The sequence below is a fragment of the Sarcophilus harrisii genome, chromosome 1, assembly GCF_902635505.1.
Source record: "Sarcophilus harrisii chromosome 1, mSarHar1.11, whole genome shotgun sequence".
Classification (NCBI taxonomy): Eukaryota; Metazoa; Chordata; class Mammalia; order Dasyuromorphia; family Dasyuridae; genus Sarcophilus; species Sarcophilus harrisii.
The window spans coordinates 168,971,640-169,115,818 of NC_045426.1; the positions used below are offsets into that span (position 1 = coordinate 168,971,640).

Below are 144,179 nucleotides of genomic sequence, written 5' to 3' on the forward strand. Positions count from 1 at the left end.
AAATTGGGTATTTTATGTTATGATACTATGATAGGAGAAAGGGATGACAATAGGGAAAAAGATTGTGGTAAAACAATTTCTGGCTTAACTTTACTATTGACTTAAGACGAGTATCTGATGTACCTGGTTTTCAAAATAGAGCTCATCAATTACAGGTCCTCTGTCAAACAATTAGTATTCTGATTTGCCTGACATACATAGATCTTACCCATCTGCCTATTCTTTAGTCAGCAAAGCATTATCTTCCCTCATTTGCTCTTTGAAATTTCAATACATTCATCCTGCTTATGTAACCAAAACTGCAGCTTAAAACTAATGCTGGGTCTATTTTATACATTATCAGTGAAGCCCGAGCTCCGAGTATAATTAGCTTCTGTTTAGTAGCAATTCATAAACAGTGGTCCCAATTAGCTTCCGATTAGCAGCAATTCATAAACAATGGATCTTAAGCACAGAGAAGCTACCAAATGTATTCTCTACAGCATTGCAGTATTCTATTCTTGTATTCTCTACAGCAATGCCATCATTCCCTCTTGTGTCAAAGGCACCAGCCTTAATTTACTGTTTCTTTCCTTTAACCACTGTGAATTCTCCATTGTGATGAGTGTTCTCCAAGAGCTGATTTTAAGGGAGCAGATGAAAAAGTAGAGACCCTTAAAAATATGAGATTTAGCTCTATCATTATTTTGGGGGATTGAACTCAATTAGGCAGAATTTTTAATCACTTTGAACTCCATTATCTCATCCCTGTGCATTAATACTTACTTGAACTAAATATTTGTAAACGCAATTCCCCAAATTGATTTTGGGTATTCATGCTTAAACTTCAGAAATATCCTGGTCATTTTGTAACAGTAAGAAAGCCTTGAGTTCAAAACCCAGCTTTATTTTTTTAGCTGTAATCTCAGGAAAATCCCTACCTAGGAGGGGGTAAGGGTTTAATTTAAAGATTCCTTCTTTCATTTTTTCAACTTACTTTGAGTCTTTATTTCATTGAGTAGAATGATCACCTATTTAGAACTTTATTAGAATAGATAGTTCCTTTCCAATTTCCCAATTCTAAGATAATGGGATCCTTTTTAATATTTATGGAACGCTTGGAATCAAAAGCTAACCTAACTGTAATTTCAAAACTTGAATTTTGATTTTATAATTATTCACATTCTACTAAAAAAAAAAGATTTAATATTGGGGAACAGGGGATGCCGCAGGGGTCCTCAAACTTTCTAAATAGGGAGCCAGTTCACTCCTCAGACTGTCGGAGGGCTGGGCTATAGTAAAAACAAAAACTTTGTTTTGTGGGCCTTTAAATAAAACTTCACAGCCCTGGGTGAGGGGGATAATCGTCCTCAGCTGCCGCATCTGGCCCGTAGGCCGTAGTTTGAGGATCCCTGGAATAGATGCCTGAATGTTGCAAACCCGAGCTAGAAATGTCAGGCTTTTTTTTGAGTGAAGACTATGGAAAAAAGTTTTATGATTATTTAAACTTGAATCCTAAAGAAAAATAAACCCATTAGAGTTGCTTAGGAAATCGTAGGTGGGCAGCAGATACAATGAATTGGAGGTTTATGTAACATAAGTTACTCATCATTTTCTAACAGAGTTATAGAATCAGCATGTGATCTCATTAGTAGTTTGGGTGCTCTGACCCTCCCCCAAAGAGAGTAATGTTATTTACATTGTTTTTTTTTTTTTTTTTTTTTCCCTGCTTGAATCCAGACTTTTAAAAATTATAGCTTTGTAGTTACAAGATATATGTGTGGGTAATTTTTCAGCAGTGACAATTGCAAAACCTTTTGTTCCAACTTTTCCCCTCCTTCCTCCAGACGGCAGGTTGACCAATACATTACATTCAATTTTGATACTTTTAGTACTACGGTATAACACAAAATAAGAACTATAAATGTATGTAGTATACTACCAATTTAGTAAGCACAACTTAATGATAACTGAAAAGTACACTAGAATAATCCTATAAACAGGTACACTCCACATTTCTAACTGCTCCTCTACCCACATACAAAGTGTCTTTTAGTCAGATAACCAAACTAAGTACACAAACATCCATTTAAACTAAGCCTCTCAAGTAAAATGAAACTCTTAACATTGATTCATTACAAAATTAAATCGACACATGCATTGTAGTTCATTTGATTAAAAACAATTAAAATAGCCAATTCTGTCAATATTTAAAAGCTTGAGTAGACAATTTTAAAATAGCTAATTGAGTGAAAAACGTATTGTGTAATTTAAAATTGATAACTTCAAAAAGAAATTCTAAAAAACATACAGTAATTCATAATAGAAATTTCAAGTTTATATTTGCAGTGCCTACAATAAGATTACTTTGTATATAAAGGGAAATCAATGATCAACTTTTTTTAAAAAAATCAACTTTAAATTATTACTAGACAACTCAAATCTAAAAACTACTGTCAAATGAACTTTTCATGTCTAGTTATTTTACAAATGTACCATACAAGCATAAATATAGATCTAACATCAACATGAATCTAACATTGTAACATTAGTTTGCAATGGTAAACTAAACATTTTCTTTAAAAAAGCTATTTCAAGGATTAATTTTTATCCTAAAGCCAGATTTTATAATTTGATAACCAAATTTCAATAATTTCTTACAGTATTTATGTATAAATCATAATGGGGAATATGCCTTTAATAAAACCACCTTCTTGAAAATAAGTGGTTTACAGTGACATGGAACCATAATTCTGTTAACTCGATGCCCATTTTTCATAATGCAGATGACTTGTGCTTCAGTTCACTGAACGCTTTCCTTTGTGCAAGATAGGCAGCCTTCAAAATTAGTGCTATGTGAAAGGTTTATTTTTATCATAATTTTAAATGGCTAAAATAATAGTAATGACTCAATTTAAAAAACACATATGCACTCATTTCTTCATCCTTAGATAATAGTTTTGTCTACATGAAGATTAAAAAAGCTACTTTGCTGGTTTCCCTTACCTCAAAACTAAACAGGGAAAAAAAGCCTGGATACAATGTTCAATCAGTTAACATCTTGGTAACAACAAATTAAAATATTAGGAAGAAGTTTCTTTTGGTCAAATGTCCAGATAATGTAGAAAGAAAATAGCAACTTTCAAAGTGGATTTGACTGAACAAGTGCCCCACTGCAGTATAGCCATAATATAATTTATAAACATAAAATGTAAAGGGGGACTCTCACAACTTCCATTAAAAATCAGAGTGCAACATCTATATTTAAACAACTTTATTAACAGTCAAGCAGTGATTAACATTCACATCTATTATGTCACATCATACAAATGTAAATACAAAATTACTACAGTACAATATATATTCTCTGCATGATCCAAAATATTTGGTGGCCCCAAAAAACTTTCTTTAAAATTCAGCAGCTTATCAAAAATTAAAACCATATTCTATTTAAAATGAAGTTCTGTTAGCACAGAGTCAGACTTCAAGATATATCAATTTAGTACAGCTTGAGAAGTTGCAGGAGGATGTTTGAAGGTAACATTCTAACATTGTGTGGCAGATACAAGAAACATTAGATTTAAAGCTTTTAAGCATAACTCATACAACCTAAGTTGTCAGCAGAAAGATCCAGTTGTTTTCACTAATGCTAAACTACTAAATTATTGCACCCAATGTTAACAAAGTATTAAATTGAAGAACTTTTAATATTAATTTACAATATTTAAACTTACTTATCCTTGCAAGTGACGATCTATTTAAATTTAAGTAGTGCCAAGTAAACCTAATTACACAGTACTTTCTTATGCTGCTTTCATAAAATTATCTACACCCTTAGTTTGGTTATATTTTCACTAGTAAAGAAAACAAAAAGTATGGTGAAAGTACAGTGATACCCCTTTATAATGCTGGTATGAGGGGGGCCAATACTGACACCTAACTTTAAAAGCTGTGTAATCACTTTTGCTGTATCGCATTCTTTCTTGGAATATGATCTGAATTAATACCTGAAACTATAGAATACCTACATATGGCATAATGGAATTTTACTGTAAGTCAACTTGGAAAAAAAAAAAAAGGTAAACTGTTTTGCCTGACTCATACAGTGCTTGGCAAACAGATTTGGCTAGATTTTTTAAAAAAGAAAAAGCATGTTGGAAAGTTTTCTAAATTCCTTCACATGCATATATTTTGCTAATCACCTCATTTTTAAAAAATTCACAATAACTGTGGGGGATGCAAACCACAATGAATATAACAATCTGATTACTGTAAAAATCAATTATTCTAACAATTATACCTAGAGATTAAGAATTAGCACATATAAATATCAATTGGGGAAAAGCCTATATAATACAAAGAAAACAAAAAGCAACCCCCCCCCCCCCACCATATTAGAAAGCATACAGGTGAATAAAACTACCCTTCTATAATGGTTAACTTTTTTTTAAGTGGCATCAGATGTCTCAATGTTTAATACAATATGTAATGAATATCTGTATGCAAACTAAATTGGTGTCCAACCAAACAATACTAGGTGGCATTCTTAGTAGTTATCTGTAACTCTGGAGATTTTAACTACCCCAAGTCCTTAGTAGATACTCTGCAAACCTTGTAAGGTTCTTAAAAATTTCACTGCCTACATTTCAATAAAGGTACTAAACGAGCAGTTGATAATGTTCATTTTAGTTGTTCCTAGTATTTTATTAGCAATAAACTTAATATGCAGTGCTGTATCTAAAGCATTTTATTTAAAGGACTTAAATTGAAATTATGCATGATACATTCTTCTTTTGAGAAGAATGCTTTTGCACCGTTATGTTAATACATTCAATATGAATAAGATTACCTATATGAAACCAATTTTTCCCCCATACTTAGTTTAGTTTAGATTTGATCAGCCCAATTATCCCATTTCAGCTATGATGTTTTCTGAACAACGTTAAGGGAGAAAATCTTCCATTTACCTATTCTTGAATGTGTAGCTGGGAGAGGAAGGGGTGATAGAAGTGGGGGAGCCAAATCCTCCCACTTCAAGGTAAACCTGCAGATAGTTTCCCTAAAAAGGTTTTACACAACCCCAGGTGCTAATAACTGGGAAGGAAAATTGGGCTAAATAGAAGTTCCTCTATGAAATACATAAAAAACATGTATAATGAGTTTAACAAGCATGTGTCCCCCCCCCCAACCAAAAAAAGGGTACAAGAATTTATTCACCTGAGATAAAACTGGTATCTGAATATTTCGTTACTGAGTATGCAAAGAGTTTCAATTAAGGAAAGCCAGTTGAAATTTTAAAATATACATTTGATTCTATTTTACAGTATATGCAATTTACTTCAGAACAATGCAAAAAGTAAGTTTTTAACAAAAAAATATCACAGTGTCTATCAATGTTAATTACAAAATGAATGCTACTTGATTTTTTCTTTTAAAGATGCAATGGCTTAACTAAGCTTTTTAGTTTCCACTCTTAAATGATGTATCTTAACATGTCCATCAAAATCAAGTAGCAATAATCTAAAGCATCAGAACTGGCTCTTAAAAGTATTATTATTTACACATTGATTATTTTGAAAATAACCAACTAGAAAATGTACAAAATGATTTTTACACAGTATGAAGTCATTAGAGATTAGACAATATGAAAAGCAGACTATTTTCCTGAATACATAAATGAAAACCTGTGGCATTAAGTTCATGTACTATTTTAATTTTTACTTGGAACTGCCAAAAGATGCATTTAAATTATATTAAATACACTTTCTGTTACCAACTTAGGTTGATCAGCAGCTTTTGTTCACTGTTAGAATCCTTCAAAGAGGGAAGCTCAAACAGGAAAAAGAAGGCATATATAAAAACAGTAAACACTGACCTCCTGAGGTTCCTACAACATAAAAATATTCAAGTAGAAAATCTACATCACTTAGCAGCGGCTATTTCTGTAGTTGAGCACACTAACAGCACTTTATTCAGTGTGTAAGGAGCAGATGAAGTAAGCCGTGCTTTTAGCATGCCAAGAGGCAGAAACACTGGAATGTAACAAAGACAAACTCACAATTCCATGAACATTCAGTCAACATTCAAAAACTGTCAAGACTACACCACAAGAAGATGCTATATATCCCATGATGCAATAATTTGAATCACAACTATTAATGCTGAATCAGAAAGGATCTTACTTCAAACTAAAACTTAAATGGCTTCTGCAAATCTCTGTTATACTACGTATTAGAAATATGGTTTAATTATATATAGTAGTAAAAGGACCTCAAGAGAATGTCTCAAATGATGGCTAGTCCTATTTTAGCTTTTTTAAAAAATATTCTTTTCTTACTTCTGAGGCCAAATTGATAGCCCTTAATGGGCACAATTCTAAATATCCCTATAAATATGGTAAACACTTGTACAAGTGAATCTATGGTCTAATCTAACAAGCGACAGTGTTGGTTTTAATCAACACAATTGTCACAATGAAATACAGGTTCAAATAACACTGAATTACATACATATCTATCTCTACAGATATATACATGTGTATATCTATAGAGATATATAAAAGACCAGTTTTAGCTTCTATGTTTGGAGTGAATTTGTCATTTCTATCTGAAATGCTTAACCAATACCTATCTTATAAAAATAATTAAGTCTGTATCTAAGGTGTTTCCCTTACCAAACTTTTAAAAGTAATTTGTAGCACTTAGGTTATCATTTAATAAAATAGTGACCCAATTTAGAAGGTTGAGAGATTAACTATGAAGCAAAATTTAAGAGCTTTGAATGAAGCGATGGAATTTGAAAGCAAAAAAAAAAAAAAAGTGATGTGCCTTTTTGATTTTATAATTAAAAGAAATAAGGTGCTCTATGTGGCATTACTGAATTTACTTCATTGAATTTATGCACCACAGACTCCAAAAGCACATCATTTACTGAAATTTGCAAAGCCAAGGTGGAAGTGGGTAGAGGAAGGGGAAAGGAATGTGTAAAAAATTTGCTGCATGCTATCATGCACTTGAAACTATTTTGAAACAGCATTTATAAATTCACACACACAGCTCAAAACTTCAGTGCAATGGCTGTATCATTCAATACCCTTAAAGAATAGAACCATGCAAAGAGGAGCGATTTCTTATAAAAACTGTTATCCAGTATTCATTCTGCAATGCAAAAGTGAGAAACTAAAAATACAAAAAGGCTGTTATGGCTTAACGTTTTTGTTGCAGATTAATTATGCAGCATTTGAAAAATGGAAAGGTGTGGCTTCATCTCTGACCAGCAGAGTTAAAAGAAATCTCTCCATTTTCCTTCATCATCATGGGATACACTGTTCAGGCAATCTAAATTAATAAAGACTTGCACTTTCATGTGGACACAAGATCAAGTGTACCAGTTAGATTTTTCACATTCACAGTATATAAGAAAATACACATGGAAGGAAAAGTAAAGGGTTAACTTAACAAGGATTTATTCACAGGAATACATGTAAGTAGAGAAAACAACAGAAAAGCTAAACAAATGAAATGAAGAGGATCCAAACCATCTTTCACTCTGTCGCTTTTAACTCGCCCCTTGTGCATGTACTTAGGGCACAGAGGGCCACCAACATGCGCCATACAGTGCAGGGACCCTGCATTACATCCATAACTTAAACATCTCTTTAAGATCATGCTTTGAACAAAAAAGAAAGCTTAGAAGGTATATGTTGAGTGGGAATAAACACTGAAATATAGCAATCATGTCATCAACTTCTACAATTGTCTTGACGTGCCAACTAACATTTATGCAGCCTTTACAGATCTTTTACCATGAAACTTAGTTTTAGAAGTTTTGATAAAATCACTAGTAGTATATAACCATGCAGAAAGCACATCACACTGACAGCACAGAGGCAAGGGTTTTGCACAGTTATATCAGCTTTCCACATTGTGCAGGTTACACACAATACAATATCAATCTTATTCCTAACAGATCCTAAAAAGATATTTCAAGGCCTAACTGTAAACTACAGTACTTTATATCTATAGTCTTAATAAAAATAAAATCCACAGAATCTTAAAGGAATTTTCAATGCAGGGCTATATTGAATTGGTAAACTGCAACACAAACTGGCGCAACATAGGTAAATGAATACCAATCTCACTCTAAGTGATGCAAGCATGCTACTTTCCCACTAATTTAAATTATTTTCAATCACTATGAGCCAGAATGCATGCCTGAACCTTAAACTGCACATTAATAATAATGCCTTGGTCTAAAAATTAAATCTAATGAAGTACAACCGTCAAATTATATTCACTACATTAATGTTTTAAAATGTAAAATTAAGATGTCAATCTTTAGTTTGATATGCCCCTCCCCCATTTCTCCCACCCCCATCCCCCAAAAGGTGAAAGGAGCGACTCATTTGGCATTTCACAGGGCGCTTCATTTTGTTTTGTCTTTTTTTTTATTTCCAACTTCTTTTGGGGTACCTAAATTTTAACTCAAAGGAACCTGCTTCTACTATGGGTAGCAAGCTCCATTTAACTGTACTAACTTCATTTGTGTAGTTCTTCATTAACATGCAAATAACTAGAAATCCCACCAACTGGGAAAATTATGTAGAAAACCCTTATATTAAATTAAAAAAATAAAAAAAAGCCTCTTTACTGTTTGTAACCCCCATTCTTAGGTTTCCTTTATTGTGCGCTAAAGAATTTTTCCTCTCTTTCTTATCTCTATGGTTCAATTATATGGTTCTTGTTTTGGTACAATTCCCCATAATATTTCAAAATGTGTTGTTTTGTGAATAGATTTCTCTTTTTTTGCTTCTTCACATCCAGTGCGGAGTTGTAATAGGAGACAGATTTCCACCCACAAAGGCTCCAGATGTTAAAACGTTTCCCAACATCGACTTAATACAGTGACGGCAACACCTCCCTCCCGCCCCTCCCAGTAGGGTTGGGATTGTACTGTATTCCCTACTGGTTTACCCTTCCCCCCTGTAAAGGGTAACATTTTCCCTGGGTGCAGAGGCTCCCTCATAGTCTCCCAAGACTGAAGGACCTGTAAAAAAAAAAAGAGAAATTTTCTTTTACTAAATAGATATGTACACTGGTATAAAAATCACAACTTCTATTACCCTTTTAAAGTCCCTTATGTTTAGCTCCATTACAAGTAAACAAGATTCTTTAAAAGAATTCTCTCTGTCTGTCACACACACACACACACACACACACACACACACACACACACACAGTGAATTTCATTCAAATACTTAAAAAGTTAATCAAGTAGACCTCATTTGCAAATTAAAAAATGAGCATGACCCCTCTCCCTCCGTATTTAAACAAATTAATAATGTTGCTTTCCTTTGCCTTTCTATTTATTTTTGAATCAGATGTAATGATCAATTGGGAGAGAACTGATCAAAGGAGGCACATTATATGTATTTTATGATAAAGTTGATGAATGAACTATTTTATATACAGTAACTCTCAAATACAGTAGTCATCCATTATTGGTAAAAACTAAGCTAAAACATCACTTCTTCTAGGGAAGAGTTAAAAATAAACCATTTGTAAAAGTTATAATCCATTTGGCAGTTCAATAAAACCTATGGAGCCCTTTCTCACAATGTTTTATTACAAAAGAAGCCAATTATAATGAAATAAAATTATCCATCCCTGTTCTAGATAAATACTGTCCTGAGGTGAATCAAACATCACTGTCTCCACCACTTCTCTTTTTCCCCTACCAGATTTGGTTATCTTATTTCTTAGCTTTGATGGAAATGTATGTTCTCATCTAGCACTTGGTAATGATACTAAACAAGGCAAACCTTAAGCTTATCTTTATATTAACTTTTCTCAATATCCTTAATATTCTATTCCCAACCTTCTGTATGTACACCTTAGATAATATTTGTTTTTTAATACATCATATTAAGCACTGTAGGATTGAATAAGAAAAAAACTATGGAAAATATTTTTACATATTCTAAGAAATAAAAAGGGCAGGATCTCACAATTAGAATCTATATTATAAAAATTTAAAATAGTCTTGAGGAAAAAATTTTGATTCCAGTCCTGACTACCTTAGAGAATGTAATGAAATTCCAATGAGATCATAGATAGGAAAATACACTGACAACTATAAATTAACTGGTAAAGTAATAATTTTTAACAATATCACTCAAATGCACATAATATAGTGATCTCTTAAGAATTGACATAACCAGTTTCATTTAAACTTACTATATAAATTTAAAAATATAAACAAATATAATACATGCATGCACATATATATTTCATACATATAACATACACATACTGCACAAATTTATGTATACAAACACACACACACATCTCACTACTGGATAAGTGAGGGGAAAAAACTTTTCAACCCTTCAAAAAACAAAGAACAGTGGCACAGCTAATCTCAGTACATTATTTTAACAACTTTGTATTCATTCTGAACTTACATATTTATTTCCTCCAAAAGAATTTAATCTTCTTGAGGACAGGGATTGTCTTAATCTTTCTATTTGTATCCCCAGCACTTAGCATGATACTTAACAGCAAACATAGGCAAGCTCTTAATAAATGTTTGCTGACTGAAGTCTGAACACAGTATCATTATGCTTAATTTAGAATTGCTGGCAGAATTGAACAGATGATACTTAGGCCTTCTCTGCTATATTAATAGGTGCTGAAATGTAGAAATAGCCCAGATGTCCATATTCTACTTGAGTGTTGGGAAGTCAATAAATTACCCCTATTAACTGATATCCCATGCCATTAGTTAAAGAAAACCCAACATACTCTCACATCTGTGCTCTCCTGCCTACATATTTCAACACTTTCTCCAATGCTTTATTCTAAGATCTCAAGGAATTGAGATCTAGAGACAGTAATTAGGCTTTTCTCATCCCCTTTTTGATAATTAATGCTCGAGAGCAGCAGTGATAGCAATATCTCACCTAAATATCTAGATGCAGACATAACAAGCCAATTCAAAACTGAGGACAATTCAATCATATAGTAAAATTTTCCCATGAGGTTGGCTCTGAAGCTTCCTAGAGTGTGGCCAAGTATTTAAACTGTTGACCTCAATTTCCTCAACTATAAAATGGAGATCATAATAGCATTAATATTATCACCAGGTTGTTATGATGATGAAATGTGAGTGTGTGTGTAAGAGAGAGAGAAAAAATAAACTTTGCACAGAACATATGTTTATGCTTACATCCCTCCCCTTCCCACGTCCATGACCTCTCAGCTAATTCTAGACCTATAGATATTAAATTATAAGTTACATGTTCCTAATTGCCCTGTGAAAAAATGTAAATTTATTTTTTATAAAAGCATCACGCATGTATTTTAGCTAAACAGATGCTAGATTGGGACTATTAATTATGGTGGATTCATTCTTATTCAGAACTGGAAAAGTAATTTTACACACACATCCAATTCTTGGCACCAAATTAGAAGCCTCGGGAATCTACTCCCTTCTAGCTTCTGGTCAAAGAAGCTATAACATGGGAAGTTGTGTGAAATTCAAGCAAAGAGCCTTAGGAGTAGCCAATAAACAAATAGAACTTTAAGTATCACTCATTTTAATGTAATTATTTATCCACTAGAGATTTAAAATAAAAAAAATAATTAAGTCTAGTGGATCACAGAACCAAAAAATGACTTATGAAGGAAACAAGTATTTATTAGGTACCTACTATAACATCCCAGGTAGAGTATTAAGCATTTTACAAATATCTCACTAATTCTCACAACCATCATGGGAGGTAGATCCTGATGCAGAGGTTAAGCAAAATGCCAAGGTAGTACTGCCAGTAAGTCTGAGGCCATATTTGAACTCAATCTTCCTGAAGTCAGATCTGGTGCTTTGCCCTCCAGCTGCCCTTTAGCATATTCTCTTGTCTAAAGCCCTTTTTTTACAGATGAAGGACCCGAGACCCAGAAAGATGATCAGGTGGTAAGTCCTCTGCCTTCAGTCACTGGCCTTTCACTAGGCCAGACTGCTTCCCTACCTTTTGCAAAGGGCATGTGACCAGAACTGGCTAATCAAAGGAAAAAGGAAGAGGTCCAAATTTATTCTTTTAAGCTTGTGAGGAGGACACTATGCTTCAACTGCACCCATGCCATTTAAGTAACTGCTGGAGATTTTCCTACACTTATGCTAATTTGGTAAAATATTTATTCTCCTGAAAACTAAGTATAATCTGTCTTTTATAAATTAAAAACTTGTGAAATACTACACTCAAATTTGTGCAACTAGCATTCCTTATTCGTATTTCATAAAACAATCTATCATCTTTTAGGAACTTACCCCTAATCATGGGACTGCAGCCTAAGTGCATGAGATTAAACTCCGTAGTAAGCTGCAAGACGCTCTTTTAATGGAAGAGGAAACTGGTCAGAGAAACGTCTCCAATTTTCATCCCCAACTTGATTTTTAAATCCATGAAGGATCTGTGGGGCAAGAGAAAGAACATTTTAATTTGTTAGTTTCTAAAGGCCAACACTATTGAATCTCCCCCAACCCCCAATTAAAGAATACATTTTCTAACTTTTTTTGAACTTGTGGCACTGCTTGATTTCATTACCATTTCTTCTTATCTGGGAGTGAATTTTAACAATTTGTTTAAGGAATTTTGGTATATTCCTTTATCATAAATATATGTATTTTGGGATTCTTATTAATAAAACCAATTTTGGAAATTACATTAAAAAGATGCCCTTTATTGGCATGCTAGATAGCACCTCACCTGGAGTGGGGATTATGACTCCTACCCTTAAAGCTGCTCCAACATCTGTTTAAGTGGTACAGGTGAATTTACTTGGACAAAGCTTCCAATAAGATACTTTTCTAAGAAGAATACAGCTTTTTCACATTAAGAAAAAACATAATTGACCACAACTAAATTTCAATAATTTTACTATATTTAGTGGTTGTATTGGCCAAAAGCATTTTACTTCTTAATTATTCAAAACCAAGGAAATCTTTTGGCTAGAAAAAAGAATTCATAACCACCAACCATATGAGTCTAAAAAAAATTTGTTTAAATATTGTATGCAATTTCTGCATAAACTTGCTATCTTACAAAATATGTTCTGGATTGAACAGAATGGATGAAAGAATCTTAGTGTTACTATTAAAGATTCAACTTAAATGTGTCACCTGCTGATAGAGCAATACATACATAAAATATAACGCCACAACTTAAATTTATTTTGTACTAAACAAATATTTTCTACAATAAAAGAAAACAGAAATAGGAATATCATAATACTCTTAATAGGAAAACAAATTTCAAAGCAAAAGGCATAAATAACCTGAAACCAAATGCTAGGATCTTAAGGATAAAGCTTTTTTTTTTTTTTTTTTTGCTGAGCCAATTGGGATTAAGTGACTTGTCCAGGGTCACGTAGCTAGGAAGTATTACAGAAATAAAACTTTTAAAACAAAGCTATAGTTACCTTACAGAACATGTCTCTGAGATCATCTTTTGGACTAATCCACGACGCAACAGCATCACAAAAAAATATAAAATCCTAGAATGTGAAATGATGAAATATTATCAGGACCACTTAGTATCAACATGACATTTAAAACATCTAATTTAAATCAACTTTACAATAAAAAGTAAATAAACAGGCCAAAAGTATTAAAATCTAACTTTATGTCCTATACTTCTACCACTTTTCACATTGTTATAATTGACTGTGCCCTACTACTCTCCCTAAATACTACCACTCACCTTGCCCTGGTATTATTCCATCTGGCTATTTTAAAAATTACTGTGGTACACTGTACAGGACTAACATTAATTTAGATATTTCCTAGATTTCTAGTTTTTGGTTACATAATTTTTATGTAAAGATTCTCCTTACAAGATGTCTAATAAATGTCTAATACATACAATATACTAGAAATACAAACGAAAAAAAAAGACAAAGAAATTTGCTGCCTTCAATTAAGGCCTACTAATAAAAAATGTTTCCTTTTTATCATTCAAATTTATTCAGGAAAATGAGCTGGACTCTGAAACTCTAGAGAGAAAACATGATAGTGATAAACTCAAAATCAGAAAGACTGGAATCTGCATCCTTCCTCTGATGCTAGCTTTGTAGTTATGGACAAATCCTTTAACCTAAAGCCTCCATTTCCTCACTTATAAAATTAATAAACTACATTTATAGTCCTTAACTCACAAGGTTGGTAGGATTAGATGAGATTAAGTGGTAATGCACCTTGCAAACCTAAAAGCACTTTATGTCATTTACTATTTTCATTACTAAATGGTGGTCCATTAAAACGTACAGCAAAATTTCAACATTAAAAACTGGACAACTATTTGTGATTTTCATTCATTACATGGGGCTATAAATTTTATATATAAAAGAAAATGTGTTCCTGGGAGGTAAGAACATTTATTTGTAATACCAACTCCTAGTACAATACACAGGACATAGCAGGCATATGAATAATTTATTGATCAATATAAATTCAAAAAATAACTCCCAATATGATTTCAAATATTAACGAGAGACTGCAGTGTGTTATGAAATCATTACAAAGTTCTCCTTTTGTAAAACTTTTAATTAGTATAAAAAGTTTTTTAAAACCAGCTTAATATGCTGATGGGTTTGACATTAACACATGAAATGAGGTCAACTTTCTAAATAAATAAATATGTATATATGAGTGACAGTTATTTAGAGACAAGAGGTCATGAATCTAAAATCTGTAGCTCTTTTAACCAAAAGATAATTGGGGGAGGGGGAGAGAGTGAGGAAGAGAGAAAAAAACCCATGAAAATATTTCACAAAAAGGAAAAATTTTTTACCCACATATTACACTATGTGCCAATGTACTGATCAGATCACAACACAAAAAAGGTATTATAAAATTCAAGCTAAATATTAAGTTTGTATATAATATCCCTATATTGCTATTCCTTTCTTAAACTCACTTCTATTATTAATGAACACTAAAATTCAATCTATTAATTTAATGATTTTTAATGGATAATTATCTTACTATTTTAGTTAGGACTTCAGATATGAAAACCCACAAAAAAAAGGCATTAAACTATAATTTAGGCAAGTTTCAGAAATTTTTTATTTTCTAATTCTTATTAATACCTCTATCACCTGTGTTAAATCAATAAGTGATATTACAATTATAAAAGCAACGATTTTTAAATTATGAAGCAAGCAAATTAAAAAAAAAAACTAACTACAAATACATAGAACTTATCACAACTTTTGCATTTGATTTCTTAGTGTTATTGCCATGGGTATTCTTCAGGAGCTATTGTGGTTATAAAAACTCATTAAATTTAATATCAACAGTAATAAATGTCTCTGAAAATTAGTCAATGAATGAATAAAATAAAACTACTTATTACACAATAGATGAATAATTCACTTGAATAAAAGCTTCATTAAAGGCCTAATGTTGTTAGCCCCATGGCATAATGAACCACCCAGAATATAACTTGAGTCTGATGCACTTTTAATTTTTTTTTTTAAAGGAAGGACCTCTCCCCCCCATCTCCACCATCTTATTCCATGGTTAAAAATATCCAATTTTTATTTAGTATTCCCAAACAGCTCCTTATTAAAATAAAACACTATTAATATGTCATTGTTATAAATAAATGAGTCTAAACTGCTAGGACATTATTTTGTTTATAGGAAGAGCATCTTATAGCCAAGCACTATAAATTCCTTGCAAACATAAAACTACTGAAGTATTTGTGCTAACACCTCTTTGACTGATATTCTGAGGACACAATTTTGATCTTGCAGCTTTCAAATCAAAAGGCTTATTAAAATGCATGTCAGGAGTCTAATTTGGAAATTTTACAATATGGCCAATTTGAAAATGTCCTACTTTATAACTTGTTTGCAAAGAGAACCTAATTTCAAACCTCGTTTTGTGCAATCTTAGTTGTTTTCATATTAGAAGTGCTTTTAAAAAATTATCACTGATGTCCATCAGTTGGAGAATGGCTGAATAAATTGTGGTATATGAATATTATGGAATATTACTGTTCTGTAAGAAATGACCAACAGGATAATTTCAGAAAGGCCTGGAGAGACTTACACGAACTGATGCTGAGTGAAATGAGCAGGACCAGGAGATCATTATATACTTCAACAACAATACTATATGATGACCAGTTCTGATGGACCAGGCCATCCTCAGCAACGAGATCAACCAAATCATTTCTAATGGAGCAGTAATGAACTGAACTAGCTATGCCCAGAAAAAGAACTCTGGGAGATGACTAAAAACCATTACATTGAATTCCCAATCCCTATATTTATGCACACCTGCATTTTTGATTTCCTTCACAAGCTAATTGTACAATATTTCAGAGTCTGATTCTTTTTTGTACAGCAAAATAACGTTTTGGTCATGTATACTTATTGTGTATCTAATTTATATTTTAATATATTTAACATCTACTGGTCATCCTGCCATCTAGGGGAGGGGATGGGGGAGGTAAGAGATGAAAAATTGGAACAAGAGGTTTGGCAATTGTTAATGCTGTAAAGTTACCCATGTATATATCCTGTAAATAAAAGACTATTAAATAATTAAAAAAAAAAAAATCACTGAAAAAAAGTTGTACATAATTATTCAATAATTAGACATTTAATATGGTTAATATGAACCTTTGGATGGAACATTAGTACAAATAAAATTAATCTGGTTAAATAATCTTAATAAGACACCTAATATGATAATAATAGAATGAGATTTTGAAAACCACTATTTATAGGCATCACAACTTTTTGAGGGAAGCTAATTTGAAGTATTTATAGATATTATTTAACTTTCATAATGTTGGCCTGATGTGTTTAATTTTGCCAGTCTCTCTTTCCCTTTATTGAGAAATGATGTAAAAATCCCCCAAAAACGTCAATGGATTTTTTTTTAAATTCTGAAGGAACTTACAAAATTCAAATGGCTAGTTTAAATTTGCTTAAGTAACGACTAAACTATCAAATTACTCAATTATAAATCTGATTTCAAACTATGTACAAAATGATTCTTTCCATTATCATGGCAACATGTAGAAAAAGCCAAATAAATTAAATTCAACTCTTATCTTTTCTTACAAACTTTTGTAGGGTTGAAATAATTTAATAAATATATACTGAACTAACCCTGCTCACCTTAAAGGAAAAGGACTTAGGATTCCATTTTCTGGATCAAAAAAGTTTCAAATTGTCAACAGTTATTTATGGAATGTAAAAATGTTTAGTCAGATATTTCCCAAGTTGAGGCACATTATGGTTGTTTAGCAAAATATCTTTAAAAAGTCATTTCTGAAGTAATCTAAATAGTGATTACCTTCAAAAGTTTTATCACACTTTAAACATGCATACAAAAATTATATTAAATGTCCTATACATTATTAAGACACATCAAGCCATGATCACAAATGTTCCATTTCCCAACTTGAAACCTTACACTTCTTAGTTCTTTTCTAGGAATCACTCCAATCTCTATCTCTCTCTACTAACTCCTTGGTGAATCAACTTAAACTACAATATTTTCTGTCTACCCCTGAATTTTTGTATCCTTTTTCCGGTGATTATATCCTTTATAATTACACACACACACACACACACACACACACACACAATTTAGGGTCACTTTAACCATCTGTGTCCTTTCCCTTTATTTATAAACAGAACTGGAGGAAATTATGAAAACTGATGACAAGATCCATTACAAATTTATCATATCTAATCTCCATTGGGCAAGCACTGTCTAATCTCTAATCAATTAACTATTGTTTCATTGTGCACAGAATATTTGAAATATTTTCTCTTGTCAAACCTCCTCCAGTAACTCCCCTCCCCAATTCACACGTTCAGCTGATCACTTACTTTAATGAACAAAGTTATAGAATTTACAAAACCTGTTCATTCTATATAGCCTGAATCAATTGGACATCTTTTGTCTCAAATGAAGAGGTAAGTGTTATTGCCAAAGCCAACCTCTGTATGCACAAACCTTCATTTCCACTCTTGATTTCACCAGGAAATTGCTACCATTATCACTGATACTCTTAACTTCAAATTCAAATGAGGAAGTGACTGGCTATTTTCGTCACATTACAGATAAAAAACCTGAGGTGCAGAAAAGCTTGTAAGCTCATAAATTTTAAAATTTTGGAAGCCACCTACCCTCTTAAGGTTTGGAATAGAGAAGCGTCCTTCCCTGCTGTCTAGAAACACATCCAGGTCTCTAATACAGTTTTGACACTTTTAAGTGCCCCCATAGCTATCATTCTGTTTCTCTTCTGCCTCAGGACTCCACTCCTTTATAAAATATTCTATAAATCAGTGATTCTACTTCCTTCCATTTTTCTAAATCCTTCAAAAGTTGGCTTCCAACCTCATCATTCAAATGGAACTGCTCTCTCAAGTCACCAGTGATGTCAACAGCTTTGTTTCAATCCTTGTTATTCCTGACCTTTCTTTAATTTATCATTATTCTTGATCTTTTTGAAGTATATAATAGATCTTTTCTTACTGGGTATTTTTTCTTCTCTTTTACATTTCTACAATCTTACCTTGCAGATTCTTCTCTTTACTTAGATGCCACGGTTATATCTTAGATCCTCTCTTTCACTCTGCTCTGCCCCACTTGGTGCTCTCATCAGCTCCCATGGTTCAAATATCATCTATCTAGATCACCCCCAAATCTCACCCTATCCCCTTCTCACCTGTGTGACTGCTCAAACTGCATGTCCCCATGAAATCTTAACTCAACATGTTCAAAACAGCTTTCTTTTCCAAACCCTCCAAATTTTCCCAAATTTCCTATTAGCATCAAAAACACAACCATCTGCCCAGCCAGCTAGGCTCTCAACCTCCCCCACATATTCAAATTTTTGCCAAACCTTGTTTCTTTTTTTCAGAAGACCTATGATAGGTACAGATTATTGTTTTAGCCTTTCGATCTGACTCAGCCTCATAAGTCTCCAATCCACCTCCTTTCACTTGGTTGCAAAAGGGATTTTTTTTTAAAAGGCATAGAGAGGCCTGACTGTCAAATCTACAAATCCTAGCACCTCCCTATTACCTTTACTACCTGGCATTTAAAGCTCTCAATAACCTGGACACTTCTTACCCTACTTATACTTGGGTTCCCGTCATAATCTCTATTTGGGAAATAATTGCTCATTTATGGTTTCCTAAGTCAATATACTTCCTACAGATATCCATTCCTATTTGTTTGACAACAGATTTAAATACTATTTCCTTCTGAGGTAAATAGCAGCACCAGAATTGAACCCAGATTCTGCTGACCCCCAATAGAATACTCTACATTTCACTGCCTATAAAATTCAGAACACAACAGTTTTAATCAAGTCTTATATTTCAAAATATGTGATATTAAAGAGTTCTATTTTCTTGGCACAATCATCAAACCCAGTATGTCATTATGCCGAGGGAACTCTTGATTTATCATTGCATTTTTGAGGCAGCCAGTAAGATTCTATAATTTATGTGGATTAAGATTATCATTAATGCAAATGCATTCTAGTTCTCAGAAGAAAAAACAAAAATCAAGCAAACTTTAGAGTTTGAAACTGCAACACTATTATTGATTTTGCCATGTAATTACTGATCATATAGTTTTGTTCTTCATTTTTGTTTACCTTTGCTAAATATCTTTTAATTATTAAAAAAAAAAAAAAGTTTCCTCTTATTAGAATGGAAATTCCTTAAAGATAGGGCCTGTTTTTACATTTCTTTGTATTTGAAACATAATAAATTTGACTTTGCAAATGAAGGAAGGGAAATCTTTTATTGTCTGACAGATATTTAGGCACAGGTAAAATGGTAAAAAAAGTGGCACAGCCCTATAGCTAAAAATAAATACATAATTAACCAATATGTTTCTGCTGGTCAAAGATTTCTTTTATTTCTTGATATAAAAATAAATGTAAGCCAAGTGACAAGAAGGGTTCTATAGAAAATCCTTTTATGTTCAAAATAGTACACTATTTACTGAATTTGAAAGACATTCTGGATTCTAGTAAGCAGTCCTGTGCAAAAGTTGCTTTAGTAAGATACAGTCCTTTGTACTCAGATAAGCATTCTTCCAGTGCTGTTCATTTACCAGGCATAAGAAAACATTATAAACAAAAATGAAATCCCAAGTTTCACATGAAAACTCCTGAATACACGTACAGCAGGTTTTAAAGTTCTAGTTTGCATTTGCCATAACTACTGGCTTAATTTGCTGTAAATTTCCATCTATTTATTTCAGTTCAAAGCCAAAAGTTGAAAAATTCATCTTACTTGGATTACTCCACTGGGGTTGACACTGATCATAGTACAAATCCCACGAAATGCTGAATCCTTTTCCTCATTGTCCCTTATATTCCTCAGAGAGGTACACCTATTAAATGTACAAGTGAGCTTTTAGTAATAAAGTAAAAAGCTGCTTCTGGATTTATTACTTAAAGTATTTAATGGAATTCTATACAAAGAGTTCTTGGAAAGCTAAAAGATTCTCAATAATTCTTTGGCTATATCTACTTAATATCAAGTAGTTAAAAAATGAAATTCTTATTCCTTAGTAACAAATTAGTTATGTGAAAAATGGGTAACTGAATTTAGATTTTGTACTAGACGTGCATCAACTGCTGAATTTCAGCCATGTGAAGGTTATTAACTATTCCAAAGAGTTAATACAAAAGTATTCCATTAAACACCACTAAACGTTTTTTTTTTTTAAGTTTATGAAAGCTATAATTTTAGAAGCAGAACATAGAATATACTGCCACACTGTAAACTACGTATCAATACAACTTATGGTAAAAAAAGTATTTAAATTTTACAGCAGCAAGCAAACAATACTTTTAAACATAACAAATCTAAACATCTATTTCTTAATGCAATCCAAGTTTTCAAATTAATTTAAGGTAATGTAATGCACAGTCTATAATTTTTTTTACATCTGCATGCATCAATATTGTTCAGGAGGATTTTTAAATGCTCTAGGTATAAATCAAGCTTTTTAACACAGCAAGCATGTGACAATCTTATCCCATGCATCAATTAGTCGTTAGCCACAACATAAAATAAATATACATGACGATGCTACTGAAAAACTCACAAACCTGATAGGACAAGATTAGTCACATGGTTGGCAATGATTAAGGATTGTGATTTTGTAACCAACTGAAAATATATCTAAAAGTGAGATAGAGAGAGAGAAAGAGAAAGAAAGAAAGAGTGAAGAAAAATGAATTAAAAAAAAAAGATTGAATAATACACACCAGGGTCTTATAAACTGCTGTAGCATGGGGGCCACCTCTTGAGGACAAACGTAACCAAGACGACCAATTGTTATTGCTAAGGTAACGCAATCACGGTTATACACCACCAAACGCCAACCAAGACATGAGCAAATGAGGGGGAAGGAGAAAAAATAAAGAAAAAACAACAAATAACTCAGAAACAGAAACCAACAGAATCTGTGTATGATAATAAACATAAGATTTCACCAGTGCTGTTTATTACCACCCCCTAAAATAAGGGGCAGCAACATATATGGCATTTTTTTGGGTAAAAAGAAAGCAAAAGGAATTAAAAAAATTTAAAAAATTGAGAGAACACCAAAAACACAAGTGATTTTGCTTTTCCCACCCAATTTATAGAGCCCACACATGACTATACAATAATAATAATAATAATAAGATTGACTTGGAGGTTACTTGGTATAAAAGCTAGTGAATATTTTAATAATTTGAGATCAAAGTGAAGAAAATTTAAGTTATACAATTTAAGTAAATTTATATAACTTATATTTCATAATCATTCCTATTAAATGGACCATGGATCATAATTTAATAATATTAAGCATGTTTTTAAAATTTGATTTTTTTCATCTCACCAAGTTGCTTTATGTAAATGATTCCATATTTCAATTTTAGACTGCCCAAATCAGTAGTTAAATCTCAAGTGTTTAGCGTTCATTGACTGCATAGAGCAGGAAACAATACGATGGGTAAAATCTCATGTCTCCACATAACAAAAAACTTTATTTATTTATCATTTTCAAGCAATATTCAAATTTGAATACAAAAAATGTTTGAACAGGAGTTCACTGTAACCGAATTTGTTCCACCTATTTTTAAAGAGCATTTTTACTCTATGATCTAACCAATTTTCTGTTTTTATTATAAAAGACATAGTGGAAAAAATAGAAAACATAAAAGGTTAAATGCTAATTTTTGATTAAATTTTTTATTTTCCTTAGGGAAAGTAATTATTTAATTCAGAATCACTGAAAATAAATGTTCTTTATATGAGATGAAACAGCTGCAACTCAGAAGTGCATTATATAATTCAAAAATACATATATACACTTATACATTAAAAAAAACAAAACAAAACAAAAAACAACCAAAAAAAAAACAAAACCCAACAACAACACAGAAAACAAACCATAAGGTGCTTTAATGGTGTTCTCTCAAAAACTTACAGAAGATTAATATTTTAGAAAAAAAGATTGGGGGGAAAGATAATGTTTAAGGATTACTTGAAGCAAACTACACAGATAATAATAAAAAATTCAGCAGATTCATATGAAGCAGAGAAAGAAAACCTATGTTCAAGAGACACAAACTATGCAACATTCTCATTAAACAGGCATAATGAAACATGCAATAAAGCAGATGATGTTTTATTGAAAAGTTCAGTGCAGGATATACTAATTTTTTAAAGTAATGTTGTTAAGCAGGCATTGTATAATATATCTTGGACCACTGAACTCGACCAGAAGAAAATCTGGTTTTCAAAATTCAATTCTAGCACTTAATAGCTATGTTTCTTCTTAATGTTCATTAGGCTCAGGATACTACTTGAGCTACCAACTCTGAGAGTTGTAGTGAAACATCAATCTAAACTATCACTACTTCCCTCTCAAATTTATAAAATTCATGCTAGATAAAATTGAAAACATTCTAATTGCAGAAAAGGTCTAGACTTCTAAAAGTATAAAGATTGCCTTTTATTTGTATTCATCTCATCCAATACAGTGTCTCCCTTAGAAGAGATACTTAATGCTTGCTTACTGATTTGATGAGCCATTAATTTTAAAGTTTCATTTTACCTCCAATGTAAAATTTATTCTAATAAAATTTTGGTGTTAATACGTATGTCTAGAAGCAATCTTAATTAAAGTTGTATTTTCAATGACAAATATGAATTTGGGTTTAATTTTAATTTAACTTTTAACTTAAAATAGCATAGGTTAATGTTCAAGGATGTACTTATGCAGATTTAATAGCTGATATCCCACAAAAAACTTTCAGGTACATCACATTCAACATGTATTTGCAGTTATACATTCACATTTTAAAACAAAGGTTTCATTTCTTTTTTTTTTTTAAATTTTAAATTAATATGAAATCTTCCATAATTTTAAAATAGTAAAATGCTTTGAATCTAGATGAATGACACATAGGTACTGTATTCTAAAAAGAAAAAAAATTATTTCTACCCCATTATTTAGCAATATTTTCCTTGTGAAAAAATTCAGTACCTATACAGCCAAACAACTAGATGATCTTAAAATTGCAAGAGATTTCCTTCCATACTAACTCCCAAAATTTTATAATATTTTAAAAACAGATTTAAAATAACACTTTTGCATTACAGTAGATTTTATTTTAATCTTTCTTTGGAACGTGTAGAAAAACAATCACAGATCATAATTAAAATCAATAACCATCATTGCACACAGAGGAACGTGATGAATGGAAAAGAATTCAAAAATTTATTACCAAGAATTATCGAGAATACCAGTGGGTAAAAACAAACAAACAAACAAACAAAAAAAAAAAAAAAACAAAAAACCAACCCCCCCCAAAAAAACTCAATAGTATGGAAGGTGCTCTTTAAACCATATACACATGCTCTTTGAAAATGCAAAAGAGAAATAAGCCCCCATAAACCAAATCCCACAAAGCTCTGCTTTTTTTTTTTGTTTTACTCTGTTCACATTTAGAAGTTAGTTACTAGAGAGAATATGCATGCTATTACAAAAATTTATTTTCAACAGCAGTGCCATATCCAGTGTCTCAATCTCTCTCAAAATTATAAACTTTGACATAAGGAAGTAAAGTAGGCTAGATTTTTTTTTTTTAAATTTCAAACCCCTCCCCAATTCATATGAACCAGCTCATATGGTTCAAAAAAAAAGTCAATGTGTATAAACTCACATATATATATACAAAATATTTTCTGAACCAGTATAAATATAAAACCCATGTAATTCCAGTATCATTTAACTATTAGCCATATTATAAGCTATAAATTGATTTATAAGTATCAATATGTAAAAGAGAAATCAAATGGATTTCTAATTGTCTCTTTTGTCCTCTGGAGTTTTACAATACTGGTTCAGGAATATAGCTTTATTAATATACAGTTTGCTTTTTATAGATGGCCTAAAAATATTTATTTTTAAAAATTGGCAAATGTTAGTATGATTTTTCTGAGCAATACAATTTAAAAGAATTTTAAAGGCAATTAGTTTTCCCTTCACCACAACAGTTCAGTTATATGGTACCTGTATTCTCTAACAACGTCTTTGGTGTGTTGGGCCTGTTAATGATTTCTACAAGTTGGTGCAACACCATTGGAATATAAGGCTGCATCTCTATACCTAAACAATAAAAAAAAAAAAAAAAAAAAAAAAAAAAAAAAAAAAAAAAAAAAAAAAAAAAAAAAAAAGGAAAAATTGTATAAAAAGAGCATGTTTAGAGGTATATTTACTGCAATACAATTTGTTGTTTGCTAATCTGATATTTATGATAATTGTAAGAATGCTAATGTTAGTCTGATAGCAAACAAAGAATAAAGGCTCTTCAATGCTTAGAAAAAGTCTTACCCATTTGAATGGAGATTTCTCCAATTGCCCATGTAGCATTGTTGCAGACTGAAATAAATTCTGGATTTAGGTTGGTTCCCAATATTGGCATGAAATCAGCTAGAAAGAATAAGATTTTTTAAAGATACTATGCATTGACTGAAACGCGCTACTTTAAGTACACTCTGCTTCAAAGTTTAAAAAAAAAAAAAGAAAAACAAAAACCAAAACCACAACAATCCAAACTACATGTAAAATGATCTAGAAGGGAAAAAAGCATACTGGATGCTACACGAGAAAGTTGCCATCTAACTGAGATTATTAAAAGAATAAGCATTATCATGTAAAATATATTCTTTCAGAGCAAAAAGATAATTTAGAAATACTTAATATGTTTCTCTGAATTAAAATAGCTAGCTCTACTGCATGGGCTTCTCACAGGAATTTTAATTTTTAAATTTTTCTCTTTATGTCATTTTAAACAAGATTTACTAGATTTTATTTAAAGAATGATTTTTAATAATGCTAGGAATCATATAGGGAGGAAGGTGTAAGAGAATTACAATGTAAAACCTAATATTTTATAATTTATATACTTCAAATAAAAACCCAGTACTTGAACTGGTCAGATTCCTATTAAAAATTCCTTTAAAACTATAATTCACTTTGTAAAAATGTATGTATTTTAAAATACACACCATCGTTAAGTGCTTAACAAATGTTTTTTTTCTCCCTTCTTTCACTCATTCATTTACAAAAGGCATATTTGATTATTTAATCATTTAAGGACCCAAGATTAGTGAAGTTTTTAAATGCCTTATCTTTTAAGATATGCTGGAGTACATGGGTGATGTGGAAAGGGAAGCAGAAAATGGACTGCATTTCTCTTCTAAAATTGTGTGTTTCAGGGCAGCTAGGTGGCGCAGTGGATAGAGCACCAGCCCTGAAGTCAGGAGGACCCGAATTCAAATGGGATCTCAGACACTTAACACTTCTAGCTGTGTGACCCTGGGCAAGTCACTTAACCTCAATTGCAAATTACAAAAAAAATATAACTGTTTTTGGAAAGGTCAGTTAAGTATAATTCTTTATAATTATATAATTTATAATTATATATAATTATATATTATAATTATATATATAATATATATAATTATATAATTTATAATTATATATATAATATATATAATTATATAATAAATATATAATATATAATATTATATAAATTTATAATTTATAATGCTTTAGGTCTTATACTCTGTTCCCCCACCTCATTGGTGTATTCTCACATAGAAGCATGGCAAAAGTGACTCATTTATGTAGATACTTTTTTGTCTTACATCCTCAAAATTGTAAAAAAAAAAAAAAAAAAAAAAAAAAGGAAATAATCAAATGATATACATAAAAAATGAGAAAGACTTGTCACCACCTAGTATCCATTAAAGAAAAGCTAGGTTAATCATCTTGTTGATACTGTCATTTATAAAGTTCAGAGGTAGACATGGTCATACCTATGCAAGGTTTAACATGTTGAAAGCATGCCTTCGTCAGGTCACCTAACAAAGCAAAGGAACTCTGTCGAACTTCTGGCATTTTATCCTGCAAAAATTAAGAAAAACTATCATTCCAATTCAGAAACTCTATGTTAACTGAAGACATCAAAATAACCAGTAACACACGCAGTCCACAAAACCACACAGGAGTGGAACTGATTTTAGTTTGTTAACTACTTCATTGTAAAATGTCATTCAGGGCAATGGGATTAACAAATCTTACCTGCATGCACTGGTACATCAGTGTTAGAATGTTACTTCGAGCTACTAGTTGTTCAATGTTGCCTCCAAGTCCCTCCGCTAGGCCACTGAGTAAATCAAGAGCCACAATCATGAAATCTTTATCAGGAGCCTCATATTGATCGGGTTGAGCATTGTGTAACTACAATTTTAAAAAATGATTTTAAAATGAGTATCTTAAAACATTCAAGAAAAAGGCTAAAATATAAAATGAATTATGTCTACCACCAATAACTGGCTAAGAAAATGGGAAATCATAATAAAAATACCATGGCTTGTGCAAGAGTCTTCTGGACAAGGTTCACACAACGCTGATACACAGGTTCACAGTATGGAAGGAAGCCAGACTGCAGGGCCGTGGCAACCGATGACAGGCACTGGGAAAAAGTTAAGAATATGACTGCTTTTTTCATCAATCAAGAGGGTCAGAGACCTCTGAAAGCACAATTCAAGGCAAAATATCATCTTGTATTGTTAAGTGCTAATTGGTTAGATTCCAGAATTAGTAACACCAGTTCCTACAAACCTTACTTCCTTTTTCTTATGTATCTTCTCCCTATTGCTTCAAGCTCTAGCCTTGGGGTTCTGTTCTATTGCCTTGCTCTCCAGCCATCTTTGACAAACCTTTCCACAAATATCCTTCCTGCTCATTTTCTACCTCCAAGCTCTAAAGGAACAGTAATCAAATCAATACTGGAAAGGAATTAATTTCAATTCATAAATTGTCCTATGGTTCCATATTCATCTATCTACTCCCAACCAAATCTTCCTACCCTAGTTAAATCTTCAACTCATCTTTTTCTCTTTTAAAATGTAAGCTCATTAGCTATGCCCAGAAAAATAACTCTGGGAGATGACTAAAAACCATTACATTAAATCCCCAATCCCTATATTTATGCACACATGCATTTTTGATTTCCTTCACAAGCTAATTGTACAATAATTCAGAGTCTGATTCTTTTTGTACAGCAAAATAATGTTTTGGTCATGTATACTTATTGTGTATCTAAGTTATATTTTAATATATTTAACATCTACTGGTCATCCTGCCATCTAGGGGAGGGGTTGGGGGTAAGAGGTGAAAATTGGAACAAGAGGTTTGGCAATTTTAATGCTGTAAAGTTACCCATGTATAAATCCTGTAAATAAAAGGCTATTAAATTAAAAAAAAAAAAAAAAAAAAAAAAAAGATTAAAAAAAAATAAATAAAAAATAAAATGTAAGCTCATTAAAAGCAGGAATTAGGGGCAGCTAGGTGGCGCAGTGGATAGAGTACCAGCCCTGAAGTCAGGAGGACCCGAGTTCAAATGTGACCTCAGACACTTAACACGTCTTAGTTGGAACCCCAATTGCCTCAGCAAAAATAAAAAAATTAACACAATTTCTATTTTGTATCCCCAGCTCTTAACACTTAATATATAATGCCTTTAATGCCCCCCATTTGCATTCATTTAATGTTATGTAACATTTTTCCATCATGTACTAGGAGTCAATATTTTCACCATTATTTCCTCTATATTCTCCTAATCCCAAAAGCAAAGTTGAGAACTTGGTACCTTATATCTGAAAGTCATCAACTTTTAACTTCTATTTTAGGAAGAGTCCCTTGCATATATTAGTGGGATTCATTATACAAATCATCTGTTTGTGCTAAGAGGCATTTTTAATAGCCCCTCCCCTCTATCCACAATCAAATCCAGCATCCATGTACTGAGCTGAGGAACTGACAAGAATATCCAATACTCAGTCTGCTCTGAGTTAGAACTCACTAATGATATACTCGAGTATATCTGCTTCTTCCATAGTTCTTGCAGCAAATTTCTTTTTTTTTTTTTTATTTAATAGCCTTTAATTTACAGGATATATACATGGGTAACTTTACAGCATTAACAACTGCCAAACCTCTTGTTCCAATTTTTCACCTCTTACCCCCCCCCCTAAATGGCAGGATGACCAGTAGATGTTAAATATATTAAAATATAACTTAGATACACAATAAGTATACATGACCAAAACATTATTTTGCTGTACAAAAAGAATCAGACTCTGAATTATTGTACAATTAGCTTGTGAAGGAAATCAAAGATGCAGGTGTGCATAAATATAGGGACTGGGAATTCAATGCAATGGTTTTTAGTCATCTCCCAGAGTTCTTTTTCTGGGTATAGCTAGTTCAGTTCATTACTGCTCCATTAGAAATGATTTGGTTGATCTCGTTGCTGAGGATGGCCTGATCTATCAGGACTGGTCATCATCTAGTATTGTTGTTGAAGTATATAATGATCTCCTGGTCCTGCTCATTTCACTTAGCATCAGTTCGTGTAAGTCTCTCCAGGCCTTTCCTTGCAGCAAATTTCTATGTATCTTTCATATTTTCCAATTCTATTTCTACCCCTAACTACTATAATCTCAACAATTAAAAAAAATTTCTATGCCCCCCTTTTAAGGTTAACAAATTATTTCTAAACTTAAAAATCTGAAAACCCTCTTCTCTAAGATCAGAGATTTAGAATTGTCCTTAAAAGAAACTAAAACCATTCTTGAGACTAACTGGCTCAGAGGACTAAATACGCAGGCTGTTGACAATACTTCTTGGTCATGGCAGTACAAAATGTCCACAAAGAGCTGCAAATAGTGCCAATAATTAACAGACCATGATGGGAAACCCAGGAAAGGAACTGTGCTTTAGCTACATCAACTCAGCATGTCCTCAAGAGTACATCCCTTTGGGATAGCCTTCTGCTATGCCTGAATTTCTCTTCCCCTGTTAATTGTTGGAACAATCCACATGGTTTCAATTAGTTTTGAGATTGAACATAAATTATCAGGAGATGGACTCAAGTTAATCTTAACACAGAATAGCCATGCTGCCAGCTGCCACTCATTTTTAAATAATAAAGTTTATCATAAGCAAGAATTTGGTCACATTTTTTTGATTCTTTTTTCCAACTTTTTTTTAAAGAAGTTTAAGGAGCTCCTAGCAAAATCTCTTTTTGCATTCCAAATTAAAGCCTAAACAATTTTCTAGTTCTCCAAACATATGTAATAAAGAACTGCTAATTCATAGATATACATGAAGTCATCCTAACAGGCACCATCTTCCACCTAAACACTTTTTCACATTGTGATTGGCATTCTAGAGTACTCTATGTTTTAAAAGATAAGTTGAAATTACTACATTACATGTGATATTACAAATGCAAGTAGATCACATTTTATCTCAGTATTGAAATAGAACAACTTTGACTTTCCAAAAACTATAAAAGAAAGATATAACCTCTAGCAGGTCATACTTGGATAGGAAGGAGTCATGCCATTATTATATAATCTGTTACTCAAACAGATGATGTTGCACACATCAACAGGACATTGGCAACTCAAAAAAAAATTTCTTTGGTCACTGTATTCTTAGGACATTAGGAGTAATTATCAAAAGAAGATTGTATATTTAAAATAGATCAAAGCATAATACAAATACAAACACCATTACAACTCAAGTGATATTAAACATATCAAAACATGTGGCCTGCAACACTTTTTTTGTAACATCAGATGAAAACGCAACTGGAAAATATTTAACAAAATAAATAGAAATACCAGAAATATTAATATGTGGGTTTTAAAAAATATTTTTATTTTATTTTATTTTATTATTTTTCTGAGGCAATTGACGTTAATTGACTTGCCCAGGATCATACAGTTAGGAAGTATTAAGTGTCTGAGGCCGAGTTTGAACTCAAATCCACCCGACTTCAAGGCTGGTACTCTATCCATTGTTCTATCTAGCTGCCCCAATACATGTTTTTATTAGTAAAGATGCAATCCACAGGAATTCATATATATAGTTTAGTGGCTCCCTTTCTATTTGAGTTTAATGTCATTGTTCAAAATAATCTTACCTCAAGTAAAGGGAAGAGATCTTTATCTTCATCTTTTAGCATGTTCCATTTCTGAATTAGTGGAGGCATTAGCATCTGTATATATTCCTATGTGTATAGGAAAAAAACCAACACTTTTTTTAAAAAAAAAAAGGACAGTTCCATGATGAAATTAAATCAATTTTAGTACTGAAAATCAAGATATATTGCTCTTTGTTAAGATATCTGACCCTATTATTTTACTTTTAAAATATTCTTTACAAACTTGGTGCTTTTATCTCTAGAATACAAGTCTCCAAAGAATTTGTTTTTATGTTTTTGACATATATAGTTTACATATGTTTTTGACAAATTACTGATGTGTTGTGACAATATAAATTTGCTTCAGACTCCTTAAGGGAATAAGTAGTACAATTTACATCTCTACTGTTGAAGAGGCAGCATGATGTAATATAAAGGGCATTGGGTTTAAGTTAGAAGAGATGAAGGTTCAAATCGTGGCTGACAACTATTGTGGGACTGAGAGCAAATCCATTTAATCTCTCCAATCCTTAGGATTTTCTGTAAATGGGATGCTACTACTTTGAAATGCTCACCTTAAAAGGTAGTTGTGAAGAAAATTTTTTTGTGAAACAGGATTTGTGTTTTATTTTAAAAAATCATAGAAAATAGGCTCTCAATCCATTAGGACCACAGGATTCAGAGCTAGATTAAACCTTGGATTAATGAGGGAACAGAAACTCTAAAGGTTGACAGTGATAAACCTAGGTTCTATGATTCTAAATCTAAATTAAACTGACATCATATCTTATCTCAATTCTGAATTATATGCTACTAAGCAATATTTTACTTATCTAATACAATAGGCTGGGGGAATGAGGGATTTAACCTATGGTACAGTACAGTTATTATTACATAGTGCTTTAAAACTGACATATAATTTTGAAATTAACATGTAGCTGTAACTAATATTCTAAAATTATGGTGAGATGATCCAAAAATGAAGTTAAAACATAAAGGTTCAAAGTATTACATAAATGAGTTATTAAAGATATTTTTATTCAACTATAGAGAGTAAAAAAGTAGTCATGCAAAATATGCCCAAATTATGCCAAAGAACAATGCTGAATGAGTATGCCACAGTTTTTTTTTTTTTTTTTTTTTTTTGGGGGGGGGGGGGGGGGGGGGGGGGGGGGGGGGAAGGGCAGATATTCCTAACAGTATCAGCTCTCACTTCAATTTGCATTTGATACATTTTTGGTTAGACTAAGCTTCTTCTCTCGGAAGGAAAACAACAGAAATAGCTGGCTTATCCATGAGGAAATTTAATTCTTGTTTGGTTTTATCTAGACTTCTCCTACATAGTGTATGTATGTGAATATGTATGTTACTTTATACATCTGCTAAACATATCAGTTCCCTTTGAGTATAAAAATATACACATGCCCAAATGCCTCTCATTCAAGTCAGTTTACAATCCTATCAGAGCAGATTAACTTTGCCAAGATTTCAAGTGTGTTCTTATATACAATGGATGAGAACCAAAGGACCCTCTGTGGCCATGTCATAGTATGGCACTGAGGTAGAGTACACTTGAGGATATCACCAGATCCTAAATGTGATTGCCTACCAATCTCTCACTAGATTTTTTTTTCTTGGTTCCCACTGTTTTGTCATGCTTTTTATGCAGATGGTTCCCACATTTACATTTAGCACTAATTTCAATTCCTAGTTTGCATATCACCACTTATCTGTCAGAGAAAGTCAATGTCCCAGAGAACATTCCCTCTTACAGATTTTATTTCAATCAAGAATTATCTTTCCAATATAATAGACACACACACAACCCCTTAGCCCACATATCCAATGGGTTCTCTGTTAACATTTCAACCTCTGTCTACAGCATCTCTTCTATCCAATCACTCCTCTAACTCCCACACTACCACCACTCTAGCTTAAACCATCATCATATCCTGTATGGCCTACTGAAATCCTCCTGGTCACCCTTGCCTAAAAAGTCTTTTGTCTCCTCAAATCTATCCTCTGTACAAGTTGTCAAATCATTTTCCTTAAGTATTTGTACTCAACACATTCCCTTTTATATCTAGGATCCAATACAAAATATTCTCTGGCCCATTCACCATTTATATAACCTAGCTTCCAAACTACCTTTCCAGATAATTAGACATTATCTTGGCACATAGACATTGGTCAAACTAGCTTTCCTGACAGTGTCACCCACGACCCTGCCCTATCTGTGCCTCTCAATTGGTGGTTGCCTGTATCTGCCACAACTTCAAGGCTCAATCAACTTAAGCATCATTACCTTCATGAAAACCTTTTCTGGTCCCCACAGCTGGCAGTATCCCCACTACAAAAAGTTTCTTGTAGGCATTTTGTACATATTTTTCCACATGCCTATTTATATACATGTTGTCTTCCCAGATAAAAAGCATAGCCCACTGAAGACAGGCCTCACTTTACTTTTCTCACTTTAACCCCAATGGCCTGGTGCACATTATATACTTGGTAAATGCTTGTTTATTGATTAAATGAGAGATCAGAGGTAGGATTGGAATCCAGGTGTTCCCAATTCTGGCATTAAGTAGTGCAGAGCATACAGGACTAGGCCTGGAATCAGGAAAACTTGAATTCAAATGTGACCAGAGACTGTTAACTTGGGCAATCCACTTTTTCTCAACTGTAAAATGGGGATAACAATAGCATATATCTCACATGGTTGTAAGGACAAAACATTTGTAAAAATGCTTAAAATGTAAAAGGAACTCCCTCCTTCCTCAACCCTCGTCTCCTCTCAATCCAGCACTTGTCACATTGCTTACAAGTGCCAAGACTAAATCTTCTGTTGATCATTAGTCTTATCATTCCCCTCAACCAAGAATATTTATTATGGTCCTCTTGGTTGGAATAACTCCTTTCTCTTTCCTGTTCAAGGACTATACCAAAACCGTTTAGCTCTAGTTTATTTTCATCGTGAAAGCCTTGCCTGACAGTAGCCTAGAATGATTATTCTTTTAAAATTGTACTGTAAGGTTAAGTTGCATTTCATGTTTCACTTATATATGTTTTTCTTTAATTACTTTTTGATTCTCTTCTCAATAGGTAGAAGTGTTGATTAATAAATATTAAAATAATGGGGTTCATTAAAAATTTGTATGGATTAGTAACTTCACTGGAAATTGAAATAATTTCAATACTGTGTCTGTAAATTTAGCAATGAATTCTGATTGAGTTCAATGTTTTTAAAATCTTCTTTCTGTTTGGTTTTTATAATAGAGAATCTGTGTAGTAAGTTAAATGGTTAATTATTGAAAAGGGCTAATATTAGAACATATTTCAAATACATATTCCATTCTATAAATAAATAAAATTAAATACACTCATCATTTACTCCAACTAAATGGTATTTCCTTCTCTTAACAAATTGTTAAAGAGATTTACTTACCGGTTTATTTAAATGATGCCCTACAGAATCTGCTAATGTTCCTATGGCATCATAAAGAATGAGCAGATTCTTATGCTGGTATTTACTAAATGCGAAGACCAGGGTATCAAGTATATAAGCAAGGTAGGGAACAAGTTCTGTACAAGCCTCCTCTTCCAGGGTAGCAAAGGCACTAAGAATTTTTTTTTTTTAAAGAGAAAATTGGTTATTCTATTTTAAAAAATTATAACAGAAATAGGTACATTGTGACATAGTATGCATCATTATTTTCTATAAGCACTCTATAACCCACAACATCCCCAAAATCTGCCTGGTTGGTACAATCTCGTCCATTATTATCACCAGATTTAAAGATACAGACTTTAGGATAACAAAGCACAATGAAATAAAGTTCTCACAATTTAGCCCCCTGCAAACAATTTTAACATAAAGGAAACAAACAAAAGAAGTGGCCTATTGCCTGGGAGTAGCTGAACAAGCATGATTATAAGGAGGAATATCATTGTGCCCTATGAAACTATAAATATGAAAAATTCAGGGCATCATGGGAGGGCTGTATGAAATGATGCAGAGTGAAATAAACAGAAGAACAATTTACACAAAACCTACAATAATATTAAAAAAACAAAAAAACAAAAACAAAAACAACAACAACACTGAAAGACATTCAATAACACTCAATAGTTATAGCCTCAGAGGATTTTGAATCAAATCTGGGTAAAGAGGTGGCAGACTCCGTGGGAAATGAGAAATTTATGTGCCAAATATGGGCAACCTACTGATCAAGTCAAGTCTTCCTCTAAGTCTTATAATGTCTCATAAGTAATTGTGAGGCTTTCTCTAAGGAGATCTAGGAAAAAACATCAAATCAACTTATCACAGACTGGAGAGACAAACTGAGGTCAACTCTCTCATTCTACAAATAAAGGCCAGGGAAGTGATTTGCACAGTTATGCCACAGAGTTTTCTAAACTAAAGTTAAACACAAACTAGCTACTAGTTATGTTAAAACAATGTTGGTTACTGAAAAAAATATAAAAATTTCTGATTGGTGCTGCCTAGAATGCCTATAAGTGTATTGTTTTACCAATTCACTTCATATTAAAATACGCTCTAAAGAAAAATTATAATTGAGTAACCTTTAAAAAATTTTTTCTTTATAAATTTAATTTTTTGTTAATTTCCATTATGATTACCAATCCCAATCAAAACTTTTTAAAAGAGTAAAATGCTTTCTTGCTAGGAACATGTTATGAAAGGATGTTTGGTTGTAGAAATTACAAGAAATGAAGACTCTAAAATATGTATATAAAAATATTAAAAAAATATAAAAAAAAATTTTGTCACAGGATATATGTTCAAGATAGAAACATCCCTAAATCTCAGTCTGTAAAATAATTCTAAAAAGGGAAGGCTCAAATACCTATTTATACAAGACTAGTAATTTAGTGGAAGGTACTATGTAATCACTGAACTGATAGAACAGATAAGCCTGGGATCTCCTTTGGTGAAAAGGATAATCCACCTGGTTGGAATGGAAAAGTGGATTACAAGTATTTCAATAAATATTAAAAACTATATGTAACAATGTCACCTTAGAAACTAGCCTAAATATAAACAAGGTTATTAGTATTAAAAAAAGATCCTAACTTTTCACTTTCATCACTACTGTCATCTTTGGAAAGTTCTATTTGGGGATTCAAGCCCTCTTTACTTTTCCTACAAGTACATAGGTGTGTGTAAATGTAGTGCAGAAAGAGAAACCATGAGAAATGTGAGTTTAAGTTTGGGGCTATTATTTTTGTGGCAAGCCCAAATTCTGAAAACTACTAAAATGCCTACTATAAGCACTGGGCAAAACTTAAAAGATGAAGAAGATCATTAATGTTAAAAAAACAAAACCCCAAAACTCCCATTTCCCTCTCTATTCCTAGGGAGACACTATCAAAATGTTAGCCAATTATTTTCAAGCAAATAAATTTTTACTAAGAAGCTAAATAGTAAAACTAAGCAATGCGAATTTCTTGAAAACAGACCTATACATTAGATAGTTTACTAAAGCTTCATCATCAAGGAAAACGTAAATAGGGCAGTAAGAAAGTAAGTTTTAAATGGAACATTCAAAAAGTGATTTTATAAAATAGAATTTGGTAATCTGTTTAAAATGACTGCTAATTACCCTCACAAGCTATAGGGTTTATAATCTGACAGGAGAGATGCCAAAAAGTTTAACCAATGACTAAAGTACCAAAGAAAAAGGTGAATTATTTGTGATTTAAGATGATAGCCTACCTGCAGGCAGCTTCTTGTACTCTCTTGTTGCTATCTAGAATACGTTTAAGTAATTCTGTCATTAATGGCTTCAAGTACGTATCTGGGGGCTGGCTAACTACCCAGTGTGCATAGCGGCTAAGAGTCCAGCATGTAATGGAACGTACAAGAGCCTTTTTATCAGAGAGGCACTGAATAAGGTGAGGGATGAGTTCAGGCAGATATGGTATCATACCCTGCATACAACCTGAAAAAAACAAAACAAAAAACAAACAAAAAAAAAAAACAAGGAAGAGGAAATTACAAACTTTTAAAATAAATGTGACACAGGCTACTTCCCATTTTGAAAGGATTAGTTGAAAAGCAGAGATGCAAATAATATTAGAACAAAATAATCTGTGTAATAGAAGATACCCAAGCTTAGCCCCATGTCTCCCTTTTCAAATAGTATTCTACCCAACAAAAACTTCAACAACAAAAAGCATACATAATTAATCCCTTAGACCATGACAAATAAAACCCATTACTGACAAAGAACAAGACGTAAATTCCTTAAACTTAAATTCAAAAAAAAGAAAAAGAAAAATACACTAATTCAAATGTAGCGATACAAAATACATACCAATCAACACTAAGTATTCAAATACTGAATAAGATTATTTTTTTAATTAAAAATTTTTACAAAAAAATTGTTTTAACATTTCAGATCAAGTCAACAAGTGTTTATTAAGTGCCCACTTATATGTCAGGTGCTATGCACTGGGGATATAAAAAAAGGCAAAAAACAATGCGTGACCAAAAGAAATCACAATCTAATGGGGGAGACATGTCAATTACTACATATTAATAAGCTACATATAAGATTAGCTGAAGACTGTACAGAGAAAATGCACTAGCAACAAAATAAATCACAAGGTGGGATTTTTAACTGTGACCTCAAGCCAGGAAAGTCATGAAGCAGTGATGAAGAGGGAGAGAATGGGAGAACAGTCAGTAAAATGCCTAGAGATGGAAGAAAGTATTGTTGAGAAACAGGTCATTTTCACTGTATTGCAAAGAACATGGTAAGGTAAGAGTGGAAAGGTAGGAAGGCTACAAAGATTTTAAAAACAAGCAGAGGACTTATATTTTGACAGGAGTGGGGAGAGACTTGAGGTAGAACAGGTGGTTATTTTATAGTATTCCAAATATGAGTTAAAGGCTTCAACTCAAGTGATGGGAAATGTAAAGGTGAATTGAGAGTGAGAGATATAAAACATGTTATTTAAACATGTTATAAAAAAAAAAAAAAAAAAAAAAAAAAAAAGGTTTGGCCACAAATTGAATATGGGAGTTAGGGGTGAGAGTGAGGAGTAGAAGATGATACATACCTACATTGGGAGCCTGAGTGCCTGCCGGATGGTGGTACCCTCAACATTAATACAAAAGTTAGAAAAGGGAACATTTGGGGGAAAAGATGATTTCACTTTTGGACATGTTCAGTCTTAGTCAGCTAGAGATGGAAGATGGAGTTTAGAGATATATAAGTATGTTTGAAGATCACTGGCATAAAGATGGTAATTGAATTCATGTGGTCAATGAGATCACCAAGCAAAATAGTACAGAGGCTGAAGGAAAAAGGGTCAATGACAGAACCTAAACCTCTCAATTTGGTTTCTTATAAAACAGTTAAAGGAAATTGCCTAACAGCATGCTTCCAACTGATAGTACTAATATATTACTTTCCATTTTTGTAGTTTATTTTTTACAAGTTCATACTGAAAACACCATATTATGCTCTGGTGGCATTTTAACACATATAAATTTGGGACCTAGATCTCCAGCAAAATACAAAGTTGACAAAAAAATTTTATTAGGCTTTTTAAAAAAGAATAACAAAGTGCAAAATGACAAACCATAAAAACTCAGTAAATCAAACTATATTTCCTCAATAGAGTAAATTTTAATTCAAATGTGATAAATATCAACTTGCCAACAGATGATGAGGCAGAAGTCATTTATTTAATCTTAGAGCTATACTATAGGAAATAACTGGGACCAAGAAGTTATTTGCTAAATGTCTCTCAGAAGGGGGGTAGAGGGGACTTCATATGTATGCATGCATGCATACACACATTCATTAAATGATGAATGGGTGTCTGTCATTTACTTGAAAATGTCATTACTATACAAGCCATTCTCCAATTGACAAATGGTTAAAGATGAACAATTTTAGATGAAGAAATTAAAACCATTTCTAGTCATATGAAAAAATGCTCTATATTACCACTGATTAAAGAAATGTAAATTAAGACAACTCTGAGACTAAGATAATAGGAAAAGATAATAATGAATGTTGGAGGGGATGTGGGAAAACTGGGACACTGATACACTGTTGGTGGAACTGTGAACTAATACAATCATTCTGGAGAACTGTTTGGTAATATGCTCAAAAGGGTTATCAAAGTGTGCATACCCTTTGACCCAGCAGTGGTTCTACTGGGCCTGTATCCTGAACAGATCTTAAAGAAAGAAAAGGGATCCACATTGCAAAAATGTTTGTATAGTGGCAAAGAATTGGAAATTGAGTGGATGCCCATCAGTTGAGGAATGGCTAAATAAGTTATGGTATATGAATGTTATGAACAGGCTTATTTCAGAGAAGCCTGGAAAGACTTACATGAACTGATGCTAAGGAAAGTGAGTAGTAGAACCAAGAGAACATTATACACAGTAACAATATTATGTGATGATCAGCTGTGATGGACTTGGCTCTTTTCAACAATGAGGTGATTCAGGTCAGTTCCAATATATTTGTGATGGAAAGAGCCATCTGCATTCAGAGAGAATTATGGAGACTAAATGTGGATCAAAGCACAGTATTTTCACCATTTTTGTTGGTTGTTTTTTTTCCTTTTGATCTGTTTTTATTTTGCTCAACATGATGAATATGGAAATATTCTTATTAGAATTGTACATGTTTAACCTATATCAAATTGTTTGCTGTTGTGGAGGAGTGAGGGGAGAGGAGAGGGAGAAAAATTTGGAATACACAGTTTTTCAAAGGTGAATGTTGAAAATTATCTTTGTATGTATTTGGAAAAATAAAATGCCATCAAAAAAAATTGTTTTTAATGACATTACTAACCAAAACACAAAAAGGCACACATTCACATCAATTTACTGGATGCTATTTTATTAATATCTTCAATGACCATGTCCAGTGGCAAACATGTAGAAATATTTAATTCATTATTATGCAATGGAACAAAGTCATATGGTTCAGAATAGAACTCCATTATAATACAATAATTCAGGTGTAAATTTATTATTCTTGTGGTGATATATAGCTATATAAGTGACAGAATATTCTGATCTCCTGAGAATTTAAGTTGAATACCAAGCAAAGGATGATGAAGGGACAGAAATGGTATACTCTAATGCATTATCAATGAGAAATTATAAAGAAAAAGTAAAAGAAAAAATGTCAACAAAAATTTATAATGAGAAAAAATTATGGTCACATGGGGAACATGAGGAACAACCAAAGGATAATCAATGTACTTCTGTAGTGTTCATCTAACATGAACAGAACATGAGGCCACCCAGGTAGAATGGCTGCACTATGGTAAATTTATGAAAAAGATAATGGAATCAAGACTTAGAATTAGAACGACCTTAGAATTAAGTACAACCCCTTCATTTTCTAGGTAAGGAAAACAGAGTTAAATTACTTGTACAGGTAATATAGACAGCAAATTTCTCAGGTAGGATTCAAACTTAGGTTTGTTCAGTTTCAAACATAGCACTATCTACCATCAATGAGAACTGAATAGCTATCTAGCCATGGAAGGGTTTTATCAGGCACAATGAAGGGAATGGCCACGCTAATGATAATATAGAATGACTAGGAGTCTTGTTTGTCAGCTCCAATATGATAAAATAATTCCATTATGTTATTATTTTTTAAATTACAATGTAACATGTTATACTTCTCTCTAAAGAAAGATCTAATGGATGTGTTCACTGGTTTTGCTTAAGATTTTTTCTCTTTCTGCTATGAGATCAAGTGAGATGGGAAATGAAATGGGGGAAAAAACGGTGTAAAAACAAACAAAAAAGACATCCTAACTTGAAAGAAACAAGAATATTCTGTTGTTCTTTGGTATGATAGTATCATTCTTGTTGCAATTTCTTAAAGAAAACTTAAAATCTTACGAAGTAAGTTTATTATTAAGTAATTAAAAGTAAAATCTAGACTTACCTTCAGCAATTGCTCCTAAAACTAAAATGCCTGATTCTTTAACTACCCATTCAGGATGAAAAAGTAGTTCCTTCAAGAGGGGCAAAATATGTGGTAAAAGTTCATCACGAAACACATTTGCCAGGACATCTAGAGCAGCAGCAGAACACTTTCCTAAAAGAATGATTTAAATTCAGATTACTCAATATATCACAGATTTTCCTAATTAAAATTAGTGGCTTTAAAAATAGGGCATTACTGCATACATGACATTGTTCTAGATACAATCATTACCTTGGAACAGAGTCCACAAATTAAGAAAAGAATTCCAAAATTTACTATGTGCTTCCTAGTGGGTGAATCCAGCACAATACATAATTCACAAAAATCAATAGACAAAGTCTTGCTCTTTTGGATAACTAATTAGCTGAACTATAACTTTTTATAAAAAGTTTATAAATTTTTAATCAAATTAAAATTTTCATGCAAAAATACTTGTTATAAATGGCAAATTGTAATGAACATGGGTTGTCCTAATCAAATGTTCAGAATACGAATATCTAAATATACTGGCAAAGCAGAAACAAATTTCTAACCTTCCTAAAACTTACTGCCACTAAGAAACTAGATGGAGCATTGAAACTTTTAAGAAATATAAATCAACAGCAAAAGGATAAAACAAGCTAAACACGCACTAGTTTCAAAGGTAAAGGAATAACAAAACATGCTACAGCAAAATTTGTTAAATGTACAACATTAACCTACAATGTTGATTTTTTTTTTTTTTTGGAGAGGCAAGGAATCTAATTTTATTAAGACCACTAAGATTGTAGACCAAATTCCAAACTTCAATTTCCTGTTTTGTCAAATAAGAATATCTAATCTGCTTGACAAAGCCTTAAAAAATTGAATGACAAATCTACCTTCTTCCGAGAATTCTTATTCATATCCAATAGAATTATGAAAAAGTACGTTTGGAATGGACATCTCAAAAAAGGTTAACATACAACCCTGAAGGTAACATTAAGTCAGACCTAAAGGTAAAGTCTACGTTCCAAGCTTCAATTTCCTGTTTTGTCAAATAAGAATATCTAATCTGCTTGACAAAGCCTTAAAACATTGAATGACAAATCTACCTTCTTCCCAGAATCCTTATTCATATCCAATAGAATTATGAAAAAGTACGTTTGGAATGGACATCTCAAAAAAGGTTAACATACAACCCTGAAGGTAACATTAAGTCAGAGCTAAAGGTAAAGTCTACGTTCATAGTGATATTACTAATTTTAGTTAATATTTTGCAACCCTTTAAGTTCAAGCATCATAACTAGCTTCTCTGAGAAATAAATAGATTCTTACTTCTCTTATTAGTTTTCTTCTTTGTAAAATTGGGACATCTGAAAAACCTCACAGGTTTATTGTGAAGAAAGTACTTTGGTTATAAAGAACTAAACTGTTATTACATGAAAAAAGTCATTTTCTGCCTTACTTAGATTCCAGTCAGATATTGTATCATCATCATCAAGTTCATCATCATCATCTTCCTCTTCTTCAATTCCATCTTCATCATGCTGCTGAGCCACTGTCCGTGATCGATGAAAACGAGGCCTTATATCTTGTTCACTATCAGGAATAGCTTCATCTTCTTCAACATCACCCTATTTTGATAAAGTGATAGTATCTCTTCAAGAACAGTGTTCCTTAGCTAAGATGCCGATCAATACAAGTGAAACCTCCATTTCATTTGTTTGTTCATTTATTTACATATTATCCATCTATTTCCAGAACCACTGAGACTATACTTTGTATCTACTTTGTAGAGACAGAGTTCTCACTTACAAAAAAACGAATTTTCATTGCCCTCTACCCCCCCCCACTTCACCAACATATTTATTTAATGCTACCTTGTAAATACTTGTGTTGCCTTTTGTTATGAACTTATATTTATATTATTCAAACAGCTGACCTGGCAAGATCTATCTGCTCTATTGGGATCTTACAAGTAAAGGCAAAGATTTTAATATGAAAGGAACACAGTGGCAAGAGTTTCAATTAATATGATGCTAAAAGAAACTTAAAGCTTAATTTACTAATCTGAACACAAGGAACAAGTGAAGTGTGTGCATTTAAAGAAGAATCATGATGTTGTGGAAGATGTTAGAGGGGAAAAATAAAGTCTTTGAATTAGTCTATTTGTATATATTTTTTTAATTCCACAGATGAAGAGATGTTAAAGGAGGGATGACCAGGAGGGAAAACAGACAAAATTTGAACATAGCTAGAACAAAAAAGGAAGTAAAGAACACTCAAAGTTTCAGAAAAAAGGAAGAATGGCCTTGGGCCTCTGAGGGCTATCTTTGGAATTCATTTTCTGTCCTATATTACTCACCCCAACTTTTTCTTACTGTCTTAATTCATTTTTTTCTTCTACCTAGAAAAAACTTCTAGGATTATCCTACAAAAATAACTAGCTGCTCCCCCTAATTTTTTCTGTGACCATGCTGAGTCAGTGTGATTTCTGATCCACAATCCACAGGCTTCAACACAGACCTTGCTCCAGGTGGCTGGGGCTATGTCATAAGTGTCTAGTATTTTATAGCACAAACTTCCTCAAATCTATGCAATTTATTCTTTATCCTTGGGACCATTTCTAAATGAATATAAAGTGAAGCCTAAATCCACAAGACTAAATTTAAAATTGGCTTTATCTGCAAATATATTTTACAGATTAAAAATTTGAGATAACAGATAAAAAAAGATTTTAAAAAAGAAAGCAAATATTAAACTTTTATTGTATTATTAGTTCATGAAACAAAAAACTTAATTCTAAAACATTTTTCTATCAATCAATTTAAATATTTTTTTAAACCCATCATTTTAAATGTGTGATTATCGAGATGACTTTGCCCCACACATAGTTTCATTTTTAAAAATTTCTTACCTTAAGCAGAATGATATCTATTTCTGAGTACTTCATGCCATTTACTAACACAGGAATCAACCTATTTTTAAAAAATTGAGATAAACATGAAACAGATTTTTAAAAATTTAATTGCAAAGTTAAAAATACTCTGGTAATAATTTTGTACTATCTTTTTTTTATAGCAAAACCAATATTTACACCCAAGATAACAATTTTAATTCAAAGACTTAACTTAATTTTTAATCAGAAGATAATGCAGTCCTCACTTCTGAATATTGCCCCCATTCTGTTTATTCAGTGCTAATATCATAATCAAGTTTATTTCTTGGAGTTTCTACTCAATGAAGGTCCCAATTGCAACTCATTCAAGAATATGACATGAATTAAGTTATTGTGGGGAAGATATAGTTTCTGAGACTGCCATATAAGCACCCAGGCATACCTCAGAGACTGCTTTTTTGTGATGTCTTTCTCCCTTCAAGATGATATTTGATATTTTCTTTCTTTTCAGGGGTGGATGACAGAAGATGAGGTAGACAACAGAAGAATGAAGAGCAAATTTAAGAAAGAATCTTTAATAAAGAGCCTTTCAAACATTTAGATACTACAAAGAAATCATTCTGTATATTTTAGCTCAGAGAGAAAGAAACAAGAAAAAAAATTATTTAACTTTTCTTGGATTTCTTAAAAGAAATGTATAGGTCATGTGCAAATTTGTTGCAGCAAGGAACTGGAAATTGAGTGGATGCCCATCGGCTGAGGAATGGCTGAATAAGTTATGATATATGAATGTAACAGAGTATTATTGTTTTGTAAGAAATGATGAGCAGGCTGATCTCAGAAAGGCCTGAAAAGACTTATATGAACTGATGGTTAATGAAGTGAACAGAACCAAGAGAACAGCATACACCGTAACAAGATTATGTCATAATCAACTATGATGGACTTGGTCTTTTCAACAATGAGGTTATGATCAAGGCAATTCTAACAATCTTGTAATGCAAAGTACCCTCCATCCAGAATGAATGTGGATGAAAGCATAGAATTTTCACCTTTTTGCTGTTTTTCCCCCCTCATTTTTTTCTTCCTTTTGTTTATATTTTTCTTGGGTAGCATGGCAAATGTGGAAATATATTTAGAAGAACTGTACATATTTAATCTATATTGGATTACTTGCTATCTTGGTGAGCAGGGAGGGGAGAGGAGAAAAATTTGGAACAAGATTTTGCCACAGGAAATGTTGAAAAACCAATCTTTGCATTTATTTGGGAAAATGGAATACTATTAAAATAAAAAATAAAAAGGGGTGTGGGTGGGTGTGCGAGTGCACAGAAATGTTTCTAATCAACCCCCCATCCCCAAAGCTTCAATTCTAGGAAAAACAAAAAATGAATGCATTCACCACAATAAAAAGTATTACTTATAAAATTATTTTAATAAGTAAGCTTGTCTAGATTCATCAAAACATAACTTCTAAGTACTTTTTTTGCACAAGGTATGCTGCAATGCTAAAAAAATTTGGCTCTAGATAGTTATCTACAGCAAAATAATTCAAACTATTACTTCACAACATAATGAAGTAATCTTTTACATCAACAAGTACAAACCTAACTATTTGTAGGATTCTTACCAAAATGTTTTTATTTTACCTATATTGTTCTGATTCTATTTTAGTGCAATAGTCTAAATTTTTATTTTATCATCTAGTTGATAAACCTCTTTAATAAGCAATCACTTATTCAGGTACTTATGTCAATAAGAAAGCTGCTTGTAGTATCAAACTGCTGACTAGAATGAGCTAAAGTGCCATCTACTGACCAAAAAGACTATATACTCCAGTATGGAGAATAGCCAAAGCTCTATTCAAACAGATTATCAATGCAATACTAAGGAAAATGATCTTTTTAAAAAAAGAATCATATAATTAAATATTTTCATTCATAGAATTTGAACAAAGGATATGCCTAAATTTATTTAATAAGACCCTTTTGGAGTCAGGTATCAGTTTTAAAGAATTTTTAACAAACAGAACATCAAAAACCACCCACAAACTCACTCTATTACAAACCCCTATCTACATGTTAAACAAGTGAAGTCTTTACACATTAAATGAAGCTATTTAAAACTTTTAATCAACCATTTTTTAGCTTTTTTCCATCTCTTTTATTCCTGTTCTTAATAGATGCTTATTTAATAGCCAGAACCTATATCATGATTTAAATTCTAAAAAAATGATTGATTGATTAAAAATCATCTCCATAAAACCCAGGGAAGTAAGTTCTATTTTAATGCCTATTTTACAGATATGGTACTTGATGCAAAGTTATAAAGTTTTTAAGTATCAGGATTTGAAATCAATTTCAGCTCTGTCAACTGCACCACCTAATTGAGTATACCACTTTAATCTTAGTCTACTTACACCCATGATGCATCTGTTAGCTTCTGCTGTTTTAAAAGCAAGAAACATTTGTTTGGAATTGTGGAAATAAAGGTTTCCCCCTAAAAAAACCTTTAAGATTATGAAAGACAGCAAGTTCTTAATCTGGGATCCATGAATCCCTGCCCTCACTCTCTTCAGGTTGTCTGTGACTTTAGATGGGAAAGAAATTACTTCTTTCCTTTTTAATCTCTAACTGAAATTTGGCACAATTATTTAAAACCATTATTCTGAAAAGGGATTTATACATCTCACCAGACTGCCCTCGGGATCCATAAGAATATATAATCATTCAAATCACTGTGTGGAATAAAGCAAATGGCCTTCACCTGTCTTGATTCTGACTCTTCGTGGGAAAGTGTACAAATGAGGGATAAAGACATACTCAAGCTGTAGGACCAATACGAGAGAAAAGGTGCCTTGGGGAAACCATGACTTAAATGATTAATAATTCTAGTGAGGAGTAAAAGAACTTAAAATTGATATTCTAGAAATGGAAAAAGTCTAGATTCTACAATTGTTATTTTACCATAACTTATTGGTACAGGGTTAAAAGAATGAACTGTCCAAAAACCATTTCTGTCTGGAGGAAGAAAGAGAACCTTACCTCAAAATCAGAAGGACCTAGGCTCCAAATGCCATCTAGACATTAATTCTGCATCCCTGTTTTAGTTACAACCTCATGAGCCTAAAATAACAGGACCAACCTCACAGGACTGTTATAAGGATCAAATAATGTATAACAAGCTCTGGAAACCTAAAGTCTATGAAAGTCATATGAAATATGATCTTTTGGAAAACAAAAGTGTTTCAGACTTAGTTGCTAGTATTTAGGCTAAAATTAAAATGTAGTCTGAGTGCAGAACTCAAAGTAAAGTTAGCATAAAATTAAAACTCAGGACAAATCAGGAAATTTACAACAAAGCATTTACATATTGTATATTATTACACTTGCATTTAAAGACTATTATTCAACTTAACTTTTTTTTTTGTACTGAGGCAATTGGGGTTAAGTGACTTGCCCAGGGTCATACAGGTAGGAAATTAAGTTAAGTGTCTAAGGCTAGATTTGAACTCGGGTCCTCCTGACTTCAGGGCTGATGCTCTATCCACTACATCAACGTGCTGCACCTCAACTTAACTTTAAAAAAAAAAAAAAAAGTGCTTAAAAAAAATTGCTTTTAATAACTCTCCCTGCTAGTTTTCTAGGAATAATTGTCAATCTCACTAGTCTCCTGTTTGTAGAATCCAAAAATCACCTTATCTTCTCAAACCATCTCTTTGCATTGACAAATACCTTCTTGAAATGCAACTTTTTTCACATCCATCCCATGCTCAAAGACCTAAAATGGTTTCCCATTTTCAAATGGATTCAGTCTAAGCTCTTCATCTTGATTTCAAAATTCTGCATGATCTAGTACTACATTAACCTACTTTTTGCCTATTAACAACCTGTCAGACTGGTATCCTCATTGTCCCCTGAACTAACCATACTTATTTTAACTTTCACTTTTGTTATGCTATTCCCCTACAGAGAATGTCTCCTACTCCAATATACACCTATACTGTTCTGGTTTAGCCAATTGCTTCACTGTTACCTGCCCATGCTACATCTTTTATCTGCTGACTAGAACTACTGTTCCCTTTCCCTCTCTCTTTCCTCAGGGAAAAGACTCAATTCATCATCCAAGATCTATTCCAAGTTATTTTTTTAGTTGGTCTTGCATTATTCTTTGTTTCACATTTGATTAAAGTGTGTTAAGTGTTAAGGACTCCAACATAGGAACAAAACAAAAAGTTCTCTCAAATACTATTCTATGCTATACCCAAAAATGAACATACCAAATAGTTTAATGACATAGGCAAAAGAGATACACAGAAAAAGGACTTATTAAATGAATTTAAGGTATTTAAAAAATATATCCTTAATATAGACAGTCAAGATATGCAAAAACAATTTTGCCCCAAATACTCCTACTTTATGTTTCTTCCATTCCTAAAGAAGAGCACCTCTTGTCTAGAGTAAGAATAATTATCAAAAATACCTTAAATTCATTCAATAACTCCAAAACAAACAAGGTAATAATTTACACTGACTCAAATATTAGTAGTGAGCAGAAATTCTACCTACTTAGAAAGATGTCGACAGAGTACATCTTTGCAGATTGGTTGTTCAGCCAAAGTGAGCCAAAATTCACAAGCTTCCAAAGCCACATTTTCATCTTGATCTTGGGTCCTCTGAAGCATGTACTATAAAAGGAAGTTTATGCACAGTTAAAAGCCAACTAATAACAATATATATAAGTAATACTACCTCTATGAATCGGATTGAATCACATCTCACCCTCACCTCCCTGACTCAGTTTTCTCATCTATAAATTGAATGGGGCTAATCTAGATAATTTCTAAAGTCCTTCTCCAACTCCTATCCAAATATAAGATTCTATATTATATAGTGGAAATAAATTAAGCCACTGTGGAGATGTTCTTTCTGATGTAAATGTACCTAGAAGCACCATGAGGTAGCAGGAAGAGCTCTCCGGATCTAGAATCAGAAGGAAAAGGTATTCCTTAGCTGTTCTCACTTGTGAAGACAGTGGGTAAATCACTTAACTTCTGACTCCCTGACTAGGTAATTTCTAAAGTTCCTTTCAACATCTATCTGTAACCTATCTCATATCATGCAATGTCCCTGAATTATTGTGTATTTGCGCATGTAGATTTCTTTTTTGTTTGTTTTGGAAAATACTTCAAGTGATAATGGCACCTAAAAATTTCATTTCATTAACAAAAAATATTTTATGCATTAACAAAACAAAATGTGCCATTTATGTGAATATGAATGATCAAATTGCATTCAAGATGAAATGCATCAGCATTTCAGTGAGCATAAGAAGCTCACTTTTCCATGCGCACAATTATAATCACAAAACACTTCAAAATTATTCCCTTAATGACATCTAAAAACAAAAAGTTGGGTCTCCCTCCCTAGGTTGGAAATGCAGCATTTGGCATGGGAGGATCCATTTCACTTTGCCTCATTTCAGTCACTCTACTCTACTCCCCACCTCCCAACTTCATCTTACTATCGCTGAATGAAAATTCATATTGTCACTGATAATGAGTAGAAAAAAACATGTACTTCTAAAGAAAATAATCATTTAGGCAGAACCTAGATGACTACTAATTATTCTTTTCTGCTATATAACTTGATCCTAGAAATTACTTGGCAATCCTATTCTAATCAACTCCCTAGCTCATTCCACAAATATTTCTTACAAATTTTCTGAAACTTCTTCCTCAAAAGTACTGACTTCTATTCCAGACCTTAGAAATCCACAAACAAACATTAAGTGCTTACTATATGCATACTGTGGTAATTAAGCTGGCCCTCAACCCTTTAAGCCTTGATGATTACAGTCTGGTTGGTCTCCCAGCCACAACTGTTTCTGCTCTAGTTTACTCTCCACTTGGCTGCCAAAGTGATCTTCCTAGTGCAAATCTGACTATATCAACCATTCTCCCTTCCCTATAAATACAGACACACAGACAAAAACTGTACAGCTATCCCATTACCTCTACTTGATTTTCAAAGATCTTTATAAGTTGCTCCCAAGACCCCCCTTTTCCAGTCTTCTTAGACCTTATACTCCTCATCTCCCAACAGTCAATGAGCTTATTTTGACCCAGAGACACCAGGCTTACTGCTATTCTTCAAACTAAACACTTCATCTCCTGACTCTGTGGATTTTCATGGGCTGTTCCCTATGCTTGAAAAGGTCTTCCTTTTCATCTCTGCTTTGTTCAAATCTTGCCCAAAACCTCACCCTCTGCAACAAGCCTTTTCTAATCCCTCTTAATTCTAGTGCCTTTCCTTTGCTGGTTATTTTCGATTTACCCTGTATACAGTTTGTTTTCATGAAGCCTATTAGATTGCAAGGTGCTTGAGGGCAGGGACTGGCTTTTGCCTGTCTTGGTAACCCCAGTTTTCAGTCTAGCAGTTGGCACATAATGAGAAGTATTTTATGACGGACTTCATGGAGACTAAGTTAATATAAATTTTATCTTATCTCTCTATCTACTTGTCTCCTCATTTATGCTTTGACTATCTCATGTTTTGAAAGCTACCTACCCTCATTTGTGCTTGGGTCCATTACTTTACTTTCCAGTACTGAAGAAGTCTGCTTCTACAAGTTTGCTCTGCAACTATACCCCAGCTAACATACTTCTGTATTATCAAACAGCCTGTTTTAAAAAATGCACATATAACCAGAACCACCAGCAATATAAGATAATCCCTATTATTACTCATTAGAGATAAAGCTGAATAACGCAAGAAGTAGAATTTCCCTATATATATATCGGTAACTTTAAAATAAGCACAATTAACATTGTGCTTATTAATCATTAGTTATTATATTTACTGGTTATATATTATAATATTAATTATATATTATAATTACTAGTTATATATTAACTAGTTGTAGATTAGTTTACATGTACATGGCATGATAGTGAATGCTATACCAAAACCTTTTAAAAATTGAGATAATTTGATACTGATAACTTATGAAGTCATTCATGCTATCAAAGAACTCCTCTATGATCAATCATACATACAGTAAATTACCATTGTTTATACAACCATTACCTTAAATGATGAACACATCTGATAATATTAATTCTAAGCAATTACTCTGAAAAATTATAATCCACCCCAATAAGGACTTCAATTAAAAATAAAAACAAACTATCTTCTTTATGGTCTATTTGAATAAACAAATTAATAAACAAAGCTATTTATTCACAGCATATCCAAAATAAAACATTTCCAGATTTTTTTAAATTAAAAAAGAGAAGTCACATGATTAAATCATAACTGATAATTACCTCAACTATATTATGCATATGAGGAAGCAGGCGATCCATTCGGACTTCAAGTAGCATCACGAGAGCCCGACATACATTTTTACGTACCTCTGGCTCTTCATCACCAGCCAAAGCAAAGAGATTCTATTACATAAGAAATAAAGTTAAAATTCCCAAACAGAAAAATAATGTGTGTAACCAAGTATAAATTAATATCCAAATAAAAACTAAAAATTAAATACTTAAAAACATACTGAAACAATTATTTTCTTCACTATGGCTATATACCCCAGTTAAGCTTACCAAATTTTACACACTTGTCAACAGAGACTAAAAGTTTTCACCTCTTCAAAATGTTTTAATGAATATGGGGGGAAAAAAAAGGTAGCAAACTCAAAACCTACAAATTAAAAGAAAATTCTACTGGATTTAGTGATATCAAACACTGAAGATCTTCCCTCTAGACCCAGACTGCAATTTTGTCTAATGTGCAGTCTTAACTTTGCTTCCTAACATTCAGAAAGGCTCAGTAAGTAACTTGCTTATGTTCACACCATGGCATTTGAATCCAAATCCCTATAACTTTATCCATTGTGCCACATATTCACCTGTTTTTAGTAGTAAGATTAATATGGAAGTAGTATAGCAGAGAGAGTATTAGATGTGGTATCACAAATTTGGGTTCAAATTCCACCTGTTCTATGTGACCTTGGACAAAACACAACTTCTCTGGATCTCAGGACTTTGTGATTTCTAAAATTCTTTCCAGCATTAAAGCACTACCCCATTTCTTATTAGACACCCCCCCTTTCCTAAATAAGCACTACCTAAAACAGAATCCTAGGATAATTTAACAAATGTGACAAACTTCATACACTAATATAATAGACTAATTTTAAATTTTATAATATGTAAAATATTAAGCTTGACTCAAGAAATACAGTATACTCTCAGCTTAAAATAAATAAAAAAAAAATAAAATAAACTCATAAGAAACTTAAGATCTCTTAAGACTAACTAATAATGCTTATGTTTTTAGTCAATGAAGACTATTTGCTGGTATTTGCCACACAAATCATAAACTAACACAGTTTTATTCTTGCAACAAAATTATAACATTGTGTAAGAACTGTTCTTAAATGGACATAATGAAAACAGTTATGAAAATGATGTAAAAACACAATAGCTTCTACATAGGAATTATTTCCAAAACCAAACTTGATACATTGAGGCATTTCTAAAGAATATACCACAATTTTGTTGCATAGTCTCATATTTTCTGAAGTGGCAGCTTATCAACATATTCTCTAAAATGTGGTACCCAGAACTAACACAGATAATAAGTTACTTTGACAGCATACAACAAATGTTAGAGTCAGCATTTGGGTATTTTCGTGGATATGGATGAGAATATTTCCATCAGATAATGATCCAGTAGAAAAGCACTTAATTTCCAGAAAATATGAATTATTCTTTGTTTCCAAAGATCCTACAGGCTACAAAAGCCTAACAGTGAGCAAGTATATAACTGATAGCAATTAAAGACAGGGATAGGGATGAGATTTGTGATTTTTCATCAGTATCATTTTTCCTGAGAAACTATTACCACTATCTAAGGTCTGCATTTTTTCTTCAATTTAGAGTTTTAGAAAGTTATCTAAAGTCCTAAGAATTTAAGTGACCTAACTATAGTCACAATTTAATGTTTCAGCACTATAGCAGAGCTTGAATCTAGCTTTCCCAGATTTAAAGCCAATTCCCTTTCCACTATACCAAGTTGAACTCTGCCAAATTCCTTACCTACCCTGTTTAGTTTTGTTTTGGAAGCAACTTTTTCTGCATACCTTTTACGACATATAATTTTTCTAAATCAGTTAAAGGATACCCACTAAGAAAAACCATTAAAAAAAAAAATAGCAGGTATCTCATTTAATAAAGCCAAATACAAATAGGTTGGTATTTTAATTATGTTGTAAAGTAAAGTAGTTCCTATTTAAACAAAGGTGGTATGAAAATTCATGTATTAATGTTGGGTTATTTTGGAGTGAATGAGGCTGACAAGTGAAGGAAACCTACATGGAAAAGAGGGCATATGACCAAGCCTTGAAAAACAGGCAATTTAGGTATAAGGAATGTGGTTGTCAGCAAAATTTTTGAGAAAATACTAGTGAGTTTTGGGCCCTTGAGGCCCAAATTTCTTAAAAGATGTGGACATTTTTATCCTCCATTATTCCTTATCATCTATCTTCCTTCTGATGGAAGTCATCAAAAGGCACTCTTCTTAAAATCACAGGCTTTCAATCGCCAAACATTAAATGTGATACTTCTGAATCCTTTCTTATAATTTATTCTGCTACCAGTTTTCAGTTGGTTCTAGATGGTTCAAATCTTTTTTGAGTCCTGGATGCACTTGATACCAACCACTTTGACTTAACTGAAATACTTGATGCAAAATACAGTACAATCAATACCCTGGGATTCTAGTTTAAAGTCTATTGGGTTAAAACATATATAATGCTATGAAAATAATTTTTTAAAAGGGAAAGATTAATTAATAATAGGGGAACTGAGAAAGGTTTTCCAAGAAAAATTAGAATGTAAACACTGCCTTGAAGGACAAAGATTCTGAAAGATGGAGCTGAAACAGAAAATACAAAGTCAAAATTAAGAGTTCAACTAGAAAACTAATTTGCTTGGAAATGCAGGGTGCATGAAAAGGGAATTGTAGATGGAAATAATATTAAATAATGTTGAAAATATCAGTTTAAGTCAGTTATAAAAAAGTTTGCGTTTTATCCCTGAGGTAAAAAGGGGCACCCAAAAGACAAAAAGCAGCACATTCACAGTCTACCTGAGCAGTCTACCTTTTAAGTTCTGTGGAAGACACCAAAGAGGACAGAGAAGTTATGAAGACTAATTTTTAAAAAACTATATACAGCATCTAAGCTTGCTTAAAATAGGAATGATTGTATATGTCTAACAGGCTTGTAAAAAATCATTTTTTCCCCCTACACTTTATAATTTTGCTCAAAGTTAATGGGGAAGGAGGCATTGAACCTACACCTATCATGGTAATAAGGGAGAACTAAAGAATTATTTTGTCAAGAAGAGTATATAAAACTACTACAAATTTTAAAAAGTCTTACATTTTACTCCATCCCATTTGAATGAAAAGTTGTGCTAAAAATATAACTCTCCTATGTTCTTAGGTAAAATGTCACCAGTAAATGCAGTCTATTTTAAAAAATGAATGTTGTTCTGTTCTCACAGTAAATATACTAAGTTTTATAATTTTGCCATCTTACTCTTGCTGTCACTGTACCTGGTTTTCCTTAATGGGGCAGCAGGCAGCTAGGGGGTACAGAAGAAAGAACACCAGGCCTGGAGTCAGAAAGACCCAAATTTATATCAGATCTCAGATACTTATTAGCTATATGCCTCTGATTAAGTCTCTTAACCTGTTTGCCCCAGTTTGCTCATCAGTAAGAGTGGGATAATAGCATCTATCTTTCAGGGTTGTTGTGAAGATCAAATGAGATAACTGTTAAGTGCTTACACAGTGCCTGGTACAAAGTAAGTGCTACATAAATGCTGCAATATTAGGGTTCATTTGCAGTAACTAATATTTTTCAATAACTGACATTTTTATAGATTCAATGTATATGCTCTTATATTCATTGACTGTGATATGTTGATTATATTTTGATTTGCCTCTTTTACGAAATCAAGTTGTAAAGTTCAGAGTGGTCTTAAGAGAGAATTAAGACAACAAGGCCAGATACTGGCACTGACAACAATGTCAATATCTTGACATTGTGATTTCAAGATAAAAAAGGAGCTCAGTGGAAATATGGAAACAAAAACAATTTCCTACAAAACCCAGAAGAAAGCTTGTATTCTAAGTCAGTTTACTTAGTTTTACTGCTTAATTTTATGACACTAGTACATTTAGAGTATATTTTTCTGAATTTTTCAAAAAGAAATGTTTTCCAAAGTAGAAGCTAAAACCCCAAGGCCTGCTAAATTATCTCAAATAGATACTATTTATTCCACAGTAGCCACCAAAAATGAGAGTATACAGAAACAAAGGACAGCTAGGTGGCGTCAGTGTGCACAGAGTGTCAGGCCTGGACTCAGGAGTCCCTCTTCCTGAATTCAAATTTGGTCTCATACAATAACTAGCTATGTGGCCGTAGGCAAGTTACCTAAGCCTATTTGCTTCAGTTTCTTCATCACTAAAACAAACTAAAGAAAATGGGAAACCACTTCAGTACATTTGCCAAGAAAACTCCAAATAGGGTCACTGAACAACAGAGAAACTGAATGCTCTAGGTTCCATGTCAACCCAGAAATGGGGTAGGAACTCCAAAGAAATGCTTACTTACCTATGTTCATTTGCCCTGCTTAATATTTTAAAGAAAAAACTGCTTTCTCGCTTTAACATTCTAATATTAAAATAGTCAATTATTAGAACAATACAAGGTGGTTATGTCAGGATACTTCTGTGGATATTAACCAGAGTAAAAAAAAAATTCCTCTCTATTATCTGAGATAAATAAAATAAATGGATTTAGTACCAAGTAAATAATAGGCTTCAATGAAAGGCTAGAAATTTTACAATTAGTTTCTCATGGACCTTCCTTTACACAGGCACCAGTGGGATAGAGCACAGATCTCACACTATATTTTTTTCTTTAAATCCCACTTCTACCTGATGCACAGCTAATTTTAAAATTGACATCAATGGAAAAGTTGGACCAAGTTATCATTCCTTTAATTTTGAGCCTAGAGTTTCTATTAAAAAATAATTTACATGCAAGGAATTGGGGATACAGATGGGTATAAGAAAGAATTATTAAAATTTCTATGAGCAATTTTAAACATATGTGAAGGAGAAATTCTTAATTAGCCATATTATATATTTCTAAAATTATGAGACTTCATTCACAATATTTAATTTACCAAAATATAATAGCTACAAGTTTACTAAGCTATGGAAAAATGGATCATACAACACCAGTTATTAAATTTTTTAAAAGAACTACTTTCTTTGTATTTTTCTGATTTTAGCTGCTGTGAAGAAAGCACAAAAATATTTAGAACTAAATTATCATTACGGTTTGTGTGCAATTATAAAGAAGCAATACTAAATCCATTTAGTGTTATTACCATGCATACTTCAAAAACAGTAACAAAAGAGCTTACCTCAATAAAAGAATCAATGTGTAACATCAGAGCTTGGGTTCTACTGATGATAAATTGATTGACACATGCAACAGCATGAGACCTAAAAATAAAATGTGCAAGTTTAGAATCACATATATAATTTTGATTTTCAAAAGTAACAAATTATAAATATAGCCCCAACCTGCATTTTAAGAAATTCTCCTCATATTTCATTAACTGACAATATTTTAGCATGCAATCTTCTCAAAGACAGATATTTTGGATACATAGTCTACTCTAAAGTCATAAAGAAACTTGTGGTTTTAAAAAAATATTTTTTGATTCATGACTTAAAGGTCTTAAAGGACATTAAGCAAAAATTGTTGCTCATTTCTCAACTTTATTTTTCAAATGGCAGTGAACATAAAGGTTAAGCAGAAATCACTAACAAGTAAAGTTCTCCTGATAATCCTGGATTATAACAAAATTTTTGAACTCTAAAGAACCTCAGAAACTATCTAATCAGTTCAATCCTTTCCTTTTACAGATGAGGAAACAATCCCAGAAAGTTTAACTGATTCCAATGCCTAATCATGTTCTTTCTATGAAGTTCTAGTTTCTTTCTAATAATTTCAAGTAATGTAAGAATTGTCCAAAATGTCCTTCAAAAATGTAAGAATTGTCCAAAATGTCCTTCCGTGTCTGAACTCCAAGCTCTAATTCTACTATTATGTTGTTTTTTGGTATAAGACTCCACTTTTTTAAACTGTCTAGAGATAATAGTGTACTATTCCTTCAAAAAGGCACGATGTGAGAGAAATAGCATGCTAATCATTAGCATTTATTATAGAAAGCTTAACATTTATAAGTGCAATTAAAAACAGGGGTAAAGTGAAATCATAAACAAGTACAATGAATTACTAATTCAAGAACTGCTAATTACTACTGTCAGTAGCCCCATAAACATATCTATATTTACACCTGGAAGTTTTAATAGTGTGCATAATTGTTAAAAAAAAAAAAAAGCCATTAAGAATTGTTATTTATTATATTCAGTGAATGGTTAATTTTTTTTTCCTTTCAAAAATATTTACTTGTATGGCTAAACAACCAAGCCACACTTCTAGCTAAAAAGAATTATATCAAAATTAAAAATTCTATTTCTTCTGTTTGAAAGTTTAATAAATGTTGTTTTTTGTTTTTTTTTTTTTTAAATAATTTACTTGTTGCTTTATGTCATTTCTGACATCCTGGTCTGTCTGATGTCCAGCACTGATGTTCCAAGAGCTAAGATAATAAATTGTAGAGTAGCTATTCCCATCTCTAAGAGCATAGAAGTTTATCATATAATAATGAAACACAATCTATATTTAATTGACCTGTCATGCACTTGCCAGTAAGGCAAAATGAACTTCCAACAGTTCAATGTTTCAGTTTCAATGACATTTCTTTCTCTGCCATAATCTACTGTCTTTGTACTTTGCAGTTCAAAATACTGTCAATTAGTTAGCAATTTAGTTAAAATAAGCATGTGTTTCTATTATTACATATATATTACACTATATTATATAGTATAAAAAATTAGAAGGCACAATCTTGAATGCCTTCTAATTGGAAAGGTAACCTCAATCTTTAGCTAAAAGCTGTGATCCTCAAAATAATTTTTGAAGAACACTCTAAACAATCACAATAATATAGAACACTAATTCATTTAATTCTATAAAGCCTTTATGCTAAGCATAGATTTAATCACTAATTTGCACACTAACAGACTTGGTTATTTTGTTTCCTAAATGTACAACAAATTAAATGCAGCACAGCATTATTTCTCGCAAAAGTAACAGAAATGAGGAAAAAAGGAGACAAAAATCACTATGAATAGCTACAACAAGGCTTTTGGTCTATTTGGTGTATAAGTAAACCAGAACTAAACATTTTAATAGGCTCTCAGGGCATCACTGTATTACAGTGCAGCATAATGACTAATGTTCATAAAGATGACTTTAATCGAGTACGTAATGGTTAAACTATTCACTACACACCAGCTTTATATGTTCTGACACTTTATAATTAGAACTTAGTCTAAGAGAAGACATCCCAGAACACTGGTTTGTAGTTGTGGCGCACGCGAACACACACATACATACACACATATATATGTATCTTTAATACCTTGAAACTATATCTATATCACTATCTATAGACATATTTCCATCTATATATGCACAATATAGTTCAAAAAAATTCACCTTCACTCCTTAGTATACTTTCAAATATTTACAGATAAAACACCTTTTCATGAAAAATCATTTACAAAAAAATTCAAATACAAATAGAAGAGATTTGTTTTATTTTATTTTTTTTTTGCTGAGGCAATTGGGGTTAAGTGACTTGGCCAGGGTCACACAGCTAGGAAGTAGTGTCTAAGGCCAGATTTGAATTCTGGTTCTCCTCACTTCAGGACTACCAACTAGCTGCCCCCTTTTTAATTGGTTTTAAAAAATTTCCCCCACAAATACATGATTAAGAAACATTTCAGTATGATTTGAGTTTCAGCTAAATGTTTACTTATCAATCAGCAATTACATTAGTATACACACACACAGTAGATTCTTCCCAATTTCCAACAGCAGGGAAGGATTAGAGAGAACAGGAAAGAACTGGATGGATTAAACAATACTGGGAGACAGTGCTGAGTACAAAAAATGATGACAGAGGCCAAGATGACAAATGTGTGAAATTTTTATGTTTTTTTCTCCTCCTAATAGGGAGACTCACATAAAAAATTAAAAATCCTGAGTTTTAAAAAAATAAAAGGACAGGAAGATTTTTTTTTTTTTTGGATAACTTTCCATTAATATGGATAAAAATTTCCAAAATTTTGGCACTGAAAGGTTAAATTTCCATTATTTGGAGAATTCAATTATGTGGAACAATTCACTTTTCTGAAAGGTATAAACACTCAAAAAAGCAATAGTGATCAATTCTATATAAGATTAAATGCATTTTCTTAAAATAGCAATAATTTATTTAGATATACCTTATTTTGGGACTACTATGCTTGAAGAACTGTAAAAATTTAGGAATCATGATGTTAAGTGGACGGTCTAAAACATCACTATCTAAAATTTCAGCAGAATCTTCACATATTTTCTGAAGGGCTCCAAATGCTCCCTGAAAAAGACATAAATTCAAATATTAAAAAATTATACTTTAAAATGAAACCCATGTGTAGTTAAAAATTATTATTTTGAAACAATGTTTATCTTCAAGTGTAATCATAATATTTTTCTTTTATTAACCTAAAAGGAAGGAATCTGAAAGAATTTGTGGATTTTTAAGTTTATCAAGGTAAAAATAAAGTTTGCCTTCATGAAAAACAATCTACCTTCTCAATTTGCATTTTTCAATAAGTTAGTAAAATTAAAGAGGAAAAAAAATCTCATTTCATTCAAGTAATATTAAGTATATTAAGGCTTAAAGAAAATTAATTCAACTTTCAGGCTGCTTTAATACATATCAGCAACCATTATAAATGCAACAATCAGGAAATTAAAAAAAAATTTCTACACACTATATAAAATAAATGCAAATCCAGAACTCACATCCTATTTTTAGTTCTGAGTAAGTTATTTAAATCATCTTAAAGATATGGATTTACACTTCCCGAAGATTAATCTCAAACCTCTCTTTTATAAGGAATATCATTTTTCTTTATATCTTTAGGATGCAGGCTTAACTCGCTTCGGAATGTAGGTTTAACTCACTTCCGAATGTACATTAAGCATTCAACAAAAGCACAGGAATTACTCAGAAACTTAAGAAATTATTTCTACTAAATGAGTCTGCTATACAAAAGAAACAACTTGATTTAAAGATCTCTTCCTGGAATAACTTGGAAATTCGAGGTGAATCTGACTTAGGAAATTTTAAAAGACTCTTGAAGAAAATGTCTCTATATTTTTTTCAGATCATAAAATTTTATCAAACTATTAAGGAAGAAATGTAAATATTTTTGTCTGGAATATTTGCCATGTCTGAAATATGGACACTCCATGGGAAAGCCACAGTGTTGAAGAGGACATATATTTGTGTAGGTTTTAAAAGTTACTGTTATGTCAATTCTGATGGAAGTGGCTATCCTCGGCAATGAGAAGATTCAATTAAGTTCCAATTGATCAGTGATGAACAGACCCAGCTACACCCAGTGAAAGAACACAGGGAAATGAGTATGGATTACTTGCATTTACATTTTTCTTCCCAGGTTATTTTTACCTTTGTAAATCTAAATTTTTCTTGTGCAACAAGAGAACTATATGAATATGTACACATATATTGTATTTTAAATACACTTTAACATGTTTAACATGTATGAGACTGCCTGACATCTGGGGGGGAGAGGGGTAAAGGGAAGGAAGGGAAAAGTTGGAACAGAAGTGATTGCAAGGGTCAATGTTGAAAAATTACCCATGGATATATTCTGTCAATAAAAAGCTATTAAAAAAAAATGGAGGTAGAATTAAAAAAATTAAAAAAAAAAAGTTACTTTTAGGGTTCTGCAAAATTTTCTATTTTTCATCCTAACTCAAGAAATTACAAGTTAACATTAAAACTAAAGGGAAATTTTGTTTTATTTTGTGCAATTTTAGACAACAGACTGTAAAAAAGCCTGGATTAAGATTTTAAGTAGAACAAAATGTTTCTCATAAAAGTTTGTCAATAATAAATGAAGTCAAAAAACTAACTTCAGGTTTTAAAGTGGAAGAAATATTTTAAAAACAAATTTCAAAAGATTATAAACAGGTAATAAAGTTAAGTGTAGCATACTGACAGACCTCTAATAACTAAAATGTCTAACATCTAAATGTGATGTAAGCATCCTTACTTCACACGTATTATAATCTTCAGAATCCAACAAGCTACAGAGCTTTGGCAAGAGCTCAGGCCAGTTCTGTAATTCTCCCTTGGAGGCAATGGTTGTAATCAGAATACCTTGGGAAGAAAAAATGAATTTCTCTTTAGAAAAAGAAAATTCTCAGAGACAGGATTAAGTTATAGTTTTTTTTTTTTTAAATAACATATGCAAACATTTTCACATGTACACACACAGAAACTGATCCTACATACAAATGACAAATTAAAAAGTATCATTAATGCTTGAAAGGAGAAAATGAAAGGAAAAAGCGAAGTTTTGCTGATGTGTATGTATACACCTTGAAATATTTTCATTTTGCCAATAACAATCCAAGTTATTATATATAAAGTAAAAAGCCCAAAGCACCATTTGTGACACCTATAGCAACAACAGAACAAGCAATAAATAGTGGGGGACTTCCCTCTTCTAGTGCCCACAGTGCTTGATCAGTGTTTCTACTTTACCTAAGTGGAATTACCAAAGCACTCTTTTCTCTCAAAATATACTCCTTTTTTCAGAGAGAAAAGACTTTTAAAAAAGCTTATGTCCATCTCCCCAAATATTAAGAAATTACAATCAGATAAACATTTAAAAAATATCTCTCAATTGATCCTCATGTTTGCTACAGTGTACTATAACACATTTTATACCCTTTTTCAAAAAAAATTCCAAATCAATAAGAAAGAAATTCAACTAAGTTCAGAAAAATTAAACATCTTGACCCAAACTACAGAACTGAACAAGTGATGGTGTTTTACCCAAGACTAAACCAGATCAGACCCTCTAAATCCAGCTCCCTTCACTGTATTATTGCCCCTGTGACTAGTAGCCAAAGAACTTTCAAAACATGAAATTTGCAAACACCAACTTCTTCAAAGGACACATTTCACTAACAAGCTTATTTTTCGCCACTGCTCTAACTGGTTTAATAATGAGGTGGATCATATTCCCTCAAGCCCTCAACATACTTTAATAGAATTTAGAAATTTCCCCAAAGCAGCTGCTTTGCTCAACTAGAATATGTCATTAACTTAGTAACAATGAAAAGTGGCCTTCTTATCTCCAAAATCTTCAAAAGGTATGGTTGATCAATTAAATAATAAGTTCTAAGTACAGTATTCTGGTATTTGAATCAAGAAGATCTGGGGTCAAAGTCTGTCTTCAATGCTTAAGTAACAAGCACAATGTGCTCCAAACAGTTACTTATCCTGCTTGGGGTGACTGTAGTACAACTTTAATTCTCATGTTAATACACAGCAATACTATATTTAACCATGGATAGTTGGAGAATGTCATTAATCTTTTTCACTTAATACAGTGCATCAACAAATATAAAAATGTAATTTGCCATAAAAACAAATGAATTAATAGGAACATTCAGGAATACATACAAAATAAGCTGGTCTCTTACACACTATTTTCTATATGAAAAACAAGCAAGCAAAACTAACTGATTTCATTTTAATTTTTTTTTTTTGTTGTTTATGCATTTGCAGTGGTATCCAACTCTTTGTGATCCCATTTGAGGTTTTCTTGGCAAAGATATTGGAGCAGCTTGCTATTTCCTTTACCAGCTCATTTGGCAGGTGAGGAAACTGAAGCAAACAGGGTAAAATGACTTCCCCAGAGCTAGAAAGGTCTGAGGCTGGATTTGAATTCAGGAAGAAGTATATAAACTAGACTTTAGAGTCAGCCCTGGTATTTTACTCATTATGATGACCTGGCCAAGTTACAGCCACTGTAAAATCAGGCTAATAGTATGCTGCCTAACAGGCTTATTATTAAATATATAACATAAGCAAAAATGCTTTTTAACATAAAAGTGCTATATAAATACAAGGGCATCAGTGTTACTGTGTTTTAATGTAAATGCACCAAGTACCAAGAATTTAAGATGAAAGGTTGAAACCTTTGTTACATATCCTGAAAATAGTTTTCATTAAATTCTACTGGGTCTTTGATGTTGTTGTTAATGTTATGATTGGTCTTTTCTTCCTAAACAGAATTCTAAAAAGAAATTGATCTGGCTTCTTCTGTAGTTGCCATCAACTAAATTTATATCGCCGAATGCCTATCATGATCCGGTCTTCTGTAGTTAAAGATTAATTTTGGTACTAAGTATTCATTATGTCATAAGAAAATGAAATAGTCAAATGAACAGAATAGCTCAATTATTTCACTATGGGCCTCCAAACACAACAGGATTAGAATATTTAATAAATCTATAAAACCATTACATACATTCTATCATCATTTTTTACTTGATTCCTCATTTTTTAAAAATAAAAACAAAACAAAAAGACCCTTGCACAAAAGGCATCACCCCAACAAGAATGCCAGAACTTAAAAGATGTGAAGACCTGAGTTCAGATCCCAGCTTCTATATGTGCTTCTATATATCTTTCTATAATATGCATGAGATCCCCTCTACCTCTAAATCTATGATGTAATGAATGGCACTTCTCATTGTGAAATCAAGTAGTATATGGTTTCCTATCTCATTAACATTTAGGGGTCCAAGATTTTTCATCTTCCAAACTTGACAATTGAAGTCAAAAAGCTCTTAAAATACATAACATTCTCTCTTTGAATGTCTACTCTCTATACATAAAATTTTTCTAAAATAATATCAAGATAAAAGAATTTAATAAGCTTTCCAATGTTAGTGTAATATTTCAGCAGAGAGCACCAAGCTCTACTGACTATCTTTGATTTGTCTCTTCCTTCCCAAATATGGCAGATGTATAGATGAACCTGTAATACACAACAAAGACTATGTAACAACAGCCAACTAGGACCTTAAACTTCTTAATAAGACTATCTCAAATTTAAACAACATTAACCTATGGAATCACCTCTATCAATTTTTATTTTTTTAAAAAAAATATTCTGTCAGGTCTGATTTTACTGTTTTCTTTGATTTTTTAACTTTAAATGTGAGAAAACTATTCTTTAGTAAATAGTAAGAACCAAGAACACTGGACTTGAAGCAAAAGAACTGACTCAGATCCAAAGTATATTTAATAACTGTGTGACGAGAGACAAGAGGCTAACAATCTCTGAGCTTCAGTTTCTTGATGTATAAAATGAGGATTACACACATTTTATTTACACTGAATAGTCTAACTGAATTGAAATAACATACATAAAATGCTTTGTAACTATATAGCACTATATAAATTAAATAATTACCATTATAGGGGAGAAGAGAGAGGGAGAGAGTAAGGGCTTGCACTATATCTTCATGAGTTTTTTTTCTTACTAGGAAAAATAGAGATAGTAGGAAATAACATAATGATGCATGTATAAGGAAGAGTTGTATTACTATTATGAAAGCATGTGTAAGCCTCACAAATGGAAGAACTGCCTCTGGTTTCCTTGAGAAAGGCCACTCCCTTTATAATATAGGTTGGCACCTTCTCTGTAATTTAATTTCAGATAAGCCTAGAGCACTGAGAAAAGTTATGTGACTTGTACAAGGTCCCAAAGCCAGGACCTCAGAGGCTAGACTTGAAACCAGGTCTTTCTGACCTTCAAGTTTCTCTCTGCATTCTGCCACACCTGCTCCCGAAACGTGACTGCCCAATGGGTCTCATGTGAAGGATTGCCCCTGGAGTAGTGGATATAGATTAAGCACTAGGAGTTCCAAACTGAGAACCTGTTTCACACTCATAACTAACTACATGACATTAAGCACTTTATTCAACCTTTATGAGGCTGTCTTCTCATCTTTAGAAGTAACAATAAGGTCCTACTTCACAGGGTAGTTCTGAATAACAAGGGTTTTTCACCCTTTACAAACCCTAAACAAACCCTAACAAAAATCAATGGAGACTACCACTACCCTTCTTCTAGTGATAATATAATATAGTAGTTGTTGAGTGGTGTTTAATTACTTGAGACCCTGTGGACTACACGGCATGCTGATACTGTCCCTTGGGCTTTCTTGGCAAGGAATTTTGTTCTACAGAAGTAAAGTGTCTTGTCCACGGTCATACAGCTAGTAAGTGTTTGAAGCCAAATTTGAACTCAAGTCCTCTTGAATCTAGGCCGAGTGATGTATCAATTGAGCCAGCTAACTGCCTCCTAATATATATTAAGGAGAATACAAAAATGATCATCTGGAGTATACCTTTCCCCCACCTCCCCTCAAAAAGAAGCTATTTAATTTGGAAAGGCCCTTTTCCATTATCTAAGATCAGAAATTCAGTTATCTACAGTCCAAGAATGGTTTTTACATTTTAAAAAACAATAAAACTTTATTTTTAAAATGTAGAAACCATTTTTAGTTCTCACTCCTCTTCCCCCACTCTAGGTCCTTTTTGACCTATCTCATATGAATAAATGAAGAAAAACTACTCTTCTTGCACGGTGGTTCTTTCCATCTTATTTTTTCTTTAAAAATCACCCTATCACCCTCACTCTCTCATATCTTCCTATCTATGGACTCCTTAGCTACTAAATACAAACCTGTTCAGTACTTCCCCTATCTTAAAAAGCAAAAAAAAAAAAAATTATTAGAAAACTATAATCAATGCCTCCCATTCATTCGCTCATCCTTTGTGACTTCATGGTGTCTCTATAACCCTCTTGAGGGCTTTGGGCTGACTGGTCTTGGAATGACTGTAGTCATTAGCTGCTGGCTGGCATAGTGGGTAGAGTTCAAATCTGAGATCAGACACTTGGCTAGCTGTGTGGGCCTGGGCAAATTATTTAACCTCTATCTTCCCTTAATATTTAATAAATTAACAACATTTATGTAATTTCCACTGTGTATCAAATACTGTGCAAAATGCTTTACAAATATCTCATTTGATTCTCACAATAATCCTGGAAAGCAGTCACTATTATTCCCATTTTTACAGATGAAGAAACTGACTCCAGGTCTAGCATTCTAAAATGACATTCAATTTTTAAAGCACTTTTAAAATACTAGCTGCTATTTTTATGGGTTGCTGCAAATTTTTTCATTCCTGAAGTCTATTACACTGCTTCCTCTTTCCCAACAGAAGACTTCTCACACTTTACTGAGAAAATTGAGGTCCTTCATTATTAAGCACACCAAGTTCCCTCTTTCCCCCTCTTTTATACCTCAAAACCCCCAGCTGCCACCCACAATTTCTTACAATTTTGCCCTAGTCTACTTTTCAATACTACCTAGACATACCCCAATCTCATCTCCTCAGATTATTCCCTCTAAATTTCTCTTTCTCCCAATCTAATAGTATTTTCCCCCAGAAGGCTATGAATAAACTCCCAATCTTAAAAAAAAAAAAAAAAAAAATTCACTTAACCTAACCTCTCCCTCAAGCTAATCTTTCTTCCCTTTAATGGCCAAATTTCTATAAAAAGCTCACTATACACTCAATGCCTGTACTTTCCCCTTCACTCATTCCTAACAATCTGGCTTCTACATTTATCACTCAAATGCAGCTCTCTCCAAGGATACTAATGATTTCTAAATCACTAAATCTGTATGATATTTCTCCATCTTCATCTTTCTTGACTTCTATGCAACATTTGATGCATTCTTTCCTGTGTTTCTGAAACACTGCCTTTTCCTAGTTAAACCATTTGTCTATCCCCAGCCCCACCTTTTTCAGAGTTGCTGGATCATAATTCATACTCTGCACCCTATAGCTTTATCTGGGCCCTTATTTCTTAACTCTCTAAATACTCTTGTGGTGATTTCATCATGAAATCAACTATTATCTCTATGCAAATGACTTCCTGGGTCTATATATACAGTCCTCTCTCCCAAGCACCAGTTCTCTATCAACAACTGCCTTAAGATTTACAAAAGCTATTTGTCATAGACATTTCAAAATCAGTTATATCCAACTTGAACTCTAGCTTCTCCCTTACTCTTCACATTCTATTAACAAATCTTGTTGAGTCTACTTCTAACATATCTCTTTTTTCTTCTAAAGGAATTTCTTGCTTTCAGTCTAAATCTTTCTCATACTTTCTTCCCATCTCCTCAAATTATTCCCTCTAAATTTCTTTCTCTCCCAATCTAATAGGTTTTCTTCCCCAGAAGGTTACAAATAAACTCCCAGGTGCTAAATTTATATGCTTAAAGCACAAGAATGACTCATGTTAATACTCAACTTAAGAAGTTCCAATGATTCCCCCTCCTCTCCCCACCCCCACCCCCCCGAAATAAAACAAAAAACTTGTTGGTCAAGATCTTTTATAATCCAGATTCGATTTATATTTCCATACAGAATTCATTTTATAATTCCATATTGAATTGCACTTTACATTTCAGACAAACTGGCTTATTTGACATAACATCCCTATTTATCAGCTGTCTTCTTCCCCTAGACCTCCATAGGTTCCTTCAAAACTTAATGTCATTTAATACAAGGAGCCCCCATGTTAGTCCTCCCCTCCCAAATGTCTATATATAGCTTTTGTATTTAAGGTAAATGTAGGCTTATCAGTATACAAATCCCCCCCCCAATAGAATATACGCCCCTTTAGGACAGGAATTTTTTTTCCCCTCCCAATGTCTCACAAGGTGTTTGACACTTAGATTGGAACTATCATTTAATTTGGTCTAAGGCCCAGCTTCTTAAACTGTGGTTCTCAATTTCAGAGTCTCTTAATGGGGTGGGGAGTAGGGGGTGGATAGAGGGTATCACAAAAAAATCAGTAAATGTTTAACTTGTATACCTGTTTTATATACCTATATGCCTGGGGTCATGTGAAAATTTCTCAGTTGAAAAGGGGTCATAAATAAAAAAAGTTTAAGAAACCCTGGTCTAGCACATTCTCAGTAAAGAAATTGCCTTTACTAGTGTAGGTCTGCAATGTGGAGAACTGCCTTGGATACTGACAGGTTATTTTACTTGTTCTGAATCACAAAGCCAATATGCCAGAGACATATTGTTCTCTAACTCTTTTTCCATTGTGTACTTATCACTACCTAGGTTAATTACCTGCTTAGCAAGAAATAAATTTTCTAGACACATGAAAATTTGGCAAACTTCTTGAATAAAGTGACAAAAAATTAATAATAAAACCCACTGGCCAGATATTATGCTATTATGGCCATTAACCTCTTTGAGAATATTGTATAAAAGTTCTATTAAAAGATTTAGCAGGAATACATATTTCTAAGTCTAGCCTCAGTGTCTTCAGAAAAGTCAAAGTCAATCTCTACTTTATTGAGTATGTTCTCTCATGACTGATGATGTCCAAGTCTCGTGACTTTCAACTTTATTTTCCAAAACTCTGCAGTAACTTTACAGATACTCAAGAAATATCTCTTGAAGACTTGTAGAAAAGAGTTTTGCTTAAATTTTGTAACACGAGTTTTTTTTGAACTTGAACCTGTTATGCAGCCAGTAGGCTAACATTTATTTAGAAAATCAAAATGATCTTCATATTTTCTTCCCCCAATACTCAACTGTACAAAATAATCCAGGTCAAAAGCAGGAATACTGACCTAATCATGTGAAAACCTCAGCCCGATTCCAAGAGTGTCTTGGAAATAAAGATTCTAAAATTATAATATATTATATATATTATTATATATTCTAAAAATATAATATATTATAATATTAGGATGCCCTCCTCTTTAGTAACAAACTGTGCACAATTCAAACAGGGAAATGAGGATTTCTTTTTAAAAACAAAAATCAAAAAACCCAATCCATCCCACCTCCTTTTATGGCATATGATCTGACTAGATTGTATCCAAAATTGCAACTGGCCATAGTGTTATTTGGCCAATTTATTGCATTTAAATGGTCAATAAGGAATAAAAACTACATATTCTCTTATGATTTAGTTCCAAATTTAACATTTTAAAGTAAAACTTCTGCATAATTATTTTAACCACTATAAAATAATCCATGTCCTTAAAATGCACCACTCACCTTTAACTTATAATGAAAGAAATTCAATAATCATTAATAAGAGAATAGTACCATACCTCCCATCCCCAAAATGTTTAATACTAAAATTTCTTAAAAGGTCTTCTGGAACCAAGGATACCTAAAAATGTTGAAAAGGCACCCAATTCAGAATTTCCCCTCATATTCTTTTCCACCTTTTCAACCCTATCAAAAGCCTTCCCCCATCCCATATCCTGCACTTTCCCCTTAGGGTAAGTGATATCATGAACATAGCTGCATGAACTGAAAACAAATTATTAAGATTACCTAGCTTTCTTGATGGAAAATGGATATAACAGTAACATTTACTAAAGTGGTTAGAAACAATGTAACAAAATATTTTCCTATTATAAATCTTTTAGGGACAGCAAATGACCAATCTCAAAAACTGAACAAGACAGATAAAATATATTTTGTATTATAACTCACCCACAGTGGCTCTGATTAGAGGGGAGGAGTCACCAATATTATTCAGACATTCACTCTTAATAAAATCTGTTACTCCATTTGGAAAGTTGTGAAAGTGTGCTTTCACATTATTCTTCAGAATGAGACCACTCAAAGACCTTGTGGGTTCATCTGCAATAAAAATCAACACTACTTTGAGCTTTTAAGTATTTTTAGGGAGTTTATACATCAAAACATTACAAGAATTTTAATGTTTTTAGAATTGATTTAAGTGGGAGAAAAGGATCACAGCGCATTAATGTAAGGTCTTACATTATGACCAAGACTATGCAAAAACATTGTCAATGAATCTTGAGAGTTAGAAGCAAGGGGCAGCTAGTTGGTATAGTAGATAGAGCACCTGAAGTCAGGAGGACCCAAGTTCAAATCTGGCCTCAGACACTTGACACTTACTAGTTATGTAACCCTGGCAAGTCACTTAACCCCAGTTACCTCAGGAAAAAAGAAAAAAGAAAAAGCTAGCAGCAGTATTTTGGTAGATGAGAAAAGAAACAAATTTTGTTGATAAAAGGAAATTAACATTTGTATGATAAACCATTATATGAACTGTCACCCACCATGATTTTTAATGACAATTGGCTCTTAATCCTTCCCTCCTCCCCCTAAAATGTATTTAAACTCTGATCAATCCTGCTCACTGACCTATGAACTGATGGTGAAATACATTCCTCCTCAGTTTAAAAAACAAAACAAAACCATGAGGGACAATACATATAGAACACTGGATAAACTATCAAAAGTAGCTGCAGCTAAATCCGTTAACTCCAAGAGAGGATCGACATATTGCAGGGAAGTATTTGATGACACAAAAAGAGCTAGCAGCTTTTTTTTTAACTTAAAGCATCAACATTTTAAAAAATGCTTAATTCTACAGAACTCGTCTCATAAAGCTTGTTATATACTTATTAATTCAACTAAATACTAGTGTTTATAGTTGAAAATTAATCAAGATTTTCCTTTACAAAATGCTTATCGATGAGACCAAAAATTTAACAAGCTATAAGCTCACCCTCAGGGGAAAAAAAAATCAAAAAGGTAAAACAAAATACATATTAACTTCAAATTTGCAAAACGTTTTTTTATGTTTATAAAAGTTAAAGCATTAAGACTGAAATGTGAAACAAATTTTCTAAGTAGTTACACTGGGTGGCCAGAACTTTTAATGATGATAACTTTTCTTTGGCTGCATTAAGACTAATGATTCAAAATTCCAAAGCAGCATATACCTACTCTGTTGTTTAGGTCAGCCATGAATATTATTCATACATCAACACTATTAACAGTAATTAAGACTCTTGGAATTAAAACAGCACATAAAAGTAAATGCTACACATATCCTAGTAAGGAAATAGGAAATAAAATTTCAGGTTCATTATAATCCAGTCTTAAATGCTTGGTTCAATTAGGACTCAAGTGATTCTTTAAAAGGAAAGATAAATGCGGAGAGGTAAACAGCAATCAAAATATTTCTGAATTATTCTTCTGGGATATTCATTCCCTTATGGGAAAACAGCATCCATCAATGCAATTCCTTAAGGTAATTATTTAAGGTCTTTTTAACCTCAACCATGACATACAAATTTGATGGATATACAATTTTCTATCTTCTCTGCTTCCTAAGACTTTCTAAAGCAACCATGAAACTAATCTCAAGTTTCTAAGCACAAAATGTTTCACTTCTTTAGGTGACAACTCCTTTTTAGATTTTTAGGTTAGCCTTTTAGCAGTTTCAGCAATCTTACCTTAAATTTATGTTTTTGTGAAGGCTAGGAGATAAAAATTCACAAGGAGATAAAACATACTAAGATAAATATTAATGGGGAAAATAGCTTCAACTACTTAATAAATCAAACTAAACAAGCCTGTACAAGTTTCTGAAGAGTATGATTTTTTTGGCTAGTCCTTGTACAAAATATCAATAGATATGAATGGAATGAAATGAGGATCACTATTTTCAATTTAAGAAGTCAGAATTGATGATCAATGTTCACTAAATTAAAGATGAATTTAAAAGTGGCTGAACATGGCAATAATATTAATGCTATATAATTAATTTTAACATCCATAGCACTTTGCTTTGAGATGTTAACACTTCAATTGTAAAATGGACATGTTGAGAAACCATGTGCAATGGAAATAATACAGAATTTTGGGGTCAAACTGAGTAGAAATCCTCGATTCTGTTATTTAGTATTTGTATGACCTTGGCCAAAAATTATTTCATGCAACTAAAAAATGAAGGAATTAGAAAATACTGCTGTATTGATGTAGATGTTTGAATCTACAGCTGGAAATCTGTATGTCAATATTAACATAGATCTATATTAAACCTATGTCTCAATTTGCTTAGCTATAAATGGGGAATGATAAATTACCACTATCCTACCTTTTTGATAAGACTAGTTGTAAAAATTTAACTGATATGAGGCATATGAAAACACTAAAAATTACAAAGTATTTGAATAGAAGGTAATTATTACAAAACGGACTCATATTGTGGGAAAATGACACATTGCATGCTTTTACCATAGAATCAATAAAGTTAAGCCTATAAACAAATTAAACCAAATGTATCATTTTTCCACAATAGGAATTAATTAATTGTTTAACCAGAAGTCCTCAAATATTGTTACATTCCAAAAAAGACTATAAAACCTCAAAAATTTAGAAGACAGGTGAACTGGCTTTGATTACATCTCATATATACCTGTTAGTTCAGCAAATATCAAAACTGATATCAACTACTGAAGATATTTCCTTTACAAATGGCATGTGGCATTGAAGAAGGGAATAAGTAGTCCAGGCTAAGCCCTATTCAAATCTATTTCATCACAACAAATCCTGTGAGATAGGTGCTTTTATGATCCCAATTTTACAGTTGAGGAAAAAGAGTCAAATCAGAGTCCAAGTGATTTGTCCAGGATCTCCTATTTATTTCTTCCCAAAAGTTAAGTTAAACACTTTAAAGATTATCTTAACATTTGTTGATGTTAAACTCAGGAAAAAGTACCATGTTGTGTGTTAACTATAAAAGTACAAATCAGCATGACTTTTTATTACATTTGAGGATTTTTAAATAATTTTAGCAAGAGACAAGATCCAATATTTCTATTAATTGTAGTAAAGACTATCTTAGATGAAGGCATTGATTTTTTAAAGTACCAAATGACAAATTAGTAAAGAAATTATTTTATATAAAACCTTTGCTGTTTACTACTTCTGACAATATTACCTCAATGCTTACATGTTCTAAAATCCTTAAAATAAATGTAAAACACTTCCCACACACACCCAAAGCCTACTACATTTAGGATTAAGGATTAGGATATTCTAAAAATGGAATGGAATTGACAATACATTTCTCAAATGTAAAAATCTATGAATTATTATCCCAATCACCAAACAAGAAAACCTTTATGAAATATTGAGAGAACTTCCTGGAAAGCTTAAGATAAAAAGAAATTTTTCTGGGGCAGCTAGATGGCACAGTAGCTAGAACATGGACCCAGAAGTCAGGAAGAACTGAGTTCAAATTCGAAATCATTTATTTTTTACTAGCTGGAAGAGAAACAGGGAAGGGGGAACCGACCTCCCACAAGGCTTTTTAAACTTTATCCTTTTCATACTTGTAAAGCAAAAACAAAAAAGAAAAACCCAACAAAACTCTCTGCCCTTCCCCCCCAAAAACCTTCCTAATGACAATCTATATTCTCAAAGAAAAATTATTTCTACCAACCTTCAGATTTTAATTTTGTAAGAACAAAAATCAGGTAGTTGTTAAAATCAGGGTATTGGTTGAGTTGTTCCAGTTTCTAGAACAAAGTGTAGTTAAGGAAATTTTTCAAGATAACCTAAGAGAATAACTGTTATGCAAAAAAAAATTTAAGCATTCAATGTTTTTATCTTTTTGTTTTCATCAGGACTAAGATTTCTAAGATTATTAAACCTGACATTACCGCTTACAGTTGATTCAACTGTTTAGCCCTTAATAAGTAGCTTAAGAAAAAGGTCACCAAAATAACTTGGAACTCAAGATTGTAAAAGCAGTGTAATGTGTTTTTAATTGTGCACATTTATCCATAAATCTTTAGTAGTCTTGCATAGCTTGATTCTTAATCACTCAATCCTGTTAGATAATTAATTTTTCCCTTTCCAAAGCAAAAAATATTCACAATTCATGGTAACCAATCAATGACAATTCAACTACAACAGTTCTACAACCCTACCCTCAAAGATTTATCACATTGATTCATATTTGCAAGTATCTTACTGATAAGTATGGGTAGCAGTGACATAATGTTCTACTAAATTTTCCATGCTCCCTGATTCTCAAACTGCTCATTTACTCAGCAACTGAATTTCATTTAAAAAATGACACTACAAATGCAAAAGTATCAGCCAGAACATGTTGATGCTTTACTCTCATTTCTGATTAAATCTGATAAATTATAGTTATAAGAATATTTGCTGTTTATTAAATAAAGCCTTCTCAGTGCTCAATGGATCACATAAAAATTAATAAGCATGAAAGCAACATTTAAGACAGTTAAAAAAAAAACCCAAAAACGTGCAAATTTTTTCTATCCCCAACAGACTGAAAGGCAAACTAAAGATTCTTTAACAACTGACAGATTCATTTTAGAGGGAATTCAGTAATGGTTGTAACAGAATAAAAGTAAACTTGGAACACCTAAAGATTTTTATTTGCCATGTAACATTTTATTCATAAGAAAATTTTATTACAATATAATAATTCCATACTACTGAAATTTCTCTTTTAAAAAAAAAAAAATCTGTTACTTTTAAATAATTAAAAGCTGAATGGTAGTAACAATATAAAAATTCCATACTACTGAAATTTCTCTTTTTTTAAAAAAATCTGTTACTTTTAAATAATTAAAAGCTGAATGGTAGTACTCTTTCTTAAAAAATGAAGTAAAAATGGCAAAGCATTGTCATCACTTTGAAATAAATTCTCACCTCTAGGGGTAATGGCCTGAATTCATTTTGTTGTTAGAAAAGTCCCATCATGCAAATTTCATATCTAGATAATCTGAAAAAAGTTTTAACAAGTTTCAAGCATTTTGACCTTACTAACGAGTAATCCAATTTCCAAAAAAATTATAAAATATCATTTGATCAAACAGAAAAGCAAAACCCTAAGTTAGTTTTCCTTATTTGGAGGTCGCATGTTATATAACTGATTTTTACCTTAGGACAGACTACATGATATTCTCAATGATTCATTAACACAATCTAGGTAGTAATTTGAAGACTTCACTAGCAATCTATAATCGTTTTTATAATGTGACTTTTCACAACACCAAGAGGCTGTTAGTTATGACATCATAAGAGAGTGGTATGCCACAACCATGGAACTCAGCAAAACTGAAAATTCAAACTGGCTAGAGATCAAATAAATACTCTTCTTGCTATTTACAGTTTTCCAGAAGTCACCTTTATGTCGTAGCAATTTTTAAAAAAATCTTTAAATGAACACTTTTGAATAACTATCATTTTCTCTAAAAAACATGTAAAGTGTATTTCCCAACAGTTTAGTTAATTGACTATTCATAAGCTCTAGCCAGAAAATATCTAACTATATACACGCTTCCCACACATCAAGAAATAAAATCTGACTGCAACTTCCCTCATTTATGCCATTCTATTAAATATCAACTAATTATATGCACTTCCACAGATCAAGGAATAAAAGCTGACTTAACTTCCTTCATTTAAGTCATTTCTATTAAAGCATTATAAATTTAAAGACTCCAACAGTCTATAAATTTTATTCTCTTGAGATGCTTTTAAGTCAAGGCAACTCCACGTTGTCAGCTCAAAAAAAAAATCTATTATTTCATTATGGATTTGAGATTTTAGTTCAGCAAATGGACAACTAATTGAAGCAGAGATTTTTAAAACAGCAACCAAAAAACAAAAAGCAAGCCCAAAACCCGCCTTGGGTTTTGGACCAAAGTCAGCGACAAGAGAATCGTATTCTCCTTCTTGGGTTGTTTTTTTTTTTTTTGGGGGGGGGGAGATGCCTGTGTCTGGGGGAAACGGGTAAAGAGCAGTGAGAATGCTCCTTTCTCCCCAGTTTGGGATATGACTGAGGGTTTGCTTCCTCTTCCTCCCTGGAGCCCGTCTCCAGCCCCCCCGAAACTGAGGCGCTCACTCCCTCCTCCGCCCCCACCCCCACGCCCGGGGTCGCCAGTCTTGCGGGAGCCAAGGCTTTAAAAAGAAAACCCCAGCTTGGAGCCGGGAGGCAACAGGTGTTACGCTGCCCCGCCACGGGGTGGGGTGAGGCCCGGCCGAGCCCCCCTCCTGTCCCCAGGCCTGGCGGGCCGCGAGCACAAATCGGACCCCGCGCCCGGGCCGGGCCAGGCCGAACAGGGCCCCGCGCGAGGCTCCTCCACCTCCTCCATGGCGGGCCGGAGGGCGGCCCCGCGCCTCCGTCCTCCCCGGCCCCCGCCCCCAGCCCGGCCACCAAAGCGAGGCTCATTGTGTAGGCCCCGGCCGCCAACCAGGAGGCCGCCCGTCCCCCGCGGGGACTCTAGCTTGCCCGCGATCCGCCTGGAAACCGGAGGCGGCGAGGTCCCGCGCACACGCGGCCCGAGGCCGCCGCCCGCTCCGGCCGGAAGCCGGCGCCCCTCCGCGAGCCCGAGAGCTCGTGGCACGCCTCTCCCCGCGCGCCAAGCCCGGGGAGGCTGCAGGCAGCGGGAGGGAGGAAAGCCCAAGGGGAGGGGGCTGCAGGCGCCGCTCGCCGCTCCCTTAACGGCCTCTCTTGGGGGGCCCGGGCCCCAGGAGGGACGCCGCGAGGCGAGCCCCGGCCAGCCCCACCGCGGCCGCCGCCGCGCGGAGCGGAGGGGGGAGGGGAGCGGAGCCGAGCGGGCCGGGGAGCGCGGGGGACCCCGCGGCGAGGAGCGGCGGCGGCGAGGCCCGGGGAAAGGATACTTGTTGCACGGTTCTCTGGGTGGAGGTGTCCGGGGACTGGGACTCTTTGAGCAGCTGCAGGATTTGCTGAAGCCCTTGCTCGTCGGGTTTCCACTCATACTCCATCTTGGTTTGCTGCAAATAAAGCCAGACACAGGAAGAGACGGAGCCAATATTAACTCTCCGTGCACAGGCCCCAGAGCTGCCCGCCCCGGGGCCGCCCCCCCCCCCCCCCCCCCCCCCCCCCCCCCCCCCCCGCCCCCCCCCCCCCCCCCCCCCCCGCTCGCCGCCCCGCAGCACCCCCCCCCTCACCCGGGACCTGCCTGGGCTGCAGGGTCTGGAGCCTTCGGAACGGGAGAGCGTGCCTAACAGTTGCCAGCAGCAGGGCCGCCGAGGTCTGCTGCTGCCGCCGCTGCTGCTTTAGCTGCTGCTTCTGGCGCTGGTGTTGCTGCTGCTGCTGCTGCCGCGGCCGCTGTTGCTGTGTGCACGGAGCCGACCAGACTGAGTCACGGCGAATTTGCAATCTGGCCCTAAGATCCGCTCCGAGGATCCCCCTGGGTCCTAGTGCCGGCCTGCTTCCTCTGCCCCAGCCCGCGGATCGTCGTCCCGGGTGCAGAGCCGAGCCTCTTTCCGCTAACAAGTTAACCCTAAGGAAAACTAAGCAATGTAAAAAACAAAAACAAAAAAACCGAGTTAAAAAAAAAAGCCAGCTCAAAAGATCATTTACGGAAAACCAGAGTCTCTTCTGATGGCTCGGGTTTTTTTCTTTTTTTCTTTTTTGCTTAGTAGCTACTTGGTCAAAACATTGAAAGTACACACTAGCCAAAAAAAGCCTCCACCAGGGAGCAAGCAGTCCTTTGTGACACTCTGGGGCGACACATTCACACACAGCTACATAAGTGATCAATTCTATACTGTGAACGTTATTGGGGTTTTTTTCAAATTTTCTAAAAAAGATGATTTTCTATTTTAACAAAATCGCAACACACCTGAAACAACCTTATGGGGAATTCCACACAATGTCACTGAAAAGTGTATGTGGCCCCTATTTCACCCTTCGAATTTAAAACTGGTCCTAATAATAATCCATGAAGGGGGAGCACCAATAATAATTTACATTCACATGCCATCAAGATTTTTCAATTGATATTCAATTGATGTCAATTGATCATTTTGGGGGTTGGAGCTCACAAAAACACTGAGAAAGACGCATTAGGTTTGGGGTTTTTTTTTTTGCTTTTGGATAAATGAGGCAACTGAGGCAGGGAAAAATTAAGTGGAGAACTCTTAGTGACAAGATTAGGTCTACATCTATCAGTTCAGATTCCCCCCCCCCCCCCCCCATAGCAATCAGCAATTTCCCTTCTCTGCTTGGTTAATTTAGTAGCAAATGGGCATGTATCATTAAAACTAAATAAATATGAGCCAATATTATTGATATAAACATGCATTTTATGTTATGTTATGTGAGAAATTTATCAGATTTTGAATCTAGGTGGACCAAGTTTGATTTCAAAGAAGAGTTTTGAGAGATCTCACCTGGAAGCTTCCAGATGTGCAACACTGCTAAATTTTGTTAATTGTGTTTACTGACTTTTTTATTACTCTCTTAAAATTGTCTTACGGGAGAGATTTCTGGGAAGGAAAGGGCAAGGGGTAAGCAGGCGATATCAAAATAAGCTGAGGAAAGTTTGGCTTCCTCTGATTTTAGAACCCAAATACAGTTCCGACCAATGCTTTGGGAAAATTATTCTGCTTAATAATATTGCTGTAGTTCAGCTAAGTTTGGCAATGAAATATAGGTAAGAAAATCTGTTTTTCAACCAGCAGGATGATTTCAGAAAGGCCTGGAGAGATGTATATGAACTGATGCTAAGTGAAAGGACCAGAACCAGGAGATCATTGTACATGGCAACCACAAGATTATATGATGATCAATTCTGATTGGCCATGGCTCTCTTCAACAATGAGAGGATTCAAACCAGTTCCAATTGTTCAGTGATAAAGAGAGTCGTCTACACCCAGAGAGAGAACTGTGGGAACTGAGTGTGGATCCCAACATAGCATTCTCCCTCTTTCTGTTGTCAGCTTACATTTTGATTTCTGTTTTTTTTTTCCTTCTTGATCCAATTTTTCTTGTTCAGCAAGATAACTATATAACTATGTATACATATATTGGATTTAACATATATTTTAACATATTTAACTACCTATTTAACATATTGGACTACCTACCATCTAGGGGAGAGGGTAAGGGAAATGAGGGAATAATTTGGAACAGAAGGTTTTGCAAGGGTCGATATTGAAAAATTACCCATGCATGTTTTGTAAATACAAAGCTTTAATAAAATTTAAAAAAAAAAGAAAATTTGTTTTTCAAAAAAGAGATATCAAATTAGAAAAAGTCCAGAATTTGGTTGGCCCATAAATAACAGAAAATGTATGGAGTCAGGGGACTTTGTGAGACCCTGGGCAAGTTACTTATCTGGACCTTACTTTGCTCATCTATAAAATGAAAATATTTGGATGTTCTCCTCACTCACTAAAGTCTTAATAAGGGGATGCAGCAGGATTTCTTTGTTTTTTTTTTTGCTGAGGCAATTGGGATTAAGTGACTTGTGCAGGTCAGCTAGGAAATGTTAAGTATCTGAGATCAAATTTGGACTCTAGTCCTCCTGATTTCAGGGCTGGTGCTCTATCCATTGCGCCACCTACCTGCCCTTGCCGCAGGATTTCTTAAACATTTTCCACTTTCAATCCCTTTTTGCCCAAGAAATTTTTATGCAACTCCAGATATATAGGTATACAAATCAAACATTTACTAATAATAAATCATGATTTTGCAACCCCTCACATTTAGTTATGAGACCCATATGGAGTCTTGAACCACAGTTTAAGAAGCTGGGGGATACAGGATATATTTCTTAGCTCAATGGTATAGGGAACAACAAAATGAAGCAATCCTTTTACCAATGTCAACTGGCACCTTCTCTGCAAATTATAATCTTAGAGAGTTGCCTAGTGCACCAAGAGTCACACAATCTGTATTTGACTGAGATAAATCTTGGATCCAGATCATGTGGTCCCTAGGCCGGTACTATAGCCACTGGGCGGGGCTAGCATGCTTAAACTAATAGCTTTATTTTCAAAAGTCCTATGACTTAAAGACAGAGGTCTTCCTCTATAGAGGATTTTTTTGAAAAAATCTAATCCATAACAAACTTTAATTGATTATACTACTGCTCTCCACTGTCATCCTTTTTTCTTGCTAAAAGGCAACACTGACTTCTTCTGATTCACCTACCCAGTCTCTTCTTTATTATCCCATGCTAAGAGGCCTTTGCTCTTACTAGTCTAGTGAAACAGGTCTTTCTAAGGTGATCAATAACTTCCTTGCCACCAAATTCAGTGGCTATTTTTTTGTCATTCTTTCGTACTGATTTCATTCTTGACTATGAGGCCATATTTAAATTGTTGTCCCTGGACAATATATAATCTATATCTCCTATGTCTGTTTTCTCTTCCTCCATCCATCTCCATAAATGTGGCCATTTGACAAGATTCATTCTTTACTCCTTGTTTTTCTGTTCCCCCCATTTTCTTTAAAGGTCACAAATAATTATAGTTTCAAATATCCTCTCCCCAAAGATGACCACACCAAACTCATCATCTCTAGTCCTAACCTTATTCCTGAGCTCTAAGAAGGCCTAAATACCAGTGGATCGACTTTTAGCTCCACATGTCTAAAACCAGGTATTCCTCCCCAAACTCCAAGCTATCATCATTGTGCTAATTATGTCATTCTTCCTATCATTCATACTGGAAATCTATAAGGAAACTTCTGACTCCCACTCCCTTGACCCCTAATATCCAATTAATTACCAAGTTCTATCTATTTAACCTTTAAAATATCTCTTGAATTTGTCCCCTTAATATTGCCTGTACCATGACTATAGTTTAGACCTTTATTATCTCCCACCTAGATTACAATTTCTCTTTTCCTTTCTTTCCCTTTCTCTTTTTCTCCCTCTTCCTATCCCCCTTCATTCCTTTTCTCTCTCCCCTTCCTTCTCGTCCTCTCTGTTTTTTTCTCTCTTCTCCCTTCCTTTTTCCTGTTTTTCTCTCCTTCTTCCTCTTTTCCTCTTCTATCCATTTCTTTCCATCCTTCTTTCTCTCCCTTTCTTCATGGGTGTGTGTGTGTGTGTGTGTGTGTGTGTGTGTGAGAGAGAGAGAGAGAGAGAGAGAGAGAGAGAGAGAGAGAGGGAGAGGGAGAGAGGGAGAAAGAGACATAGAGAAAGAGACAGAGACAGACAGAAAGAGGGAGAGAGAAAGAGATAGATCTCTGTCTTTACAGAGAGAGTGAGAAAGAGAGAGGAATAGAAACAGAGAGAGAGACAGAAAGGGGGGAGGAGAGAGAGAGAAACATACAATGAGAAAGAGAGACAGAGACAGACACAGAGAGAAAAACAGAGAGAGAGAGAGACAAGAGAGAGAAAGACAGAGAGACAGAGAGACAGACAGACAGAGACAGAGAGATCCAGAACCAGAGAGAGAAAGGAAGGGGGAGGGAGACAGAGACAGAGAGAGAGAGAGAAAAAAAAGAGAGAGAGAGAGAGAGAGAGAGAGAGAGAGAGAGAGAGAGAGAGAAGCAGAGACAAAGAGAGACAGAGAGACAGAGACAGAAGAGAGAGGAGGAGGGAGGAAGAGAGGACAACAACAAATAGAGAGGGAAAGGAGAGAGACAGATTCCCAATTCCTATTAACAGTCCTTAATCTTCATACAAAACTGCTTTGACCATTTTATTTCCCTGCCCGATCACTTTTAAGGGCTTCAGGGGCTAGCCTTTTTCCCAGCAAAGCAAACAAAAGGCTCTACATTTTGGGGGGACCTAAGCTGGAGAATTCAACTAGGATGATGAAGAGTGCTCTCAGTTCAAGCCACATGAGAACTGATTAAAAGAACTGAGTTTTAGACAGAATGGACTGGGAAAGAACATGACAGTTGTCTTCTAGTATCTGAAGGGCTGTCATATGGAAATGGAATTATACTTGTTTTGCTTGGCCCCAGAAGGCACCACAACTAGAAACAATGAGCAGAGATTCGAGGAAAAACTTTCTAACAACCAAACTCCTCCAAAAAGGGTAGGGCTTACTCTGGAGGCAGTGCAGGATTTTTTGTCAGATACTGGGTGGACTAGATAGATGGCTATCATTACAAAAAAAAAAAAAATAGAAAATTACTATTTTCAATTGACTGACCTGTCACATTCCCCATTTCTTTAAGTTTAGACTATTCTTACTAATCATAAGGTTTGTTGAGTTATTTTTATATGTGAAAGAATTAAACATTTTAACAAGGAAAATAAATGGAAGTTTAATGTCTCTTTAATAAATGATGTTATGGTCAAATTATATCTGAAATCCAGTGCAATGGTGACTGGGAAAGCTAAAAAGAGTGTTGCTTAACTGTGACAATCACTGGTAGAATAATTCTTTGGGAACAGTTTGTTAGAAAAAGACTGTCACAAATATTAGAGAAGGAGGAGGAGGAGGAGAAGAAGAGGAAGAGAAGGAGGAGAAGGAAGCGGAAAAGGAGGAAAAGGAAAAAGGAGGAGAATAAACCAGGTATAACAACATGAATATCTGGCCTTTGAAAATTTTAACTTTGAGCTTCCCGTAAGACAGAAACTTAAATTTCTACAATCTATTTCAAATATACTGACTGACATGTGCCATATTTTATTTTGGTGAGGAAACATATCATATAATGAAATGTTGATTTTCCCTTTAAAATCCTTCTTGAATTAATCCTTTCATTCTCTTCTATCTCAACTATAGTTCAGGCCCTTATCACCATCACATCTAGATTAGTGTAATACTCACTTTCCTTACAAAAATAATTTCCTCAAATTACCCACTACCACACTCCACTGTAGTAGAGAAACCTAGCCTAAAGATGAAAAAGAAAACATTGGGACAGTTAGATGGTGCAGTAGATAGAGCACCAGTCCTGAAGTCAGGAGGAACTAAGTTCAAATCTGACCTCAGACACTTAATATGTCCTAGCTATGTGACCCTGGGCAAGTCACTTAACCCCAAATACCTCAGCATTTCTTTAAAAAGAGAGAGAAAGTATCCTGCTTATCTTTTGGTTAAAAGCTGTAGGAAAAGATGAGAATGGGAAAAATCTATTTCTAACTTTCTTCTCCCTTTTCTTGTGTATTGGACAGTCTGTGGTTTAAATGAATCTTGAAGGAAGGAATAGGTGTGTATTTGTTTCCTACCTGCCCCCAAACACTCCAATGTTGTTGTTTAATCATCTTCAGTCATGTCCAGCTCTTGTGACATCATTTATAAGATAAGAAAAAAAAGAAATTTTTTCTTTTTCTTCTCCTCTCCCTCTCCCTCTCTCTCTCTCTCTCTCTCTCTCTCTCTCTCTCTCTCTCTCTCTCTCTCTTTTTTGCTGAGGCAATTGGGATTAAGAAGTGACTTGCCCAGGGTCACACAGCTAGGAAGTGTTAAGTATCTGAGACCAGACTTAAACTCAGGTCCTCCTGACTTCAGGGCTGGTGCTCTATCCACTGCGCCACCTAGCTGCCACCTAGCTGCCTCCTTCACTTGGGGTTTTCTTAGCAAAGATACTGGAGTAGTTTGCCATTGCTTTCTCTAACCCATTTTACAGAAAAAGAAACTGAAGCAAACAAGGTTAAGTGACCTGCCCAGGGTTATAGTTAAGCCAGATTTGAACTCAAAGATTAAGTCTTGGTTCCAGACCAAGATCCCTATCTACTCTGCCATGTAGTTTCTCTAAACCCTTCAATATTAATACTTTAATACTAATACAATATTTAAGAATTTTTATGTTCATTATTTGAGAATTGTCAACTGTCATTCAACTGGGAGAAAACATGGCTATCATTATCCATGAACCAGAGGGATTGATACCTTGGGAACACAGCTCCATGCATGCTCCATGGGGCAGCTCCCACTACATCTACCTTAATAAATATATTTGAATACTTTAGAATATATATAAATTCAAGAGCTTGGATGTTCCCTCTTTCAGCACAGATTTGACAGACCTCTCATGTCAAAGTATCATTTTTAAATACTTTTAGTGGCAATTCAAAACATGAATGCCCTGGTGCCTTAACCTAGTGTTTAGTGGCAGAGTGATAACCAGCCCTTCTGATGTGAAAAAACTTGGTCATTAGTCAACCCATACGTATTAAGCCCTTACTAGGTGCCGGGCCATGCTGTGCACTGAGAATACAAAGAAAGGTAAAAGATCTCAAAGAATCTATAAACATGTAAGCAATTTTGTACAAACAAGCTTTGTACATGATAAACTGGAAATAATCAACAGAAAAAAAATATCATTAGGGAAGTGGTAAAGGCTTCCTGTGGAAGGTGGGAAAATCTATCTGGGTCTTAAAGGAAGTCAAGAGAATCCAGGTGGTGAAGATGAGGAGAAAGAGACAAAATGAAAATGGTCATGTACACATAGGGAGTTTCTTGTTGGAGGAAAAGTGGATTGAAAGGCACTTGGGAAGAGTGAGGGGATAAAAATGTAAAAAGAAAACTTTATAATTGATCTTGGATATGATAGAAAGTTACTGGAATCTATTGAGTTGGAGGGGGGTCTAAGGTGACAAGGGTTCCTTCCTTCCTTCTTTACTTTCTTTCTCTCTTCCTTCATCCCTTCTATTTTTCAACAGTTCCTTCCTTCCTTCCTTCCTCCCTCCACAGTTCCTTTCTTTTTCTCTCTCCTTTCTTTATTCTTTTTTCTCCTCCCTCCTTTCCCCCTTCCTTCCTTCCTTCCTTCCTTCTTCCCTTCCTCCCTTCCTTCCCTTCCTTCCTTCTTCCCTTCCTTCCTTCCTTCCTTCCTTCCTTCCTTCCTTCCTTCTTCCCTTCCTTCCTTCTTCCCTTCCTTCCTTCCTTCCTTCCTTCCTTCCTTTCTCCCTCCCTCCCTCCTTTCCTTCCTTCCTTGTTCAAGGTTTTCCCATCATAGTAAAACATCAGAATTTACAAACTACTAACACACCTTTTAAGAGTTCAGGATCTTAATGCTATGATGTGCTATTAGAGTAGAAGTTTAGTGGAAATGGGAGGGGGGAGACTCAAAACCAAAACAAAACACTTTTTTAAATTAAAAGATTTTGTATGGATAGGTAAAACAATTGTTGACTTATTTTTTTTCTCAGTCATCTCCTCTTGATACAAATAAAATCTGAGGTTATATCCTTGGCCTTATCTTTGTTCTCCTTGGTGACATTTCTACTTATGTAGAATCAAGAAGACCCGAGTTCAAATCCAGCCTCTGATATTTATTCGTTGTTTTACCCTGGATAAGTCATCTCACCCTATTTGCCTCAGTTTCCTGATCTGTAAAATGAACAAGGAAGAAGGAAACGACAAACTACTCCAGTATATGTGCCAAGAAAACCCTAAATGGGGGTCACAATAACTTACAAAAACAACAACAAATTGAGGATATAGTCAATGAGGGTGTTAAAAGGGAACAAAAGAAGGCTCTCAAAATCAAAATTCAGAGACCACATCTTTCCCCTCATAAAGTTAAGCTAAATGAAAGATGCAGAGAATATTAGATCCCCATTGTGCTTATTGTTTGTTGATTATGAAAGAGTGCTTATATAACAGAGCAAAAAGGCTGCTCTTTAATAGGCAGGTAAATCTCCGGTCAAGCTTCAAGATAATTTAGGATTCTTTAGAAGAACACAAATAACCTCATTCAATGATCCCTTGATGATAAACACTGGGCAAGGTCTGTGAAGAACAGGGTATGCTAGATAGGGGTACTCGCCATAGAGACAGAGGACATCAGGTACAGAGGACATCAGGTGCAGAGTCCAGGGGACACTCCGATGATTGCATCAAGCGCCAAGTCATTACAGAGCCTCCTGGAAGGGATCTGCAATCATTGGAATGAGGTGGGCCTATACAGAAAGGCCTAATGGATTACCAAAAATTGCCCAGATTTCAAAAGGTACTTGGATTGAAAATCTATAAAGGCTGTCCAATAATATGCATATCTGAGACAGAAAGGACAGATGGACAGTGAGTTCTGCTCATAGATCAAAAGGAAGGAGACATCATGGTTGATGCATTTGGGGAAATGGTAGAGATCATTTTATCTACTAGAAGCAAATGAGAGCATGAAAGCAAAGGCCCATCTTTTCAATACAACCATAACATACTATACAACTATATAATATATAACATCTATAATAAATAGTATAATAAATACATAAATTATATAAAATACTAATTGATGAGATATGGATGACTGTCATCTGAGTCTGGATATATTTCTTGGGATAAGCTTAAAATTGTTACTGTTATATAAGTAATCATTCTATTGTAGCCCCTTTGAGTTGTGAAGCTGGCAAATATCTCCAATTATGCAGAGAGAGGATACAAGAAGAGTTTTACTCATTTGTCACCTCGTTGAACTTTTCTGGGACTTTTCTGTTTCCTTCAACATTATCTTCTGCCCCTCTGATGAAAAGTGGGGCCTTAAACTTCTATTTAAAAAGGGATCTTAGCTCAAAACATTCCCTTCTCACTTAGCTTTAAGACTAGGATTTCTGACTTTTCACCATGTTCCTCAAACACATCTTCTAACTTCCTTTTGTATACCAGAAGTCTTCCCCAATTAGACCATAAGCACCTCCACCCTCTCTGAAGCCAGGGGCTGTCTTTTCTTTTGTTAATTTGATTCCTGGTATTTAGCAAAGGGCCAAGCACTTAATGTTGACTGATTAGGTACTTTGATGAATCTGATCAGTAAAATCTTGTAAAAACCTGTACAAATGCTCTTAATACTAGATCACCAAAAGATGCTATGATGAAATTAAGACTAACCAAATAACATAAAGTATAACATTTAGAGAATGCAATAGCTCAATGAATGGTGAAACAAGTATGAAAAAGTAAACCAAGGGTAGTAAAACTGAGGAAAAATTTTTTTTAAATGATTGAGTCAGAATCTTAATGAAAAGGTTTAAGAATGTGATCCAATGGGATGTTACTTTTTTATTGGAAAAAAATCCTTTTCAGTTGTTATGTAATTATATCTATGTTACCAGAAAATCATTTAGAAAAATAGAAGCTAATAGATTAGAATAACAGAAGCTAAAAAGTAATCTAAAATTCTAACCAAAGAAGAAAAAGATAAGTCAAATAGAAGAATCAACACAAAATTAACCTAATTAGTTTGTGAATTCTGCAAACTTGAGAGCCACCATTTTTCATGTGTTTGTATATTTCATAGATCCTAGAAGGATGCTGTGCTAGATTTACAGCTATAGGTACTCTAGGGAAGGCTGACTAATTAAAGTACAACAATAATTTATTCCTGGAAAGAATTACATTATGAAATAATTTTTCAAATTACCCACTACCATTTTGCACAATTATATAACGCTGAAAGCGTTACTGTTTCTGCTTATCGGACATTTTGAACTGGATGTCTTAAGAGGCAGTTCCAACTCAATATATCCAAAACAGAATTGATTTTATATATATGTATGTATGTATAAAATTTCTTCTACACGTTCTCATTTGGATCAAGGGTACCACCATCTTTCCAGTCAAGCAGGTTCACAACCTTGAGAACTTATTTCCCCCACATATCCCCAAACAAACTTCAGTGGTTCTCCATTACTTCTAGGATAAAATATATACATTTGGCATTTAAGTTACACCCCTTCCCACCCTTATAACACTTTAACTATGTTCCATTCATTCTCTCAGTCTGTCATGCGGATGGTAATCTCCTTACACTCAACACTCTATTTCCTACTGTTATAACTTCGAATTTTCTCCCAGGAAAGTTAAAGTGCCCTCCCTTCTGACTTCTACTTCTAGGAATCTCAAGTTTCCCTCAAGATTCAGATCAAGTTCCAAAAAACCTTTATTTTTTATTTTTGTATTTTTCCAAAAGACCTTTCTTAGTCTCTCTAATTGCTATTGTCCCCCAGGTCCTCAACCCTTAGACTTTTATTTATCTGTATGTTTTGCATATTCCTAAATATATCTGAAAGTAATCTCCCACAGGGTCCTTTTACTTTTCTTAGTCCAGCATTTGAGGAATATTTGTTGGCTGATTCATTGACGAATTGCTCCACTTCAGTAACTGAAAGCTATGCGGAGAATTTAAGTTAGAAATATACAAATCATTTATTTTGTTTTTCCAAGATTTTTTGTTTTTTAACCTTATGAGGATTGGCTGTGTTACTTATTCTGGTTTAAGTACATAAATAGCTTGACAATTGAAGTGAGTGGTAATAAAGCTTGAACAAGTAAAATGTTCAAAGATCAACCCAATCTACAAGCAAACCATCCTTTTTTCCCCACCTTTACTGCCACTCCCACTCAAATGTAATTTTTAGAGGCCCTCCCTCCTACGAACATTTTAAATATTTCCTATGTGCAATGAATGCACTATACTAGAGATGGTGGAGGAGAGAGAAGGAAGGAACAGTATAGAATTATTAAATAAAAGCTAATATTAGCCTTGGGTAACTAGTCCATGACTAAAGTGGCCAGGTCTGGAGTCAAGAAGACTCATCTTTGTGAGTTCAAATCTTGTCTCAGACACTTAGTAGAAGTGTTTCTTTGGGCAAGTCACTTAAATCTGCCTCAGTTTCCTCATCTGTAAAATGGACTGGAGAAGGAAATGGCAAACCAGTACCATATCTTTACCCCCCCCCAAAAAAAAAAAACCTCAAATAGGGTCCACAAAAAGTCAGAAATGACTGTATAACAATTTTTTTTTTAAATCAGCTTTTCTGTTAACTATTCCTAAGAAACCCCCAAATTCTTCAGTGACAGGAATGTTTTTCTTTTCCTTTCCACCTTTTTTTTATTCCATTTCTAAGTTTTTGATGGGAGAGAGAAGCAGGATTCCCCAAACAATCTTTGAACAATTTCTCAAAACCAGTCCTTTTTGTCCATTATTAGACACCCTCTGATTTCAGTCCTTATCACTTCTTACCTGGACTATTTTAATAGCCTCCTAATAAGTTTCTGTCTAGCCTCTCCTCTCCATTAAGCCACTCAAAAAATCTTCCAAAGCATGGGTCTGACTATCTTGCTACAAAAGCTTCCATGCATTTTATTCCAGAATCAGGAGGGATGCAAACTCCGGCTCGATATTGAAGACTCCTTCCACAATCAGCTCTTGCCTACTCTTCCAGGCTTAGTTCTTCTGTACATAGCCCTACTTTCCAACCAATCCTGTCTCTCGCTGCTCCTTGAACTTGACACGCCTTCTTCCTTTTTCTGTCTCTGTGTATAGGCTGTCATCCAACAAGCCTGGATCATCATCATTGTCGGAGAAGGCAGTTTAGATACGGCACTTTAAGGTTTTCAAAGTATCTGACATGTTAACTCATTTGATCTCACAGCGATGTGAGATAGGTGTTATTATTATCCCCCCAGATGAGAAAACTGAAATAAAACAGATAAGTGACTTGCCCAGCATGATACAACTAGAAAACACCTCAGGTGGTTATTTGACTTGGGTCTGGTTCTACCCCTTGGCACCTAGCTTCTTAAATATAATATAATAAATCATATTTAGTATGTAAACACATAATATATATATTATTTAACTTAATAAATATGAATACAATACAATAAATTGTCATTTATAACATGCAATATAGTAATACACATATAATATGCTGTTATATAATAAATTTTAAATAAGTATATTTTAACTTTAGTAAATGTTATATTTATATACTAAAAAAATTTATCTGCTAATATATTATGTCCTCCAGTAGACATATAAGCTCTAATCTATATCCCCAGTGTTTGTCATGATATTTAATAAATGATTTTCTTTTTTTTTTTAAAGTCCTCTGTATCTAACATATTACCTGGCTAAGAGTCAATATTTAATACCTGCTTTTTGAACTGAATTCAATTCATGTCTTTTTCTTTTAAATCAAAAAGTTAATGTGCTACTATCTCCTTCTTCATGAAACACAGGGCTCTCCCAAATTCCAAATCACAAGCAAATTCATTACAGTTGCATTTAAAGACCTAAGTCTAGATTTTAATCTAATAAACTATCCTATGTATTTTTTCACAATTTTCTTCATTTTCCTTTAAGAGAAGCATTCTAAACTAGAAATAAAAGACAGAAGATGAGATGAGGATCAATATGGAAAAATTACTATAATATTGAGAAACATTTTGTACCAAAGTTAAAGACCAAAAATTAGGACACATTTTTTTTAAGTATTAAAAAAGAAGAAAATGCCACATGGAGCAAACATTGGATGTGATAAGTGTTTTATTATTATTATATTATAATTATGTATAATATATTACAAGTTATTTACTATTATTATTAATAATAAAATAAATTACTGTTTAAGTCGAGGTTCATGAATTATGGAAAATAGTAATGCCTGAAGTCAGGTCAAAGCAGACACCTATATTTCAAGACACTAAAATAGATAATAATATCACTAGCTTTGGAAAATGAGAAAATGAGAAAAAAAATCTGGGGGTAGGTAGTAATTTAGGGTTTAATTTTTAAAATGCTCTATGTGAAAGCTTAACCAGACAAACAATTATGCCCCTCAGATGTATACGTGCTGTCAAGTCATATATATCATATCAATTCATTGTGTATCACAAATAATTTTATGAAACTTATACAACTATGGGGGAGTTAGTTATGCTACAAAATACCTAAATATACGCAAATCCAAATTTATGAAACTGATAACAGTAGGGGGAGAGAAAATAAGTTTCCTTTTATACATATTAAATTAAATTGCATAGTAGACATCCAATTTAAAATGCTTGAAAGGCAGATTGGGATTTGAGATTAGAGAGTTTGGGACAGAATGGGTAGATTTGGGAAACATCAGCATGGAGATGGTAACTAAATCCATAGGAGCTGAGGAGATCACCAAGTAAAGTAATATAGCTGGAGAAGACAGGAGGGGGCTTCTACTACCGAAGGGGACTTCACCGGAAAGAGAATCCTGCAAAGGAGACGAAGGAATAGTCACAAAGGGAGGAGGAAGAGGAGAGACCGGGTCTCTAAAACCTAGAGAGAGCAGTCAAGCAGGAGACACTATGTGTTGAGAGTGTCGAAGGCTGCAGAGTGGTTAAGAATGAGGATGAAGAAAAGGCCATTGGATTTGGCAACTACGAGATCCAGACTAATATTGCAAAGAGCAGTTTCAACGGAATGATAAGGTTGAAAGTCAGGCTGTAAGAGGGTGAGAGTAGAAAACTCAAAGGCACCCGTTATAGAAGCTTAGCTGCAAAGAGCAGAAGAGATACAGCAAGAAAGGAGGATGGAAGGATCAAAGGAGTTTTTTCAGAATGGGGAAGACGTGGGCATGTCAGTAGGCAGTAAAATAAGCTAGTAGAGGAGGAAAGCCTGAAAATAAGTGCTGATTCCAGAGGGGGCCATCTGTGGCAAGAGCTGGGATGGAGTGAGATCACTTGCGTTGCTAAGGAGAAAAGTCACTTTGTCCTGTGAAATAGGGGTGAAGGAAAAGAAAGTGACAGGAGAAGGGAGAGAGAAGGGGCAATCTGTGGCAAATTACTTCATTTGTTTCTGTAAAGTGGGAGGCAAGGTCAGAACTCTTGATAAAATATGGTCAAGCAGGATGTTCCTTCTAGACTTATTTGTCAGTGGTCACAAGCCACCCATGACTGATATAAATTCTAAGCCTTTTAAATATAGTTAAGTACAACTATTTAGAGAAAGTATCTTGTCAGTAAATGCCTGTAGGCATAGTAACAATGTTGTAAACTCAAGGGCAGAAAAAAGGGTAATAATTTACTTTTTGGATTATTTTGTCAAATTGGCACATGCACAACATTGAGGAAGTTAGAACAAATATAGGAGGAGAGTGATTCTAATGTAAAGTAGAAAGGCCACTGAATTTGGAGTCAGAGGAACCTTAATTCCTTTATTAGATTAAGCTCCTCAAGATCTAGGAATGTCTTTTGCCTTTCTTTGAGTACCCCATGCTTTCAAAGCAGACATGAAATAAATAACTGATTTTGTGGAAACCATTTAACTCCTCAAAGCCTTAATTTCCTTATTTATAAAATGAGAGGACTTCTAAGGTCTCTTCAACCTTGATTTACATATGGGATCTGATAGACGATACTAATGCCTTGTTAGTCAATTCAAGTCCTTGACCCAGAACTCAAAAATTATCAAAATACAAAGCACCCCAGATAAATTACTCATTGCAAGCCCAAGAATTTCCTATATTATAAAAATTGTAGTAGTAGCAGTAACATGAGCAGTTATGCAAATACTCAAAAGTCCAGAACATTTCTGAAATTATAATGTAAATGAAAAGTATGATTCAATTTTTTAGAATATACTTGTTCAGAAAACTATTATACCCTTATTGTGAAGTGAGACATTTCTATATTATTGCTACTGTGAAGCAAATTATTAGCTGGTCATCTAATTGTTCAGATAGGCTCTCATTGTTCAAGTTAACATGTAATCTTGACTTAAATCAACTCATTTGTTCCCAAAGCACAACTAATAAGATGTCATTGCCTCCCAGAAATAGTAGTGTTTTTGCTTTTAATTTTTTTTTTTTTGGTCCAACTGAAACCTACTTGCTTAGATTGTTTAGGAGTTTTAATGTGTTGATTCCACTTATCTAAACTTGAGAAAAAAGAAATAAATGAAAGAACAGTCTTAGATTCCCTACTGTCTTTCATCAGAAGAAGGCCATGGTAGAGCAGACAAGACAAGGGGAGAAGAAAACGCTAAAGTTTTCTTATGGAGTCACTATCTCCATTCTTTATCTGACCTTCCCTTTGTTCAAGGCTATCTCACTCACAAGTGCTAGGAGCACACTTCAATCAGGTTTTCAGCAGTGGAAGACCTGACTGACAACTTATAAAGACATAGTGAGGGATACTATGTCTTTTTTTCCAAAGAGAAATTGATTAGGATCTTATATTGCCCCTTAGAATTTTTTCAAGCTCAATTTCCAAATTGAATGTTATATGCTGTATTTATCTTTGATTCCTTTGCCAAACAAATGTGCTATCATTAAAGTCTACAGCTGTTGAATTACATACTATCTCAGGTGATGTAGACTTGGGCCCCAAAGGTGCACTGAGGGATATGGTGAGTTAAGTAAGTGCCTTTGGAGACCACCAAAATAAATGGACTTTTCCCATGGTCAAATTATTTATTCAAAGTGGATTATCTCCTCTGTTATTTAAACAGAGTGACATTCTGAGGAATTCTTATCTGCAAATCTTAGGGAAGGAATTGTAGAGACAAGAAAGAAGTAAAAGGAAACAGAAGGGGAAGGAGACTCAAGTAACAAACAGTAAAAACAGATGAAAGAAATTAATCTATCAAGACATTATCCAGGACACAAGAAAGGAATTAGGAATGGGACCTAGAGAATTGAAAGGGAAAAGAAATGCGACTAAATATAATGCTGAAGAGAAAGGCCAAAAACTAAAGAACAGCCACTCAGGATACCAGAGAAAAATGTAAAGGAAGATGGAATGAGCAACTGTTAAAAATACAAGTAGTAATAGCACTGACACAACAGGTATTAAGAATCCTGTATTTAAGATGATAAAGCATTACTTTTGACCATGAAGAAATCACTAATAATAGGTACATGATTTATTATCAGCAAATGTTTGATTTGTATTCCTTTTTCATATATTCAGATATAAAAACTTCTTGGGCAGAAAGAGGTCATGAGTGGAAAAAGTTTAAGAAGCCCTGCTATACACTCAAATTAATTTTTTAATTTGCAAACATGATTTTGTTAACTGGAATCTGCTATCAAAAACACAGTATTTTTGTCCTGAACTACAAATACAATAGTACTGAGTAATAGTAATGAGTTCTACGACTCAAATTCCCATTGGTTAAACTTTATCCCAACAAGAAAAAGATATTTAACAATTTAATGTTTAATGTGGAGGCACAAAGTATGGAGGATATTGTTGAGTCTTACAGCTGAAAGAATCTTCAAATGTTATATTAGCTAATTTTGTGAATTCTATAGATGAAAAAAGAGAGGCTAAATCAAGTTGGTTAAGTGACTGGTCCAATGTCATGCAGCTAGTTAGGGGCAGTGCCAGAATTATATTTTAATACCATCAAGATCATATTGTTTTATATTACTATTCAGTTATGTTCAACGCTTCCTATATTCTGTGGCCCATATTGATCGTGAGTTTTTCTTGGAAAAGAAATCGGATTGGTTTGCCATGTCTTTCTCTAGAGAATTAAGGCAAATAGATTAGAAATGACTTGTTTGGATCACACAGCTAGTAAGTGTCTGAGGTCACATTTGGACCCAGGAAGATGAATCTAAGACCGAATTTGAACTTGGTCCCAGCACTCCATTAACAGCACCATCTAGCTGCCTCAATGCTCTATTACCAAGTTCTATATTCCTTTTTTCTGATAATCCCTATGAATATTGCTTTGTTGATATATAAGGTGTATGAAAATGTGTGTGTGTATATATAGTATAAATACTATTCCACTTCCAGTTCTATTAAATAATAGGTCAAATCAATATAACACTTTACTCACTCCTAAATGAAGGCAGCTCCGTGATATTGTAGACAGAGCTCTGGACCTGTGGTCAGGAAGACCTAAGTTCAAATGGGGAATCAGGCACTTATTGCATATATGACAAGTTACTTAACACTGTCTTACTTTCTTCTACTACACGATGGGAATAATAATAGCGCCTACTTCCCAGGCTGTTATGAGGGTCAAATGGGAAATAGGTGCCCTTGAAATAGGTGCTTAATAAATGCTCATTTCCTCCTGTTTCTTATGAAAACCCTATCAGATCAGCATCATCCACCTGGTTAGAATACAAATTTTCTAAGGTTAAATCATTTTCTCAAAGTCTTCACTTAAAAGTATTAAAGCTGGCTCTCAAACCCAGATCCCCCAATTTTAAATACATTCTTCTTTCCACTGCCCAGAAGCTGCCTCCAGTATCCTGTCTATTCACAAGTCAAGATGATCAATTTAACAAAAGATGTCCTTAGATACATCTTCACACTAAAAAGCATATATCCTAAATTTATTTTTATTCTAAAATTATTTTAAAATTAAAATTAAATAGTAATAATTTTGATCTGATTTATAGATCAAATATAAAATATTCTTATTTGGAATGTATGAGAGAATTGAGTATTTTGAAGACTAATAGGGGAACCAGCATGGTAAAGAGTACTTTCCCACAGAAATTTAAATAGCATTAAATTCTGGAAGCTGTCATTGCCTTTTCTTCCCCTTAAATGTGAAGCTGTGTGATCTGGTAGAGGATACAGAATTCTCTGCTGGAGATTTGGATAAGGAATGAATTAACTGGAGCAAAATGAGGAGTAGTAAAGACTTCTGAGGGCTCCCAACTTGAGATTTTCCACTTTGCACTCCTCCTAAGAAATTTTATACTCTCTCCTAGAGCTCACCAGCTTCCTTTTAAGAACAGGAACTGCATTGTTCCTCTCAATAATATGAACTATCACACCAATGGATCTTCAACTTAAACAAAAAATATCTTTTACCAAAACAAAATTCATTAAAACTCTAAAAATAATGCCAAATATTGGGAGAATTTTATTAACTTTATTAAGTTGTATTTACACACAGTAGAAAGTACATATAAAAGCCTATCTTCTGGTTCCTAGCTTCTTCTGATCCAAAGTTTCCAATTCCCAGACATCTACAAAATATCTCTTATTATACAATTTCCACAAGAAAATTTCATCTTTGCAAATATATTATACAATGAATGTTTTAAAATTTTAAGGTAGCTGTTTGCTGTGCTAATGAAGGCCAGGGATAATGGATGGGCAGACCATTTGTTCTATTGTGTTCCTTACAATGTGAAGAAGGTCCCTAATTTGTTCAGGGCAAACTTATCAAGGACATGGACAGGAGGGACAGGTTTCAATGGGCATCTTTGAAGGGAATGGATGAAACATCCCAACAAAATGCCCTTTTAAATATTTGATGACCTGACAGATTTGCTAAGATGGAATTCTGTTAGTAAGCAATATGTTTGTGATAATTTAATATAGAAATTACTGTTATTCCTTTCATGTTTTATTTTATTATTCTGCTTTTTAAAATGAAATCTCTTTCTAATAATTTTTTCCATTGCATTTTTTCCTCCAACAAAAACTCAAATAAAACCTTCTATTTTCTGACCCTTTCTTAAAAGAAATACATTAAAAACATGATTTCCCTAAAATGATGGTTTCACCAACAAAAATAGTTTTAAAATTTTATATTGTATATTGAGAGTAACATTGAAAAATAATTATTCGAAGTGATACAATTAGCTATATTTCAAGCAGGAATACTGATATGGACAGTGATACTTTTATATTATTCCTAATAATGTGTTTGTCTTGTTTAGAGTGGTTTAAGTTTCTATAGACTATTTTATTTTATTTTAATGTATTTAATACTAATTTTACTTACTTTAATGTTATTCTTAATAAACTCATATTTATAGTAGTTTATGCTTCTGTCAAGTATTTTAACATCTATTTTGGATTCACTCTTTACAATATCTTTGAGGGCTACTTAAGTAAGGCAAATATTGGCCTCTATTTTACATATTAGGAAACTGACATTCAGAGGAAATAAAATGATGCTATTTGAGATCACAACAAACATGGGTTGTGAGCACTGGGCTGAGCAATGAGAATATACTTTTTTTTCCTATTACATACTTTTTTAAAGTACAGCTAGTAATATAAAACAATTTATTCAATTTTCTTTTATATCTTGAACCCAATCTTTACCAAAGTGTAATATTAGCTGTGAGATTCAATTCAGTTCAAGGCAACAAAAATTCACTAACAACTTCTTTGGTGCTAGGCATTGGGGAAATGAAGATTTTTTTTTTTTATAAAGGAAAGAATTCTTGACCCCAAGAAGTTTATATTCCATCAGGGTTTAACCCCCCCCCCCCCAAACTATATAGTGTCACACTATACAGAATACATTTAGAGAGCAGAAAGAAACTTAATCTGAAGACAATAAACTCTAAAACGTGTCTGAGGCTCTTTAGTGAGAGGCCAAACAAGCTTATATAACATAATTCCAAGGTCACTGCAGTAACATATAAAGAGAGCAAAGTACAATAAGGGATGTTTTGTAATAGTGATCCCCAATCATCAAGAAAAAGATAAATTATGCTTTATTTCAGAGTACAAGTTTGTAACTTATTTTAGAAAGATTTTACTCCAAAATAGCTAGAATCAAATGTTTAGGCAATTAAATGGGTATGTTTCAGTTAATCTGGAATGTCTATTTATATGAATTTTTTTTTTTTGTTGTTGATTTAGACAAATGAGTAGTACTTTATTTACCATGATAGTCTCAAAGGGTCTGTAAGACCAGAAGAAGAAAGATTTAAAATATTGGCATTTTCCTTAATATAACATGGATGTGCATTTCTGATTAAAGGGATACAAATTAAAACACCTGTAGGGTATCACTTCACACCTATCAAATTGGCTAAAATGACAGAACAAGATAATGACAAATGTTGGAAGGGATTGGGGGGGGGGGGGGAACAGCACTGGGACACTAACACATGGTTGGTGGAGTTGTGAACTGATCCAACCATTCTGGAGAGCAATTTGGAACTATGCTCAAAAAGTTGTCAAACTGCATACTCTTTGATCCATAAGTGCCATTCATTACTGGATCTGCATACCAAAGAAATCATAAAAGAGAGAAAAGGAAATGTGTAAAAATTTTTGTAGCACCTCTTTTTTGTGGTGGCAAAGAACTGGAAAATAAGTCGATGCTCAATGGCTGAATAAATTATGATATATGAAAGTAATGGAATATTAATTGTTCTATAAAAAGTGATGAACAGGCTGATTTTAGAAAAGCCTGGAAAAATTTATATGAACTGATACTGAGGGAAACAAGCAGAATCAGGAAAATACTATATACAGCAATTACAAGATTGTGCGATGATCGACTGTAATAGACTTGGTTCATCTCAGAAGTTCAATGATTCAAGGCAATCCCAATAAACTTTGGGTGGAAAATGCCATCTTCATCCAGAGGGAGAATTATGGAGACTGAATGTAAATCAACACATATTATGTTCACTTTTTTTTCCTTCTGTTTTTCCCCCATGTTTTTTCCCTTTTGTTCTGATTTTTCTCTGCCAAAATGATTCATATGGAAATATGTAAAAAAAAAAAAAAAAAAAAAAAGAATGTGTAAGTATAACCAAAAAGTGTTGTTTTACATGTAACTGGGGAAAAATTTTAAAATATGGCACAGATTTGATTATATTAATTCAAATCTACCACTCATTACTGTATCTGTGGGCAACTCATTTAACTCTTCTATGCATAGGGATGTTAGGCTAAGTAACATTGGAAGATATTTCCAGCTTTCAATCTAATGATCTATAACTATATAACATTTTTTGGTTATACATTCATTTTTTTACATATTTCCATTTTTATTTAATTGCTTCCTGAAAACAATATCTGGAGTTAAGGGGCAAGAATTTAAATGGCAGAATCAGGATTCTATAATTCCATAAAACTAATCTCAAATGAAGAATTATTATCCTGAAAATTTGAGCACAAAAGTTATATTTTTATTTAATAGAAGAGATTTCCTGTCATTCTTCTTAGGATAGAGTAGATTGAATGAGAAATCCTATTTTAGTTATATTTTTATAGTAATTATATAGTACATATAGTACTTAATATCAAGTTATTAAAATGACAATTTTTTCAAAACATTTCCACTGAGAAAATAATGACCCAAAGTACTATTTATATAATATCTTAAAGTCTTTTTAGAAAGCCTTTATTGCAACTCTGGGAGGTAAGTGTTATAATATTATCCTCATATTTCAAGAGAAAGAAACCAAGTCAGAGGTTAATGATTTGTAGCTATTAAATAGTTAAGGTAGGAAAGCTACCAACCTTAAAACACACACAAGAAGGACTTTATTAAAAACTATGTTTTCTTTTAAATTTAGGATCTTTAGTTTTTCTAAGATCCAAAAGCAAGCCCTGATATGATCAAATTAATGGCAAAAAGGAGTTTAGCTGTATGCTGGAGATCGAATGAGCTCAAATGCAATTATCTGTCTGTACAGAAACAGAAATAGCAAATGAAAAAAAATCAACACTCCCTTGAAGCACCAACAGAAAAACTGCATATATTCTTCATCAGTTTTTTTCTTGTTTTGTTTTTGTCTTTGGGGAACAGTAACTTTAATACTTGACTGTTTAATGTATGAAATTCCATTTTAAAAACTCAGCAACCATATTGGGCTCATTCAATTAAATAGCATTCAAAATTATTACAATGAAAAGCACCAGTGGAAGCTGCAAAAAGCCTGAGGCAAATAACCTTTAGTTCAGGGGAAAGCATATTATTCTTCCAACATGGCTTTTCAGATCTCTGTAGGAAAAAGGCCCTTGGAGAGTTCAGAATAATCATAATGATACATTTATTTTGTGGGAGGAAAAACTGTATGGGAAGCATCAAAAATTAAAGCATGATAAGAAAATTCCTGCTGCAGAAACAAATTGATCTTTGTTAAATAAATGGAAACATTTTTAAAAGAACAATTCAATTTATGTCAACTGGGGTAAATTTCATTGAAAAGGTTAGATTTCCCAGTGTTCTTAGATTTTACCTCTTAGGTATACTGATTTAATGAAAAAAAAATGCAGAAACTCCAATAGTTCCATTATATTTTTATCTGAATGATACCTAAGAAAATAATCTATAACTATTAAAAATTAATCAAATACAAAATTATGACCTTTGCAGAATGCTAAATTAGGGAAATCATTGAAGGTCAAATATGAAGTTCCTTGTTGACATTTTACAAATTTTTACTTATTGTCATTTAGAAAAAATCTTTAACACGATTCACAATTAAAATGTCGTGTATGCAATTTTCCAAAGAACTCCTTATCTACAAATAAGCATAAAACATATTGAAAACAAATATGTACATATAGAGGACTAAGACTATTTCAATCTCAAAATAGAAACTGCTTACAAATAAAAATTCATATTGATAAAGTTTTCTGTAACTGACCAGTCCTAGATTCACTATACCTCTTGCTGTTTATCAGCAGTCTTGGTCAGGGACCAAGTCTTCATATTCCCTAATCAGAGAAATCATAGATCTGACACTCCCCCCCAAAAAAATAGAAATAAGAATTATTATGAAGATTTTTTTTTATCATATCTATTTCAAGTAATTTGATTTTTTTTTTTTTTTTTTTTTGCAAGCTTCTATTTGCAAGGTGACTGGCTAGGTAGTACAATAAAAAGAGCACCGGGCTTGGAATAAGGAAGATTTATCTTCCTGAGTTCAAATCCAGTCTCACAACATTTATTAGCTGGGCCCGTCACTTTATCCAGTTTGCCTCAGTTTCCTCATCTGTCAAATGAGCTGGAGAAGGAAATGGCAAACTACTCCAGTAACTTTTCCAAGAAAACCCAAAATGGGGTCATGAAATAATTGGACAAGAAAATCTTGCAAAATCCATATAGCTAAAAAAAACCTGAATCCTCTTGATAGCTCAAAAAACGAAAAGTAAAAAATATGCAGAAATATTGAATATTTTGGTATCAGAAGCTCTGAATTCAAATTTTCTTCTACCACTTACATATACTATCACCCCCTTCCCCTTCTTTCTTTAAAATTTTGTTTTGTTTTCTCTACAAGGGATGTTATGCTGGGGGGAGAAGGGGAAGGATATAGTCTAAAATGAATAAAAAAACAATATCAATATAAATTTTTTAAAAAGAATTTCTGGAAAATTTGTATATTATACCTTCTTTCCTAGAGAGTCAAGAGTTTGATTTCATAATCCCAAGAGAAAACTGAAGTCCTGCTTCAATAAATGGGAAGCAGAAATAAAACAGCAATTAAATCAAAAAGAGATGGGTATTATGGTCACTGAGTATTGATTTCAAACTAATAATTAGTTAGTTGGTTTGATGCAAGGTTATTTTTCTGAAAATATTAGATATTTGTAGAATTAGAGAAGGTTCAATCGATCATTCAATGAACATTTATTAAGTAGATCCTATGTGCCAGACACTGTGCCTGGGGATATAAAAGAAAGGCAGAAGATAATCTTAGTGATCAAAGGGTTTATAATCTAATGGGGGAGCCAACATTCAAATAAATACATTCAAAACAAGCTAGGTATATAGGATAAACAAGAAATGTGTAACGGAGAAGGCACAAACTTAAGGAGGATTGGGGAAGGCTTTCTGTGGAAAGTAGGATTTTCCAGGGGATTTAAAGAAAGCCAGGGTAGTCAGTAATTGTAGGTAGGGGAAGAGGCAAAAGTGTCCCAGACATAGGGAATATGTTCCTGGATGAGCCTGGAGGTCAATATCCCTCAACCAAAGAGTATGTGTCAGGGAGTAAGGTATAAAAAGTCTGGAAAGGTAGGAGGACACCTAGATTGTGAACCTGAGGGACTGGGGAGATAGTGCTGCTTTCTCCAGGAATGGGGAGAAAAGTTCAGAGTACTTCTGTTCTGTAAATACTGAGTTTAAGAAGTCTAGTGGACATCCTATTCAACTGGAGTCTGAAGATCTGAGTTCAAGTTCTGATTCCTACCTTTCCTAGCTATTAACTCTGAAGAGATTTACCTAAACCCTTTGAACCTGTCTCTTCATTTTAAAATGAGACTACTTGCACTACCTACCTCAATTGATTGCTTGAAGAAATCCACTTAGTAAGCTATTATTATCTAATAAAGATTTGAAAACAAGTTATTTATTAAAAGCAGAAATAAGAATTCAAAATTCCATTTTAAAAAAATCTACAGAAGCTATTCCTTAAGAGATGTTGGTTTACATGTCTCTTACCTGCACTAAGAATGTGATTCTTTAATGACTGCAATCTTGGGACAAATTTTGTTTTGACTACTGCTACTCTATTTCCTGTGTAAAGTAAAATTTTAACTTTCTAAGGAGAGTTTCTAAACTCTATAAAATTTTAACTTTCACTCGAGTCCAAAATTCTGAGGTAGCAAAGAGAATGTTGGTAAGTTTTTAATTTCATGACATTTGTAAAGCTCTTATTCATCAATAAACTAATTAACTAGCATTATATAAAGCTTTTATTCCTCAATAAAACTAATTAACTAGTATTTATTTGGCACCAAAACTATGGGTAATGGACAGAGCTAAGAAAAACAAGAAAGTCCCTGAATTCATACATTCTAATGATGTCTTCCTCATTATAGACAACAAATACCTTAGTATATGTAAAATATATAAAGGATAGGCCAGGGTGTTTTTTTTCTCTGTCATAGGCTCACTCCTTCAACAGTTTAGTGATAACTAAAATAAAATGACTAATAGATCCATTCCCAGAATAATGCTTTCAGAATTGAATTGGGTTGTTTTCACTTGATATTGATCGGATTTAAATAAAATAAAATCTATGGGATTATAAACAAAGTCAATTAAATTAAAAGGTAGTTATGAAAATTTTTTTTTAGGAAAATCTTATACATAGACTGTGGGTAAGAACTCCTGGAATGGAGAGATACAAGGCAATCTTAGAGGAAAAAGACACTGGAGGAAGCTCAGGAAAAGTCTCTTGCAGAAGATGGGTCTTGATTAAGTCTTGAAGGAAGTCAGGAATTGAAGAGAGAAAAGTGAGAAGAAATGCATTCCCGACCTGGGAGATAATTGCAAAAACACACAGAGAGAAGATGGAGCCCAATGGGTGAGCAAGGCAAGTAGGGCATTGTTGATGGATGGTAGAGGGCCCAAAGGGCAGTTGTGTATAAGGAGCTGTTATTTGTTTGTGCATTGTCCTTGAGAGGACCATGATGTCAGGGAGAGTTACATGTAACTGAGTTGGATTTAAGTACAGGTGGGCTGTGCAGAGTCACCAGTCTTGGTTTCTTCTCCAGAGTCCCCTTAGTCCAGGGGCCAGGTATAGATCAGGATGACTATAATATAAGGGGACTGGAAAACAAAGAAAGACCCTTCAAGAACTAAACAGGATCTTATAGGGAGGAGCTGGGGAAATGATTTCTCAATTTTCTATCTAGCTGAACAGAATTTTCTTTCTGAGAACCGAATCACAGAATGTTAGAATTGGAAGAGATCTCAAAGAAGCCTGCAGGGCAATCTAGTCCAACTGGTACCCATCTAGAAATCCCTTCTGTACTGTCACTGATGAGAGGACCTCCAGCCTTTCCTTAAAGAATTCCACTGAAGGTTAATGTAGTACCAAATCAAGGAGACCATTTCACTTTATGACAGTTCTCATGGTGAGCAAGGTTCCTCTTGCCCTTCAATCCCTACCCCACCTTCTATCAAGCCCAAATTTGCATCTTGGAAATTCCCAATCTTGATTCCCAATTCTTCCCTTGGAAGCCAAGCAGAGTAAGAATATTAGTCTAATTCCTTTTCTTCAGCTTTTCAAATACTTGAAGATTATGCCCTGAAAGACACATCTTTTGCAAATTAAATATTCTTATATCCAATCAACCTAGTTTCTCAAGTTACCTAGAATAAGGTTTTATTCATCTCATCTTTTCTCTAGGGTAAACACCACCAATATCCTCTTATGGCCTAAGTTCAACTCAGGAAAATGCCCTGGTAATTTATGTTGGATACTGAAACAAAATGAGATCTTCATAAGTCATTCAACAGTTAAAAGAGAGATTTATTTAGCATGAGATTGATATTCAACAAGGCTATGTTCTGTGGATGCTTCAAGCTGGTTCAGCTAAATGAATTTTCTCTTCCGCTGAGTTATCCATCATGGTCCACCAGCCAACCATCAAAAAGTATGGGTACTTGAAGTCTCTGTGGCTGTTTTGTACCCAGACAATGAGGAAGTGAGCTTAACAGTCTGAACCTTGAGCTGACAAGCCAATAAAGTATAGAGGATGGTCTTTTAAGGAAAAATTAGTGTAAGGATGGGCGTACAATATTGCTTCTAATACCATAGCACAGATGGACTCAAGGCCTTGTTTGTCAACAATCTCTACCTTATCAAAGTCCTTCCCTAAAACGTCTCAATTTAAACACAATAATCCAGAGAGCATCGCATCAGAGCAGAATAGAGCAGGACTATGACCTTCTTATTCATGGATGTTATGATCTAATTCTTAGCACAGTCTAAAAAGGCATTAGATTTGTTGGCTGTCATATCAAGCTATGGGCTTACACCAAATTTGTAGGACAAAAAAACCTCCAGATTGTTTTCAGATTAAATGGTACCCTAGTCATAACTCATAACTGTGAAGTTGTTTTTTTTAAACTAAGGATTAAATTCCATTGATTCTGGCCAACCTCACAAGTCAAAGAGCTTTTTGAATTCCGATTTTATCATCTAATGCATCCCTTCAAGAGGGATAACTAAAAAAAAGTTGATCAGCATGCCATTCATGTCTTTATCTAAATCACTGATAACATTGTTAAAGTAGCACGGGGTCAAGCATAAATGCCTGGAGATGTGCTAAATAATGCTATGTCTATGGTTACATCTATCAACAAATTTTTCATGGTATTAACTTATCTATAGGTAACACTTTATAGGAAGAAATCCATTATTAAAGAATATAGTTTTCTCTTCTGAGTCATATATTTTAAAATAATTGAACAAAGCTCTATCCCTTTTCTACCATTCCTGGGTAAGTAATCCCATCACCAACTATGGGTTTAATTATCATATCTATGAAGATGATCTATAAATCTAGCCTCTACCTCTCTCCTGAGCTGCAATCTTACATAGTAATAGCCACTCTCTGAAGAACAACAATTTCACCTTTCTGCAGAAGACAGAGCAATGGGCCTGGAATCAGGAAATAAAAAGTTTAAATCCAGCTCACTCACAGAGCCTATTAGCTCTGTGACAAGGACAAAGTCATAAAACTTCTGTCTGCTTCACAGCTGTAAAATGGAAATAATAATAGCAGCAACTACTTGTTAGGAGGATAAAAAGAGATAATATTTATAAAGCATTTAGCACAATGCTTAGTAAATAAGCAGCTGCTTAATAAATCTTGGTTCCCTTTCCCTTTCCCTATTGGAATTCCAAACTGGATGCATTATGGAGACTCTCAAATTCAATACTGTGTATCTGAATCGGAGATCATCATGATTCTCTCCCAAACCCATCTCTCTTGAAAATTTTCCTATTTCTGTCTAAGAAACTACCAACCTTTTGGCAGAGAAGTGATGAACTCAAAAGTGAAGAATAAGACACATTTTAAGACAGCGTTTCTATATTTCTGGTTTACTTCATTATTCAGACTGCTCAGCCTTCCTCAGCCCACACATCCAATCAGCACCTATCTCCACAAACCCTCTCACATCCAGCTCTTTGTCTCTAATCACAGTCACTTAGGTTCTCATCACCTCTTGCTTAGATTTCCAACAACTTTCTAACTGACCTCTCTGTTTGTATTTCCTCCTAGTCTTCCTTCTATTTCCTGCAGTTGAAACATTTAAAGGAAATGCATCAATGACTCTTTTGGGGGGTGGGGGGGGAGCCAGGGAGAAGGTAATCCTATCATTAATTCCTTTTCTTCTGTATCCCAAATTGAAAAAAAAGCAACAAAACCTTTATTAATAAGTGTGCACAATCAAACAAAACAAATTCCCACAATGATGGTGTCTAAAAACTATGTCTGCCCCTTGAATTCATCATTTCTGCCAGGAGGTAGATAGATGGCTTGCTTTATCTTCAATTGTCTGGAAGTATGGTTGGACGCTGCTTTTATCAGAGTTCCCAAGTCTTTCAAACTTGTTTTTCTGTTATGATGTTGTTATTATATAAACGAATTACAGATTTTGAAAAGTAGTCTGGAAATTATCTAGGGCTTTGTTGTCCAGATATAAAGATCATTTTTAATGTCCTCAAAGCTTTTATTTTTTTCTAATTATAACAAATTTATATTTTTCCATCTATAATACTCTATTTTGACCATTGGCTTAGATTTGCTCAGTAGTGCCTCATAAGTGCTGCCCAATCAAGGAACAAGGCAAAAGTTAACTGGTTTAAATAGGAAACAAATCCTCAAAATGGGGCCATAATCTCAATATCACACTCTCATCCAGATGGCTCTAAAAATCTTGGCAAGGTCATCAACTTCTCTCCTTTTAAACTTTCACTTTTTTCCCTGCTGGGAATATCAAAAGGGGATGGGGGTGGGGAGGAAGTAAAGATAGGATGTGAAGGGGAGGGGATTTGGTAGACTCCTAGTAGAAGAAATCAAAATAGCATGGGTACAAGTGAGGTATAATCCACCATACCTTTGTGTGCTACTGGACTTGTCCCAAAATATCTTAGCTAAATTTATATATACTTTTTCATTGATCACAAAAGCAATTGTGTTTTCCACCTCTTGCAGCAGAATGATATTAGATATAAAAGAATGGTTCCTTATAGGCTCAACAGATTAATGCCAAATTTAGTGCAAATACTTGCATCAGAAAGCTGCAGCTCAGAAGTCTCTCTCAAGACATTCACCAGCTTCTTATTTTTTTTCCTTTTTGATTTGATTTTTCTTGTGTAGCAAGAGAATTGTATAAATATATACATATTGGATTTAACATATATTTTAACATGTATAACATATATCAAATTGCTTGCCATCTAGGGTAGGGAGTGGGGGGAAGGAGGGAAAAATCTGAAACATAAAGCTATGCAAAGGTCAATGTTGTCAAATTATCTGTGCATATGTTTTGAAAATAAAAAGCTTTTAAAAAAAATCCACCAGTCTCAGCCTTCTTGGGAGTAAGTTGCCCCAACTACTGGCATCTTCTATTTCTTTTCCTTTCTTTCTTTCTCCAGCAAGTTAATTTCGTGACACATATATTTTGTTGATATCATAATCAAGATATGTAGTCCTAGAGACATAGTATAAAGGTACATTTCTGTCTCCTTTATACTTATTACATAATTCTTTTTTTTTTTTTTTGGTGAGGCAATTGGGGTTAATTGACTTGCCTAGGGTCACACAGCTTGTCCTACATAATTCTTTTGATTAAGAACTTTGGGGAAAAAATTATGGAAAATCTCTTCAAATATATCCATGTAGACTTTCAGTCTACTCTACATGATATATGAAATTATTCTCTTTAAGTTTTGGTATTGAATCAGGAAGATATCTACATAGTAAAATGAAAATGCTCTGCAACCTGAATCAAATTCATAGGTTATTTTTAGAAAGATTGACTAATGGGCTATTGCCAAAAATTCAATGCTTAAGTACAGTATATGTTCTTGAATGTATTTTTAATGATTTTGCAAGATATTGAGAGCTAAGGCACCAATTAGATGTTACAATTTAATCTTAAGTGATAAAGAATGTGATATAACACATTATATATCTTCAGAATTCACTAGGGCATAATAAACATTTTGGCTTTTTTATTATTAAAAGTTTTAACTACATTATTAAGAACTGATGGATTAGCAAACTATGCACATTTTCCTAGAGAGGAACCAGAAGCTCACTAATTATAGCTAGCTGTGGGAAAGGCTGCCCTGAATTATATTTTATATTATAGCAATACAAATGCTTATGAATATAATTTTGTTCAATTGAAGCAACTAGAACTACCCTAAAACTGCTGCCTAGCAGAAATCTTTAGGGAACTTGCCTTAATGAATAGGTAAAGATGATTCATAATTTTCCCAGATATTGTTTTATAATGCAAATGATATAGTACTTGTAGTTTATTTTCTTAAATAACTTAAAACTTTCTCTCTGAAATCTTGCTTAATTTGCTTAAGAAAAACTCCTTTCCATGGTCAAAAGATAAAAACAGCTGGCTAGCTTGTATCTAAATCAGTGGGGGATAAATGAATAAGGTTTTATAACACAAAAGAAGATGCCATGGTGGATCAAAGAAAGAACCCACCCATTCAATCTGGGGAGACATTTTCCAAATACAGTGTGGGACCCTCTTGGCAACCAAGTACTTACCTGAGACCTTAATCTAATTTTATTTTTTTCACTTATTTGCTATTTGTCCCTGAGCAAATCAGTCAGGTTTTTTAAGCCTTAATTTGTCATCTATAACATGTTCACAGTAACATCTCTCTTACAGGGTTATTATAAAGATCCTATGAGATGCAACTACAGAATACTGATTTTTTAAAAATGTCAATCCTGACATTTCCTGATATTTCCAAATATCCCTATTCCTTAAATCCCCATTATCATACATGCTAATGGACCTATCATCTATCTCATCCGTATGTTATTGGGGGAGTGGGAGTCATATTAATTTACTGTTATTATTTTAAGCTATTAAAATTATTATTGCTATATTATTATAAGCTATTAGTTATTACTATTATTTAATTATATATTACCATCATTATGTATTATGTGTTATTCTATTTGGGGCATTCTTTAAAAAAAAATAGCCTAAATTAATTTCTTCTATTTGTATCAAAACTATCTCTTTAATATTTCAAGGACTATTACTTGGTACTATTATTCTAGAATTTAGGAAGGACATACATACTTACTTTACCCATTCCTGGGGGTATTTCATGACCTTTAATAAAATCCCCACCCTAACACCAATTTTATTAATTGATTTTCACATCCTTTTGATGATGGCAGGTCCTTCCTTTGAACCACACTTTCCAGTACCAATACTCCTGAGAGTCATGAGAAAAAAACCCAACATAAATGTGAGCTAGGGGCAAATACTGTGGTATGGAGATACAGACAGACGTGTGCATATATTATGTGTGTGTGTGGGGGAGCAAGTGGAGTAAATGACTTGCCCAGGGTCACACAGCTAGCATGTATTAAGAGTCTGAGGCTGAATTTGAACTCGGGTACTCCTGACTTTAGAGCTGGTATTCTATGCACTGTGCCATCTAGCTGCCCTGTTTTACACGTACTTCTTTCAGAATTCCATGTGAAGGTTGTCAGAACTAATGCTTCATTTACAGCAAATGGCAATGTCGATTAGGCAGACAGGACATCCTACACTTTTATCATTTTCTGTTAGACAAAACTACTCAGCTCCTAACTAGCTGTTTGACCTTTGGTCCGTCACACCCATTCACAATGTGAGATTTCTTCCTTTATAAGGTAAAGGGGTTGGATTATATGCTCCCTGAGATCTCTTCCAAGTTCTAAACCTCTACAATTCTCTCCTTAATACCTTCCTCTGTAAAGAACAAAGCAAAAAAAAAAATCACAGACCATCTTCTCTGCTTTATCTTTTATGTTCCTGACAGTACCTTTTATACTCCAATGATCTCGAGAACTCTCACTGACTTTCTAGTTGGCTTCCTGCCTTTGATATTGAAAAGTCTCTTATTAATGGCTCTGTGTTTGTTGCAAGGTGCTAAACAATTTCTTTTTTTTTGTTTAACTTCCTGTTAGGCCCCATGATCCACCTTGTATTCTTGCTCTTTTCATCATGCTTTTCTTTTTTTTTAATTTTAGTTTTGCTTTTGTTTTTTCTATAAATACTTTCTTCTTTTGCCAGAGATATTTTTTTAAACATCAGTTCTCTGGCCTGTATGTGGCAAAAGTTTTTTTCTGTCTTACAATAAGATGTTATAGAATTGACTCCAAATAATTATGTTTTGCATGACTTCATATGTATAAATCACTTGCCTTCTTAAGGATGAGGGGATGAGAAAGAGAGAAAGGAGGAGAGAATTTGGAAATCAAAATTTTAAAAATTGTCATAAAATAGTTGAGAAAAAATAAAAAACAAATCAAAAAAGGAAGCATGAAAAGAAAAAGGAAGAGAGGGAGGACGGGAGTAGGAAGGAAGAAAGAATAATTGATTCTAGGATTCTCATTAATTTTTTTCTGTTTTAATAACAAATGCCCATACTTGCTCATAATTTAAAACTAAATAAGTAAATAATGAATTTCTTTGTCTTTCCCATCTCCTGCTAAAAGCTGAGATAACCATTTCTCTTACATACATTCATCCACAGACACTTCCTTTACCAGTTTCTATCACAAACAAGTCCAATGCATTTCTTTTGTGGTTTCAAAAATTATTTGTCCTAAGAAATTTTCAACTTATACAAAAATTTCTTTTCTACAATTCATCCAAATAAGAACATTTGTCAGTTTGGGTCAAGTATTTAATTAAATTCCTATGGTTACCTATTGGTCTAATTTTGCAGTTTTTCTAATATCACTCCATCTGTGATTATCCTGACTAGATCTAAAGTATAAGCCTATTATAATTTTATTATTTAGATATAACATTTCTACTTGAAGATATCATATTATTTGAATCTGGAAATATTTAAAATTTCATGAGCATATAGATTATTAGTTTGCTGTCTGCATTTTAAAAATGTGTACTGTTCTCTTTTGGGTTTTATTCCACCTTCATTTCTCCCTGAAGGCTTCCAGTCTCAGCCTTAGCACTGTTCACATTTACCTCATCAACTTCTAATGTTTCATTTCACATCATCCACATTCATCAGATTTTTTTTTTTCTATTTCTGCGTTTTAAAACTGTTTTTACTATCTTTTTTGCTTGAGGTTTGGTGATAGTTCTATTTCTACACTGAGTCCATCTGCTCCAAAAGGTATTCTAATTCCAAAAAGAAGCTAAACTTCAAGCTGTACACACATTGAGATGGGTACTCCAGGTTTTGTTTCTTGCATGAAATATTTAACTGCATTCTAGGAACACCACTATAGAAGTTATGGATTAAATCTTATGCCCTGAAACTTTCCGAGACCCCACTACTGCACTCTTCCACATCACTAGTAACCAGAGTACCAGTATATGACTGATTCTTCCTATAATGCTAGAATTTTGCTAATCTTGGAGAATTTAATAAATCTCTGATTACTTCAAAGCCTTATTTTTGTCATTTTCTTAATCTCACTCAATTCTGAATTAATTTGATTAACCATATTATAAGAAATTATTTTAATAAGTCTACAACATTTGTATTCTGCTGGCAAATTACAGTGAAATTTTATGATTAGGCCCAGTGATTTATGCATCTACTATAGTCATCCCATCTTCCAACACCAACCTGAGCATGTTTGATCTGTAGGGTCCTTTCCTTCAGAAGAAAATGCATGGTGCAAGGAGCTACCCTCACTAGTTTCTAGAGAAACCAATGATGCTATCATGTAGAGAGACTCTTAGCAAAAAGACATCCATTTCAATTAAAATTACTTGGAAAACTGGAATTTGTGAAATATCTTTTATATTATGAAGGCATAGAAAAACTAATCATGAGTATTAAAAAACATAGATACACTAAGTTTATAACTTAAGAATAGTTGAGAACATTTACAAAGTACTTCAAAGCTTATAAAACATTTTACAGACATTATTTCATTTGATCCTTACAACTCTCATAGATGATGATGTTTTGTTTTTTATTCTGGAAGAGGACCATGAAATCAGGGAGGTGATGTCATAATATGCAAGTGAATTAGATTTAGTGCAAGGTGACCTGCCTCATTTTCCCCTCCAGAGCCATCTAGGTCCAATGGCAAAGTATAGATCAGGACAACTGGAGATGGCCCTGGATACAGTGGGAGACTTTGGCCTTTTTAAGCTAAAGTCTTAAACAGGTCTCAGTTTGACTGAGGTCACACCCATTCAGTGATTAAGGCTACATAGCAATTGAGGTAAAGAATTTCCTCTTTCACCTAGTCAAAAAAAAAAAAAATCTAAATAAATAGATAATGAATTTAGAAGGGGAAGAAACTCAGGGTTTCTGGCCAAACAACTCTGGAAGGTGGGCAATTAGCTATTAATATAATAATCCTATTTTGCAGATGAGGAAGTAGGTTTAAATTGATTTAGTTACTTGCCCATGATCACACAAGAAATATCTGAATTTAAATTTCTTAAAGCCAAGTCATTTTTATTTTTGATACTTAAAAACATTTTTTTTTAAAAAGCTGGAAGCAAAACATTTAACTTTTTAAAAGAACCCTGATTTTCCTTACCTTATATATTTTTGATTGCTTTAAATGATTACTGTAAAATGTTTTCAATGAGAACACTTGGTCTCCTCCCACCAGCTCAGTCTTATATCTCCTCCTTTTCATGGTTAAACTTTTTGAGAAGGCCATCTACAATTAGTTATTTGACTTCCTTTCTTCTTACTCTTCTTAACTTTTTTGCAGTAATCTCATCCTTTGAAAGCAACTGCTCTTTCCAAAGTTACTGATGATCGCTTAACTGTCAAATCTAAACTGTCTTTTCTCAATCCTCATCCCTGCAGCTTTGCACACTGGATGTCCAAAAAGACTTTGGACTCTTCCTGGATGCTCTCTTCTCTTTGTGACACTGGTCTCTTGATTCTCTTCCTCCCTATGGGACCCCACTCCTCCTTCTCTGGCTGGAACTTTTTCTATATTAAATCTTCTAACAGAGGGAGTTATACACAGGGCTCTGTCCTGGACTCTCTCCTCCAGCTGGTGGAGACCACATGGTGATCTTATCAGCTCCCAAAGTTTCAATTATCATCTCTATGCAGATGATTTTTGTCCAAATCCTAACCATTTTCCTGACTTCCAACTCTTGTATCTACAACTGCTTTATAGACACCTCAAAATTAATGTCCTTAGCCATCTTAAACTCAACATGTCCAAACCTGAATTTATTATCTTTACCCTCAAACCTTCTCCCTCTAACTTCCCTATTAACCACCATCCTCCTAGTCAATCTATGTATCAATTTCAATTCTTCAGTCTCAACTCCCTTAGACAATAAATACTGTCATTTCTACCCTCAAGCATCCCTCCCATCTCTCCCCACGCCCCCCCATCTCTCTTCTGATACTGCAACTATATTAGTGTAAACCCCCCCCCCCCCCCCCAATCTCACATCTGGACTACCTGGACTGTATATAAAAAAATAATTAACTACAAAAAAACCTGGTTGTTCTCTCTGCCTCATTTCTCCCCCACTATAAACTAATCTACAGTTGTCAAATCATTCTTCCTAAAATGCAGATCTGATTGTGAATCAATCCCCATAGCTCCCCATCAACTCCATATATATAACCCTTTGTTTGGCATTAAAGCTCTCTAAAGCCTGGCCTCTTTCTGCCTTTCGGGTGGTCTTACATGGCATTCCTTTTGCATACTCTGTGATCCAGTGACTGGTTTTCTTGGTGTTCCTAAACTACAACACTCCTGATAAAGTTTTCACTAGCTGCTTCAAACCTCTCCACTGTTCATCTTTGGCTAATTCTCTCCCTGCAGGGAACATCCTCCTCATCTCCATCTTCTGACTTCCCTGGCTTCCTTGTAATCTCAGTTTAAGTCTCACCTCCTGCAAGAAGTTTTTCCCAATTCTCTTTTATTGCTGTCTCTCCGAAACTCTTTAAAATGTAACCTGGATACGTTATCTTATTTGTATATATCTGTTTACAAGTTGTCTCCCTCATTAATGAGTTCCTTGAGATTAGTAACTGTTTTGTTTTGGTTTGGTTTTTTGCCATTCTTTATATTCTCAATACTTAGCACAGTGCCTGGCACATAGGAAGCCCTTAATAAATGCTAGATGATTGATTTTTTAAATTTAAAAGGCAGCTATTTTTTTGGAATGTCACATTTAATATTTATGTAAACACAATTTAAGTCTTCATTATTTCAAAGAAACATCTTTAAAATGTACTTAGTTACAAACTTTAAAAGTGTAGGAATACTTCCTCCACTCTTGTAAATCATTATAGTTATAGTAGATAGATCCTTTAAATTGCAGCAGCCAAAAATAAATACAAACACATCATTTAGTGACCAACCTTCTGATAATGAGCCTCTCTGCCCTTAGGCTAATCCTGACTTCACAGACTGACAGCCTATATCCATAGGACCCTAATCAAAGCCTTTCCAGCTTGGAAAGCCTTTTTTAGATAGCAAGTTCAGCTCCTAAAATGAGGCCTCCAGATAGGACTTTCAAATTTGATTCTATTGCTGTGGGACCCAAACTATATACTTGAGGCATAGGTTTAAAACTGGATGAGGCCTTAGGAGTAGACTAACCTTCTTGTTTTACAGATAAGGAAACTGAGGTCCCGAGAGGTCGACAGGTTTCCATGCAAGATATCAGGTCTAACACTGCCACTTATTTTTTTAAAAAAGCACAATGAGCTCATCACATAACAGAACCCTGCCTGATCCAATCATTTAAACCCCCTCCAATAATTTTAAAATATAATTAAGTTTCATGTAAAAAAAATTTAATTAAATGTGCAATTAAATACACAAAACATAATTGAATATAAATATATTTTATGTGAAATAAAGTGCATTTAACTAGATATATAAAAATATAATTAACTTTTCTTTCAGAGCGCAGGGAAAGCAGTCCAAATCTGCTGCTGTCTTTTCAAAGCCCATTTTTTGCTGACGGCAAAGGCAGGATCACAGGAGCAATCGAACAATGGACCGTGTCTAGGTCTGGAAGGGACCTTGGGCGCCATCTCGAGCCACCCGCTCACTTTTCATCCGAGGAAGCGGAGACCGGGCTCCTTGCCCAGGGCACGGCGGGGGTCCGCGCCGCAGGTGGGACTCGGCCCCCGCTCCCGCGGCCCCGGAGCGGCGCGCTTTCTTTTCACCGCACGAAACGCACTCGGAGAGCGGGAAGGGAGACGTCCCCTCACACGCTAGGGCGACCCCGGCCCGCAGCCGCGGCTCGGCTGGGCGCCGCGCGTAACTACCCGTGCCCAGCCGGGGCGCGCCGGCCCCCTCTCCCGGGCCCCGGGCCGGGGGCCGGCGGGCAGGCTGCGGGGCGGGGCGGACGCCGCCGCGGCGGGTGCTCTGCAGCGCCCGCGGCGGGATGCTCCTCGCCCCAGCGCCGGTCTCCCTCGGCCCGCCTCCCCGGCCCCTGCCCTGCCGGCCGTCCCGGGAGCAGGCGGAGCTGTTAGGGTTTGAACCGCGCCGCCGCCGCCGCCGCTCCCCGGGCTCCAAACGGCCGGGCGGGTGCGAGAGAGGGAAGGATGGAGGGGCAGCCCGGGACCGCTGCTTCCCCACCCCCGGGGTCCCGGGGCGGCGCAGGGCGCTCTCCACCTACCGGGTCCCACACCATCCCAGACACTGGCGGCGGCGGCGGCGGCGGCGGCGGCGGCAGAAGCGCGGTCCCTCTGCCGAGGCGGCTCCGGCCCCTTCTCCGTGCCCCGAAATGGCTGCGGAACAAAGGGAATCAGGGCTCCCCGCTAGGGCCCGTCCGATTGGACGGGGGGCGGGGCCCGGCCGCGGGAACGTTCGGCGGGCGGTCTCCGTGGCAACGGGATCCCGGGCTGGGAAACTGGTTCAGGGACCGCTGGCTGGGGAGGGCGGGAGAGGGGGAAAGGTGGGCGATGCTTGCCGTTCTCCTGAAGGCAGCGCCACCCCCACACTTTTCCCCGCGGGGGCTCACAAGTCACCCAGATAGGACTGCAAAACGCAGCAGCAAAACTGCGCCGAACATAAAGCCGCGCACAATGACACAGATGTGGCTGGGGGCGGCGGGGGGGGTGTTTTAGAAGGGCGCTTTATGAGAGCTAGAGAGGAAGGGGTTTAACGAATGGACTGAAAGCAAAGGGCCCCAACTTGCAAAAAGAAAAAAAAATTACCCTGGGTCATAGTTCCCTCTAATATAAAATAGGTGAGCCAGATTGGGATAATCAATTGTAATAATAAATTTAGTGAGAAAGGATTGGGCGTGCCCCGCTATATCAATTTCTCCCCTCACCCCCTTGAGAGTTCTATGAGTCTTCCGCCTCCTTCCAATTCCTTTTAGTCCTTAATTGCCAGGGCTCTGAGGCTGTGTTGTTCGGTTACTACCATCACTGCTCTTCCTGTTGTCTGGGCCATTTTCCTAGTGGCCAGCCACTTCCCACATCCAGAGTAACCTAGGAAGGGCTCCTGAGAGGCTAGGTCATCTATATCAGCCTCTTCCATTTATAGATGAGACCCTGAGAAATTAACTGACTTTCTAAGGTCACACACCACTGAGAATTTGAGTTCAAGTCTTTTAGACTCCAAATCCAACAGTAGTTCCATTGTAGCAGGTATTCTCTCTAGTCTCTTTCAGTCCTATATTGATATTTTTATCTTTTTTTTTTTAATCTTTTGATCTCAAGATAGAATTAAAAAAATTAAAACAAAAACTCTTATATATTCTCTGAATATTTAGAAAAGTCCCCAAAAGTGAGAGCCTCATTGTTTAATGGCTATATTCCACCCAAGCAAAAGGGGGAGGCCTAAACAAAAAATAAGTGGAAATATGATTACTAGTCCTTAATTATATTGGCCCAGATAATTATATCTCCTTCTAAAAGAACTGTAACACTTTGTATCTTATGTCTGCTTGGGAGTAGACTCAATGTGGATGGAAAAACACTTTCCCCAGAGCAGTCTGACTTCTATCCCCAAAGGGTCATGCCAATTCCAAGGACCTAAGGAGAAGCTGGAATTATCTTAAAAGCAATGAAGAACATAATCACAGCAAGATTGAGATCTTGTATTTCCATGGATTCCTAGTTCTTTTTTTTTATTTTTATTTTTTTTTATTAAATAACTTTTTATTGACAGAACCCATGCCAGGGTAATTTTTTACAACATTATCCCTTGCACTCACTTCTGTTCCGATTTTTCCCCTCCCTCCCTCCACCCACTCCCCAAGATGGCAAGCAGTCCTATACATGTTAAATAGATTACAGTAGATCTTGGATACAATATATGTGTGCAGAACCGAACAGTTTTCTTGTTGCTCAGGGAGAATTGGATTTAGAAGGCATAAATAACCTGGGAAGAAGAACAAAAATGTGAGCAGTTTACATTCGTTTCCTAGTGTTCTTTCTTTGGGTGTAGCTGCTTCTGTCCATCCTTGATCAATTGAAACTAAGTTAGATCTTGTCTTTGTTGAAGAAATCCAGTTCCATCAGAATACATCCTCATACAGTATCATTGTTCAAGTATATAATGATTTCCTGGTTCTGCTCATTTCGCTCAGCATCAGTTCATGTAGGTCTCGCCGGATTCCTAGTTCTTTCTCTACTTGGGAAGATTGCTGATAAGAGTCTAGATGGAGCACAGTTTTGAGAAAATTGAAACTAACTATAAGCAGCATTCTTTGGTTGTTGATGGACATGGAGATGGACTAGGTTTATTTAGATGGTTCTCTGGGAGGATTCTGTGAGGGGCCATGGATCATGGAAAGTGGTGATGGTTCTCCAAGAGGAACAAAATCACATCACTATGTTAGAGTCAAAATACAGTGGGTCCAGCTGTGGCTAATCAGACCATTATGAACTCAGAATGTTCTATCACAGATGGGGCACAAATAGTTCATGTGAACATTTGGGGTAGATTCTTTAAATATGCACTTTTATTGCATTTCTTATGAGCTATTTCAATTCTGCTTTGCTCATAAAGCACAGTACCTTGTCTCCTGTGTCTCACAATCTATTCCATAAGAATTTCATAAGCTTCAATTTACATATGAGTTCAAAGCTAAGAGTTCTGTGCCAAAGGTTACTCTATGATAATACAGTTGAAGTTAATTCTATGACACTTTAAGAAATCTGAGAGAAAAAATGATGATGAAAATGTCTTCCTACTTCTCCTTAACAAAATAGTAAAACTACTTTGATATTTTATTTGAAAAGGAATTAGATTGTAGAACTAGGAGGTTGACAGTCTCTCTATAATTTCATGGACATGTACTATACAACTATATTTCATGTAGAATAATAAAAACTAGAGGAGAGTAACAGAAATAAAAACAATATTAGCTAATACAAAAGATACAATAACCAAAAAATACATAAAGAATTTGAAAATAGTTGCCAAATTCTATGGGCCTTTTCTCAAATTTTATCCTGTCTTTAGTTTTTGTTTTTGTTGTTGTTGATGTTGAAGCACTTGAAGTTAAGTGACTTGCCCAGGCTTACACAGCTTGTGTCCAGTGTTTGAGGTTGAGTTTGAACTCAGGTCCTCCTTACTTGGGGGAGGAGGGAAGCCTCTATCTACTGCACCATCTAACTATCCCATAGCTTTGGTTTTTAATACTATTAGTGACCCCTTTCACCTATAGACAGTTTCCTCTATCAGCTTTTATGATACTGCTTTCTTATTTTTTTGTGGAAGAAGGCAGATTGGTAAATTAGCAATTGACAGAAATTAAAGCAGATTGTCTATTATCTGAGTCAGATGGAAGCTTTGAAAGGATGTGATTTTACTCACTAGAAGATGATTATTTATTTCTAGTCTGGGAACAATTCTGCTAGACTTTTGTTCAGCAACTCTTGACTAGATGTGGCAGCTATAACTAAAGAGCTTTCCACCTCATTCTTAGCAAGGAGAAGTTTTCTAATCATTGAAGTTTAGCAGAGGGGAGCCAATCTAGTCAGCAGATATCCCTGAAAAGCAGAGACAGAGAGGGCTGGAAGCATCAATATCAATGCAATGACCAGCAGAAGATGCTAAGACACAAAGTCCACTGGACATCATTGATTATATAGTACCTAACAGGTACCAGTAGAGAGAATTACCCTAGTAGGGAGCTGGTCAATAGTAGGAACAATATCCTAACTCTCTGCCTTATAATTTAGGGTAATTTTCCTTTTAAAAGTATTAAAACTGTCATGAAATGTAATTGACTCAGGGAACTAAAGGCTAGTGACAACATTTTTTATTTCCTTGAATACAAAACAACTATGAGGGGCTCCATAGATCTCCTGATACTTGAATGAAGGGTTATGAAGGTCATTTTTAAAAACAGAGGAATCAGATGAATCAACCTGTGCTATTCTCAAAGCATATCTCAATTTATATGCTTATCGTAGGAATATCCTCTGCTATGACTAATGTTTTATTAACTGTTGAAGTAGGAGTATCTCATGTTGTGCCGATATTAAGTTTTAAACTCGATATACCCACAACTGAACTCATCTTTCCTTCCCCAAACTTTCTCTTCTTCTTCTTCACTTTTCCACTATTACCCTTCCAGCTACCTAGGCTTACAACGGAGCTGTCATTCTTGGCTACTCACTCTAGTCCTCCCTAGTCAATAAGTTGCCAAATCTAATTGCTTTTTAATAGCATGTCTCCTATACATAGCTTTCTCTTCTCTGATATTGCTACCACTTTGGTGCAGGACCTCATCATCTCCCACCCTTAAGCTTTTGCAGTAGCCTGCTGGTCAGTCTCCCTTCTTCAAGTGTCTCCCCCAAGTCTTCTACTCAGTTACCAGATTGATTTTCCTATCAATGTCACTGTTCTCTCCTTTCTCTCACCTTTTTCAATCAACTCCAATGGTTTCCTGTTACTTCCAAAATCAAATATAAATTCCTCTATTTGTGTTCAAAGTCCCTCATAACCTGGTTCCTTCTTATCTTTCTAGTTTTATATTTTATGTCTCCCCACCCCAACATATTTTTAAATCCAGTGCCACTTGTTTTCTTGCTATTCCTTGTTGACAACATTCCATTTCCCAATTTCCAGCATTTTTACGGGTTGTCCCCTAGACCTAGAACTCTCTCCCTCCTTGTCTCTTGAATTGTCTAGCTTCCTTCAAATTTCAATTTAAGTCTCATCTTCAGATTCAGAGATGATCTCCAATGCATGGATCTTGTTCGTTCATTGTTGTTTGCTCCTTAGACTGAACATTTTTTTTTAACTTTCTTTGTATCCAGAGGGTTTAAATATATTTGCCTGGCATATGGTAAGTACTTAATTTAATTGTTGATTACATGATTGCACATATATAACCTATATCAAATTGCTTAGCTTTTGGGGGATAGAAGGGAGGGAAGGAAAAAAATTGGAACTAGAATTTTATATATATATATGTGAATGGTAAAAATTGTCTTTATATCTCATAGTTTTGGAAAAGTAAAATATTATTAAAAACTAAATGCTTGTTGAGTTGACTTTATTTGAAAAACTAGAATCTGACTGGCTTGAGTCAAATACTAAGATCAAGGCCCATCAAAAGTAGCAAAGTGAAATTACTAGAAGACATTGACAATCCTGTGGTATCTAGGTCACTAATTGCCCCTCCATATTTCTCAACATTTGTGTTTCCTATTTGCCCTTTCATGCCCATTTTTCCCATTGATAGTATGTATATTTATGAGTATTATGGGGAAAGTGTTTTATTTTTATTTGCTTTACTATACTATATTATTAAATACTTCTTCCTTTATATAATTGTATCCTTTAGCTAACTAATAAGCATAAACACATTGGGTGGGGGGGGGTGTCACTAGTTACAGTTTGAGTAGATAAGGAATTAAACAGTGTCTTCTACCTGGGGTAACTTCTGGAGAGGTGCATTTATGAAAGAGCATCCCCCAAATATGGAATGCTTTCTTAGAAACTTTAATCTTTAAGACTCAATTTAGATACCATCTCCCATACAAAAGCTCTTCTCCTTTCCCTAGTTTTTGATGCTTTCTTCCACCTCAAATTTATCTTGTTTGTATTTTGTAAACTTTTTATATTTCATAAATGCATCTGTTTATATTTTGTATATTAAAGTGGATTCTAAACTCTTTAATGGCAGAGGTTTTTTTTTTAGTATTTTTATTATCTTCAGTACTTAATGCAGTAATAGATACTTATTGAATTAAATTGAGAGGAATTGATTTTTTAAAAAGGGAAGGCAGGAATTGTTTTGTATTTTTTGACTTTATATTATCTTCAGTATCTAATGCAATAATAGATACTTATTGAATTCAATTGGGAAAAACTGATTTTATTTATTTATTTTTTAGGGAGGAACTGATTTTTAAGGGAAGGAAGAAAGGTGCAGAAGTATTAGAAGAAAAGAAAGAAGAGAGTTCAAATATGATCTCTGACATTTAAACCGTGTCACTCCAGACATATCACTCAAGCTTGTTTGTATCAATTTCCTCATCTATAAAATAAGCTGGAGATGGAAATGGCAAAATACTCTGATATATTTGCAATGAAAACCCCAAAAGTGGTCATGAAGATTTGGATATAACTGAACAAGATTTTTAAGGAAAGGGAATATTATTTAGTATCACATAAAATTACTGATTGAGGTTTTTTTTAAAAGGGGAAAATATCCTGATAATGAAAAATTATGAATCTGAATCTAGATAAATGAACTTCTCATCACTTGAGATACCTGGAAACTAAGTTAATGGCAAAGAAAGAATTTGTGTATTTAGCAAGGAGATTACTAAGAAAAGTTGTCTTTTCCTTTGACTATTGTGTAAACCATAAAGAGTACCTGTAAAAATTGCCATAGCCCACTATTAATTATATTTTATTAAGTCAGAAATAATTTTCATCATAGAGAATTTTTTCTTTGTTTATTTTTCTGTGTTTGCAACTAGTTGACTGATCAAATTTTCTTCTTTTGCCCAAATACAAAAGAACACCATATACAGAGCAGCATCTCAAGGATTACTGATGTAAAACCAATTTATTTCATTAAGAGAACATAAAAGCTCTTTTTTTGCTTGTACTTGTGATTTTGAACTTGATATATTGTATTACAAACAATAGTGAAGAAGCCTTGCTCTTGACTCCAAGGCCTAATAAAAATTATCTCTTAGAGATACACTTTAAAAATTAACTTTATGCATAAATATCTAAAGCTAACATCTTTTGTTTACATATTCCTGTTAAATGTCCTTGATGCAGAAACATAGTCAAAATAAAGTCTATCTGTGGGAAAAATAACATTCTAGGAATTGGAAAAAAAATAAGCCTTCGGCTAGGTTTGAGAATGAACAAATCATGATTCAGTTATTTTTAATACAATCATATAGAGAATAGAATAAAGATATAAGAAAACTGGTTGAAATGAGCATTAAATAAATATAATACATGTAAAAGTCTAAATTTATAAATTTAATAAATATTTTATAAATAAATGCTTAAATACATATCTTTAAAACTCTGCAGCAATAAACGGGAATTTAATAAAAATAGTGAGAAAGACTTCTGAAGCAATCTTTTGAGGATAGGCAATCTTCTAAAAGTTAATGCCTCTATGAATCATTGTCTTCATTTTATCCTCCTGAAGAGAGAACAAGAAATCTTACCTGCCTATATTAATACTAGATAACTTAAAAGAATTGGCTCTTCTCCTGAAAATTCTCCATATACTGGTATTTGAGAAAATAAAAAGACACAGTGAAAAAAGTACATTCAGCAGAAAATTTAATCCAAAATTTGAAATAGTTTATTTTATGCTCTCCATCTATGAGAATAGTGCAAATTGAAGAATTTTTTTTTTAATTTTTCCTGCTTTTCTTTTCAACATGGCTAATATGGAATTATGTTTTTCATGATTTCACATGTATAATTTGATATTATGTTGCTTGTTTTTGAATTTGGAACTAAAAAATACATAAACAGTAAAGGAAAAAGAAAACAAAGCAAAAAAGAAATAGGTTATTTTCTTCATTATTCAGAAAATTTGAAATTTTATACCATTGAGGTTCACAAATAAATTTTACATATGAAAAAATATAGATTTTTCCCCCAAAGAAGATAAATTATGGGGAATTAATTACTCCTTGAAAGGACTGAATGAATGCAAGTAAGGTCCTTTAAAAATCTAACTCCTTTAACATATTTAAAATATTCAAATTACAAAGAGAAAACTCACTTTCTCAGAAAAGTATCTTTTGCTTATAACGCTGTATCACTTTAATTAGAATAGGAAGTGCCATGATTCTTGTTTAAAATCTTCCCTTACATATACACACACAGAGAGACATACATTTTTTCTGTGTATTTGTTACATTTTAATATGCCTGTACTTTATTCATTCTAAATTAAATATGACATGATTTAATTAATAACTTGGAGATGATAAGATGCCATCCTAGAGATTGATTTTCATCAGGAAAATCAGGCAAAAAGGAAAAAGATTAATTGTAGTGTTATTCAACTGAATATGTAAAAGTTATGAAAAAAAGATGTTTTTTTGACAATAGCTAAAGATTCAACAGTTTTAAAACAAAGCAAAGAAAAGAAGAGCTTTGATTCACATCCAACCTCTTTATGGTCTTGAGTCTCCAAATCTCTCTGGCCCTCAGTTTTCTCATTTGTAAAATAAAAATATAGGACTACATGATGTCTGAGGTCCCTTGTAGACTTATAATTCCAGTCATGATGATAGTTTTCAAAAAAGAAAGAAAAAATGTTTTCATCCATGCAAAAAAATGTTTTCAGTTTAAGAACCTCAATATAAAGCTAAGTACATTAAGGACAGTAAGAACCTCAGAATAAAATCTTTTTAGTGTATCTTATCTATGATGGCTGAATTCTTACATTTGGGAAGGAAAGAAAAGATTTCATTTTGAATCAACAAGGTAACAAGTAGGGCGTATGATTTTTAAAAGAGCCAAATTTAAGGACAGTTCAGCTTAATTATAACTATCTCCCAAAAGTCAGTATTAAAGTGGTGACAGTTCATGTGGAATTACAAGTTAGGGCTTAAAATAAACTGCAAAAAAAATGTAGGTTTGGTGTGTTATGAAATCCTGTACAAAATTAATTTACAATAGATTCAGAAGCATTCACAGAACAGAGAATTTCTCTGCAGAAAATGTTCATGCCTTTAAGATGCTATGGCAAGATGCACAGAACAAGAAACATGAATATTTTTTTAATGACAGCCCTGGAGGCTAAAATCAAATAAAGAAGATAGGAGTAGGAGGCAACCAGCAGGTGTGGCAGAATGAGAGGAAGTGGGAAGCAGCAATTTGGAATTCCAGGCCTGATTCTCCCACTAATTTTCTGTGTGACCTTGGTTGGACAAGACATTTATTTAACCTCTCTGGATAGCTCGTTCTTCATCTATAAAAGAAGGAAATTGGATTAGATAGTATTTAAACTTTTTTTTTTTCCAATTTTAACATTCTATAATGGGGGGGAGGGAAAAGTTTCTTCTTGATACCTTTTGCTGAAGACACTTAGTAATTTAAACAGGACAGAAGGGTTCCTTATGAATTTTCCTGTCTTAGAGCCTGGGTTTTGAACTTATCTTGGAGTATTATCTAAGATTTTCGCCTCTAACTCAAATTCTTTTTCTTAGTCATTACGTTTTTGATTTTGTTTCAAATGTTCATTAGTGTTCTTACTTCATTAGTCAATGGACTGGCAGTAGGACAAAGGACAAGCCATAAGTCTGTTTATATTATGCTATCCTAAGCTTGCCTGTCAAAAGAAATCTAAGCAATATAAAAAGGTACTTTTTTAGGAAGCAAGAGGTAAGAGTGGTAATTTGGTCTGTCTTTGTAAAGGTGGCTCAAATTCTTACTGCACTTTTAAGCCTTAATGGTTTAAGGAATCAGACTAAATCTCTTCTAGCTCTATGAGCCTGTGATGATTTCTACTTCTCTCAATTAATTTGTTGTTTTGAGGAAACTGTCTACCTCAGGTAAAAAATTCCAAGATATCATTAAGAAGGATTTCCACTGATGCTTCTTCTGCAATCATAAAAAATACCCAAAGTACAAACCTCTCCATACAAGACAAAACTTTTTTCCTGGGCAAGTTCATTTTTGGATATGTTGAGTTTAACATGTTATTGGGACTTCCAGTTTCAGGTGTCTAAAAGTAATTGGAAATGTGATTGGAGATTATTAGAGAAGCTAAGATCAGACATGTAGATCAGAGATCCATATGGGATGTGAGTTGACATCATGGCAGTTGATGAGATTATCAAGTGAATAATTTAAAGGGAGGGAAGAGGGCCTAAGACAGAACTCTGTGGGCTACTCATAGTTAATGGATGTGACTTGGATGAAGGTCTAGCAAAGGAGATAGATTAAAAAATGGTGGGTGGAAAGCCAGGAGAAAGAAATGTCATGAGAAGCTAAAGGGAAGAAAGTGTCAAGGAGAAAAGGGGGGTTAACAGGGTCAAAAGATGCAGAAGGATGAGAATTGAGAAAAGGCCATTCAGTTTCACAATTAAAAGATCTTTAGTAACTTTGGAGAAATTTTGGTAGAGTGAATCAAAGGCCAGATGCAAAGAGGTAAGAATGAGAAGAAAGTAGAAGCATCTGTTTAGACAACCTTCTCCAGGAGTTTAGCAACAAAAGGGAGGTTAGGTATAGGATGACAGCTAGAAAGGATGAATGGATATTCTGAAGGTCGAAGGAGATGTGAGATGTTTTAGGCAGTAGGGAAACAGCTAGTAATCAGGAAATAACTGAAGTTTAGTGAGAGTGAGGATGATGGGGGAGAAGGGAATCTGCTAGAGAACATGGGTAGAAGATCACTTGGGGGGGGTTTGCTTTGACAAGGAGAAAGTCTATCTTTTAATTGGATACAGGAGTGAGGGAGAAAAGAACGGCAGAAGGCATCTGAGAGATGTGAGATGAAGAGGAGAGGAGGAGGAGTTTGGGGTGAATGACTTCAATTTTTTTAGCTAAGTTTGTGGCAAGATTCTTAGCTGAGAGGGTGAGTGAAGGGAGCTGTGGGAAGTTTGAGGAGGGATCAAAAGGTTTTGAAAAACTGCTGTGAGGAGTGAGATAGTGAACCAATTAGGAAAGTGTAAAAGGATTGCATTGTCTCCGAGAAGGCCCTCTCGAGATATATAACATGCAGTTGCAGTGGCAAGAGTCAGCATGGTTTGTACAGAAATACCTGAGTGGGAGTGAAAGTTGTGGAAGTGGGAGTAATTCAAGGCTGGGGTTTGGCAGGACAAGATCTTCAGTAGTTTAATGGGACAAGGGAACTGAGAGGATAGAGAGAAACTGACAATCAGTGCGGATTGATAAGAGGACAGAGCAGAATTCTGGCTTGAGCCAATTATCATTAGAAAAGGGCATTCCCTAGAATCCTGAGGTAAAGCTAATTGCCCTTTGGAGACCAAACATGTGTGTGTGTGTGTGTGTGTGTGTGTGTAAGACAGATACATAGAGGGAGACAGAGATAGAGAGACAGAGACAGAGACAGAAACAGAGAGATTTGGGAGATTAAGCCTGGGGTCTTTCCATAAAGGTTACAAACAGACCCTTGAACATTGTTGCTCAGTTATTTTTCAGTCATATGCAACTGGGATTTTCTTGGCAAAGATACTGGAGTGATTTGCCAAAACTTCTCCAGCTCATTTTACAGATGAGGAAACTGAGGCAGGCAGGGTTAAGTAACTTGCCCAAGGTCACACAGCTAGTAAGTGTCTGAGGCCAGATGTGAACTCAGGAAAGTCGTTTTCCTGATTCCAAGTGCAGCACTCTTTTCATTGTGCCATCTACTTCCCCATCCTTGAATATAGCAAGTGCTTAATATTTGTTGCATAGTTGATCCCAAGTCCCTTCTAATTTTGAGTATGTTGTTATTAAGGAGTATATGGAAGACAAAACCATTTTTACTAGAGAGGACACTCAACAAACTTCCCATTCTTTCTTCTTAAAATTTAAATAATGTAATTGCTATCTTCTAATACAACAGAATTTCCCAACAAATGCCCAAGCATCTTTGACATAATAAAGCATGTTCCCTCAAACAGTTAAACAAAACTATTTGGCGTGATTGTGACAGAGTACGTATCACTTTCCACTTTTTGTTTATTATTAGTAGGAAGGAAGAAGGTCTGTTTTAACTCTGACATCAATTATTTCCATTGCTTAAACCTGAATTTTGTTGCCTTTTTGGTTAATATGGCCATCATTGTTTCTAGCTTACTGTGCTTTCCTTACTCTATATGAATCTTTCAAGGTTCTTTTGAAGTCTTCATGCTCATCATTCCTTTAACAAAACAATATTCCAATACATTTACATGTCTTAGTTTGTTAATCCATTTCTCTAACACTGGATTTGGAGACTAGCATTAGGCAAGACATTAAAAAATGATGTGAAGTGCTATCCTAAGTCACTAAAGAATTACTGAAGATTTGAGAATATGTTTTTGCTATATCTTGTAATAGATTTACTGAGGACAGCAAATAAAGCTGGCAAGAGAGTGTAAGAAAAGGGGGGAAATCTGCTTAGAAAATCACCTCCAATCCATTTCAAATGATGGCTATCATACTAATCCCAACTACCTTAACTAGGTGAAAACACATTTCTATTGTTTGTTAGGTGCGCTGGACATTCTGTGGCTGTGTTAGATAGCCTAGGCGGAAGGCATCCTCAAACTAGGGTCCTCGGGCCAGATGGGGCAGCTGAGGATAATTATCCCCCTCACCCAGGGATATGAAGTTTCTTTATTTAAAGGTCCACAAAACAAAGTTTCTGTTTTTACTATAGTCTGGCCCTCCAACAGTCTGAGGGACAGTGAACTGGCTCCCTATTTAAAAAGTTTGAGGACCCCTGGCCTAAGGATTTGGAAATATATATTAAACCAAGGAGCTACTCTACTTGTAATCAAACTAACCATATCCCTGAGAAAGAATTGCTTAGGTTGAGATTACCTTAGGTTGAGATTTTAAACCTCCCTCCTCAAATACTACTTCCATCCCACTTCCATGTATCAACAACTTTTATTTTTTGATGTTGCAAGTAAATATTGATGACAGCTAATTAATTCTGGCTGATTATAATGGCTATCAACTGATAGGGTGGATAGTATATTTTAACATGAATCTTCTGGAATCATGACTGGTCATAAATTTTAAAAATTGTCTTTACAATATTGTGTGATTTGTTCTGTTGCTCACTTTATTCTGCATTGATTTATCCTCTTTTCTCAGTTTTTTTGTTTTTTGTTTTTTGTTTTTGTTTTTTTTTTTTAGAAACTGCCTCCTCTACCAACAATAGTGTTCCATTTCATGAATATATCATAATCAATGCAACTATTCCCCAATTGATGGACAGTCCCTTAGTTTCTTTGTTTTGGACCAGTATGAAAAGTACTGCTATAAATATTTTTAGACATAGACTAATAGTGATATGGTTGGGTCAGAGAGTATGTATAATTTAATAATTTGGGGGCCAAATTACAAATTGCTTTTTTTAAATTGAATTTTATTTTCACTTTCAAATTTCCCCCTACCTTCCACCCCTACCTATCCATTGAGAAGAAAGAAAATAAAAACAATTACAAATATGTTTAGGGATAAAAAACAAATTTTTTGTTAGCCATATTCCATGAAAAACAGAAAAAGAAGAAAATATACTTTAGTTTGCATTTTGAGACTATCAATTCTCTTTTTGGAGATAAAAAGCAGGTTTCATCCAGAAGTCCTTTGGAATTGTAGTGGATCATTGTACTGATGAGTTATTAAGTCTTTCCCAGTTAATTATCTTTACAACACTCTTATTACTGTGAAGATTGTTATCCTGGTTCTGTTCTCATCACTTTAATCTGTTCATACAAGTCTTCTCAGGTTTTTCTGAAATCAGCCTTTTCCTCATTTATTACTCACAATAATATTACGTCATATTCATATGCCAAAACCTTAATTGAGGCATCTCCTGAGTTTCCAATTATTTGCTACCACAAAAAAGTTGCTATAAGCATTTTTGTACATATGGGATATTTTTCTCTTTCTTTGATCTCTTTGGGGTGTAGACTTAGTAGCAGTTTCACTGGGTCAAAGGATATGTAGAGTTTAATAACTTTGGGGGCACAGTTCCAAATAGTTTTCCAGAATGGTTGAACTAATTCGCAGTTAATCAACAATGTATTAGTTTACCTCTTTTCTCACATACCCTCCAACATTTGTCATTTTGCTTTTATGTCCTCTTAGCCAATCTAATGTGTGTGAGATGGTATGTCAGAGTTGTTTTCATTAGCATTTCTCTAATAATTGGTGATTTAGAGCATTTTTTTTTAAATGTGGCTATTCATAGCTTTGATTTCTTCCTCTGAAAACTATCTATTCATATCCTTTGATCATTTACCTTTTGGGGAATGGCTCTTATTATAAATTTAATTCAATTCCATATACATTTTAGAAATGAGACCTTTGTCAGAGGAACTTGCTGCAGATTCCCCTTCCCTCCAGTTTCCTGTTTTCCTTCTAATTTTAGCTAAGTTGGTTTTGTTTGTATAAAATCATTTAAATTTTATATAATCAAAATTATCCATTTTTAATTCCCAAGATCCTCTCACTTGGTCATGAACTCTTCCCCTATCCATAGAGTGGACAATTTTTTTTTTCCATGCTCACTAATTTGCTTATGATACCACTATTTATGTTTAAATCTTGTATCCATTTTGAGCTCATCTTGATATATGATATGAAATGTGGTCTATGCCTAGTTTCTGTTAGACTACTTTCCAATTTTCTCAGCAGTTTTCACCAAATAATGAGTTCCTGCCCCAATAGTTGGGAGTTTTATCAAACACTGGGTTAATAACATGCTCATTTACTTCTACATGTTGTGTACCTAATCCATTCCATTGATCAATTTATTTCTTAAGTTTTGACATAATGTTTTGAGGATTATAATTTTGTACTATAATTTGAGATTAAATGCTTCCAGTCTCCTTTCTTGTTTTTCCCCCATATAGATTTCCCTCAATTATTTTTGACCTTTTGTTCCTTTTGATGAATTTTATTATTTTTTCTAGTTCTATAATCATTTGGTAGTTTGACTGGTATGGAATTCAATAAGTAAATTCAGTTAGTATTTCCATTTTTAGTATATTGGATTTAACTCACCCACTAGCAATTAATATTTCTGTAATTATTTAGATTTCTTTCTTAGATCTGTCTTTATGTGGGTAAAGTGTTTTATTATTGTGTTCATATACTTTGTCTTGGCAGGTGGAATCCCAAATATTTTAGATCATCTATAATTATTTTGAATGGAATATCTCTATTTTTTCCTGCACGGGAGAGGGTGTTTGTTGATAATATATAGGAATGCTGATGATTTGTGTGGGTTTATTTTATATTCTACAACTTTGCTGATGCTATTTTGATTAATTTTTTAGTTTACTTTCTAGGGTTTTCTGAGTAAACTATCATATAATTTACAAAGAGTATTAGTTCTATTTTCTCATTGCTTATGCTGATTATCTCAGTATGTTTTTATTGTCATTGTCAAAGCTAGCATTTCTGCTGTTATTTATCCTTTGTTCTCAAAGAGGGCCATGAAATCAGAGAAGTGATGATATGACTTCCAAGGAAATTGGATTTAAGAGAAGGATGGCTGTGCAAAATCATCAGATTTACTTATTCCTCCAGAGCCAACTGTACCCAGTGGGGTTATGAGGAGTCAGAAATGGTTGAAAAAGAAATAAAACAACAATCTAAAACCAAGCATAAGCATTATCTGTAGGGGAGATAAGCTAGAAGTCTTTCCAAAAAGATTAAGGGTGAGGCAAAAAAAAAATCTATTATTCAAAACGGATTTTTACTAGAAATGCTAGATTTCCTTTTTAAGGATCATGCCTTAAATCCAAATCACTCTGGGTCTCATTGATTGGCTTGTTTGTAAATTCCAGATTAAGTGCCACTTGATCATTATTTGGGTCTTGATTGAATCAGGGTGAATGTAAATCACATTTATTTCTGTTTTGGCCAGAAACCCTGAAGATCTTCCCCTCCTAGATTGGATTTTTTTTTTAAACTAGTAAAAGTGGTCTTCTTGACTCTAGGCCTAGTATTCTATCCAATAAAATGTATCTTATTCTCTTGGTATTATAATCTTAGCATATTATTGCTGGAAGAAATATTAGAAATCATCCAATTCAACACATCTTATTACTAGTAAAAAGCAATATGTAGTAGTTAGAGGGGCAGACTTGAAGATCTGGATTCAAGTTCTGCATTTGACACATTCTATCATAAACCAGAGAAAGTCACTTAATCTTTGAGTAATGTTAATATATCTTGGTAGAGATATATAGTTTGAGAACTTGTAATGCTACTTAGTATGTTCTTTCCTTTCATTTGTATTTTTAAAATTGTATTTAAAATGTAGGGAGATTTTTCTAAATGATTTTTATTTTATCTAGTTATATCCTTATCAGTATTTTGATTGGTATAGCAGTAACTATAAATTAATGTGGGTAGTATTGGCATTTTTACTATATTAACATAGTCCAACCATGAACAGTGAATATCTCTCCAATCATTTGCCTTTATTTGTATAGTGTTTTGAAGTTATGTTTCAACTTGAAGTTATAACTCCATTATATTTAATCTTTTAAAGCTGTTTTAAATGTGATTTCTCTTAACATGTTTTTTGTTATGACAGTATAGAAATGGCTAAATTCTTTTTGGATATTTATTTAGTATCCAGATATCTTACTGAAGCTATTAATCTTCTCAATCCATTTCTTCAGTCATTCTTTGAGAGTTTTCTTGGTATATTATTATCTCCAAAAAGGAATAATTTTGTCTATTTCTTGACAGTTTTCCACCTTTGCTTTTGGTTTCTTATTGTAATAAGTGCTGGAACTCTTAGGGTCACCTAGTGTTTCTAGAATTATGGAGAGGCTTGTTTTTACTTGTTTTATACCTACTTATAATGGAAATGTTGCTTAAAGAATAATAATTACTTCTTATAAGAAATAATAAGAAACAAGAAGGAATTATAAAACAATAAAAAAAACCCACTAAGAATATTTTTTCCTATGGAGGTAGGGGAATTGTTAATTTGAGGTTTGAAATATATGCTTTTGATTATATTAAAACCAGTTATGTTTTTAAGTATCTTTTTTGAAAGACCTTTTTATTTTATCAAAGATGTTTCTGAATACTCATGTATTTTGGCTATTTTTGTTTTTTATATTGTAATATAGTGGAAAAATTATTGATTTTGTATTCAGAGGACTTGTGCTCAAATGCACCTTTAATACTTATTACAGAAGTGAATCTGGACAAATCACTTTTTCCTCTGGACTTTAGTTTATTTGTAAAATAAAAGGGTTGGACTAAATAACTTTTGAATTATCTTTTCATTCTGCCTCTATGATTTATAACATGATTAATTATTTCTTAATGTTTACTCAACTTTATATCTCTGGTATTAATCTAACTTGGTCATAATTTATTTTCTGCATTATTATAGTCTCTGATAATTTTATTTTAAATTTTTGTCTCAATATTCACTAGTGACATTGATTTATAGTTAACTTTTTTCTCTCTTTTCTTTGGCTATCAAGATCATGTTTGTTTCATAAAAGGAATATGATAGCATATTTGTTTCTCTTTTTTAAAAAAATAATATTTTTTATATAAGTGTGTATATTTATTTTGGTATTTGGTAGAATTTAATTGTAATTCAATTTGCATATTTTCCCTCTGGCAATTAATTTATGCCTTACTTGATTTCTTTTTCTGATGTAAATTGTTTAGAATATATTTCTTGTTTTGTTAGTTTGGTTATTTCAGATTTTTGTGTAAATACTCATAAATTTCCTCTGAATTCTCAGTTTCACTGTGATTTTATGTTGTAGTTTTTGATAATTCTTTTTATTCTTTCCCATTTCGCTGTGAATTCATCATGTGTTCTTTTATTTTGATGATTTGAATTCCTCTCCTTTTCTTGATCATGTAGTGTAATGCTTTAAAGAACTCATTAATTTTTTTTTTTCAGCTTTTCCTTTTCTTTTATTAGTTTGTCTTTGGTATTTTAGTTTCTCTATTTTTCTTCATTTTCAAGATTTCTTTTTCTATACTTATTTTATAGATAAAAATATATTTATGTCTATATGTAAATATGTAGACATGTTTATCTTTTCATATTTTTAACTGTGTGCTCAACTTCATTGGTGAAGTGTCTTTTTCTATTTTGATAACATAAGGTTTCATAGATAAAAGTTTTCTCCTGAGGACTAATTTAACTGTGTCCCAAAAGTTTGTGTGACATTTCCTTTTTATTCTTTATCTTTAACATAATTATTTATTATTTCTGTGATTTTTTTTCTTTGACCTAATTATTCTTCAGGATGGCATTTCTTAGTCCTCAGTCTATACTGCTTGCCCATGTCTCCTTTGATCATTACTGATTTTACTGAATTATGAATTGTAAACGATGCTTATTACATCTTCCTTTTACATTAGCTTTTATGTCCCAGTACATGATGAATTTTTATAGACAATAAGACTTGAAGAAATATGTATACTCTTATAGTATTCCCATTCAGCTAAGTCTAATCTTGTTACAATTTGTTTATCTCTATATTTTCTTTCTTATTTACCTTTTAATAGGACATATCTAGATCTCCCACAGGAGTATTTAAACCCTTTCATTTATTTTAGAAACAGAAGTTCAAATGGGTGAGTTACTCAAAGACAAAGAACTAGTTAGTAGGATAGGGAGAATTAGGCCCCAGGTCTCTTTATTCCTAATTATATGCTTTATCTTCATTATTCTGTTTTAGTTTTATTTACAAACATGTAATTTATCTTTTGATCATGAACTTTAAAAAAACTAGGGTGCTGGGTTTTATTACCTTTGGATGTAAATTTAAATGAACCTGAGAGATCACCAGAATGTTCATTGTTTCCAAAGAAATGTTGTTTCCTTATGCCTATTAGCAGGAAATTTTAAAAAGGTTGTGAAATTTCTAGATTAGATTTCAAATGCTTAGTTTAAAAAAATATAACAACACCTCAAAAACAATTTTATCACAGCTAGAATTATCTAATAAGTAAAAGAAAAAATTATGTTAGAGCAAGGTTATGAAAATAAGGAATAAGACAAAAAAGGAAATGGTCAGGATTCCCTGGCCTAAATAGGCCCTCCATGACTCTCTTCCTTCTGTTATGAAGGTCTGGGGATAATTTCATGGTTTCTTCAATGGAAATAAATTAGAAGAACAAATTAAAGTTTTTTGAAGTAATGACCATCTTTTTTTTTTTTTGACACCTTAGATGATTAGCCACCAGGGGCAAATTAACAGACATAGAATGTGGGTTTCTTGATTGCTCCTTTCACCTTGCTTCTTTTTTTCCATCCCCAAGTGAAGCCATCTCTTCTCATGCCTATAAATTAAAGATAAGAAAAATAAAAATACAAGGCTGTGAAGACCAAAATAGATTTGGGGCCAAATAAGGGAAAAACAGTTGTTATTGATTGAAAGCCATTTTCATTAAAGTCAAAACAAATATTTAAGAACAAAACCACTTCAATCATTCTTATCCCCTTAGTCATTTTCTCAGATGAATTCTTTACAAAAATTTTCTTTTTCCTTAGTCATATTAAGGCTTTATCTTAATATAGAGTTCCAAATCTGTGGTGATGGTAGCAGGTCTGTTGCTTTAGTGATGAATATGGTTATTGCAAATTTAGAATTACAAACAAATTGAAAGATTATGTTTAAAGAAATGGTGTATTGTTCCAAAAATGCATACAAGAAAAAAAATCTGTATGATAAGCAAACATTCCGATAGCAATGATAGGAAAAACATAGGAAAAATGATATGAGAAAAACAAACAAGGAAAGGAACAGAGGGAAAAAAAAAACCCAAAGTTATTTTATAAAAAACAATGTGTTTGTTTTAAAGGGGAATTACATACAAGGTACTGAATGTTTTGATGGAATGAATTTTTAAGCTTTTAAATATTCATTTGTACTCATATAATTCATTTTTCCAGATGATTCCTTTTGTTCATTCTTCCATTGGTTCAGCTACAGAAAAAGCAATTATACAAGGGAACTTTTACTGATAACAAAGACCTCACACCCTAATCCAGGTGGAGGAAATCAAATGGCACCTTCTCCAGTGCTTGGATGGTACTTGATAGACTTGTTGGCAACACTGTACCATTTGCTAACCACCATTTTCCTTCTCGAATTACTGATTGGCAAAATTAAGAAAGATTTCCTGGAAAAGGTGGCATTTGTATATTGTATTTTATAGGCTAGTAGAGTTTCAATAGAAAAATTGTGGAGAATGGAAAGGGTTTAACAAGACTGGAAAAGAACAAAATTTTCATTTTCAAAAAAAACCCAAACAAATGGAATTGTTCCATTTCAGAATTATTAATATCTCTGAGAAATTTTTGGAAGACATTAATTACTAAAGGGATGGCAGTGATGATTACTATGAAAAAAGAAATTTTTATTAAGAAAAAATTATTCTGGATTAGCCTCATTCATTTTTTGACAGTGTTACTAGTTTGGCCAAGTTGGAGAATGCTATAAAATTTTCTAGTTGACTTAGCTACCAAGAAAGCATTTGAAAAAGTTTCTTCTCATATTCTTTGGACAAGGTGAAGGGGTGTGAATCATGTATCTAATAGTATAATTAGTCAGAAGTGGCTGAATTTCCAGATCCTAGTATAGACCATTAATGACTAGTTATCAACTTGGTGGGAGACTTCTCATGGAGTATCTCCTTTGCTTTGTAAGTTTTTTCATCTGAATTACAGAATCTCAGAAGTTAGAGGAAAAATCTGAGGCCAGTTAGTTCAATTTCTACTTGAGGAAGACTCCTTTCTATAATATATTTAATGTTTTGCTGCAAGACCTCATATGGTCATAAGGTGAATTTCTCCTCACTATCCCAGAAAATCCATTCTAGCTTTTGTATACTTTTAATTGTTAGAAAATTTGTTCTTTTCCAGAGCCTGTTTGCAACTTTCAACTATTGCTCCTAGTTCTTTTCCCTAGGGCCATGCAGAATTCAACATGGCAGCCCTTGGAATTTCCTAATATAGCTCTCATGTTCCCTCCTTAGATATACACCCCATAATTCTGATGTGTTCTTCCATAGTCAAACCATATCTACCTTTCTAGACATATTTCATATTCTTCCTCTTTATGTACTTTTACTTTATAGCCAATTGGTCTACCAGTCATTTCCTGAAATTAAAGGCTATATCTCATCTCTGTACAACTGAACAAACTGCTCCCTTTGCCTAGAATATATTGCCTTCACAACTCTACTTCTTAGGATCCTTAGCTCTATTCAAGGCTCAGCTTAGGTGCCTTTTCCGCCACAACAAGCCTTTATGATGACCACCTTTCTCCCTTTTGAGTTGTGTTTTCTTTTGTTCCATACACAACCCCTTATCCTACCTCCCTCTAGAATGTATACTCCTTCAGAAAAAGCTTAATTTCATTTTTGTCTTTGTAGCCTCAGAATTTAGCACAATGCCTTGTAAGAAGTGCTTAATAGATGTATGTTTGGATGATTGAATTGATACAATAATATATATTTCAACCATTTTGTACCTTAGTACATTTTCTTTATATTATCTAGAATCAAGACCCCTTGGTCTGGAGTTTGTGAAATTATGGTTTTTTTAAAAAAAGATTTTGATAGTCGTATTTCAATGTAATTAGCTACTTGTGTGATCCTATGTATTTTACTTCATACATTTAAAAACATTCTGAGAGGAGAATCCATAACTTCATTAAACTTGCTAAATGGGTCCAAGACACACAAAAATGATTTGGACCTAGAAGAGTCCTTGCACTATATAGACACAGAGAGAGTCTGCTATCTGTCCTAGGTTCAAAGTCCTTCTAGTTCAGTAGCTTGTTGGAGTTTGCCTGACTTAGTACTCTACTGGAGTACCCTTCAATTGAACAATTCAACATTTATTAAAGGCCTACTATGTGCAAGGCTCTACTGTGAGGGAAGACCCTAGGGTTATCTCCTTGCCAAATAAATTATTAGAGGAGGGCTACTGAGGAGATGAAACTATGTTCAATTATTCCATTGATATGAGCCATTGACTGAATATTCCCAATCTACTTCTCATTTCATTCCTTTTTAATAGCCTCAGGGATCTATTTCTTTTAGTATTACCATTTTCTAATCATTGTTTTAGCTGATCCATTCTTTCTTTATACATTCACATACAAATAAAATGGGGGAAGTGGGAAAGGAAAAATGCCTTTATTAAATTCCTACTATATGGCAGGCACTATGCTGCTTTATAAATATCAAATCTAATCAAAGAAAGGGAAGAGAAGGAGGAGGATGATGCAATATTCAAGAGAATAGGGCCTAAAATCCCACATTTGTGCCTTTTTAGCTCTGTGGACAAGTCACAACCTATCTGAACCTCAGTGTTTTCATTGCTAAAATGAAAAATGAGATTTTTGAGTGAGAAAATATTTGAAGTTCCATACGGCCTTGAATATGATCCATGAAAGAAGTGAGAGAAAAGACAAAAAAGAAATGCAGGTATTTCTCCTTGCCTTTTATAAAACACTCTGTGTGTGTGTGTGTGTGTGTGTGTGTGTACATTTTATGTATACAAAATTTGTATAAATATGTATATATACATTTTTTAAAAACACAGTAAAATTCACTTTGTGCAAGCCATCTCTTTTGTTGATTGACAACTAGTAGTGCCTTTCTCAACGATGTTTTCAGTGACAGCACACTGTGGGAGTAAAAGATATTATTATAGTATTTTAAATTCTGCTGTGTGCTGTAGAAAATGGTTTGCATCAGGCACTAGCAAATGTGCTCAGGAAGCTGTGAAGGCCTGCTGTTGTTGGGAGTGAAGGGGAAGTGGGAGGGTGAGCTGGGTTTCTAGCTGGGGCAACAGAAGCATATCTTTTCTGCGGGATGCTGGGAAAAAGCTGGAGGCAGCTTTAGAGAATGGTGGGAGAGCATGGCAAACTAGGAAGGCTGTGGGGAAATGGAGTGAGGGAATCGATTGTTGGAGTAATGATGAGTGACATCAGCTGAGCTGCAGGGAAGGCCTGCTTTCCCAGACAAGGGCCCATTAATAATCCAGAAGGAGGGAAGCTGACTGCTAACATATAGTAGTAACAGTGATGAACAATTGATGAAGAAATAACAATTGATTAAAAAAGACTTTTATTTGGTAAATAATTTGGCATAAATTTTGGGAAATTTACCAAGTAATTTGGTCATTTATTTGATAATTGATGTCCAAGGCTGTGTGTTACATTGGAAAACAGAAGTGTGATGTGAGCAGCACTGTTTAGTCTCATAAGCATATTGGCCTGGGTCTCAGAAAACCTGGAATCAAGTCCTGGGCATGTCACTAATAAGCTGTGTGACTTGGAGTTACAAGTCCCTTCAACCCCCTGGGTCTGTCAGTTTCTTATTTATAAAATAAAGACAATATTTGTCCTGTCCACCTAAAGAACATGGGAGATGATGGAAACTCGAGGGCTTTGTGACTATGAGTTACTAGATTAAGTGCTTTATGCTTTTTCAAACATTTAAAAAATAACCAGGTAGAAGTATCTTTACCCCATTCTTTAGTCATTTGCTTTCCATTCCCAGTGTTCAGTTTTCATAGGAGAATGATGTGGGATCAGGCAAACTTAAATTATTAAAAATCTGTGAATCAGTCATCTGTGTGGCATGGCAGGTTATCCCAAGTGACAAAAAGAGAATTTCTTCTTGTATATGTTTTTGAGGCTCTTGCTTGAATGAATGAGGAGCAGCTGGCTATGCCCCTAGGAGGACTTGAGGACATCCAAGGAAAAGAGAGGCCATTCAGGGGTATAACAGTCAAAGGCATAACAGTCCTAAAATGGTAGGATTGGGAAACAAATCACCTGGGTGCACTCTATAACACAAGTCCTGCTCAATTTTCTTTATGATGGAGTTGAACGAACATGCTCACCTAAGTAGTACAAAGCATAACTGTCTTCCCAAATAACAATGGTTAGACACTGGCATATTGGTTTTAGAGGCAAAGGACCAGGACTCAAATTCTTCCTCTGATACTTTCTATTTGTATGAACTTGGACAAATCACCTAATGTTTCTTTGTCAAAGATTTGTCATCTATAAAATGAAATGAGACTGGACTAGATAGCCTTTGAGGTCCATCTATCCCTGAATCTATGATCCTTTTCTCACCTAATATCTCTTGATCAAACATTTGTCATGTATAAAATGAAATGAGACTGGACTAGATGGTCTTTGAGGTTCCTTCTATCCCTGAACCTATGATCTTTTTTTTTAATCTCTCTGTAATTTAGCTTCCAATCATACCACTCTACTGAATTTGTCCTCTCCAAAGTTGCCAATAATCAACTGTTAGGTCCAATGGTCATTTCTGAATTTTCATTCTTTGATACTTTAATATTTTTGAAATATTATCTTTTTCTTTTAGGAGTCACTCTCCTCTTTTGGCTTCTGAAAACCTGCTTTGTTTTGCTTCTTCCTTTGCTGGTTATTCCTGCCCACTAAAAGTAGGTATGTTCCCAAGATAGCCTTCTCATCTCTTGTCTCATTGATGACCATATTAGCTCTTGTTAGTTCAAATATTTTCTCTTTATAGATGATTCTTAGCTCTATATAACCACACTAATTCTTTTGAACTTCAGATTCATATTACTAACTATTCTTGCTGGACATCTCCCTCCAGATGTCATATTGACATCTCAAAATCAGCATGCTTAAAATAGGATGTATCATCTTTTCTCCTAATCTTTTCATCCTGCCCCCAATCCATCTAAATTTCCCTATTTCTACCAAGTGTGCCACTGTCAGGCATGATCCATAATTTTAAGAGTCAACCTTTGCCTGCCTCTTCCTCTAGTACGGTTTTAGTTGACAAGTCTTGTTAATTCTTTAAAACAGCTCCTTCATCTTCCTTTAATCTGATTCTATGGTCATTGCTACCTTATTGCCTCTGGCTAGGATGAGATGGTTTTTAAGTCTCTTCTAGATCTATATCTATGAATCTACGACTCACTAGCCTCCCAATTTTTTTTTTTTCCCAATCCCTTCAAAAATCCATCTTTTACATAGTTGTCCTACTAATACATCACTAAGACAAAGGTTAGACCATGTCATTCCAAATTAATACTGCAGACAAAGACCACGTTATTCTCTTGCTCCAAAAGCTTCCTGGATCCAACAGACTTTAAGATAAACAACTCAGTATTTAAAGCCCTTTACAATCTAGCTCTGACATTTTTTATTTTGTATAATTTCATCACCCACATTCACTTTTCAAACAAATTAGCTTGCTAGCTGTTTTTTAGACTCAACATACAGTTTTCCATCTTTGTAGCTTTAGAATGGCTGCCTTCCTCCCCCACAACAGTCTCCCTCTTGTCTTTTTCTCTTCTTTCTGGCCTCAAGGGTGAGGTCCCCTGGATGCCCCACATCAGGAAGGGCCCTAACGACAATCGCCATTTGCCAACAGTTGACTGTTTCTTCCACAATGATTAAATAAGCTGCAGGGCTACAATTGTGAAGTGTCTGAAGGACTACAATTGTGAAGCGTCTTTGAGTCAACTACCAAATTGTGATATTTACCTAGATTTTTTTGTTGAGTGTCAGAAAAACTTGGAGACAAGAAGAGAGCCACAAACTTTTATTTCACCATTATCCGTAGGGAGAATTTTGAATAGTGGGTTTTTGTCTTTGTCATCATCCAGAAGGCACCTGGGTGTGCAGTGAATAGAACATAACCTCAAGTCAGGAAGACTTGGTCAAACCTATCCTGAGATACTTCCCAGTTGTGTGACATCTTCTATCTGCCTCAGTTTCTTCAATTGTAAAATGAGGAAAATTATAGCACTTACCTCACAAGGCTGTTGTGAGGATCAAATGATATGAGATAATATTGTAAAGTGCTTAGCACAGTGCCTGGCATAGTATGTACTTATAAATGTTTATTTTCTTCCTCCTTATATAGCCCTCATTCTGGATTTGAAATCATTTAATTTGTTCTTAAAACACTTTCTTCTTCACAGAAGATCATTCTTTTGTGGTTTGCTACAAAAGTCAGAGGAATCAGAATTGAATCTTGGCTTCTTGACTTACTACCCATTTGTGATTTTGGGCAAGGTCACTTAACCCTGAGATGAGTTTTTCAGCTGTAAAATTAATGTACTCTCCGAGATGACTTCTAAGGTTCCTTTCGGCTCTAAACACAAGGGCTTTAAGCTTTCTGATGTTGTCTTCACCATCTGACCAATTACTGTGAAATTATGATTAACTGGGCTTCTTTGGTCCTCTTACAGTGACTGTTCCAAAACAGTGAAGACTGTGCTAAATATTATTCTGATATGAAGTGTCACACATTCATAGTGATGAATTTTACACATTATTTCACAAATTATTTTCCATAAAGTCCTATTATTCTGTCTACACAATGTGAAAAGGGGTTCTGTGTGAAAAAGAAAATCTAGTGTCATTGAACTTATAAAGACATGATATATGCTAAGAAGTAATACAAAACAGTGTATACCTCATAAAAAGGAAAATACACTCATATGTGTATGTGTATGTATACATGTGTATATATAAGTGAATATATAATATAAAAGTGAATGGCAAAGAATGGAAATGAGCATAGAAAATAGCTAATAAACACATTTTGAGTTTCATTCAATTTGAAATTCATTTACATTGTAAATAGTTACAAATTTATATACTTGTGATGTTAAAATTAATATAGTCATTCAATGAAAGTATGAAGCATGAAACTATATGCATATCAAAGTGTATATCATGTGTGATGAATTTTTAACATCAAAACAGGTTATTTTATTTTGCTCCCAAATTGCTCCCAAACTCTATTATCTTAAAGATGTTGCATCTCCAGATCTCCCAGACAATATTCATGGCTTTTACCAATGTATATTTAGGACTAAAAGTATGATGTAGGCAAATTAATTTTGAAGACACTGGGTTCAATCAAATTTTGTATGTTTTATTTTTATTTTTAAACATCCTTTTTTTTAATGAATTTCAAATTCTCTCCCTCCCTTCAGCCCTTCCTTGACTCATTGACAAAGCAAGAAATATGAGATCCATTATGCATGTGAAATCATGTAAAATATATTTCCATATTAACCAAAAATATTGTATATTTTAAAAAACACATTTGGTATAAAGGAGGAAGCAATTTTCTGTCTTTGAGACAAAAAAAAAATATTTTTGTCTATCATTCTTAGTGATATGGTATATATAAATATACACACATATAAACACAAATGCACACACTTATATATATACATGAATATATATATATATATATATATATATATATATACACATACACACACACACATACAGAGACAAAGAAATGGGAGGAAGAGAGAAAATAGGTAACAAAATATTTTCTATAGGGGAGAGTGATACAAGTATAAAGTACAAAAGAGAAGTCCAGATAACGTTATGACAAACTTGAATCTAGAGAGGTCACTGTTAGTTGTGGGAAGGGGAAGATGTTATAGACTCAGGGGTAGTGGAGAGGTATGAGTACAGTTCAAGATGTTGGTGATGAAAGCTAAGCGGGCACCAAGGTGAAAGTGGGGCTTTGAGATTTCATAGAAGGCATTGGCTACTATTTCTGATGTTATTTTTTTCCTTTGAAATGGGAACTATTCTTACTTGAAGTATGAATATCCTACTTGGAGAGAGAACTGCTTAATTTGAGCAATTTACAATGGAACAGCATGTGTGGGCACAGAGATGACACTTAATCTGGAGCAGTTTGTTATCATATGTTTAACAGTCAGCGTAGCCTGAGGACAAGAACCTATTATTTATACTGTAGAAATAGAGTTTGCTGCAGTGTGGTAATGCAATGCTGAGTTTTCCCATTTCTGCAACATAAAAGATCTATTTTCACCATAGTGTCTAAGTTAATTTCATTTAAACATTTCATAAATGGCTGATGTTACTACCACGTTCCCTGATACAGAACTAGGATTTTTTGTTGTACTGATGTGGATGTACAAAATCAGGAGAGATGATGTCACTCAGTAAACTGAGTCCATCAGGTTTTTAGAGGAAGAGACATTAGCTTTGAATCTGGTTGGCCCCAGGAGACAGAATCAGGAGCAGGTGGTGAATGGAAATTATAGACACACAAATGTATGCTCAAGGCAAGGAAGAATTCCTGAATAATTTCAGTTATCTGAAGTTAGACTGGGTTGCTTGGGAGTAGTTGGTGTACTGGACATCTCCAAGTAAAAGCTAGATTAATTGATTCAATTAACCAATTGGTAATCAATCATTGAGGGATATTTTTATTCAGGTATGGGTAAAGTATTATGCAAACTGATATAGATGACAGGAATAAATAGGGTAAATGCATGGAGGTAGGGAGAAACTTTGATTTGGGAAGCTGAGAGAGTTTCAGCTCAATGTCAGATAACTAATATTTTTAGTAAAAAAGAGGCAGATTCTCTATTGAGTGTTAAGTGGCAGAGATTAATTCTTGAAAAAAGAGGAAGAAATGTGAAAGTGTGAATATGGGGAATACAATGAGTCAGTTTAAGGGATTATAGAAAAGTGTAGCGTGCTCAATGAGTTTAGCTAGAATGAATTTGGAAGGTATAGTAGACTGGAAAATTAAAATGCTTGTGGGAACATGCTTTGGAAATCTTTGTTGGGGGGAAAAAGAAAAAAGAAATTAGCATAACTTTATTACATATTTAAAAGGAATTGCTAAAGTTGTACATGAGATTTGCAGTTTCATGTGCAATTATCTTTTTAAAACTATGTTATGGAAATGCTTGTTTTGCTTCATAAACTAAAAATAAAATAAATTTACAAGTTAAAAAGAAAAAGAAATCTTGAACGGAGGTCTGCTCATGAATGAATGAACATTTATTAAAAGATTACTATGTAAGCATTGTGCTAAGTGCTGAACATAAAAACAGAAAAGACAGCCTTTGCTCTAGAGGAGCTCACATTCTAATGGGGGAGGAACATATAGGAAGATTTCAGCCACAAAGTTAGATGGAAGACTCTCATAATTTTTAGTCATAAAACTACATATACATAGTCATAAAAATACATACATACATAAAACTACATACATAGTCATAAAATACATAGTTTGTTGCAAAGATGATAAAATCTCTATTTTTATGAAATTTCCACTGTTAAAAATGTATTAGTTTCCAATGTTCTCATAATAGCAGCATGAACACATTTATAGGAGATTCTTGTTACCCCAAGGGAAAAAAAAATTGTGAGCGAATCCTCAGTCGCTTATCATAGGTTCAATCTATGCAAGAACTTTATAAAAAGAATCCACTCTCTCACTTGCATGAAGTGATGCTGAGTGAAATGTGCAGAACTAGGAGATCCTGTACACAACAATAGCAAGATTGTACAATGATCAATTCTGATGGATGTGGCCAGTTCCAGTGATTGATCTTGTGATGAAGAGAGCATCTATACCCAGAGAGTTCTGGAAATTGAGTGTGGATCACAACATAGCATTTTCACTCTTGTTTACTTGCATTTTATTTTCTCTTTTCATTTTTCTTATGCTAAGATAATTGTATAAATATGTATGCATATATTGTAGTTAACATTTAACATATATTAAGATTACTTGCCATCTATGGAGGGGGTGGGGGGGAAAGGGGGAAAATTTGGAACACAAGGTTTTTCAGGGGTCAGTGTTGAAAAATCATCCATGCATGTTTTGAAAATAAAAAGCTTTAATAAAAAAAAAAAAAAAACAAAACACTCTCTAATATTAACAAATGATCTTTCAACCCTTGCTTGAAGTCTACCGGAAAATCTTCCAAATCTTCTAACGGAGTCCATTCTATTTTCAGATAGTTTCAACTGTAAGGAAGATTCTATCCCCATACCTCCCCCCCAACCATCATCTTTCTCCCAAGATATCTGGGGGTTTACGAGTTAGATTTCCTTCATAAGGACCATGATTAAAACCAAAACCAGGGTGATTCTCATTGATTGGCCAACAATAGGTGGGCCAAGCCCCATTTGATCATTGTTTGGGTCCTGATTGACTCAATGTAAATAGCAGTCATTCCTGCTTTGGCCAGAAATTCTGAGGGTCTTACCCTCCCTGATTCACTTATTTAGATTTTTTTTTTCATTAGGTAAAAAAGGCAATTCAAAAAAAGAATCTTTAAAGCCTTAGTTGCTACCTATCCTCAATCACTGAATGGCCATTGTCTCAGTCAAACTGAGACATGTTGAAGATCTTAGCTTTAAAAAAAGGCCAAAGTCTCCCACTGCATCCAGGGCCATCTCCTATAGTCCATATTTGGCCACTGGACCCAGATGGTTCTGGAGGGGAAAATGAGACAAGTGGCCACGCCCATCCCTCCCTTGCTTTAATCCAATTCACTTGCACATCATGGCATTTCCTCTTCAAGAATGAAGGACAAACAACAATAACAAATGATCAGACTTTGAAAATCTTACCTTTTTAAGTT

The 144,179-nt window shown here is 34.1% G+C and overlaps 1 protein-coding gene across 2 annotated transcripts; it reads right to left on the reverse strand.

Moving 5' to 3' along the window:
- Window positions 1–3,238: 3,238 nt before the first annotated feature.
- Window positions 3,239–76,551, reverse strand: TNPO1 (transportin 1). 2 transcript variants are annotated; one of them, XM_031966677.1, is made up of 25 exons: window positions 76,469–76,551; window positions 76,167–76,280; window positions 72,946–73,021; window positions 69,171–69,320; window positions 60,808–60,914; window positions 58,963–59,096; window positions 55,962–56,043; window positions 50,778–50,900; window positions 48,019–48,137; window positions 43,469–43,529; window positions 42,017–42,185; window positions 40,549–40,701; window positions 36,327–36,552; window positions 34,035–34,206; window positions 30,590–30,676; window positions 26,960–27,067; window positions 26,674–26,832; window positions 26,409–26,496; window positions 24,919–25,017; window positions 24,598–24,693; window positions 21,299–21,374; window positions 20,316–20,415; window positions 13,455–13,529; window positions 12,304–12,446; window positions 3,239–9,024 (listed from the first exon to the last, which is right to left on the reverse strand). In XM_031966677.1, exons 2-24 carry the CDS (start codon window positions 76,269–76,271, stop codon window positions 12,339–12,341), a joined length of 2,673 nt encoding a protein of 890 aa, XP_031822537.1. In that variant the 5' UTR covers window positions 76,272–76,280; window positions 76,469–76,551; the 3' UTR covers window positions 3,239–9,024; window positions 12,304–12,338. The 2 variants fall into 2 exon arrangements, with proteins under 2 accessions (XP_031822537.1, XP_031822542.1); XM_031966682.1 differs by lacking the exons at window positions 3,239–9,024; window positions 12,304–12,446; window positions 13,455–13,529; window positions 21,299–21,374.
- Between the last annotated feature and the right edge of the window lie 67,628 nt (window positions 76,552–144,179).

Excerpts from the sequence above, each read along its gene's own strand:
- TNPO1 (XM_031966677.1), bottom strand. The coding sequence starts at position 76,271 with ATGGAGTATGAGTGGAAACCCGACGAGCAAGGGCTTCAGCAAATCCTG. Across the intron at positions 24,694-24,918 it reads AGAAATCTCCATTCAAATGG|GTATAGAGATGCAGCCTTAT; the intron begins GTAAGACTTTTT and ends TTTATTGTTTAG. Across the intron at positions 21,375-24,597 it reads GACGTTGTTAGAGAATACAG|CAATAACAATTGGTCGTCTT; the intron begins GTACCATATAAC and ends GCGTTACCTTAG.